The following is a 142,996-nucleotide window of genomic DNA, read 5'->3' as shown; positions in this document are numbered from 1 at the left end:
TTAAAACGCAACATCCAAAAAACGAAGATCATGGCATCCGGTCCCACCACTTCATGGCAAATAGATGGGGAAACAATGGAAACAGTGAGAAACTGTATTTTCTTGGGCTCCAAAATCACTGCAGATGGTGACTGCAGCCATGAAATTAAAAGACTCTTGCTCCTTGGAAGAAAAACTATGACAAACCTAGATAGCATATTAAAAAGCAGAGACATTACTTTGTTGACAAAGGTCCATCTAGTCAAAGCTATAGTTTTTCCAGTAGTCATGTATGAATGTGAGAGTTGGACCATAAAGAAAGCTGAGTGCCGAAGAATTGATGCTTTTGAACTGCGGTGTTGGAGAAGACTCTTGAGAGTACCTTGGACTGCAAGGAGATCAAACCAGTCAATCCTAAAGGAAATCAGTCCTGAATATTCATTAGAAGGACTGATGCTGAAGCTGAAGCTCCAATACTTTGGCTACCTGATGCAAAGAGGTGATGTATTGGAAAAGATCCTGATGATGGAAAAGATTGAAGGCAGGAGAAGAAGGAGACGACAGAGGATGAGATGGTTGGATGGCATCACTGACTTGATGACTAACTCTGGGAGTTAGTAAAGGACAGGGAAGCCTGGCGTGCTGCAGTCCATGGGTCACAGAGAGTCAGATACGACTGAGCAACTGAACTGAACCTAACTGAAGGATAAAGCATAATTTTTTTCAAATTAATAATTAGAGGAAGGGGGAATGGGATGAGGAGGGCACAAATGAAAGTTATACCTTTGTAAATATATTCTGTATCATAGACTTTGTAACTATAGATAAAATTTTAAATAAATTCATAAAAGATGAAAGTAAAATGAAGCAAATAAATATATACATTGAATTAGTGACATAACCACAAAGAGAAGAACTATCCCAAGTGACTTCCTAGCAAAGTAATTTAAAGACATGTGAACCAATCACAATGTGAAGACCTTATTTGCTTTCTGATTCAAACACCTAAGTTGCAAAAAAAAAAAAAAAAATTAAGTATGACATTCAGGAGACAATCAGAAAAATGCGAGCCCTGACTGGCTATATATTAACTGGGATAATGGCATGTTTTAGATGTGATAATGGTACCATGGAAAGGTAACATTGAATATTTATGAATAAAATGGTATGACATCTGGGATTTGCTTCAAAAATAATTGGGTCATGGTGGGTGGGGTGAGGAAACACGATCCAAGGCTGATAAGGAGGTAGTTGCTGAAGGCTGCTGATGAGTAAGTGGAGGTTCGGTAAAGTACTGTTCTTTCTACTTTCTTAGATGTTGGAAATTTTCCTAATGAAACATTAAAAAAAACAACAACCTGGCACTTGGTCAGGATGTGGAACAACTGAAACCTGAACATTACTAGCGGTAGTGTATAGTCTGGGAGCTTCTTATGACAAACTTAATCCACATAGGATCCAACAGTCCCACTTCTGGATACTTACCTAGAGAAATGGAAACTTCAGTTCAGTCAGCTCAGTTCAGTTCAGTCTCTCAGTCGTGTCCAACTCTCTGCGACTTACATTTTCCCAAAAGAGAGATGCTTTCAGTTAGGAACAGAATTCCTGCTGGCATTTGTTCAAGATGTTCAAGTTAGAGTTTAGACTTGAGAAGGTTATTATTATTTTGAAAATAGTACAGCCATTCCAGATAACAGTTTGGCAGATTCCTATAACGCTAAACATACACTTACGACTCAGTACTCCCACTTCGAGGTATCGTCCCCAGAAAAATAAAAATTCCTTTTTGCACAAAAACCTACACATGAACGTTTGCATCGGCATTATTCGTAATTGCCAAATACGGGACACAATCCAAATGCTCATTAACCGATGAGTAGATGCATAAATCGCCTGTGTGCTCTGTCGCTTCAGTCGTGTCTGATTCTTTATGACTCCATGGACTGTAGCCCGCCAGGCTCCTCTGTCCATGGGGTTTTCCAGGCAGGAACACTGGAGTGGGTTGTCATTTCCTTCTCCAAAGGATCTTCCCAATCCAGGGATCAAACCTGAATCTTCTGCATCTCTTACATCTCAGGCTGATTCTTTACTGCCGAGCCACTGAGGAAGCCCCAATAAATTACCTACACATATACAACTCTGAATCTATACAATTCATACGGAAATAAAACTCACTGGGCAATAAAAAAGGAACCAAGTAGAAATACACGGAAGAACTCAAATGACTCTCGTAAGCTTTTATGCTGAGTAAAAGGAGCCAGATTCAAAAGGTTGCCTGCTGCGTGATTCCATTTACATGGCATTCTGGAAAAGGCAAAACTATAGGGACAAAAAATAGATCAGGGGCTGGGAGGAGGAGGAAGTGCTGGTGACAAAGGGGCAGGAAGGAAATACTGATGGAAATATTCAATAGCTTGATTATGGTGGTGTTTACACCACTGTTGAACATTTGTCAAACCTCACACAATAAAAAGGGATGAGTTTACAATATGTAAATTGTACCTCAGTAAATTCTGCCCCCAACAAACAAAAACCTGGCACTTGGTAGATGATCAGTTGAATGTTGATTGAAAGTCGGATGGATGAGTGGGCAAAGAGAGCCCAGAAAGAAGAGTGGGTGAGAGCAGGAGTGTGCCTGTGTGAGGGGCTGGGGGGCCTATGGGAGCCCTGAGCGGGGTGACCAGGGGCAGCGAGACATCCCGGGTGGAGGCCCCAAGACCACAGGGACTCGGACATCAGCTGACCTCTACTCTCCCTCCCTCTCTGGACCCTGCCCCTCCCCACAGTGAATGCCGAGTCCTCAGCTACTGCCTCCAGGAACAGTAGCTTCAACCCAAACACGCTCACTCTTGGGAGGACTCAGTCTCGCTGAGGCCTAAGTCCAAGTTCCCCTGGGTTCTGAGATAGGCGGGTACACAGAGCCAACCCAAAGCTGCCTCCCCACCGGGTCTTTCCCGTCCTCCCTATGTCCTGCCTGAACCTCAGGAAACAGAGGCTCCATCCTTCTACTAGACATGCAGTGCTCCCCACAGGCTTGGTGGTGAGCAGAGCCCAGAGCCACCTCTCCCCACTCACTGCCATCATCATTGCTCCACAGGGGCCTTGACCCGGGGCTTGGGGACTCTGGGGGAGACGATGTGCCTTCCCTGAAAGACTGTTAGTGTAATCTGATTGGAGGACACAGATCTCTCCCACAAAGAGCTCTCAGGTTGATGGAAACCCAGACACGCTTTTGTGATTCTCACGCTTGACAGCCTCCCTAGTTTAAGCCTGTACCAAATCCTAGTTTCTGGAAGATGGAGTTACAAAAGGCAAATGTGCTTTGACTATTGTTGAACATGGGGAGCAAGGAGGGACACGGTGGGTCCAAACTTTTGAGGAGAAGGTCCAGATGTGGTAACCGTGGGAGGTGTTGACTTAAAGGGGAAAGAAAACTTTGCAGAAAGTTTTGCAGGGTGAGTCGATGTTGTTGAAAGGCTGTAGGGGGAGCTAGAAGAACGTAAGCATCTGTGGGCAGCTCTAGGGAGTAACTCAAGCTTTGGGGAACTTTCAGGAAGTTTCGAAACACAATGTCCCTGGAGCCATGTGTGGCACTTCACCTATAAAGACCAATCATCATACCTTCTCCCACAATTATTAGAAAGATCAAGCGTTCCTACCTAGGTGAAACTAAGACAAAGGAGTTGTTTGGGGAAGAAAACAAAAGGCTGCCAGAAGCCAGGACAGCCAAATGGCACTGGGTTAGGTGTTTTGAGCCAGTTTCTTGCAGTGTAGTGGATGGAGTGCAGGGAGTCAGAGAACTCTGGTCTCAGTCCTGTCTCCACCAGAGTGGGGCTGTGTGGCTTCAGGCAGGTCACTGCTCCTCTCTGGGCATCAGTTTCCACATCTGTAAAATGGGCGTAATACCTCACTCAGTTGCTGTGAGGATGAAATGAGAGAAACATGTTGGTGTATCCGGTGTCCATGAAGCCCAGCCCTGGACAGGGCTTGGGGAACGAAGGTGATTGGAATAGGAAGGTCAGTCAGCCTCCCAGCGTCACCCTGAGGAGGCTAAGAGGAGCACAGGCTTTAGGAGGTTCTGAGGTGGCAGAGTGGCTAGAATCTGGGTCGCACTGGTGAAACTCGGCCTACTGAGGAGGGCTCTGCCTGGGGGTGGGACCTCAAAAACCATGGGGGCACCTGGGCAGCACGCTGAGCATTTGGCCTTAGACTCAAGTCCTGGTTGTACTGCCCACAAACCAGGGGATCCCAGTCGGGTGTCTATGTCTCTGCCCCTCACTTTCCTCTTCTGGAAAGCGGGGATACTCTGCCTGCCACAGAGTTCAGAGTGTGGGTGGCTGGGTCCAAGGTTAGCACGTTCCCAGCAGCCTGCGCCCAAGTTTACCTTTGCCCCTCAACTCCCCTCATCTGGGGGACTTAGAGGAAGCCGAATCTGAGAGGACGGGAGAAGGCAGAAGCCCTGCACGACCAGACCCTGAGAGGGGAAGGAACCCCTGCAGGGTCTCCCAGCACACTGGAGATAAGCCCGGGGGCTTCCTGGAGGGGGTGGCCTTCTGCGAGCAAAAAGCCTCCCTGAACTTTCAAGGGGTTCTGACGTCTGAATCTGTGTCCCTGTCTGTCTCTCACCCTGTGACTTCCCGGCGCTTCCCTCACATTCACCAGGGGTGCCTGCCTTTCCTCAGTTTGCGGGGAGCGACCATCTGTGAGGGCCTTGGGAACCTCAGCTGCAGACACAGCACCGTCCTGTTCTCAAGAGATCAGAGAGAGGGGAGGCTTCGGGCTGCTGTGAGGTCTGGGGAGCAGGCAGGAACTTCCAAAAGTGAGTCCATGCCAGCGTCCCCAGGCCCCAGCCTGAGGAGCATTGCTCTAGGAATGCGCGCAGACGGGAGGGCGGGAGACAGGAGGCCTGAGGAGGAAAGCACGAGAAAGCTTAGAGAGATGGTCCTACGACCAGGGAACTGACTGCTGAGCCATGGATTTCATGAGGTCAGGGGCCTCCTCTCTCTTAATAGCTTGAGGTCTGGGGGCAAATTCCTAGTAGTTCCTGCTTCAAAATATACCCAGGCCTTATCTTTCAGTGATATAATATACTGACATATTTATGGATGAAATAACATGATATCTGGGATTTGTTTCAAAATAATCCAGTTGTCAAGAGGGGTGAAAAGTCTGTATGAAACAAAATTGGCTGTGAGCTGATGATGGTTAAAGTGGGTGATGGGGCCATGGGAGCTCCTTGCATAATCCTTGCTACTTCTGTATGTGTTTGACATTTTCCATGACAAAAAGTTCCTACATCCAGAATCAGCCATTTTTCTCTAGCTCCAAAATCACTGCCCCGCAGCCAGCCGTTGCATGGATGCAATCTCCTCACAGGCCAGCCTGCTTTGGTCAGGCCCCTCCAGCCTATTCTCAACACCACCAGCAGAGGGAGCCTGTTACAATGTGAGGTCCCTGCTCAAACCCTCCTGTGGCCCCATCTCACTCAGAGAACCCCGGCCTCTGAGTCCACACTCCATCTCACCGCTGCTGCCTCTCCAGCTCCTCTCCAGCCACACTGGCCTCTCTTCAGCCTCCCACAGTCTCCTTCATGACCCCGAGGGCCCTATGTGCTAAGGGAGACTGGAGGGAAGGTCTGACTTAACCAGACTTCAGAGAGGATCCTAGGTGGCACAGTGGTGAAGAATCTGCCTGCCAATGCAGGAGATGAAAGTTTGATCCCTGGGTTAGGCAGATCCTCTGGAAGAGGAAATGGCAACCCACTCCATTATTCTTGCCTGGGAAATTCCATGGACAGAGAAGCCTGGTGGGCTACAGTCAGTCCACGGGGTTACAAAGAGTCGGGGACGACGGAGCACAGGGCCCAGTACATGCAGACACTCAGAGAGCATTCACCCACGACACTCAAACATTATAAAATTGCACAGGACACAATTATACATTTTAAAAAGTATTTGTTGTTATCTGAAATTCAAATCCAACTGGGCATCCTGTATTATATCAGGCAACCCTATCTGTAACAGACTATGAGCTAGTCCTACCAAGAGAATCATGTTGTCTTCTTAATGTCTCCAATGCTCAGCACACAAAGGTGCCCCCTCCTAGCAGACAGTTGCAGAAAAGCACCCTCTGGGCTGATGCAGCTCATGGCCAGTTGCAAGGTTTCAGGTCCATTTACTTCAGTGGCAAGGTGTCCTTTTGCAGTGCCCAACCTGCCCAACCATACATGGCAGCCCTGCAGGAAGCCAGAGCAACAGGTGATTCCAGAAGGAAAGCAATTGAAACTGGCCTCCCAGAAATTTCTCTCCCCCAAAATGGGTAGGGACCAGGAGGGAGTGACAATGCCAAGGCCTATTCTGGCAGCCCCCTCTGAGCGCTTTTGGATTCGAGCCCATCTGGGATGGATCTGAACTTTTGTCTTGCCCCATGGTGGTGGGTAGAGGAGGGCCCAATGCCAGACGCCAGCTGCCCCCGTGGCTGGAGGGTGCCCACTTGGAACCATTCCAAGTAAACATTTGACCAGCTCAGCCCCGGCCATCATCCCACGCCAACACTTGGCCCTTGTTCCTGGACAGGCCGCCCTGTGTCCTGTCCTTTGTGGCTGACATTTTCAGCCGGGCCCTGCAGGGGCTGGGGTGACCTGGTGCCCCATCCCCATTCTGCAGACAGGCTCCAGGGAGGTGGTCCCTGCGGCAGTGGGGACTTGGCGGAGGAGTCCCAGCAGACGGGCCGTCGCCAAGCCAGCCACCCCCCCCCCCCGAATACCCCACGTGGGCCCCAGGGCTGCACAGTCCACAGTCTAACAGTGGAGCCATGGGGCCGCCAGCTGACTCGGCTGCTTTGTTCCAGCCCTGGAGTGGTCTGAGGGTGGCTGAGGACCGTGGCTCTTTCTCTGCTGAGAAGCCACAGATAACGCCGGCGACAGAGCCTGATAAAGCGTCTGTCAGAGGCTCCCTCCCAGACAGGCCCTGCTGTTCCCGCCAGCCCCAAGGGCCCCTGCAGCCCAAGCCTGTCTCCAGAGGTCCACCCCTCCCTGGGATCTCAGCTTTTCTCTTCTAGAGGCTGAAGAACAGGCTAGCAGACCTCTCCCCACCCATATCTTCAGTTTGGCTCTCAGAAGTTCCTGAGGCCTCTGGGCCCAAGAGCAGAATAAACCAATCCTGTGATTTACTCTCATGAAGAGAATGTCAAGGCATGTGCCTCTCTCGGTGGAATTCTAGACTGTGACTCCCAGGGAGTTAGGGGGATGGTGGAGTGGAGGGCCTGGGATCTCTTCCTAGAGCCTCTCAAATGGCATTCCAAGTCACCTCTTTCAATATCACAAAACCCCACTCTATGCTGGGGTCTAGGATGACACAGCAACCAGAAAGACACGACCACAGAAGCTTCCAGGAAGAGGGTGCTGGAAGATCTACCCCAGCCAGACCTGACCCAGGCCGGCACCCCAGGTCTACAGAGGGCCCTGGCCTGCAGTAGGAGGTATGTGAGCGATCCTAGCCAGCCCTGGGCTCCCCTGGGTGAGCTTCAGTGCCCAAGGGCTAGAGAACTGAGACCTAAGTCTTGGATCTGGTGGAGGAGAACGGGCCCTGCCCTGGGGATCAGAAGACACCGTAACCAAGGCCCTGAGAACAGGCTTCTCTGAAGGCGGCCCTCGCCTCATCCTGAGCCTGGCAGGTGAGCAGGTACAGGCTGCAAGCACTCTCAGAGAAGAGGCCCCCACAGGAGGGGCCCTGCTCCTGCACGGGGACACTGGGCTCCCAGTTTAACTGAAGAGAGTGTGGGGTTCTGGGTGGGGCTACCTGCACTGTGCTGACTGATCTGAATAAGGCCCTTACACATGGTAGACAGTGGAGGCTGGAAACCCCAGCCTGAAAGCCAGTCTCTGCTCTGCTTCTCCTCTCTGAGTGACCCAGGGCAGACCTTTGGCTCTCTCCAAGGGGTGAGCTACAGGTCCTCCAAGGCCTCCCAGGGAAAGGAGTCCCAAGGGAGAGTCCCTGTCCAAGGGCCAGCGTGCCCAGAGGGAGAGGCCTGGGCTGCCTCCACTCCCCCGGAGGAGGACTGCCTCTCCAGTTTTGCCTGCTGGGAGTCCAGTGGAGGGTAGGAACCCAGGTTTTCTGCATCTTGGACCAAGGCGCTGCCTTTTCTGGATGCAGGGACCTCCCCCGCCCCGGCCCCAACAGCTTCACAGGGGCCTCTGGTTTATAAAGGAAGAACCCGAGTTTCGGCGTGTTTGGATTGCAAGAGAGTCCTCCTGTCTTTCCCCACCTTCAGCAGCTCCCTCTGAAACCCCTGCAACCACACAGGCTCAGCCCAGGTGACCCTCTACCCGCACGCGTGCACGCACACACACACACACACACACCCTCCCTGCATCACCCCCTCCACCCCCACACACACACCCTCCCTGCATCACCCCCTCCCTACACACACACACACACAGACACATATACACACCCTCCCTGCATCACCCCCTCCCCAACACACACACCTTTCCTGCATCACCCCCTCCCTATACACACACACACTCACATCCCTGTGCACCAGAATGAGCCCTTCCCTCCCTGGCATCAACATGCCTGCTTTGGCAGTCTTTCCTCACGCATTCATTTATTCTTCCCTCAAACATCTACTGTCTCACGTGTGTGCCAGGCACCGGGGCCCAGCAGTGAACGAGACAGCCCTAGCTCCTGTCCTGGAGGAGCTCAGAGAGCTGAAGGGCTGGGTTCACCCTCCACAGTACCTGGCAGAGAAGCCCCTGTCATGTCAGGTATTTCCCTGGTTACAACTATGGCTGCCCTCCCTCTTCAGATCAAGGGGAACACAACCCCCAGCCATGCCCCCTTGGGCATAAGGGAAAAGCTTGGCTGGCAACCCAAGCCCTGAGCCTCTCATTCTCCCACCCACCCACGGCCTTGATTGCTCTGCTGCAAACTTCCTGTGCGCTTTGGAGACACCACTCCCCTCTCTGGGACCGGGACAGTGACTTTGGAACAGGCTGAAGTGGCACAGCGGTCTCCAGCCAGTTGGTCCTGGGGCATTTTGGATGCGGGTCAATGAGAGGTGGGAGTGGGGCTCTGCCCCTCCACTGCACGGTGGGCCTGGGGTCCTCAAGGCTCTCTCTGAGGAAACTTGCCCATCTACACATAGAAGCGTCACTCTCAATGCCATCTCACTGGCCCCCCACCAGGAAAGCCGAGTGCTCCCCACTTCAGGGTCCTCGTTGCACACCAGGCTGGGGAATCTGAGCACCACAGTGAATTACCACATTTAAGATGAAGCAAATCTATGAGAAAAAAAGACCCAGTCCCCTTTCATCCCTCATTTCTAACAGCATCATCTGATCCTAGCTAAGGCTTGGTCTATGGCAGGACATCAGGCTTCCCCAGTGCCTCATCCGTAAAGAATCCACCTGCCAATGCAGAAGATGTGGGTTCAATCCCTAGGCCAGGAAGATCCCCTAGAGGAGGGCATGGCAACCCACTCCAGTGTTCTTGCTGGGGAACTCCCACGAACAGAGAAGCCTGGCTGGCTATGGTCCATAGGGTTGCAAAGAGCTGGACACAAGCAACTGACCACCACCCCCACCACAGCAGAACGTCAGTGCTGGAAGGCAGTCCTTGCCTGTCAGAGTGGTGCTGGGAAGCAGAGAATGTCCCCAGGTGCCAGTTCTGATACAGGCACAACTACATTCTCCATCTCCTTTACTCTTCACCAGCTTTCCAGGTGGTATACTTTTTACCTTTTAATTGAAATATACATAGGACGACACACATGAATCTCAAGTCGTTCATGGAGCTCAAGTTCAATGAACTTTGACATGCATATAAACCCACATGATGGGACTTCCCTGGTAGTCCAGTGGTTAAGAATCTACCTGCCAACGCACAGGACACCGGTTCAATCCCTGGGCCGCAAAGATCCCACGTGCCACAGGGCAACGAAGCCCGTACGCCACAACTGCGGAAGCCAGGGCTCCCAGAACCCATGCTCTGCCCCAACCATAGCGAGAAGCCCTAGCGCCACAGCCAGCGAGTAGCCTCTGCTGGCTGCAACTAGAGAAAGCCCGCACGCAGTCATGGAGACCCAAGGCGGCCCCCAAAACAAAAACCTATGTGACAACCAGACCAAGACAAACAAGTTCCAACACGCCGGAGGTTCCCCTCAAGCCCCCTTTCAGTCCACAACCCCCAAAGACAACCACTATGACAGCCTCTCTCACCATAGATCAGCTTTACCTGTCCTTGAACTTCTTACTAATGGAATAACTTACTCTTTACACCTGGCTTCTTTCACTCAACAGCATGTCAGTATCGTTCATATTGCTGCATCTGTCTGTCCATGGTTTCTTTATGTCGCTGTCCTTCCTTCTGCTGATGGACGCCAGAGTTGATTCCATTTCAGGGCTATTGTAACCAGCTCCCAGGATCACCCTGCCCTGTGCCTTTTGGGCAGGCACATTCACCTCTCTTGGTGGCACAGTACCAAGGAGCACCCCCACTGGGTCAGGGGGTGGGTGAACACTTAGCTTTCATAGCTATTTAGGCAGTGTGTATGTTTAGGACCATTTTACAGACACAGAAGCCAAGGTTCAGAGAGTTTAACTCACTCACCAGGCTCACACAATCACTAAGTCATGGAGCCTAGTCTGGAATCCAGAGATTTCAGACTCCAAACTCCTTTTAATCCTGCTTTGTAGAACAGGTGAAGGGGGTGCAAGGGTGGAGAGAGCCAAAAGAGAGGGGAAGCAAAGGGGCAGCTCAGACAGCCTGCTCTGTAATCAGCTCCTGGGATGTCCGGGCTGCGCTGGGAGGGCACAGCTGCAATTCCAGACAGACACAGAAGAAATGCGGCAACTCAGAGCCAGAAAGAATGCAGTCCGGTCCCCTCACCCTTCCCCAACCCCACTCACTCCAGCCACACTGCCTTCCTTGATGTGCCCTGAGAATGCCAGCCGGGCTCCTGCCTCACTGGCCTTCCCGCCTTCAGCTCCCACCTTCAGAACTGCTCCTGCCTCGGACAGCCACGTGGCACCTCCCCCACGTCTTTGGGGCCTCTGCTTCATTTCCCAATCAAAAAGAGCACCCCATCCCTCACTGACCCCTCACCTTTCACCTCCATCTGCCCTAATATTTTTGTGCACATTTGTGAATTGCCTGTCCCCTACCCTAGAATGTGACCTCCAGAGGCCCAAGAGTCACAGTCTCGTTTACTGTTCTACCTTGACTATGCAGAGCAGAGGCCGGCACTTGATAGGCCCTGAGCGAATGAACGAAGGAATGAAAAGCAACCACTTGGAGCAGCTGGTGGCAAAACCGCAGGCCAGGAGGGGCTCGTTGTCAGAGCCAGCTGCCGTGTTTACGTTCTGAGATAAAGCTCCCACGGGCCACAACAGCAGTCAAGAGCCACTGGGCAGGGTGCGGTGATGCCCACGCTGACCATGGTTGCCTCCAGGCACTGTGGGACTCAGCCATCACAGCTGGCTCTCGGTGGAGCCGGAAGGACAAGGGTACCAGTGTGCACCTGGGTACCTGCTGGACTGACCCTTCAAGATAGGGAATTTAGGATTCCTGGGTAAGAAGAGGAAGCAATGGCCACAGATCTCCCCAAATGACTTTTCCCTTAGGGAGTCTGAAAGATTATCTTCAAAACAGATGGGCCTGGGAATGATGTGATGGGTCCACGAAAATTCCCACCTCCTTCCACCCCTGCCTGGAATACATTCTCCATTCCTCACTGCCCCTTGCTGGTCTGGGAAGCCTCTGCTAATGCATATCACCACCCTGGGCCTCAGTTTCTTCCTTCTGTAAAAGGGGTGGAATTTGTCCATGATGTACAGTGAAGAAAACAACTCTGGATCAAACGTCTGCTGGTATGAGTTCTCATACCTCAGGACTGCTGTGTTCTCTAGCCAGCTCTTGCCCCCTCTGGGCTTCAGATTCCCACATGTCAAATAAGAGAATGTAGCAGAACGATCTCCAAAGACTGAAATCTTCCCTCAGGTATGACTGAGCTTCTGTTCTTCCCAAAGGAAGGACAAATTTATACAGGGATATAGGGAGAGGGAGCCACAGGAAGAGGGTGATGACATCAAATACAAACTTTGCCAATGCCATAGCTTTGCTCTGACCTAGACTTGTTGGAGGTTTCCTCTCTGAACCCCACTGAATATCCAAGGCCTGGGTAGGCTTTGGATAATATGGGTGGGGGAGCTGTGGGTGGCTTCTCTCTCTGCAAATAAGGCTCTGAGTCTCAGAAGGTGACCAACACCAGACCACAGCTAGGCACTGTCCCCAAGAGTTTGCCCACGTCGTTCACAGTTTTACCACATCTCCCCATTACCACCAAGACCAAGAAAAGACCAGCCCAAGTCAGAGAAAGACCCAATTTTCAGATGAAGAAAACTGAGGTTTTTCTAGGGATCCCACAGATCATTCATTCAAGCACATAGGTACGCCCAAGTCTGGGCTTGCCACATGTCAGGGTTACCTCACTGACCCCACATACAAGCCTGTAAAGAACACATCATTTTTTTCCTCATTTGACAGATGGAAGAACTACCGCTCAGAGAGGTTAAGTGACTTATGTAAAGTCACACAGCTGTGAGTAGTGGGGCCAGGATTTAAAACTAGATCTGTTGGACTCCAGATCTGTTCTTTATGCTTCCTGCCTGCGGACTGAGGGACAAAAAGGGAGTGATTTTATGCTTCGGGAGCCCAGGAACCTGAGAGGTGGATTCTGCCAACAAGGAGCGAGTAGGGGAGTCTGGGCCTTTGCACCTGCTGTTTGCTTTATCCAAAAAGCCTTCCCCTAGATAAGTGCCTCCCTCTTCACTCAGATCTCAGCTCAAAGGGCACTTGCACACGAAGACATTCGTTCTAGGACCACTGAGCCTAAACAGAACCATTCTTCTTACTCTCTGAAGCCCATTATAGTAGCACCTGTCACCACCTGAAGGATTACCTTATCTGATGTGAATATCCATGTATTATTTACTTGTTGTTTGTCTCCACTGAGAATGTAAGATTTTATCCCTCTTACTCATCACTATAACCCCAAAGCCTAAGACACACTTGGCCCAGGGTAGGAGTTCAATTCCTATTAGTTGAGGGAAGGCTCTGAGAGACCGAGTGCCTTGTCCCCTAATAATCGAAAGACAGTGGAGCAGCTCATATCTGCTACGCGGAGAGAAGAGGGTGGAACCGCGCACCTCACAGCCATCCCTAGTTGTTAACCCATTTCACAGATGGGGGAACTGAGGCTCCCTCCAGCATCAAGGGCCCACAGATGACACACGGCAAATGAAGCAGTCCATCGGGGTGGGAATGCACGACCCCATGAGTCTGGCCGCGAGCCCAGTGTTCCTTGTAAGAGTTGGGGTTAGCGACCAGAAAGGGAAGGGGTGGTAACACCCCGCCCCCACACACAAGCGCACACTCTGGGTTGCGCTGTGCGCCACGGGGCCCTGGCCTCGCGCCGGGGCCGCACCCAGGGCCTAGCCGCCCGAATTCCTCCCCTCCCGCCCCCGCGCCGGCGCCTCCCGCCACCCCCTGGGGCCCGAGCGCAGCCCCTGCGATCCCCATCCTTCCCCTTCCCGGGGCCGGCCGGGTGGCGGACGGTGAGGACGCGCCAGCCCAGCCGGGATGCTCACTCGTGCCCCCCAGGCTCCCCCTGCCTGCCCGCCCCGGGCCCCCAGACTCCGGGCGCCCGCAGGCCCCGCGGGTCAGCGGGAACCGGCAATTTCCCGGCCGCCCGCCCCGCCGCCCGCTCTGTACTTAGGCTGATGACGGGTTCCCGCGGCCCTGGTGGCGGGGCGGGCGGCGGGTTCAGGGCGGGCGAAGCCGGCCCAGCCGGTCCCGTGCTCGGCTCTCAGGCGGCCGCCGGGCCTGTGTCATCCACCAGGAATTTCTGTTTTCCCCTCCGCGGGGCTGGAAGAAAAAACAATAATTAGGTCACTGGGCAGGCGGCAGAGAGGGTGTGGGACAGGCCAGTGGCGCCCTGTTGGGCAGGGAAAGGGTCTGGGAGGACGACGGGGCGGAGAGGCCCCCGCAGCGCTCCCTGCCCCCTTCCTGCCCTCCCCAGGATGCTGGCGGATGCAGGCAAAGGAATCCCTCACCATGGCCACAGTTCCCTCATGGGCCAGCTCATTCCATGAGCGCGTAGTGGGCACCCCTTGTCCGCCAATTTCTGTGCTAGGCGCCGGGGACCTAGCATTAAACAGAAGAGAAGGAAGAACTTGGTAGGAAAGACCCACAAGCCGTCATGCAGAAATGTACAATCATCGCACCCGTGGGGAGGCCGGGGCCATGGGTTCCAGAATCCCCGCTGTTACAGAAATCCAGAGGTGCTTAAGTGCCTTATTTAAGGTAGGATAGTATTTACATGTAACAAACCGGAATCTTCCGGTATTGTTGTTTAGTCATTAAGTCCTGTCTCTTTTGCCACCCCATGGACTGTAGCCAGCCAGGCTCCTCTGTCCATGGGATTTCCCAGGCAAGAATACTGGAGCCGGTTGCCATTTCCTCCTCCATTCTCCTGTATACTTTAAGTCATGTCTAGATTATAGTACCTAATACAATGCTGAGTAAATGACATGTAAATAGTTGTAAATATAATGTAAATACTATGTAAATAGTTGCCCAGCCAGCAGCAAATTCAAGTTTTGTTTTTTAGAACTTTCTGGATTTTTCTTCCCAAATACTTTCCATCCAGGGTTGATTGAATTGCAGATGGAGACGCCACAGATAGGAGGAGGGCTGACTGTATAGTGGGAGGCATGCTGCACAGAACAGAGGAGTTTCAGGGTATTCTGCTTGCCCAGAGAGGAGGGGGGTGGGTAGTTAGGGAAGGCTTCCCTGAGGGAGTGGCACTTGCATAGAGGTTTGAAAGAGGAATGAGGATTGGCCAGGCCAAGTGGAGCTGGTGACAGGAAGGGTAGGGTGGTGGAAGGAACAGCATGTCCAAAGGCTTGGAGGTAAGAGGCAGTGCATGTTATAAGAACTGGGAGTACAGAAGGAGAATCAATGAATGTTTCATTTTGAATGTGAAACTAATGAAAGACACATATTTTGGGTCTCATGAGGCCCATAAACATAAGCCAGCTATGTTATCTGATGCTCAACTGAAGATAAAGCCACCTTTCCCTACACTGGAGGAAACCTGTTTTGGGCTTTTCTCACTGAGAAGTTCTAGGTCTGGATACTGTTCAGTTCAGTTCAGTCGCTCAGTCGTGTCCGACTCTTTGCGACCCCATGAATCGCAGCACGCCAGGCCTCCCTGTCCATCACCAACTCCCGGAGTTCACTCAGGCTCATGTCCATCGAGTCAGTGATGCCATCCAGCCTCTGTCGTCCCCTTCTCCTTCTGCCCTCAATCCCTCCCAGCATCAGAGTCTTTTCCAATGAGTCAGCTCTTCGCATGAGGTGGCCAAAGTACTGGAGTTTCAGCTTCAGCATCATTCCTTCCAAAGAAATCCCAGGGCTGATTTCCTTCAGAATGGACTGACTGGATCTCCTTGCAGTCCAAGGGACTCTCCAGAGTCTTCTCCAACACCACAGTTCAAAAGCATCAATTCTTCGGCACTCAGCCTTCTTCACAGTCCAACTCTCACATCCATACATGACCACAGGAAAAACCATAGCCTTGACTAGATGAACCTTTGTTGGCAAAGTAATGTCTCTGCTTTTGAATATGCTATCTAGGTTGGTCATAACTTTCCTTTCAAGGAGTAAGCGTCTTTTAATTTCATGGCTACAGTCACCATCTGCAGTGATTTTGGAGCCCCAAAAAATAAAATCTGACACTCTTTCCCCATCTATTTCCCATGAAGTGATGGGATCGGATGACTGTACCTATGGGCATTTAAGGAATTTTCCAGGGTCATTTGTACTTAGCACATCTCACACCTTTCACTCTGACCTTTAGGACAAGTCCCTGGAAAAGACAGGATGCCAGAGCAACTCTGTCTGGCTGTAGAGTTCACGATATGTGTGAGAAGACTAGAGAGGTGGTCAGGATTAGATCATAAAGGGTCTTAGGGGCCATGGTAGGAGGGTTAGATGTTACCTTAAGGGAAGTTGGGAGCAATGGTTTGGGAGGGGAGCAAAGAAGGGTGGGAGGGGACTTCCCTGGTGGACCAATGGCTAAGACTCTGTGTTCCCAAAGCAGGGGGCTGAGGACCAATCCCTGGTCAGGGAACTAGACCCTACATGCTGCAACTAAGAGTTCACATGCTGCAACTAAGACTGAGCACAGCCAAATACAGAAATAAAAATTAATATTTTTTAAAAACAGGGTGGGAGGGGATGATGTGATTTCTGAACACATAGCTGATAATATCCACCATTTATTTATCTCCTATTAGGTGTACAGGGCTAAGTGTTTCATGCACATCATCTCACTAAGCTTGATGAGAATCTTATGAGAATGTTATTTAGCCATTTTGTAGAAGAGGAAGGAGGCCAGGGAAGTCATTTGCCCTGGGTCACCTGCTACTAAGGGGCAGAACCAGAGCAGAAATGTGTTAGGCCCTGTTCTGGGAGCTGTGGGACAAAAGAGGGAATCTCTGGCCCTACTCTTAAGGAGCTTGTAGTCTGCTGGGGGACATGTGCGTGTGATGGATGAGAGCCATGGCAGAATACAGTTGACTTCTCTCTCCTATGATGACCTAGGGGTAGATTGTCTAGGACTGGAATGGTGATACTAGTCCATGAGCTTGCCCAGGCACCCAGGCCCCTTCCACCTTGCTGCTCTGATATGTTGATGTGTCCAAGTTGGCTCCCCCTGCAACTTGGGTGGAGGGGGAAGGAGGGAGGGAGCATGTCCTTTCCCCTTAGGGAACATCACTGCTACATCTTCATCTGTATCTGTATCTCTGCAGCTGTATCTGTATTTGAATCCACATCCACATATGAATGTATATCTATAAAAACAGATCCACCAATTAGCTAATATTCAAGGCATCAGCTTTCAAGATAGACATTCTAGGGACGTCCCTGGTGGTCCAGTGGCTAATACTCTGCACTCTCAATGGACGGGACCTGATCCCACATACCACAACAAAGGTCTGGTGCAGCCAAATAAATAAGTATTTTAAAATCAAATAAAGATGATAGGTAGATAGAAACTTTAGTGCCCCAAAGATAAAATACAGTAATGGATAAAATCAGCCCCTAGTGGCAAAACATGGAAACAGAAAACATTACAGCTGAGAGAACGATCTCACTTCCTATCGACATCCTACTGGTAGTTTCCTTAACACAACTATTCCCGAACAAAATAAAATACTTTTGGTATGGTTTTTATAAAAAGAAATTACCTTTTTCCAAAAATGTTACCTTATAAAATCCTGGAATGTCATATGCATCTATGGGTGTTACGGGTCAGAAATAGCTGCAAAGATGAACAAGAGAGGGCACGGCCCTCTGTGGTTCTTTCAACCCACACCCCACTCCCTCAGAAGAAATGGGGCCCAGATAGGCACTCAGGATGTGGCAAACTGCCCTTGGTCTATGCTTATGGGGACCCATCAGGAGAGTGATGTGGGAGACACGCTAAAGCACTGGTTCTCAAAGTGTGGCCCTCCACCAGCCATATCAGCACCACTTGAAACTTGTCAGAAATTCACATTCTCGGCCCCACCCAGGCCTACAGAACCAGAAACTCAGAGTAGGGTCCAGCTGTCTGGGTTTTCACAAGCCCTCCAGATGATTCTGAGGCAAACTAAAGTTTGAGAACCACTGGCCTAGGGCCCAGCACACGGGGCTGAGAGTTGGAAAACCTTGGTTCTAATCCTGGACCTGGCAGTCCCAAGGGTCTGTGACCCTTGGGCAAGCCAGTTTCTGTGGGTCAGGAGCCTGGGCCGAGTCTAGCTGGCCCTCTGCCTCCTGGTTCCTCACAGGCTGCAGTCATCTGAGCTCACCTGGGGAATGCGTCTGCAACCAAGCTCACTGATGGGCTTGTTGGCGGAGTTGGCGCCTCATGTGTAGCTGGACTGCAGACCTCAGTTCCTTGCTGGCCTTGCTCGTCCCTCTGGCTATTGACCAGAGCCCAGCTGCATGGGCCTCTCTGTTGGGCAGCTCACAACATGGCAACTGGCTTCCCACAGAGAGAGCAAAAGTGTGTCTCAGATGAAAGGCGTGATCCTTTTGTAACCTCATATCAGAAGTGATGTTCCATCACTTTGCTGCCTTTGGTTTGTCAGAAGCCTTCCCTGTGGCTAGCCCACATGGAAGGAGAGGGGATTTTACAGGGGCATTAGTACCAGGAGGCAGGGGTCATCTTAGAAGCCCCTACCACATCTAAGAGTCCCTTGGACAGCAAGGAGATCAAACCAGTCAATCCAAAGAAATCAACCCTGAATATTCATTGCAAGGACTGACGCTGAAGCTCCAATACTTTGGCCACCTGATGTGAAGAGCTGACTCACTAGAAAAGACCCTGATGCTGGGAAAGATTGAGGGAAGGAGAAGGGGATGACAGAGGATGAGACGGCTGGATGGCATCACCAGCTTGATGGACATGAGTTTGAGCAAACTCCGAGTGATAGTGAAAAGAAGGTGTGCTGCAGTCTACGGGATCTCAAAGAATCGGACACAACTGAATGACTGAACAGCAACACATCTGCAAAGACTTGTTCCAAGCAAGCCCCAAGATGGAGGGAACCCCAACCCTGGGAGAAGCCTGAGAAGCGTGCCTGGTGGTGGTGGGGTGGTGTGCCTGACGACCCTGATTTTTATCTTCACTATGGGGCCTATCTGATGGTGGGGGGTATTTGCAGCCGGCAGGAGCTGCATTCCAGGGCTGGGTACTTAACATTCCAGAGGAGCTCTCAGCTAATTACTGCCTTGCCCAGCCCAGTCCCGGACCACCCGGCTCCCCTGAGCTCCCAGGGCTTGGCCAGAGGACTCTGGTGGCTTTGTTCTTGGGTCACACTGAGAGGCCCAGAGATGGGCCAGACTAAACCAGGGTTACACAGCACTGAGTCAGCAGTCACAGTGGGGCTGGAGCCCAGGCCCTTTCACCCACAGCGTGCGGGCCAGGGGCAGAGGCAGCAGGAGTCTCGGGGCTGAGCCTCTGGCGGGGCGGGGGAAGGTAAACTAAAGCAGAATGCCCAAATGACTGCTCTGAGCCTCCTCTGTTTCCTCACTATAAAAAGGGGAATTTTCCCAAGATCTTATAACATGTGACAAACACTCTCTCCTTGATCAAACTTCAGACAGGCTCCTCTTTTCAAGTAGGTCTTGTCTTTGGGTCTTGTCTTTGGCTTGCCCCGCCCAGGGGGAGGGTGGAGAATCCCCCACCCTCGATACCTGACCACCTTGCCTGCTTTAAGCAGGTGTCCTGTTAAGTTGGTTTAGTAAGAATCGCCCCTACCCTTGATGGCTCCTCTTAGTCATTTTCCATCCACTGACCCCTCATCCTCTTGTTGGCTCTAAGCCTCGCTGTGTTTGCTGTATCTACAGTTGAGCCTGATCTCTCCCTGCTATTGTGAAGTCTTAACATCTATCGCAATAGTCCTGAATAAAGCCTTCCTTCCTTATTGTTTTAACCATTTTAACAAATGGTAGAATAACTTTCTTTTAAACATGTGCTTACACGATAAGTCACTTCAATCATATCCGACTCTCAGCAACCCCATGGACTGTAGCCCACCAGGCTCCTCTGTCCATGGAATTCTCCAGGCAAGGATACTGGAGTGGGTAGCCATTCTCTTCTCCAGGGGATATTCCAGACCCAGAGATCGAACCGGCATCTCCTGCAGCTCCTGCATTGCAGGTGGATTCTTTACCACTGAGCCACCAAGGAAGCACATTCCTTTAACCATGCATCCTGTGATACCCAAGTTCCAATCCCTTCCCTGTGCAAAGGGGTCCCAGGAGGCATGACATTCTCACTGCTCCTCAGGTAATGAAAGGGGAGCATGGGCTTGGAGTAGGCAGTCCTTTGCCCAACACAGGAACGAGCAAAGGGCTTGGGCAGCAGGTGGTCTTGGGCCCGAGAAAGGCCAGTGGGGCCAGAATCCTCTAAACACCCTCCCCTCCTTCTCCTGCTCTCCTACTTGGGCCCACTCAGCCCTGAGGCCTTTGGAGCAAAGGGGCCTTGGTGAGCAAGATGGCAAGAAGGAGGCCTCTGATATGGGGGTAAGAGGATCACTGGCAGAGACAGGCACTGGGTAGGGCCCTGAGGGCTGAGTATGACTCTGCATGCGAAAAGTGGAGGCAGGGCATTTCTGTGGAAGAGGGTGGCACGAGACGCTGCAGGGCCCAGAGGACGGGACTCCAGTATGTGAGAGATGCCTGTGGCGCTGAGGATTCTGGGAGGCTACTGCCCTTCTCTGCTGCCATGCAGCTCACAGTCTGGGTCCTCTAGCAAGAGCCACAAGCAAGAGACCAGACGCCTCCTCCACCCAGGGGCAACGCCCACCTGCTTCTCTTTTTCCTCAGCACCCAACTCCTAGGATTTTCTCAGGCTCCCTCAGACAGAGCGTGCTCTACTATAAATCTAAATCATGTAATTTGTTACACCTAGGTTCACATATGCAAGGCACAAACTCAAGAACTCTCCCTCCCTCCCCATCCTCCCAGCCCCGCTTCCCCTCTTCCTGAGGCAATCTTTGCTACTACAAGGACACACGCTTTTATTCTTACATGCTTTTTATTCTTACACGAATAAGAAGTAGTTCACTGCATTCACTTCCTGTTACATCTGGAATTATTCCATACCAATCCAAGTCATTCTTTTGATACCTGCATAAGTATTCTATTACTTGAACATACCAATGTGTATTTTTAACTAGTCTCCAAGGGGGCTTCCCTGGTCATCCAGTGACTAAGACTCCACACTCCCAATGCAGAGGGCCGAGGTTTGGTCTTTGACCAGGGAACTAGATCCCACAAGCTGCAATTAAGAGTTCACGTGTCACAACAAAGATCAAAGTTCCCACATGCCGCAACTAAAAAATATCCTGCATGCCACAACTAAAGATCCCATGTGCTCTAAGACCCCATGCAGCCTCTCCCTCTCCCTCTCTCCCTCTCCCTCTCTCCCTCTCCCTCTCCAAATAGCACCCGATTCATAGATTCATACTGGCACCTAACCCTTGGGCAATAAACACATGCAGATTGTCTACTATGGCTCAGGATATGTTACAGACACGGGTGATTGCAACCTGTTCCCTGTGAATTGGAGCTCCCAGGCTCATGGAGGTGATCAACCGACCTTAGCATCACAGAGTGGGATAACAGCCCAAGAGCCATTCCAGGAAACCATGCTTCTTTCTTGGGCTGGGAGAGAGGTAGGCCTTTGAGCACATGTGTGGGCATTCTTTAAAGGATAAGTGGGATTTTACTGACTGGAAAGGGCAGGATGGCTTTCTAAGCCAAGAGAACTATGCAAGCAGATTGGAGGAGGAAGATAACCCATGTGTGTCTGTAATAAGGAGGGCCCAGGGCGAGTGGGCAGAGGCTGTTAGGAGCGTGAGTCTGGAGAAGGCTTGAATCTCAGGGAGATGGCTGTTTCCTGACTCCTGTTGTTCTCCCAGAGCCTCCCCTATGGGGAGGGGTAGGAGAAAGGGGGCTCAGGGGAGGGATTGGAGAGGCAACCCTAGGCAAGATGGAGTAGTGGCTTGTCAGGACTGAGATCCACCCAGTGCTGAGCATTATATTTAATTCAGTTTTGCTACACAGACTTTATCTCTGAACCATTGAAGAGTTAGTTACAGACAGCATGGTATATTCATCATGGTATTCTTCCTCTAAGTATTTCAGCAAATCTCTCTTTTGAATAAGGATGTTTCCCTGTAACATCCTTATACAGTGATGACACTCAGGAAATTTAACATTGTTATACTATCATCTAATGTCCTCTCTATATGCAAATTTGTTCAACTGTCTCAATAATGCCCTTCGTAGCGTCCCCATCCTACTCACAACCCAATCAAGGATCACCTTTCTCATCCCCTTTAATCTAGAATAGTTTTCCAGACTTTTTCTTTCTTCCCTTCTTTCATCCAACTGGCACGTTTTGAAAATCCAGTTCAGGTGCCTTGCTGCATGTCACACAATTTGATGTGTCTGACGTTTCCTCAAGACTGGATCCAGGAACCTCGGTGCTGTGTGCTTCTCAGGTGGGTTTGCCCCGTTACTGGTGGTATTAAATTCTATCACTGCTGGGGTCCACCAGGTTTTTCCACTGTAATAAGTCAAGCGCTTAATGTTCAATTCCACTTCATCGTGTAGATGAATAGCCTAAAGCTCAAGATGTCAAGTGACCTACCTCCATCTCTCCCACACACACACACAGCTAAAAATGAGCGAGGGCTAGGATGCAAGCCCTATTTGACTCTTAAACACTGCACTATGCTGCCTCTCCACAAGTAATACCTGATGATGATAGAAAAATTAGAAACCACAGAAAAGCTAAAATTCAGAAAAAACCCACTAGGATTCTGCTACCTGGAGATCACTTTTGTTAACTTTGTGGGTGTTTTTCTAGATTTGCACTCACGTGAATACACACATATCAATATGGACTTATTTTCCCCAAAAGGGGATCATCTTGTTGTCTAAGCTGCTGTTTTCATTCAACACCATACAATCTGAGTAGGGAACACATGTGGCTATGTTTATCATCTGTTCGGCCTGTCAGCAGCCCCCTCAAGGATGCCCCAGAAGTGACAGAAACTCAACATGGCTTTTAGGACCTGGAGAGGGAGAGGACTCGGGGGATGGGCTTGCCCAGAGGGTGGCTCTCAGGATGCTTGGCTACAAGGACCCTAAGAGGACAGCGGGCAGAGGGTCAGGAACACAGATGCCAGCCTTGCAGCTCCATGCACTGGGCAGCCTGGGTGTCTTCCCTCAGCTGGGTCTCCTTCCAGTCACTCAAGGTCACAGCACAACCCTGTTTATGCTCCCAGCACCTCCTGGATGTCATGAGGGCAAAACTCAGGCCAAGGTGTCACCCGGTGAGGTGGGCAGGGCCCTGCACACGGGGAGTAGAGACCCGGGCTCTGGTCTCAGCTCTGTTACTGACCTCAGAGTGACCTTGGACAAGTTCCGTTCCTCTGCTTTCCTCATTGATTCACTCCACAACCTGTTCTGCATGATTGGCCAGGAGCAGGCTGGGTGCTGGGGACTCAAGGTGACTAAAATCCATAGGGAAAGAGCTGAGCTGGAGTCGAGAGGGTTCAGGTGTGAGGGCCTGAGGCTTCTACAGCTCAAGGGCTGTTTGAAGAATAAGAATACCAAATTAGGAATATAGTATTGGTTACAGAGGGCTTTCCCGATGGCTCCGTGGTAAAGAATCTGCCTGCAATGCTGGAGACACAGGAGGCCTGGGTTCAATCCCTGGGTGGGGAGGATCCCCTGGAGGAGGAAATGGCTCCAGTATTCCATTCCAGTCTTCTTGCCTGGGAAATCCCATGGAAAGAGGAGCCTGGCAGGCTACAGTCCATGGTGTCACAAAAGAGTCAGACATGACTGAGTGACTTGAGCGTTGGTTACAGAGTCTTGGAAGGGCTGCTGTGAGTGAGGGGCTCTGAAGCTGATATTCCTTTAGCTCTGGGTAAATTCACCTCCGGCAAAGGGACTCCAGACAGAGGAAAGCCCAGAGGCAACAGGCACTAGCTCCTCCACCACTGCCCTTGGGCTCCACTCTACCTGGGCAAACATGGAAAACAGTCATGGGCTGGACCATGAGCCTTTTCTGCTCTGGACTTAAGTGAGGATGCCTTTCCTTTTACTTAGAATTCTTTATCTAGGGAACTTCCCTGGTGGTCCAGTGACTGTTCATTTGGAAGGATATCTGTTACCTACGGATAGATAGATATAGATAGATGGATATAAAATACATCATGTGATCTCACTTAACTTTGAAAACTATACATACATAGAATTCAAATGAGCAGATTTTCAATATTTTTTTAAGGGAAGGGACAGCTGGTCTCTGTCTCTCTCCGCCTGTCTGCACCCAGCCAGGCCCATCCCTGAGAGTGCTCCCTGAGTCTCCTGAAGGAGCTGCCAAGTGCTATTTCTTCCAGGATTTACTGGGTTCTCACAGCCCAGGCAGTGCTGGGTCTTCTCTCTCTGTCTCCAAGGACAAGCACCACCCCCTTCCCCACCTGGGGTGAGGGCAGGGGCCGAGCTTATCCCAGGTATCAGCTTTGTCCTGCATGAGTCTTCGGCAGAGGAACCCAGCCAAGGGTTCTGAGTGGGGGCCATGACAAAATGAGTATCAGGGAGAACAGAAGACGATTAGAGCCACAGGAAAAGGCCTCCTAGAGGGGGTGACTTAGGTCTTGCGGGGGGGGGACCATCTGCCCGAGGCTGGTCAGCCCGTGACTCAGAGGTGGGGCTCAAAGCCGTGGCAGGACATGATGGCAGCATCCTCATCCAGCCTAGACTGGGGGCTCGGCCAGGCCCTGGCTGAGTTCCCTCAGGAGGCCACCTCTAGCCCAGTACTGAAAATTTAAACCCCCACCAGCTTGACTGTTTTTCAAGATGTACAAACCTACTTAGTGGAGCAGAGAATCACAGGCTCCGTACAAGGCTCAACAGAACCCCCAGGCCAGTGGCTTTTGATTGCAACCCCTTCTAGCAGCGAAGGGAAGTGCACAGGAAGACTCCTACTCAGCCTCTAGAATCAGCCAGCCCAGATTCATTCCTGTCAGCTGTGTGACCCTGGACACATTGCTGAGCCTCTCTGGGCCTCAATGTTCTCATCTGCCAAATGGAAACAATACATTACCTACCATATAAAGTCATTATAAGGACACAGTGAAACAACGCAGCTGGCTCAGTAAGTGGCAGTCATGGAAAAATAGGTCTTATTGTGCTTTTCTTCATATCAGTTGGGATTATTTTAGTAGCAGCACAAACTTGCCTAAACTAGCAAGTCCTGTAGCTAGCAAGGATTTCCCTGGTGGGTCCAGTGGTTAGAATCCACCTGCCAATGGAGAGGACACAGGTTCAATCCCTGGTCTGGGAAGATTCCACATACTACAGGGCAACTAAGCCCATGAGCTGCAACTCACACCATGGGTTCTGAGCTTTAGAACCCATGCTCTGCAACAAGAGCGGCCACCACAATGAGAAGCCCGCGCACAGCAACTGCAGAGTAGCCCCCACTTGCCGCAACTAGAGAAAGGCCCGCATGCAGCAACAAAGACCCAGAGCAGCCAGAATTAAAATAAATATTAAAAAAATACAACTAGCTACAACAAGAAAAGGAAGATATTGGGGGAGGGGCGTGGAAGTTACAGAAAGGTGCCTGGGGTACCTTCTGGCATCCTCAACCAGGACCCAGTGGGTCTCAGGAAAGGGTGCCATCAGGGCTCCAGCCCAGCAGGGCTCCCCTCCTCTTACCTTGCTGCTCTCCTCTGTCCCTTCGTCTTCCTTGAAGCCCCTGGCTCTGTCCACCATTCCAACCAGTAGCAGAAAGCCCAGCAGTCAATAGCTCCTGGCCTCTAGATGCGAAGACAGCCAGCCTCAGCTGAAGTCTTTTGGTTCTGATTCCAAATTCTTTGCACAAATCAGAGATTGGCTCAGCCTGGGTCAGGTTATCCCCACCTGGGGAGAGTCAATATGGCCAATCCTGTAGGAAACCTGGGGCCGATGATGATGGGGAGCAGCTTCCCGCCAGGGGACAACACCAGGCAAAGAGAACAACGGTCATCTCTTGCCTGTTCTGGGTTCCTCCCCCCTGGTCAGACCCAGGACTCTCACCCCACCTCCATCACAGAAGCAAAGCAGATGGGCACTGCTCTCTTCCACGCCGGGCTGATTTTATTGGTTTGTAAAAAAAAATAAAAGCCTCCCTATCCCCTAATACATTACAGAGCAGACACTGGTGATTGGGAATCCAGATCACAAAGTCTCCAGTCTTCAGTCCTGCCTTTCAGGGCCAGTGCTTTGAGTAGGGGGGTATATAAAAACACTTCCTTTGAGCTGATTAGGCACATGCTCTCCAGTATGAAAGAGACTGCATGCCACCCCCTAAGCCACTGTCCTAGTCCCTGTGGGCGTGTGAGTGATGAGTCCTCGCTGGGTGAGTATTCCCTCTAGCACTGGGGTTTTCTAGCCACCAGGTCTCCTCTGCCTGAGTCTCCAGGCTCCTGGAATATGGCCAGGTAGTGAGGCCTGGGCTGCAGCTCACGTTTACATTCCAGACTTTGACCCAAGGCTTTCTGGAGCCAGAGGCTATGAAAGGCTGGGAGTTGAGGGCACGGGTGCAGAGGTGGTCCAAGGCGGCTGCCTGAGAAGCTAAGGTTCCAAATGGGTCCTGGAGACCAGGAAATCCTGCTTTGTTGAAACCCTGTGCCTGTGAGAGGTCCTTCGTTCAGAAATCTCCATGGTAACAGGCACTGTGCGCAGCACCTGAGCTCTCACACCGGTCCTTCCATCATCTGGAACCCTCAGCATGCCCTTGAGAAGCAGCCAGCCAGCCACTTTACAGATGGGGAAACAGAGGCTTCTAGTAACCCAGCATGTCCAGGGCAGAACTGGAGTTCCACACCAAGGCCTGTGCTGGGTACATCTCCCACTCTGCCTCCAGGCCCAGAGGGGGCTCAGGGTAGGGCCCGTGCTTCCCCTTCCCCACTCCCAGATCCCATCCTCTCTGGCGTCCAGTCTTCTTCCACAGCACGGACCCCATGGCCCCAGTCTACCGCGACCAGCACTTCTGTGAGACATGACCAGGGGGTCCACAGGCTCTCCTCCCCCAAGCACCCAGCCCATCAGGCCTCAGGCCCCCAGGACCAGCAGGGACAGCTCTCCTCAACGGCCCCCTAAGTGCCTTAAGAGCCACCTCCTGGCCTTGGTTTACAGCATTCCCTGGCCTGGGGCCCCTTTCAGCCACCCGGCCCAGCTGTCTGGGCCCAGGTCCTTCTCCCTGAGGCCCCACCACTCACAACTCTGTCTCTTCAGTGACCACAAGCTCCTCTGGGCATCGCAGTTTCTCCCGTGGAGGCACTGGGTAGGAGGGAGCCTCCAGAGCAACAGGAGAGCTGGGAGTGAGACGTGTCTGCCTGGCGAGAAGCTGGTCTAAAGGCAAGTCCGTGGAAGCAGCCAGGTTGAAGCAGTGAGAGCCTCAGGAGAGAAGGAGGAAGATCCTGGAAGATCTTGCGGCGGCAGAACCAGCCACATGTTTCATGTACACAGACCTCTGCATATGCTGTTCCTTCTAGTGGGAGTCCTTTCCTGTCATCTGTCCTCTATGTGGCAAACTTGGCCAGTTGTGACCTCCAGTGTCTATTCCTCAAGCCTCCTTAGAAATGGAACCCCCGAGTGTTAGCTAGCTGGGCATATGGCCACCCAAAATAAAGAACATGTTTCTCAGCCTCCCTTGCAGTTAGCTGGGCCATGGGATTGAGCCTTGACAATGGCTTCTAAGTGCACTGTACAACTTCCAGGAGTGTCCTTAAAAACACGGCTGCTGGAGCTCTGGCAGCCACCTTGTACCAGGAGTCACGTGAAGGCTTGAGGACAAGCATGTGGAACAAGAAAATAGGAAGAACCTGGGTGCCTTTCACCATGGAGAAACTTATGAGCCCTGGGCCTCCCACCACCAGATTTCAACTTGAGTCAGACACAAGCTTCTATCATGTTTAAGTCACTGTTATTTTTGTGTTTGTTTTCATTTAGGGCCAAGTGTAAACTTAATCGATACAGCCAGAAAACTCCTTTAAAACTTTTTAAAACCCAGCTCAATTGTCACCTTCCTCAGGAAGACTTCCTAAATCTAAGATAAAATAAACCCCTCCCAGATATGACCATATTCTTATTTTTACTTTTATCCTTCTGTATTATAACTTTCCTGTTTAGATGTCAGCTATACATCTCCAGAACACTGAAATATCCAGCTCAGAGCCCTGCAACCTAGTAATACTAATAGTACTGAAACAATAGATGATATTTATTGAGGGCTTACAATGAGTCAAGCACTATTTTCAGAGTTTATATATATTATCTCATTTAATCCTCACAGGAACTCTATGGGATAGGCACGAGTATTAACCTCACTATAAAATGAAGATGAAAAAACCAAGGCACAGAGAGAATAAGTAAATTGCCCAAGGTCACACAGCTAGAAACTGGTAGAGATTGGACTTAAATCCAGGAGTCTGACTGCAGAGTTCAAGTTCTTAGCTTGTCATTCTTATCATGGGAACTCTGTTAGCTTGTGATAGGCATGCCTTGAAGTGGGATGTGGGGGAACCATACAACTCCCCTCACCTTCATTAAAATGAGGAAAACAGGAGGAGCCCTCGCCATCTGCCTGGGAACCATGGCAACCAGGGCTCAGGGCTCTGGAGGGGGTTAGAGGTCCCAGGGACTTACGGAACCCAAGCATCCACAAGGCCACCTGTTTCCGTTATCTCTGCCATGTAACAAACCAGCCCAGAACTTAGTGGCTTGAAATAACTGCTTTACGAGTTCTAAGGGTCCGTAGGTCAGCTGGGGGTATCTCCTGCTTCCTGTGGCGTCAGCCTGGTGATTTCAGCTGGGATCTCAGCCACGAGGCCTCCCTCTCAGGCCTGTGCTGGGGCACCTCAGCTCCGCTCCACGTGGCCTCTCTTCCCACATGGCTCCTGACACTCTTGTCTGCTCAGGTTGCCATGCAAGGCCGCTGGACTCCAAAACACAGAGAGGGGGCTTCCCTGGCTGTTCAGCGGTCAGGACTTCACCTTCCAATGCAGCGGGTGCAGGTTCAATCCCTGGTAGGGAAGCTAAGATCCCACATGCTTCACAGCCAAAACACCAAAACATAAAACAGAAGCAATATTGTTTAAAAATTCAATAAAGACTTTAAAAAATGGTCCATAACAAAATATTCTTTAAAAATTTTTTTTGAAAAGAGAGAGAGAAAGCAGAAGGCCTAGGCCATTGAAGGCTAGAGGTGGAACTGGAGAGTTACTTCTACTGTGTTCTCTTTTCAAAGAAAGTCACAGGGGCAGTCAAGGGGAGGGAAAACAGGTCCTCCTCCTTCTGGGAGAAGCACAGTATGTATTCAGTAGGGAGAAATTCTTGGCAACTGCCTTTGGAGAGAAGGTACCATCCTACCTCACAAAATTTCAGGAAGGAGTCCCAGAAGGACGTGGCACTTGGACAGAAAGCCTGGGTCCCATGCTGCCTGGCCCCCATCTTGCTCTGCAACCCTGGGAAGATCGCTACACTTCTCTGAGCCTCTACGGCTCAGGGATACCAGCATCCCAAGGTGCAGTGAGGATTCAAGGCAGCAGGGGCTAGGGAAGCTCTGGGAGGGGACAGGGCTCTCCAGCGTCGTGCCCTCAGTCCATGATGACGCGGTTTGGCCCGCAGGTAGTCTCAGACTCCAGAGGTCATGGCCTCCCCAGCTGCAAAGGCCTGTCCTAGAGGAGCCTCAGAACCGAGTCCCTTGACTTTAATGCTGGGAAAGGCTCTGGGGCGATGCAAGTTCTGATTATCCTTTCTCTAGGGAAGGACTGTTGGGGGTCAGTCCCGGGTTCCATGTAGAGAATGAGCAAGAGCCCTACTGAGAGAAGGTCAGGATCAGGGCAGGGAGGTGGGGGACACAAAGGGTGGACCAAATACAGAGGACCTGGCAACAGAGGGGCAGAACAGGTATCAAGGTCCCTGTCTGAGTTTGAGCTGCTGTAACAAAGTATCATAGACGGCACGCCTTCAAAACAACAGAAGTAAACTACGTCTCAGGGTTCTGGAGGGTGGAAGATCAGGGTGCCGGCGAGACTGGGTTCCAGCGACAGCTTTCTTCAGGGTTACAGATGGCCAGCTTCCTGTCGTGTCCCCACATGGCAGAAAGAGAGCAAAAGAATTCTCTGGGGTCTCTTTTAAAAGTCACCAATCTCATTCGTGAAGGCTCACCCCGCCTGACCTAATCACCTCCCAAGGCTCCACCTCCTGATACGATCACATTGTGGGGTGAGGATTTCAACGTATGACTTTTAGGGGGCGCTGCATCAGGTCTCAGTTGCGGTACACAGTATCTTCACTGTGTCCTGCAGGGTCTTTCACTGAGAGGCACAAACTCTCCAGTTGTGATGCGCGGGCTCAGTAGTTGCAGACAGGGCTTAGTTGCCCTACGGCATGTGGGATCTTAGTTCCCCAACCAGGGATCGAACTGGCATCCCCTGCATTGTAAGGCAGATTAACCCACTGGACCATCATGGAAGTCCTTCAACATGTGAATTTCGAGGGGACACAAACATTCAATCCGCTGTACTCCCTCACAATTTGTCAGCCTTCCATGGCTCCCTGTTGCCCACTTAGAGACCGTGGCACTCAGGATTTGCCACCACTGGGCTCCTTGATGGAGCAGTCCAGGCTCACTTCCCACATTGCCCAACATGTACTGGCCACACTGGGTGGCTGACTTGCCCTTTCCCAAACACGCCTTATAACTGTACACCTTGTGCCTATGCCTGCTTTATCTGCCTATGACACCGTCTTACTTCTTGGAGATTCACTCATACTCTTCTATGACTCATGCCCTGACCTCTAGGCTCAGAATTAACTATTCTGCTCCTGCTTTGTGCAGACTCCAGCAGAGCCCTTAGCACCGGCATCTACAGCCACACGGGCTGCATACACATCTGCATCTGTCGCGGACTGCCTCGTAATGCCACGCAACAAACAACCCGGAGCCTCAGTGGCAAACACTCTCTTACCTCATGAGTTGGTTCATTCAGTTAGCTCCACTGATTCTGGCTGGGGTCAGCTGCTGACCTACCATGGCCTTGGCTGTGATGATGGGCCACATGCCTTCGTCACTCAGCAAGCTAGCTGGCATGTTCTCATGACCACGGCAGAAGAGGAAACTGCAAGTGCTTTGTCAAGCCTCTGCACCACATGGGCTAACATCCTATCAGCCAAAGCAAGTCACAGAACTGAGCCCAGCATCAAAGACTGGGCAGAACATTCCATCCTGGGGTGGAGGGCATTGCAGACTTACTGGGTAGAAGAGGTGGATACAGGGAGGGGTGAAGAACTGTGGGACTATGAATACAATTAATCTTCCACAATGTCTGTCTCTACAACTAAATCACGTGTTCATTCCTTGAGGGATGATTTCTCTTCACTGGGCTAAAAATTCTGTCCTAGGTTGATTGGACATTGGAAGGAGAAGGACCGGAGAACTCAGCCATTCCTATCTGTGACCTTGAAAAACACTTTTTACTCTGGCCAAAGTCTCAGTCTCCTCATTTGCAGAAAAAGGAAGAAGGAAGCCTGCCCTCCTAGGGCACAGAATGAAAGGAACAATTGAGATTTGGGCTCTGCTCAGTTTCCCCTTCTGTAAATGGAGGTAGTGATGGCTCCCATCCCATAGGGATGTGGCAAGGATCCCGTGAGTCAATATCAAGGGCTTAGGGCCCTGCCAGGCTTGCAGCAAGTCCTGGCCTTCAGGAGGAGTTGGTCTTTGCTGTGAACTTGGCAATAGCCCATCTCTTTCTTCCTGGTTCCTGGTAAGTGTTGTAATCTTTGTACTAATGCATCCAGCTATTTGATCTCTTTTTAAGGATTTTATTGATGTGGACCATTTTTAAAAGTCTTTACTGAATTTGTTAAAATATTGCTTCTGTTTTATGTTTTTTTGGTTTTGTGGTCACAAGGCCTGTGGGATCTTAACTCCCCAACCAGGGATCAAACCTGTACCCTCTGCATTGGAAGGCGAAGTCTTAACGACTGGACCGCCAGGGAAGCCCCCCGGCTATCTGTTTAAGGTCTTGCCCCCCAAGTATAGTGGGAGCCCCATGAGGGCCAGCACCACACTCTGTGCTGTATCCCAGCGCAGGACACAGAGAGAGTGCCCGAGAAGTGTTTGTGGGATAAGTAAGCTGCATGAATGCAGAGATGGATGCGAACGAGGATGAGGAAGGGCACGGTTGGGCAAGGGTAGAAACATCTGCAGTACTGGGCCCAGGTGGCCTATTTCAAAGCCCATTAACAAATACAATCTCTTTCCTTCCACAAATCTTAGATTTACTGAGAATCTGCCCCACCCACTTCCAGACCCCATGCCAGGGGTTGTACCTTCTCCTAGGAGTTGGCCCCTGAGGAGAGCTGACTGCTCTGCATTCCTGCTCCTTGGTGCCCTGAAGCCTGAGGTCTCTCCACCCAACCAGACCCACTGACCACTCTCCCTATCCTTCACAACACCTGGCCAGGGAACTGATGTGCCTGCTGCTCCCATTTCAGAGGAGGAAACTGAGGTTACTAAGTGATCTAGCAGGTCAACTCTGCACCACACAGAAAAAGCCAGACTAAAGCAGCCCAGATGAGTGGACCCTGAGCAGAACCAAAGCTGAGGGACCCAGGGCCCTGCCTGAGCTTCCACCCCTGGAGAGAAAGAACCTGAGGAAGGGCCAGCAGAGACGGCCTCAGCCCTGGTTTCTGCCCATAAGGGTCATGACTGCAGAGCAGCAGCAGCATTCAAAGTGCCCGCCCTTGACTGTCACTCCAGCTGGGAGGTGCTACTCTCAGGCCAGCCGACTGGACGCCTCAGTCTGACCACTCCACCCCCAGGGGGTGTCTCCATTATTTTTGTTGACCACATTGCTGACGAACAGTTATGATGATCTTGGATTATTAGATACGGGATATGAGGATTTAATCTATGTCATCTGAGGGTAACACCAACCTGCCTCTGTGAGCCTCTGCTGGGACCTTTCATGCGTATTGAAGAGCCTCCCACCCCCACCCCAGGGTGAGGCTCAGTATTTCTACTGGGAAATGAGAATCTGAGGCTGGAGATACTAAATTATTAGCCAAGGACTTCCCTGGTGGTCCAGTGATTTAGACTCTGTGCTTCCACTGCAGGGGGCGCAGGTTCTATCTCTGGTTGGGGAACTAAGATCCTACATGCCTTGAGGCTAAAAAGAGAAAAAGGAAAAAAGAAAACAAAATTATTGGTCCAAAGTTACCCAACTAGGCAGTGGCAGAAGCTGGAATATCTTAACTGGCAGTGACTTTGAAATCATCTCTCACTAATTCGTGCAGACATAGTTGCTTGTTCTGCCCTGGGGGAGGGGATACGGAGGTCATTCCCTTTCAGTGGAATTTTTCTCTCCTCAATGATTTGTGTGGCAAACACAAAGCTTTCAAAATGTGCAATCCACTGGGGCGGGGGAGATAGAATGGTTCCCTGGTGGACGTCCAGCTCTCATTCGGGGCTCAAGGCTCCGCTCTAAGGGGCCCTGGCCTTTGCTCCATCCCCTGGTATCAGGCAGCCTGCCACTCTGAGGTCACACCAGGATCTGCCCCGAGTGCCCTGGACTTCACCTCCCTGGGGTCCCAGACACCGTCCTAAGTGTCCTCTGAGGCTAGCAACCTCCAACTCGTCTCTCATGCTCTGAGGCCGGTTGCGTCTCTTCTCCCAGGGAGATCATATGTGCTCACGTAATGGAGCTGTGGTTTCCACTCCAGACTCTGATGCCAAACTCCACGGGGTTTCAAATATCCCCAAGGCCTTGGAGGAGGAAGGCCGCTGAGCATGGCCGAGGAAAGGGCTGCATCTGGTCTGCGTTACCCAGTAGCCGCCACTGCCTCGAACCCTGTCTGGGAGCTGGGCCGGATGGGGCGGGAGCCAACAAGAGAGGGCTCAGCTCCCTGCCAGCCTCCCTCCAGCTGCCCCAGCCCTTCCCTTGAGACTGCAGAGCTAAGAAGGCCCCTCCTGACATTTAGGCTAGATGTCCCATCCGGGAGGGTGGCGGCTGAGGTCCGAGGTGGTAAGGGCAGCTTCGTGGCAGGACTGTGAGACATTCATGGCTTCTGATCAAATCAAGAGTTCTTTCCACTGCCCTGCAGTCTCTTCATCTGACCCTCATGCTGCCTCAGAATAGCATAGACAGGACTTCCCTGATGGTCCAATGGTTGGGAATCCATCTGCCAATCCAAGAGACATGGGTTTGATCCCTGGTCCTGGAGGATTCCATATGCCACAGGGCAACTAAGCCTGTGCCCCACAACTACTGAGCCAAAAATAAATTAAATAATAAGCAAATAAATTAAAAAAAAAAAAAAAGATGGCATAGACAGGCAGCTACTGGTGGCCAGCCCAGGGGGAAGCAGAAAGGGGTGCTAGGGCTTCATGTGACTGCAACACAAGATGAGGAGAACACCAGTGCTGCAAGAAGTGGTTCACAGGGGTGTGAGAGCCCTAAGCCAAGAGCAGGATGAAGGGTTCTCAAAACACATGCCTTTTGACTTGCAAAAGCTCCCCCCACCCAGGCTGTGGACTGCGTTCAGCCCACACTGCCCGAGCTCCTGGCCCAGCCTGGTCCTCTCTCCCACTGGGTCCCCGCGTCCTCCCACTGGGTTCTCACAACAGCCCCATCTCCTGGAGGCGGGGACTGGGGCCTCCCCTCTCTGAGCACAGACTCTCTGCTGGGCTGGAGCGGGGGGAGCCTGGCTACTCAGTCCAGCGGCTTCTCTCCTCCTCTGAGCCTAAGCAGGGCAGCGGGGCCTCCCTCCTGGGGTGGGCTGGATCTGCTGCCCAGAGCCCCCCCAGAGCTTTGTCCTGGGGCTCCACCCAGGGTCCAGCTGGGCGAGGGGCAGAGAACAGAATGGTTATGACCTGATCTTGTTTGTGTGCTCATGCTTGGGCCCCTGAGAAGACTTCAGCACAAAGTTTCATGTAAATAAGAAAGAAAGGAGGTGGATTTTTGGAACTGAGTTTCCTCCTATCTCCCTATCCACATGCCAATGACCTAATGACTTAACCTTTTCTAAGTAGGAAAAATGTAAGTCGTGCTAGAAAAATGCAAACACTGCTTATTCTTTATCCTTACTTTCTGGCAAAAAGAAAAAAAAAGGAAGGAAGGAAGAAAAAGAGTAAGGAATAAGCAGGGGAGGGAGGGAGGGAAGGAGGAAAAAAACAAATAAAAATTCCCCCAATTCATGAGAGTATAGATTAGAGAACAGGGGATCAGGAAATCTTGATACTGCACGGTTCAGATCGCATCTCAGGAACACAGAGTGAAGTGGGTTTCCTGCTCCACCACAGAATCTTTAAGAAAATGAAGTCCTCCAGGCACACAGCCCAGCCTAAAGTTAATTCTCTAAACCTTTGGTTATATATTTTAAAATTTTCCCCCATTATGCTTCTGAAACAAAATTTAAAATATTGGGAAAACTGGAAGTCAATGGCCAATATTCATACTATCCTAAGGCAATTAAACACACACACATATACTCAATCACACACACTCAATGCTCCCATACACAATCATACATGGGTAATTCTATGTATATCTTTTTTCACTTTGCTGAAAACTCACATTTAAATCCCGGCTCTGAACACCTCACTTTAGCCCTCTGTGCTTCAGTTTCCTCATCTGAAAAAGAAGACCGGCAGTCCCACAAAGAGCCATAGGAGACAATGTGTATGGAACATCTGGCGGCTCACTGACGATCACTGTTAATATTGCTGATGTCTGCAGGCCCCCTCAGGAGCTCTGGGGTACCCAGAGAGCTCCCACACCCTTATTTATCCCACAGCCACTTAGAAGGTATGTGTGTTAGGCCGGGCCCTGTGACAAGGGCCCAGAAACAGACGCGGCCAGGGCTTGCCCTCAGTCCAGAGCTCAGTCCAGGAAAATGGGCAGATACTGACACAGGAAAACTTGGGTGGTGAGAGCGGTGCTCATCATCATCATGCAGCCGGTGCTGTGGGACTCTGCACAGAGGGTGCTACAGCCGCAGGTTCAGGAGAGAAGAGGGAGTGTGTAAAACCGGCATGTGGGAGGGCACCGCAGCAGAGGAAACAGAAAATACAAAGACCCCAAGGCTCCAGAGAGCACGGCCCATCCTGGGATTAGCCAGCCTTCAACTCCGGCTAGAGGAGCAGATGCTGACAAGAAACGGGATGCCAGGAGGCTGAGTCTTGAATGACACTTGAGGAGATCTGGGGTTCATCCTTCCACCAACAAGAATGCTTTCAGTTACAAGGAGCAGAAAACAGTGATGCAACTGGCTTAGCAAATAGGAGATGTGAGCTCCCCTGTGTCAAGAAAATGGGAGGAAGCCCATCTTGGGTTAGTAAATTCAGCAGCTCATCCACATCTTCAGGGTCTCCATTAATTCCTGCCTTTGCTCTGCCATCTTCTGTGTCAGAATTGTCTCCTCATGGACCTAAAGTCGTTGCCATCATTCCAACATCACATGCAGACACCACAATGTTCAGAAGTGGAAGAGGGGCCACGGTATATTCCATGGGTCTCTCTCTCTCTTCTGTCTTTCTCTCTCTCATTCTCTCCTTTTTACAATCAAGGAACTCCTTCCAGAATTCCCCAAACTTCCCTCCACCTCTAACAGGCCAGAAGACATCTTATGTGTATTCCTGAAACAATCTCTTGCAGGAGAGGTGAGCCACCATGGGTGGCTCCCCTGGAGCTGGCCTTTCCTGAAGCTGCAGTGGCGGGACAGGTGGATAGAGGAACAGAGCAGCTGCTGAGACGGCAAGCGAGAAATGCCTGGGTGGATGTGGACGAGGCAGTGAGAGGTATCTGCTGAAGTCCTGAAAGCATTGAGGACTCATTAATAACCACTCTGTGCCTCAGTTTCCTCAACTCTAAAATGGAGATAATAGTTTCTAACTCACAGGTTTACTTGTGAAGATAAAATTGCATATCCCCTGTTAAGCCCTCACAGCAGTGCCTGACACACATTCATCAATCAGTAAGAATCCATCCCTTATCGTCGCTAAATTATCCTTCTTGCTAATCAAAAGTCTCATTCTCCAAGTTCAGTGAGGTCCCAGGATGGAAGTAAATCTAGCAGTGTGACAACTGGGAGGTTTCCTGGGCCTCAGTTTCCTCATCTCTATGTCAAGATGACTGGGCCCACTGACTTCTGCACCTTGACCATCTCTGGGGTCCATGATCCAATCTAGCCTGCTCACCATGCCTCAAGCACACTGCTTTAGCCACCCTCCAAGCCTCGCTCAGGCTGTGTTCTCAGCTTGGAATGGACCCCCAGCTTTGGGACATCTCCAAACGCTCCATCTGGGGAACTCTTCCCATCTTGTGTCCCTGAATTCAGCTGAGCTGAGTCAGCCTCACATTGTACCCCAACCAGTCAGAAGCCCACGCACCTGCTCCCTGAGGGGGTGTGGAATGAATTAGGAGATTAGGATGAATTAGGAGAGTCCAAGGGACTCTCAAGAGTCTTCTCCAACACCACAGTTCAAAAGCATCAATTCTTCGGCACTCAATTTTCTTTATGGTCCAACTCTCACATCCATACATGACCACTAGAAAAACCATAGCTTTAACTAGATGCACCTTTGTTGGTAAAGTAATGTCTCTGATTTTAATATGCTCTCTAGGTTGGTCATAGTGTTTCTTCCAATAAGTAAGCATCTTTTAATTTCATAGCTAGAGTCACCATCTGCAGTGATTTTGGAGCCCCCCCAAAATAAAGTCTGTCACTGTTTCCATTGTTTCCCCATCTATTTGCCATGAAGTGATGGGACCAGATGCCATGATCTTAGTTTTTTGAATGTTGAGTTTTAAGCCAGCTTTTTCCCTCTCTTTCACTTTCATCAAGAGGCTCTTTATTTCTTCTTCACTTTCTGCCATAAGGGTGGTGTCATCTGAGTATCTGAGGCCATTGATATTTCTCCCAGCAATCTTGATTCCAGCTTGTGCTTCATCCAGCCTGGCATTTCGCATGATGTAATCTGCATATAAGTTAAAGAAGCAGGGTGACGATGTACAGCCTTGACGTACTCCTTTTCCAATTTGGAACCAGTCTGTTGTTCTATGTCCAGTTCTAACTGTTGTTTCTTGACCTGCATACAGATTTCTCAGGAGGCAGGTAAGGTGGTCTGGTATTCCCATCTCTTTAAGAATTTTCCACAGTTTGTTGTGATCCACACAGTCTCCTGAAAGATGAACTCCCCAGTCAGTAGGTGCCCAATATGCTACTGGAGATCAGTGGTGAAATAACTCCAGAAAAAATGAAGAGACGGAGCCAAAACAAAAACAACCCCAGTTGTGGATGTGACTGGTGATGTAAGCAAAGTTCAATGCTGTAAAGAACAATATTGCATAAGAACCTGGAATGTTAGGTCCATGAATCAGGGTAAATTGGAAGTGGTCAAACAGGAGATGGCAAAAGAGAACATTGACATTTTAGGAATCAGTGAACTAAAATGGACTGGAATGGGCGAATTTAATTCAGATGACCATTATATCTACTACTGTGGGCAAGAATTCCTTAGAAGAAATGGAGTAGCCCTCCTAGTTAAGAGTCCAAAATGCAGTACTTGGGTGCAATTTCAAAAACAACAGAATGATCTCTGTTTCCAAGGCAAACCATTCAAGAGCACAGTAATCCAAGCCTATGCCCCAACCAGTAATGCTGAGGAAGTTGAAGTTGAACGATTCTATGAAGATCTACAAGGCCTTCTAGAACTAACACCCAAAAAAGATGTCCTTTTCATCATAGGGGACTGGAATGCAAAAGTAGGAATTTGGCCTTGGAGTACAGAATGAAGCAGGGCAAAGGCTAACAGAGTTTTGCCAAGAGAATGCAGTGGTCAGAGCAAACACCTTCTTCCAACAACACAAGAAAAGACTCCACACATGGACATCACCAGATAGTCAATACCGAAATCAGATTGATTACATTCTTTGCAGTCAAAGATGGAGAAGCTCTATATAGTCAGCAAAAACAAGACCAGGAGCTGACTATGGCTCAGATCATGAACTCCTTATTGAAAATTCAGACTTACATTGAGGAAAGTAGAGAAAACCACTAGACCATTCAGGTACGACTTAAATCAAATCCCTTATGATATATAGTGGGAGTAACAAATATATTCAAGGGATTAGATCTGATAGACAGAGTGCCTGAAGAACTATGGACAGAGGTTCGTGACATTGTACAAGAGGCAGCAATCAAGACCATCCCCAAGAAAAAGAAATGCAAAAAGGCAAAATGGTTGTCTGAGGAGGCCTTACAAATAGCGGAGAAAAGAGGAGAAGCTAAAGGCAAAAGAGAAAAGGAAAGATAGTCCCATTTGAATGCAGAGTTCCAAATTAAGGAGAGATAAGAAAGCCTTTCTCAGTGATCAATGCAAAGAAATAGAGGAAAACAATAGAATGAGAAAGATTAGAGATCTCCTCAAGAAAATTAGAGTTACCAAGGGAACATTTCATGCAAAGATGGGCACAATAAATGACAGAAATGGTATGGACCTAACAGAAGCAGAAGATATTAAGAAGAGGTGGCAAGAATACACAGAAGAACTATACAAAAAAGATCTTCATGACCCAGATAATCACAATGGTATGATCACTCACCTAGAGCCAGACATCCTGGAAAGTGAAGTCAGGTGGGCCTTAGGAAGCATCACTACGAACAAAGCTAGTGGAGGTGATGGAATTCCAGTTGAGCTCTTTCAAATCCTAAAAGATGCTGCTGTGAAAGTGCTGCACTCAACATGTCAGCAAATTTGGAAAACTCAGCAGTGGCCACAGGACTGGAAAAGGTCGGTTTTCATTCCAATCCCAAAGAAAGGCAATGCCAGAGAATGTTCAAACTCAATGCACTATGGTGACCTAAATAGGAAGGAAATCGAAAAAAGAGTGGATGTATGTACACATATGACTGATTCACTTTGCTGTACAGCAAGAGACTAACACAACACTCTAAAGTAACTATACTCCAGTGGAAATTAACAAAAACAAAATGGGCTTCTTATAGACAACAGATAGTTGAGTCGCATTTAGTTATGCCTCTGATAGTCTGTTTTTTATTGGTATATTTATACCATTCATATTTAAGGTAATTACTACTGTAATTGGATTAATATGTACCATGTTTATAATTGTTTTCTATTTGTTACACTTGTTTCTTTTTTTAATCTTCCTCTTCTTCTCTTGCTTCATCTGGTTCTATATGATTCCATTTCTCCCTGCTCTTAGCACATCAATTAAAATTTCTTTTAAAAAACCCTTTTAGTTGCTGCCCTAGAGTTTACAATATACATTTACAACTAATCTATAGTTATAATCTATAGTCTATATAATCTATAGATTATAATTTATAGTCTACTTTCAATAACTATATTGCTTCATGATCCCTTATAGTAGGGTATTTCCAATTTTTCTTCCTATCCCTTATAACATTGCTGGTATTTATTTCACTTATCCATATACTATAATCACCCGATACTTATATTGCTCGGGTTTTGCTATTATTTTTGCTATTTTTACTTTGAACAGTTGTCTATTAGATCAATTGAGAATAAGAAAATAAAAGATTTCTACCTTCATTATTCCTTCTTTGATATTCTTCCTTTGCTTATGCAGATCTGAGTTTCTTACCTATTTTCCTCCTCTCTGAAGAACTTCTTTTCACATACCTTGGAGGGCGGGCCTGCTGGTGACAAATTCCCTCAGTTTTTGTTTCTTTGAGAAATTTTACTTTTCTCTCTTGAAGTATAATTTTTCTGAATACCAAATTCCAGGTTGATGCCTTTTTTTTCTTTCAATACTTTAAAATCTCCACTCCATTCCCTTCTTGTTTGCATGGTTTCCTGATGTAATTCTTACCTTTACCCACCTGTGGATAAAGTGTATTTTCCCTCTGGTTTCTTTTGGGATTTTATCTTTCTCTTTGGTTTTCTGCAGTTTGAACAAGATTTGCTTAGGTATAGATACTTTTATATTTTGCTTACTTGGTATTCCCCAAGCTTACTAGATCTATGATTTCGTGTCTGACATTAATTTTGGAAAATTCCCAACCATTACTACTTCAAAAATTTCTCTTCTTTTCTTTCTTCTCCTTCTGGTGTTCCCTTTATGCATAAGTAAGTGAGTGAAGTCGCTCAATCATGTTGCGATCCCATGGACTGTAGCCTACCAGGTTCCTCCCTCCATGGGATTCTCCAGGCAACAGTACTGGAGTGGGTTGCCATTTCCTTCTCCAGGGGATCTTCCCGACCCAGGGTTCGAACCCGGGTCTCCCGCATTCCAGGCAGAGGCTTTAACCTCTGAGCCACCAGGGAAGTTATATGCATATGTTACACCTTTTGTAATTGTCCCACCCGCCGCCACCGCCAAGTCGCTTCAGTCGTGTCCAACTCTGTGCGACCCCATGGACTGCAGCCTACCAGGCTTCTCCGTCCCTGGGATTCTCCAGACAAGAACACTGGAGTGGGTTGCCATTTCCTTCTCCAATTGTCCCACGGTTTTTGTTTTTTTTTTCTATTCTTTTTTCTGTTTGCATTTCAGTTTGGGGAGTTTATAAGGACATATCTTCATGTTCAGTGATTCTTGCCTTGGCCATGTCCAGTCTACTGATGAGCCCATCAAAGACTTTCTTTATTTTGGTACAATGGTTTTCATTTCTCAGATTTCCTTTGGATATTTTCTTAGAATTTCCACCTCTTTGTTTACATTCTCCATGTAGTCTTGCATGTTATTTACTTTTTTCCATTGGAATACTAACCAAAGTCATCAATATTTTAAAACCTCTATCTGATTACTTCCATAACTCTTTGTGATATCTGAGTCTGGTTCTAACACTTGCCTGTCTCTTTAGACTGTTTTCTCTTGTCTTCTTGTATGCCATTTAATTTTTTGTTGAAAACCAGATATGATATATCAGGTTATAGAAACTTAGGTAATGAGGCTTTTAGTGTAGGGCTTTATGTTAATTTGGTTAGGAGCTGACCTGTGTGTGTTTTCCTCCCCTGTTATCTTTGAGCTTCCCTAAGAACTCCTTCTTAAAAAGAGGCTGTGTCTTGCAGCTTTTTCAGTTGTAATCAATTATAATACTGATGATCTGTTATATTAGCAGTAAGATGTTGGGAAGGGGAAACAGACTATATTCTTATCACTAAATCTCTGATTTTCAGTCGATCTGAGTCCCTGGGCTGCGGCCTTTTTAAGTATATCTTAGCCTTTATTTCTCCTCTTAAATGAGACAGTAAGGCTAAAGAGGGCTGCAATTATTTAACTGCCCTTCCTCTAGGTCAGACAAGGCTCTGGTAATGTATGTTTCTCCTGAGGGGTAGGCCTTTGTCACGGCATATTTTAAAGTGTTTATTTCCCCTACCCAAAAGAGGGTATTTTTCTCTGATCTTTTCCACGTGAACCTGGAAGCGTTTGGGGTGGGACAAACTGGGAAACTAGGATAGGCACTATACATTTACACTGCTGCTGCTGCTGCTGAGTCGCTTCAGTCGTGTCCAACTTTGTGCGACCCCATAGACGGCAGCCCACCAGGCTCCCCCGTCCCTGGGATTCTCCAGGCAAGAACACGGGAGTGGGTTGCCATTTCCTTCTCCAATGCGTGAAAGTGAAAAGTGAAAGTGAAGTCGCTCAGTCGTATCCAACTCTTCGCGACCCCATGGACTGCAGCCTACCAGGCTCCTCTGTCCATGGGATTTTCCAGGCAAGAGTACTGGAGTGGGGTGCCATTGCCCTCTCCTACATATACACTACTATGTATAAAATAGATAACTAATGAGAACCTACTGGTTAGCACAGGGAACCCTGCTCAATGATCTGTGCTAACCTAAATGGGAAGGAAATCTGAAAAAGAGTGGAGATAAGTATATGTATAACTGATTCACTTTGCTGTACAGCAGAAACTAACACACCATTGTAAAGCAACTATATTCCAATAAAAATTAATTTTAAAAAAGGAAAGAAATATGGGCAGATGATCTAAATAGACATTTCTCCAAAGAAGATATATAGATGGTCAAACAATCATGAAAAGATACTCAACGTTGGTAATTATTAGAGAAATGCAAATGAAAACTGCAATGAGATACCCCTTCACACAGATGAGAAAGGCCATCACTAAAAGTCTACAAATGGAGAAAAAGGGAACCCTCCTACACTGTTGGTGGGAATGTAAGTTGGTGCCGCCACTGTGGAAAACAGTATGTAGGTTCCTCAGAAACTAAAAAAAGAATCACCATATGACCCAGCAATCCCACACCTAGGCATATATCCAGACAAATTTATAATCTGAAAGATATATGCACCCCAATGCTCAGAGCAGCACTGTTCACAATAGCCAAGATATGCAACCAACCTAAAATGCCCATCAACCAATGAAGGGATAAAGAAGATGTGGCACATATACACAAATGGAATACTATTCAGCCACAAAAAAGAAGGAAATAATGCCATTTGCAGCAACATGGATGAATCCAGAGATTATCATACTAAGTGAAGTAAGTTAGAGAAAGACAAATACCATATAATATCACTTAAGGCAGAATATAAAATACATACAAATGCACTTATCTACAAAGAAACAGACTCACAAACAGAAAACAACGTATGGTTGCCGGGGGGGAGGAGCTTGGGGAGGGGCGGAGTGGAAGGTTGGAGCTGGCAGATGCAAACCATTATACATAGAATGGATAAACAGCAAGGTCCTACCGTAAGCACAGGGAACTGCAGTATATTCTATATCCTGTGATAAACTATAAACGAGAAGGGCATTAAAAAGGACATACATGTGTATATGTGTGTATAACTGAATCACTTTGCTGTACAGCAGAACTTAAACTTGTAAATCAGCAATATTTCAATAAAATTTTAAAAATAAAAAAAATCTTGAAAAAGGGATATGAAAAATATATATACATATATATGTATCTATGTAACTGAATCACTTTGCCATACACTACCAACTAACACAACATTGTAAATCAACTATACTTCAATTTACATTTTTTTAAATTAAAAACATTACCATTCAAGTGTTCGTAATAGTTACTGGCTTTGGCGGCTTCTGCTTAGGTAAGCTGATCTTAGCTGTGATCCTCTATATTCACCTGTCTCTCCAGATTTTAGAGCCGCAGTCTGCCCTGGGACCTCAATTCTCTGATGGATCTACAAGTTGTTGACTTTCAGTTTGTTCAGCTTTTTCCTGCTGTGAGGATGAGAGGGACATCTTCCAACTCCTTTTATACAAGCGTGTTGAAACCAGAAGCCCCACTATTGGGGTCTTAACACATCTGCCAAAGGCCTGCCTTCCAGTCAAGGCACACAGGGCAACTGTGGTGGGATGGGGTGCAAAGCCAGGAGCAGCTAACCTCCGTGCAGGTCCACACAGAAGACCCACTCTGGGACTGGCCTGGTGGTCTAGGGTTTAAGAATCCGCCTGCCAATGCAGGGGACACAGGCCCCATCCCTGGACTGAGAAGATTCCACATGCCACGGGGCAACTGGGCCCATGTGCCACAGCTACCGAGCCTGCACTCTACAGCCTGTGCTCTGCAACAGGAGAAGCCACTGCAGTGGGAAGCCTGCACACTGCAGGTAGAAAGGAGCCTTGGCTTGCCACAACTAGAGAAAGCTGGCATACAGCAACGAAGTCCCAGAGCAGTCAAAAATTCATTAATTTAAGAAAAAAAAAAAAAAAAGAAGAAGACTCTCCCTGCTCCTTGCAAGAGCGAGGTACCACCAGGGGAAACTGAGATTCTGATGAAAGAGCCTAGAACCACATTCCTAGGACCCATCTGCTTCCCAATCCTCTGCCAGTTCTGACCTTCTGGATCCCTCTGTCTCCTCGAGGGACTGGCTTGAGCTGTAGTAGAGGCAGAAGCATGGGGTCATGAGGGCAGGCTGGCCAAGAACACCCCCTCCAGCTCTAGCTCCATCCTTCACTAACTGGGGCCTTGGGTTGGTCACTGCACTTCTGGGGCCTCACAAGTCAGTCCCGCCTTCTTTATATCCCACCCCAGCCCAAGGGCCAGCCAAAGGAGGGAGGGAAGGCAGGCTGAAAGCAAGTAGCTAATGTTTGTGTAGTGATGTGCCAGGCGCCGTTCCTAGTACCTGATGTGTATTCATAGATTTAACCTGCACAACAAAAATGTATGATCCATGAAATATTGTTACCCTATTCCCTGGTGGTTCAGACGGTAAAAGCACCTGTTTGCAATGCAGGAAACCCAGGTTAGATTCCTGGGTCGGGAAGATCCCCTGGAGGAGGAAATGGCAACCCACTCCAGTACTCTTGCCTGGAAAATTCCATGGATGGAGGCACCTTGTAGGCTATAGTCCATGGGGTCGCAAAGAGTCGGACACGACTGAGTGACTTCACTTTCACTTTATTTCATGGAAAAGGAAAACCAAGGAACTAGAAGTTTGCAACAATAATCAGAGTAAGTGGTGAAGTCTGGGTTTGAACGCAGAGTGCATATTCTTCCTGGGTGGCTCAGCAGTAAAGAATCCATCAGCCAATACAGGAGACATGGGAGATGTGGGTTTGATTCCTGGGTCAGGAAGATCCCCCAGAAGAGGAAATGGCAACCCGCTTTAGTATTCTTGCCTGGAAAATTCCATGGACAGAGGAGCTTGAGGGGCTACAGTCCTTGGGGTCACAAAGAGTCAGACAGCACTGAGCACACACACATGCATGTTCTAGGAGGAAAGGGTGAAGGAGTTAAGACCCTCAACTCTGGGAAGAGGGCTCATCAGAGGGAGAGTCCCTCCCACTGTATTAGTTTGCCTGTGGGTTTTAAGGGCTGGAGGCTCCCTCCAGGGTCTTCAGGGGATGCTTGTGCTAACAGGGGAGCTGAGACCATGGGAGCTGGGCTGAGGCTGGTGCAGATCCCAGATCCTGTTACCCTGTCCCTCTATGTGGCAGGACAAGGCTGGGGGACATGTCTGTGTGCCTCACCCCGCTTCTCCAACCTGAATGTGCACACAAACCAGAAGGATGTTATTAAAATGCAGATTTGGATTCAGCAGGTCTGGGGCAAGGCCCTAGATTTCGAATTTCTAACCGTCTCCTGGGTAATGTTGATCCCTGCTGGCCCAGGGACCACATTTGGAGAAACAAGACACTACAGGACCCTGCCTCTCAGGCTCCACCTGCCTGATCCCTCCCAGTTCTGGAATGAGAGCTCTCTCCACCACCACCTCTCAGGAGGCAGCATAGTCTCTGAAGGGCATTTAAGAAAAGTTACACAGGGAAAGGTCAGCCTCGTAAACCCACTCCAGTATTCTTGCCTGGAAAATCCCATGGACAGAGGGGCCTGGGGGGCTACATCCATGGGGTCACAAAGAGTTGGATAGGACTCTGTAAACCAGTTAATCAATATGGGCCAAATCTGAGTTGAGTCCAGGATCTCCCATCACCTACAAGGTCCCAGAACACTGGCTTCTGGCTAAAAAGCAGTACTTATGGCACCTGTAAGATGGAGAAATGATCACAGAAGATGATGTCACGGGGTTGACGTGGAGAGTGAATGAGCAAGCATGCGTCAAGCGGTTAGCCTGGGGTCTGGCACACAGAAGGCGCTCCTTAAGCATTACCTCTTAATTTGGTCAATAAATAACCAGCAGATGTGGGTTTGAAGCTGACTTGGAGAAAATGAAGTGCAGCGGTCCTCAAACCTGAGCGCACATCGGAGTCGCCTAGGAGGGCTTGTTAAACCTCAGCTCTCTGGCCTCTACCCACAGCGTTTCTGATCTACCAGGGCTGGGGTGGGGGCCTGAGACTCTGCATTTCTGACCAGTCCCCAGGTGATGCAGTGCCACTGATCCAGGGACCAATTTGGAAACCCTCTGACCTAGGGGAACTCGTGTCCCTACCCCAAAAGGAGTAGTTTGGAGGCCAGGCCAGAGGCAGTGCCAGGGCAGTCACACCAGGAAGGGTATCTTTCCAGCAGCCGGGGCTCCAAGGACACCAGAGTGGGGCTCGTCAGGGGCCTGAGGCCCCTCCGCAGGCCTCTCCTCCAGGCCGGTTCCCTCCTGCCTGGCCCGGCGCCCTGGCCCTCAGAAGGCCCCTCCACCCAGCTTTGTTTGCATTCCTGGAGCCTGCGTCAGCTTGGGCAGTGGGCATGTCTATGCGGGCAGGCCTGGCGCAGTCCTGACGGCTGGCCCTGCTCCCCAGGCCTCCTGGGCAGGCGCTGCAGTGGCCACGCAGGGCTCACTTAGCAGGCCTGGTGACTCACGCTTCCTCCCGGATTCCGGGAAATGCTTTCCTCCTGTTGCTGCTGCTGCTTTTTTTCTTGTTTAATGAGAAGTTCTCTGCAGACTTCCATGGCAACCTCAGGATGGAGAGGCAGGGGGAGAAGGTGGACAAATCCATTCCCCAGAGGGGCCCCAAGAATTCCCATCACACACACACATACACCCTTGCCAGCCCTGGCCGGAGCCCCCAACCCACCATGGAGCTCTGGTCCAGGAGGGCTAGCCCCAGAAATGCTTGCTTTTATTAAAAAGGAATGGCCTCACAAAGGCACAACTGTAGGAAAGGTTGTAATTTGCCCAAATAAAACTTAATTTGATCCATGAAATAGCTGTGGTTTATTGTGTAATAGACGTGCTATGTGTTTCAGTTTAATAGAAGCCAATATAATAGGGGGCCAGCCGGGGCCTCCAGAGGCCAGCCTCTTTCCCACTACGCACAGTAGGGCCACACAGCCCGCCCTGATGGCGAGACCCTCCACCGGGAGCCGATGGAGAAGGGCTGGCCACAGACTCCTGGCCCAGACCACAGAGGCCCGCGGGAGAGACAGCCCAGGGACAGAAGAGCAAGAGCACTTGAAGGAAAAGAAAAAAAAAGAAGAAACGAAAACCACCCTTTTTCCAAAGCAAGACTGTAAGTGTGAGTCTGAGGAGGGGGCTGTAGGGACTGAGTCACTTTCCTGTCCCCTGCTGGAGTGGGAGGGCCCCTTCCAGAGGCTGTGGGAGAAAGAAGGATTGGTCTGTCAGCTGGCACGGGTAGGGAAGGGAGCCTCTAGGACGGTCCCTGGGGAGTAGGTAGCTGGCTCGGCCTCCAGAGCCTCCGTATGCAGGGTCAGGGCGGAGGAGGTTCAGGCTGTGGGGGGAGACCCAGTGTGGGGGCGCTGAGTGGCTCACGTGGGTATGGCGGGGCCCCAGAGATGGTCCAGGCAGCATTCCCTGCCCCTGGCAATCCTGAGAGCCCAGACTGACGGCCAGAGGGAGTAAATAAGCTGGGTGGTGGGTGCTCAGTCGCTCAGTCGTGTCTGACTCTTTGCAACCCCGTGGACTTCAGCCCACAAGGCTCCTCTGTCCGTGGAACTTTCCAGGCAAGAATACTAGAGTGGGTTGCCATTTCCTCCTCTAGGGGATATTCCCGACCCAGGGATCGAACCCGCCTCTCCTGCATCTCCTGCATTGGCAAGCAGATTGTTTACCTCTGAGCCACCTGGGGAGTATAGTAAATAAGCCACACAGGGTCAAATAGCCAGGGAGCAGCTCAGCTGGGTCTCAGTCCATAAACCCTGATGACACACTGGTGCTGGGTCTGGGACAGAGACCAGTAGATGGTGTGCCAAAGTGGTCTTCCAGATACCAGGAGTATTGGCCAGCTGACAGAGACCAATAGAGAAGGGGAAGGGCGTGGGTGGAAGGAGCAGGGTCTCACATTTGTCTGCCATTCTCTGTGAGCTCGGCATTGCTCTCAGCAAGTCATGTGCATTATCTCACTTAATCCTCTTGACGGTTCTATATAGTAGGTAATATGTGTGCTCAGTCGCTCAGTCATGTCCAACTCTTTGTTACCACAAGGGCTGTAGCCTACCAGGCTCCTCTGTCCATGAGATTCTCCAGGCAAGAACATGGAGTGGGTTGCCAGGCTCTCCTCCAGGAAATCTTCCCGACCCAGGGATCGAACTCACATCTCTTGAGTCTCTTGTGTTGGCAGGCAAGTTCTTTACTACTAGCGCCATCTAGGAAGCCCAAATATACTAGATATTGGTGGTTCCATTTTTCAGATGAAGAAATTGAGGCCAGGGTGGCTTGTCCTAAATCATAGTTACCCATGGACCCTCTACTGCCTCCTGTGGGTGAAGACAGCATCCAGTTACCAGCTCCCCCTGCCCCACCCCATTCCCTAGTCCTTTCTGGCCCCTGGGTCTAGGTTGTTCCTGATTGATTCTCCCCACGAGTGCTTCCCTAAAAAAGGCCTTTATTTGGCTCAGTTTGACCTTCGACAAACCTCTGAGCCTCAGTTTTCTCCAACCAGTCCATTCTGAAGGAGATCAGCCTTGGGATTTCTTTGGAAGGAATGATGCTAAAGCTGAAACTTTGGCCACCTCATGCGAAGAGTTGACTCACTGGAAAAGACTCTGATGCTGGGAGGGATTGGGGGCAGGAGGAGAAGGGGATGACAGAGGATGAGATGGCTGGATGGCATCACTGACTCGATGGACGTGAGTCTGGGTGAACTCCGGGAGTTAGTGATGGACAGGGAGGCCTGGCATGCTGCGATTCATGGGGTCGCAAAGAGTCAGACACGACTGAGCGACTGAACTGAACTGAACTGAACAATTACACATACCCCACAAAGGCTGTTGTGGAGATTAAATGAGATATCATGTAAAAAGCACCTGAGCCATGATTTCGCCTTCAGAAGATATTCCTTAAGTCCATCCATTTCAAACAACTCCATTGAGAATACTATATGCCAGGTAAATTCTGGACATTAGTTTAGGAGGAAGAAACACCTAGATTTGAATTCCAGCTCTGCCATTTACTTGCTGAGTATCTGGAGGTTACTTTACCTCCCTCAGTTTCACCATCTGCAAATTGGACATAACATTACCTATTTCACAGGGATGATGGGATAATTAAATGAGATTATAGATGGCACATAATAGATAGTGCTTAATAAATAACAGTTACTTCCCCCTCATCATCCACATTATTATTCTCTTTCTAAACTCTCTTTTATGGCATGGCCTCCAGTGTGTAGCAACAACGTGTCTAATGCAATGTTGCCCCCTAACCCTGCTTGACCTGTGTCCCCTCTCCCTCAAAGGTGTCTCAGTCTATCTGTGAACTAGGGTTTTGGTGCTGAGGCTCACAGAACCGTCGGTATCCCAAGCACCCCAGAAACCCATCACACATGAACCTAATGACTGAGAGAATGGAAAGCAGTTTCCCTGGAAGCATGGTCTTCTGTTCTTCCAAGGAAATGTCCTTTTTTTGCCAACCCCACTGTTGAGCTGAGAAGGGCGGGTCTGTGCGGCATCCAGAGGGACAGCAGCCTCATTGATCAGGGTGGGGTCTTCCAGGGAGAGCAGCCGAAAAGTCTTCTCTGAAAGCCAAGTGAGAGAGGAAATGTGCCCCATCACCTCTCTGGGAACTGCGGGCATGCGCCTCTCTTCCCCTCCTACCCTGCTAACTCCCACCTGGACCTGACAGATGGCAGCAAGGCCAGGGAGCCCAGTTAGAAAGCTGTGCTGTGGCCTGGCCACCTAAAGCCACAGTGTGGGGCTTATACGAGATTGGAGCCATCGAGACTGTGGCTCAGCTGTGTGTGAGTGTGTGTGTGTGTGTGTGTGTACACTTTTCCCTTTATGTCTTGTGAAGTTTTCCCAGGACTTTGCAGAGGTACTATAGAGGTCAAGGGAGATAGTTGAGAGGTGAAGTACACTATACAAATGTAAGGTTCAGACTTCCCTGGCAGTCCAGTGGTTAAGACTCTGCCCTTCCAATGTAGGGGGTGCGGGTTCCAGCCCTGGTCTGGGAACTAAGATCCCACATGCCATGGGGCACCGCCAAAAAATGGGGGTAAAAATGTAAATTTCATTTATTGTCATTTAATACAAACTTCAACTAAGCAGAATACTGGCAGATAAAAATGTTTAATTAAGACTAAACACCAAATCCCTTGTGGTTCAATGTTTATAGTGGAGAGTCTGGTTTTATAATTATAATTTATAATAAAGTTTAATATAATATAATAAAGATAATGCATGCTCATTGTAGAAAATTTAAAAAACATGGGAAAGTATTTTTTAAAAAACAAATGCTAAAACTACCCCTAACTCCACAACCCAGAAATATTCACTGGATATATTTTATATACATGTTTATGCATTAATATCACAATATTGATATATATGTGTCAGGGATGGAATTTCAGTGCTTACTGTATTATTTATGTACATATGGAAATGAAGTACTTTACATATGTATAGATTTATCACTAGGTTTTTTTTTCCCCATTTGTCATTATATCATAAATTTTCCAAATAATTGAAAAGATTCTAAAACATGATATTTTTCTTTATAACACATGCTGATGGTAGGATAAATAGTTCAGAAAAATAGAAATTGGAAAGAAAAAACTCCCCCAGCTCACTTTGATCTTCCCTCCCATTTTCTCAGGCACAATTGCCATAACAATTAAACATAAAAAAAAAATTAAACGTGAGTTTTAAAAGCTGCATAAAATTTTGTCACATAGATGTGCCATCATTTCTGTAATTCCTTATATTAGACAGTTAGACTTTTAAAATTTTTACTGCCATACCAAATGAATATTTCTCAGGAAAAATCCCCAGAGGCAGAACTGCTGGCACAGAGGGCATAACATTTTTAAGGCTTTTGATCCATACTGAGAAACTGATTTCCTGAAAACTGCTCCCCCGCCCCGTTTGTTGGCCCATCAGCACAGAAGTACATTCATCTTATTTACCTCACTCCATCTCAGCCCCGTTGAGGGCTATTTTTTTTATAGTCTGGCCAAGGTGATAAGTGAAAAATAACATCTTGCAGTTTCAATTGAGGTTTTATTTTCTAAAGAAGTTAAACATATTTTTAGACACTTACTTTCAAATATAAACATAAACTTAGTCACATTTTTTCCCCTTCATCAATTTTCTTTTCATGTCCACTGTGCATTTTTTTTTTCCTATTGAGGTTCTTAATTTTTTTCTTTTTGATTTGCCAGGGCTCTTTACATATGTGTTGTTATTTTAATTCTATTTATGGGATGTTTTGATATACAGAAGTTTCCAATCTCAAGCACACAAACATATACATACATCTTTTTCTTTATAATTTCTTCCATGACTGCTGGTGCTTAGAGACCCTTCCCATCCAGAGATTAAAATCATGAACATTTTATTCTAGTTATTTCATGGTTTGTTTTCACATTTTGCAGTCTCAGCCATCTGGAATCTGTTCTGCTCTTTAGTGAGAGCTGAAGGTGGAGCCATTGTCTCTCCTCCCCACTACACTCGTCCATCTCCTTGGTTTCCTAGGCACCACTCATAAAGCAAAACCTCCTTTCTAGAAGTGAAAGTGAGTCGCTCACTTATGTCTGACTCTGTGATCCTATGGACTATAGCCCACCAGGTTCCTCTGTCCATGGAAATCTCCAGGCAAGAACACTGGAGTAGCCTTTCCCTTCTCCAGGGGATCTTCCTGACCCAAGAATCGAACTCATGTCTCCTGCAATGCAGGCAGATTGTTTACTGTCTGAGTCACCAGGGAAGTCCTTTCTAGGAGATTCCGCAAAGTGTAGCAGCCACAGACACTGTGCCATCACCACCTGAAGACGCCCCCAGCCTTCCAGTAATACCTTCTGTACACAAAAGCACTCAACAAATAGGTGACCCAAGGGCGCCTGGATGGGAGAAGACAATCCTCACCATGCCATTTATAACACATGTGCTTATCTCCTAATGTGTTAAGTACTTTTAAGATATTCCAAACTTTAAAGGAAAGGAGTTTGACAATGAAGCACCAGAGTGGGTGAAAGGCATCTAGAAAAGGGAACGGCATAAGCAGGGGCTTGGAGGGACCTCCCTGGTGACCCAGTGGCTAAGTCTTCCAATGCAGGGGGCTGGGGGGTTCGAGGTCTGGTCAGGGAACTAGATCCCACACATGCCGCAACTAAAGATCCTGTGTGCCACAACTAAGACCCAGTGCAGCCAAATAATACATAATAAATATTTTTTCAAAAATTAGCAAAGGTTTGGAGTCACAAATCAGTTTGGCCTATTTAGGGAACATGGTTGGTTCAGACTTGGGAGGGTGAGGGGACTGAGAAGGGCCTGATACATCCCGTAAGGGGCTTGGACTTTGATGGGCAGCCAAAGGATAGCTTTTTGCAGAGGAACAACTTACTAAGCTGCATTTTAGGAAGATCCATCTGGGCGCAGCATAGAGAGGGGAACAAACAGAGTTCCTAGAGGCTGGTGGAGGGATCCACTACGAGAGGGTGATGGTGATGCCACAGAAAGATCGTGTGATGGAGCCAAGGTGGTCCCGGGCTGCCCCTTCTAAGCCTGGAAGTCTGTCCTCGAACAAGCGAGCACTGGACTCCACTCACTGTGAGACACCACCCACCGGGGAGGATTCTGAGCCCCTTTGCCCTGGTCCCAGTCTCGGTGTGCTTGGCTGCTCTGGGGCTGAAAGTCTAGGATACAAAAACCTCGGAGCCCAAAGGCCAGCAGATTTTGAAGCAGGAGTGATCTCAGTCGAACCCTAGCTCTATGCCTTATTTCCTGTGAGACTTCAGGCAAAGCACTGAGCTCTTGCTAGCCTCATTCTTCCATATCTATAAAAGAGGACAGCCATATCTGTAGAAAGGGCTAGCATGAGAGTCCAGTGTGAGTATTCCGTTAGTGGGAGGGGGACTCAGTCTATGTCAGTACCATACCACTGCCCTAAAGGTTAAGTCTCCTGCTTAACCCAAAGGAGTGGCCAGGTTTAAGGGCCAGGAAGGCAGGTGGTATCGGAGCGGACAAACAACAGTTGATAAAAGAACCCTGGGCCAGTGTGTGTGTCTGACTGGCCCTCTCTGCTCTGCTGTCTTTCCCTCCCAGCCCTCTGTTGCTGGTGCCGCTGCTGTTGCTGTTTAGCCCCTTCAGTCAAGTCTGACTCTGTGCGACCCCGTGAACTGTGGCCCACCAGGCTCCTCTGTCCGTGGAATTCTCCAGGCAAGAACACTGGAGTGGGTAGCCATTTCCTCCTCCAGGGGATCGTCCTGATCTAGGGATTGAATCCAGGTCTCCTGTCTTGCAGGCGGATTCTTTACCACTGAGCCACCAGGGAAGTCCTCCCAGCCCTCTATCAAGCCCTTATTCTCTTCTAGGTCATGTCTCAGACCACATCAGTGCTTGCAACAGTTCCCATCTTGTTTTCCAAAACACTTTCCTGCTTCCAAGTTCATTTATTCCTTGCAACCACTCTGTGAAAACAAGTATTAGACCCATTTCATAGATAAAGAAACTGAGACCACTCCCTTGTAGAGAGAAGGTGGTAGGAAGCCCTTTGGCTGCTTTATGCTTCCCCAGCCTTCTCAGCCTCCCAACCATGGTGTTCAGAGTTAGGGCACTGGCTGAGAGGCATGAAATTCTATAAGCCAGGGTCTTCGAGGTTCATGAAAGCATCCCAGCACCTTAGATGAGGGAAAGCTAATGAGCACTGGAATAAGAGTCAGGCAGACTCAGTCACAACCCAGCACCACCACGTGGCTGTGTGACCTTCAGGCAATCACTTCACCTCTCAGAGTTTTTGCTTCTCATCTATAAAACAGGCATCATCCCACAGATGCTAAAGCACTGCTGGGAGCGTGAAGCAAGAGAGCTGATGGTATCAGTTACTTACTGCTGTGTAACAAACTCCACTGTTTTTAGAAAGACTATCTCCCCAAACTAGTCAGTCCAACCCGTCCTATTTGTCAACACCATCAGTTCCACCAGATGCCTGAGTGATGGGAGCTGGGTGAGGCAGACATTCCAAGGTGCTGACAGGTGTTCTGCATGGGAGGTGCAGGAATAGGGGATATCTCATGCTGTTTCCCATAACTTCTTGGTTTGCGAAGGTTAAGAGAAATAGTGATCAAATCATGGTCAGTGGTATTTGGTGGTAGATAGCTAATCCAGCAGTGCATTTAAGGCATGCGCACCAATGTGGCAGCTGCACGGGGTGCTGCCCATTGTGAAGAAGGTCCTGATAGGCAAGGTGTTCCCTTCCCAGGTGCTGGGTTGCTGCTTTTCCTCCACTGCCACAAAAGCTGTGTGTTCTCTCCCAGTATCTATCTTTTCCACACTCACCCTTTACTTGTACCCAAACCTTTCACCCAGAAGGGCCAGGTACACTGAGTGGCAAGGGACTTTAATAAAAACTAACGAGAACTCCATCGGAATCTCCTTTTGGTCAGACTACCAAGCATAGGGTGCATTCACTAGGCTGGCCATTCAGGGAAACTAAGTCGTTGGCCCAGGAATGGTTAGGGCAGAATCTCCATAAATCCACTCCCCAACCCTTTTCATCCTGGTTATTACCCAGGAGGTGACCCAGAGTTGGGTGATCCCTTTCTGGGGACAGTCACAATCAACAACCAAGCTGCCTTATTCAGGTGTGTGGACCAAGAAGAGGGGAGGGAGAGAAAGTTGGGAATGTTGACCCAACCTAGACCATCCCTGTGAACAGCAGGGAGCAGGGACGGTCATGAACACTTTGACCAGCAGCCCATTGTCAAGTGTCTTCTGCAGTAAGTTTGCACCGTTGTTAAACTGCAAATGGCCCTGAATGTGAAAACATGACCCAGATCAGCTTCGGGGCCAAAATGCTGTGGCTGGAATTGGCTGATCTGACTGCCAGTGACAACATAACTTAAAAATGTGTCAACAGCATGGAAGCATACATCCACAGCCCCAAGACGGGGTCAGAGGTCTGAAGCAGTCAATCTCCCATAAGCAGCCACGGTTCATGCTTACAGGTCAACTTTGGGCAGCAGTCTCAGGCTTGGCGGACTGTGTAGAAACATGCCATCCTTTCCTTGCTCTGGTCTCTGAGGGTAGTCATGTCTGGTAGGGGATAGGTTCAGGCAGCTACAGGGGGCAGGCTGGCTAGGGCAGGCATGCCAGTCAGTCTCATAAGAGAACAGACCATTTCCAACAGGTGTCTGCAAGAATGACCAACAAAGTTCAATCAGCAGCCTCAATTAGTGGCAACAGTTTATGACCCTATAGAGAGGTGTCTTTTGGAGAAGGCAATGGCACCCCACTCCAGTACTCTTGCCTGGAAAATCCCATGGATGGAGGAGCCTGGTAGACTGCAGTTCATGGGGTCGCTAAGAGTCGGATACGACTGAGCGACTTCACTTTCACTTTTCACTTTCATGCATTGGAGAAGGAAATGGCAACCCACTCCAGTGTTCTTGCCTGGAGAATCCCAGGGACGGGGGAGCCTGGTGGGCTGTCGTCTATGGGGTTGCACAGTCAGACACGACTGAAGTGACCTAGCAGCAGCAGAGAGGTGTCTTTAATTTGCCAGTTTGTAGTTCTCCTAGTGACAAATTAAACAGCCAGGTCATTGGTTAGATCCAAGAGACAACAAAACTATAACAAACTCCATCAAGAGGACTGTTGGCTGGAGCTATGAGAACAGTCATTCTGCCCACTGAGCACAGTGGCTGTGCCCATTCGCAGAGCTGGCACACTGATGCAGAGTAGATGCCGCCGCCCAGTGGACCCCATCAGGACAAACCCAACCTGCAGTAGTAAGAGCCCCGATACCAGTCCATTCTCCACCTATGGTTTCCCCCGGGAAATTTCCCCAAGAAAGTCAAAATTACCTTAGAGCAGCCAGGACCCACTTATAGACTCCCGACTGTCACCTCTGCCTGGATCTAAAGTCAGTAGGACACACTGGATGAGGGGGTGAGTCATCATTCTTCCCTAAGGAGCGTGACTGTCCCACCCTCTTGTCTCAAGCGAACCAGCTGAAGTTCTAAGGATCCCTCGGTTTCCTGTCCATGTCAGTGGTGAATTTCTCTCCTTTCTCAGTGTAAGTACCCATCTCCATAACTGCTATCTAAAAGGCAAGAACAACCTCCATCCCCCAGGAGAAATTCTAGTGAGAAACTCTCTTCAATAAAAGGCAATAAAATATAGGGACATCTATTGCTCAGAGGGTAAAGCATCTGCTTGCATTGCGGGAGACCTGGGTTCGATCCCTGGGTCAGGAAGATCCCCTGGAGAAGGCAATGGCACCCCACTCCAGTATTCTTGCCTGGAAAATCCCATGGACGGAGAAGCCTGGTAGGCTACAGTCCATGGGGTCGCAGAGTCGGACAGGACTGAGCGACTTCACTTCACTTTATTGCCCGATTGGCCATAAATCTTGATCAATATATTTGCTACTGAGTTCCATGGACTTCCTCAAAATTCCATTAACTGGCTTGTAAGACCCTCCTCTTTCCTTATCCAGAAAGCCATGTCTCTCTCAAGATCCCTCCTGCATCACTGTCAAAGTCTATGAAAGGATCTGAGACTTTACCCAATTTGTAAGACAATAAGTTAGCTTGCCCTGTTTCCTGGATGCTGACAGAAGACGAGAGACTCCTGGTTCAGAGATGACGGGTTTCCAGTACTCAGGGCACTGCTGGCAGCATGTCTGCATTGGTTTTCTTGTGGTGCAAAGAGGGGCGAGTGACAACTTCACACCCAGTAGAGTGCTTTATAGGAGCAGAATCCTAAGCTTGGGAACCCAAATCTTTTATAAGGGTTAGTTAAATGCCCGTCCTTTGCACCAGAGGGAGACACTATCTCTAAGGCTCTTGGTTGTCGTATATCCTTGAAGAAAGAGTCTGGAATACAAGCAGTCTGTGCCTTTGCTGCCAAGATTCTTAGAGAGTCCCATGGAGAATTATCTCCCCACACTACAAGCTTTCTCATTTGGTCCCTACGTGATAGAGGATATCATTCTCATTTTATGTATGAGAAAACCACAGCCCAGAGGAAACACATGAAAAGTTCAGAGAGAGTGGAAAATGGTGGAGCCAGGATTCAAACATCAAAGCTTTCCACTTCTCTGCAAAACCGGCCCAAATTCCTCAGCAACTGCAGTTCAGACAGAAGGCTTGACCAAGAAGGTGGCAAAATCTCTCATTCAGAGATGGTTTTCATGGCTCTTCTCACCCTAACCATGACAAATTCCAGAACAGACTTACCTCAAAGGCCTTTGGCTTATCCTGGTCACTTGGGAGCCCACTCCTGAGGTTTAGAAATTGTCCCAGGGGATGTTTGATGACATCGCCTGCTTAAGCTAGGGCCAGGCCGGCCAGAGCCCTCCCTGAGTGGAAGACCCCTGGGACTCTACAGCCTCAGACTTGGATAGAATGGGATCCCAAATATGCAGACTAATTCTGCATATTTGTTTAAAAATCTTTGTGTGGCTCAAGCTGTTTCTTCCTCCCTGCAAGTTGTGGCAGGGACACCCCTCAGCACAGCCAGGGCCTGGCAGAGACCTGGGCTGTGCGCCCAGATGGGGCCAAGGGGCCCAAGGGTCAGACCTCAGCCCCGGAGCCCCAGAGTGCGGAGAGCTTGGGAGCCAGCCGAGGCCTGTCACCAAGGCGCCACTCGGCTTTCTGGGGATCCGATGTGGTTTTTGACGTGTATTGACATTATATGTTGGGCAGCACAAAGCTGGGGATTCTTAAAGAGTCAAAAGAGCTGTCATGAGGGCCAGGAATGGCAAGCATCGTCGCTCCACGGGTGGACGAGGAGAGCGAAGTGGGAACGAGGTGGGGGTAGGGTTGCCACTTCCGAAGGATCTGCTTCCAGTACACATGCTCAGAAAGCACCAAAATGCTGCCCATTTTAGACAATTTAAGGAGCTTAGCCAACATTCTATGGCCAACAGAGAAGATCTTTTTCCCCCCTTTTCTACAAAAACTCATGAATAGATGTGTTTGGTTCGCAGTGTTAAGGAAAGCCGACTTGGACCGCATGCATGTATGCAGTGTTGTTTATATGCATGTTTTCCTAGGCATTCCTAAAGCCCCATTTTGTTCATTGCTCAAAGATGAGAACTAGAAAGTGAAACTACAATCAATAAACATTCCCAATTAATGTGCTGGTTCAAGCAAAACCGACCCCCAAAAGCTGGCAATAAATATAGTATTTTAAAAATTCAACAAATGCTAAATGGGACTATAAGCAGGTCCTATTCTAACCGCTTCACAAATAGAAACCCATTTAATTTCATCTTCCTAACCATCCTAGAAGGTGTCCATGCTAACAAATGAGGAAACTGAGGCACAGAATCCTTAAATAACTTATCCGAAGTCACTTAGCTGGAGGCAGAGCTGGGCCTGGAGCCCCGGGAGTCGCCTCCAAAGCTTGTGAGCTCAGTCAAGTTCAGAAGTGCACCATTCATTCGAAGGATGAGGGGGGTGGGGGTGGGTAGGTAGGAACACCAGCTCTGGAACCAGAGATCTGGGTGGGAATCTTCCATCTGATACTTACTAGCTATGTGACCCTGCTTAACTTCCCTGAGCCTCATCTATAAATCAGGGATAAGGATTAAATGAGATAATACAAAGTGCCTAGTATAGAACACTCAGATGGTAAAGAATCTGCCTGCAACGCGGAGACCCAGGTTTGACCCCTGGGTGGGGAAGATCCCCCGAAGAAGGGAATGGCAACCCACTCCAGTATTCTTGCCTGGAGAATTCCATGGACAGAGGAGCCTGGAAGGCTATAGTCCATGGTGTCACAAAGAGTCAGATATGACAGAGTGACTAACACTTTAGTATATATTAATAACAAGTCCCTTAATAAATGAAAACTGTTATGGTTATTGCTAAACAAAGTAAGGGTTCTATTACTAGCAAGCGCCCCAGCTCCTCTCAGCAGATCCAATATGAAAGCCCACCCTAGGGCTTCCCTGGGTGGCTCAGTGGTAAAGAATCCACCTGCCAAAGCAGGAGACAGGTTCGATCCCTTGTCCAGGAAGACCCCACGTGCTCTGGAGCAACCGAGCCCGTGTATTACAGCTACTGAGCCTGTGCTCTAGAGCCTGGGCTCTGTGAGAAGAGAAGCCACTGCAATGAGAAGCTGGCACACCACAAAGAAGAGTAGCCCCTGCTCACTGCAACTAGAGAAAAGCTGGCACAGCAAAAAAGTCCCAGCACGGCCGAAGATCAACAAATATATGAAATTTTTAAAAGAGAAAGTCCACCTTAGGTTTTGGGGTGGGCAGCAAACAATCTCTAGAAGCCCTGGGCTCCTCCAGAAGGCATCATCAAGACATCTGGTTTAGACCTTTCATTTTCGAGGGGAAATTAAAGCCCAGGGAGGGGCCTTTCCTAGCGCCATTCAGCCAGGTCTCCCACAGTGCCCCCCGGGAGTCAAGGAGGTCACATTAAAAACCACCTGTATCCTCTGCTCAGCCCATGAGCTCCTGGTCTCACACTCAGAAATTCTAGGTATTTCATCTACACTCCACTAGCCTCACTATGAGCTGCATTGAAAACAGCAAGGCTGAGAGGCTGTTTCAACTCATATTCCCGGTGACAGTCAGCCTTCACTGGACTCCCCTTTTCCCAGTATCCTCCACCGAGCCCACCCAAGCCAAGGTGACACACAGCTTCCTCTGGGTTACCCAGGCTGCCGGAAGTCAGCAAAACCCTCAACCTCAGGGTGAAGAATTGTAAAACTTTGTCTTCATTTGCCTTTTATTAAAAAGCATAGGAAACACAACAAGGAGAATATTCTTAATGCCACAGAACCACACACTGAAAAATGGTTAAAATCGCAAAGTTTCTGCTCTGTGTATTTTACCACAATAATAACACTAACCACAAAAACATAGAAAAGATGAAAAAGTTCTGGGGAGGGTTGGTGGTGATGATTGTGCAACAGTGCAAATGTACTTAATGCCACTGCAAAATGGTTCAACTGGTCACTTTTACACTATATATGTTCTTTTTTTTAACCACAATTAAAAACAAACACAACCAAAAAATGATCTCTACCACTAACCTTCTTGCCTCTCCTCTGCTTTGGTCAGACTAATGCAGGTTTCTCAGAAGCCTTTACAGCATCTCTGAGAGCTCAACTCTGAAAGGAGCCCCAGGTCAAGGGTTTGGCCTCCATTGGCCATTGCCTTGCTGTGTGACCCTGGTTAGCAGCCTGACCTCTCTGAGCTTCAGTTCTATGACAGTAATAGAACTAGACATTTTCTGATTCTGTATTCTAAGTCTTTAAAGGGATGTCCCCTCTCAAATCAGGAATTCTTGCTACCACAGCCCCAAGAGGGTAAAATAAGACTATAGGACTGGGGCTTGAGGCTAGTGGAGGGTGTGAAGGTTCTTAGAGGCCTAGAAAAAGTCAGCTGGGGTTGTCATGGAGACGCATGGTACTAATAAACATACCCCCCTCTGGATGCCTGCTCATTCCTGCAGTTTATAAAACACGCCCACATCTAGTACTCCCATGACCCTTTCACTCCACAAACATCCAGAAAGCCCATCCTCTGTGTCCGGCACTGGGCTAGACCAAGATCATAAGACATCTCTGGCTTCCAGGAGACTCCTAGGGAGGAGAGAGGGGACAGCAGCATGGTCAGATCTTGCACTGGGCAGGCCAGGGCATGGTCAGGAGCAGGGGGCAGTTTGGGCAAAGGCCTAGTGGGGACAGAGAGGTCTGGAGTGTGGCGTTAGATGGTACTGGGCCAAGAAGACTCAGGGCAGGGCTAGGTCCTCTCAGAGGCAGTTCTATATCCTAAAGACACAGGCAGTCATCGGAGAGGTCACCATCACATGGAGGAGGTTCACTGTCAGATTTGGGTGCCGGGGCTTCCCTGGTGGCTCAGTGGTAAAGAATCCGCCTGCCGATGCAGAAGACATGGATCCAACCCCTAATCGGGGAAAACCCACATGCCGCGAAACAACGAAGCCCATGCACCACAGCTACTGAGCCTGTGCTCTAGAGCCCAGGAGCTGCCACGGAAGCCCACGTGCCCTAGAGCCCACACTCTGCTACAAGAGAAGCTACTGAAACGAAAAGCTTGTGCACTGCAACTAGAGAGCAGCCCCTGCTCCCCGCAACTAGAAAAAAGCCTGAGCAGCAATGAAGATCCAGCACAGCCAAAAACAAATAAATTAATTATTTGTTAAAAAAAGATCTGGGTGCAGACCATGACTCTGGGTGAGGAGTGGATTGAAAGGGGTGGGAGAGGGAAGGAGGCCTATTCAAGAGGCCACAGCAGCTGTTGGTGGAGGCCCTGGCATCCTGGACTGCTGCTAAGTCGCTTCAGTCGTGTCCCGCTCTGTGTGACCCCATAGACGGCAGCCCACCAGGCTCCCCTGTCCCTGCGATTCTCCAGGCAAGAACACTGGAGTGGGTTGCCATTTCCTTTTCCAATGCATGAAAGTGAAAAGTGAAAGGGAAGTCACTCAGTTGTGTCTGAATCATAGTGACCCCATGGACTGCAGCCCACCAGGCTCCTCCGTCCATGGGATTTGCCAGGCAAGAGTACTGGAGTGGGCTGCCATTGCATAACAGTCATTAATTCATGTAATCTTCCTGACAATCCTAGGATGGAAATACTCTTGTAATTCTGATGAGGAAACTTGGGCACAGAGAGGTTAAATAACATGCCTCAGATCACTTTATGTGGTAAGTGGCAGAGTCTGGATTAAAACAAGGCAGTTACAGCCAAAGACAGCCGGAACAATGAAGCCCTCTGAATTGTGTGGGATGGAAGCTTCCGGAACAGATAGTGGGAAGGGATGGGGGTAGTTCCCAGAAGTGAACAGAGGTGTGTGCACACTCTCTGGAGTAATGAGGGAATCTGTGTTCAGACATTGAGGAAGCAGCCAGATCAGGCGTTCTGAGACCTGGGGTTCAGGCTCAGTTCTGCCCCGAACTTGCTGTGTGACCTTGGGCTCCTCATAGCTCTCTCTGAGCCTTGCGTTTTCTCAGCTGAAGCCTGAACACAAGATTTCTAGGACTCCTCACTCACCAAGCTGTACTTCTCTGGCTCATAGATCCATCCTTCCACACTCTCACACCCAGACACTTTCAGAGACTAAGGCAGGGAAGAGACAGGACGTAGGGGTGGGCTGTGCAGTAGAGAGAGAGGGGCAAAGGAGGGACTAACCCCTCTCCACAAATCTAGCCAATAGCAGGAAATCCATTCCCCCTCTGTCCCCATCCTAGGCCTGGGCCTGGGGACAGTAAACCCCACCCACCGCACTTCCCAGAGCCTGCAAGGACCCAGCTCCCACCAGGCTCTCCAGAGACAGGGCCTTGTTTAGAAAGTGTCTTCTGGAGCCTGAGTCACCAATCCCTGGGTGGTCTGGGGAAACCACAAAGTTTCTGCCGGCACCACGACTGGGAAAGGGGGAGGATGGAGGTCCTGCTGCCACTTGTGACCTCAGCAATTCAGCCTGTCCTGTTTGGGGCTCGGTTTCCCCCTGTGAACTGAGGGACCAGAATTGCAGCCTCAGACCCCTGCGAAGAAAGGCAGCCGTGAGGCCTCTCTGCAGCACTTGAGGCCTTCCAAGGAGCTCAGGGAGGTTCTCAGCCTGGGCAGTGGGCAGGCCTGGGAGCAAGACTGCTGCAAGGTTGAGGCCCCTGGGTCCCCAGAGTTCAGCCCTCCAGACTCAAGGGTGGTCCCCAGGGGGTAGGCCCACTCCAGCAAAGCCAGTCACAACCAGCACGAGAGGACGTTGGACAGGACGCCCAGCCTGCATCTGAGACAGAGACATGTCCTGTCCCCCAGGGAGCTTGGGCACAGGACAGTATTCCCATAAGCTTCCATTTCTCCATCTGGAAAGGGGGACTGGCCAAGAACACCCTCACAGAGGTTCTCGCGCCACGGGTAGTAAGGACTCACAGACAGTTCATGTCGGTAATCACTGACTTGAAAAGAAGACAGATAGTGATTCCGAACCCATCTTCCAACAGAGCACAGTTCTGCTCACTGTGCCCCAGGAGGACCAAGGCCTGGACAGCGGGGACAGCAGAGGAAGGGGGGACTCCTGGGAAGCTCGGGTCTGGGGTGGCAGAGTGGAGTGAAAGGGACTGGGCTGGCTGACCTGGGTCTGAGACAGAATTAGAGGGGTGGAAAGGAGTCCACTGGCATAGAACTTTGGGAAATGAAGTAAAAATAGTGTAGTTCTTGGAGGATGTGGTGGCCATGATTCCCACCTCCGGGCATTCACACTCTAGTGTAGCAACACTTCCCCCCGCCCCCCACACACACCCGCCGCCAACACACACACACCCTGTAGCAAGAATGGTTTGTGTGACCAATAGAACATGGCAGAAGTGATGGAATGACGCTTCTGAGATAAGGTTAGGAAAGACAGCAGCCTCACACTTGGTCTCTCTCTTTTGGATCAGTTGCTCTCGGGCAAGCCACGTCATGAGTAGCCCAATGGAGAGGCCTATGTGGTGAGGAACTGAGGCCTCCAGCCAACAGCCACGTGAGCAGGCTTGGAAGTGGGTCCTCCAGGCCCAGTTAAGCCTCAGATGACTGCAGCCCTGGCCGACAGCTTGATTGCAGCCTCAAGAGACCCTGAATCAGAACCACCCAGCTAAGCTGCTCCCACATTCCTGAGCACAGAAACTGTGTGATAATAAATGGTAGTTGTTTCAAGCTGCCAAGTTTTGGGATAATTTATTACGCAGCAATAGATAATACACAGGACTTCTCAGAGCATTTAATAGGCTAATGTAAATCTCCAAGAAAGAAGATATACAATGTAACATTCCCTAGTTATTTGGCCAAGAAAGCCTTCTTTTTTTGAGTTTTCTCAAGAGAGGAAACTGATTTAATATGGCTCTGGTCCTACAATTAGATGTAAGTTCTAACCTTGGTCAGTTTCATGAGCTAGTCATTTACCCTTCCAGAACCTTTAACTTTTTCCCTTTTATAGAGAAGAAAGAAACCACCTGCCTTTGCATCAATCATGAGGACAGCCCCAGATGGGCAGGTTCTGACCTCCTTGGTGAGGGATCAGAGGGTAGCTTATTTAGGTCCTAAAAGGGAGTTTCACCCTGGGGCTCAGGGAGCTTCCACAAGGCCATTAAGTGGGTCCAACACCCACCATCTCAGTCTTTCTTCCACAGATCATTTCCCCAAAGTGGTGAGAATTAGTCTTCTAGTTTGCAGACAGCTCAGAGATGGGAGATATGGACATCAGACTGAGAGCTGGCGTAAGCCAGAGCATGAGCCTCCCCATCAGATTGGAAGCACTTACCCAGGATGGATGGACCACAAACTCCCCCTCCTTCTCCTGAATCCTGTGGACACCCCACAGCCAAGGGAGGGAAGGAACAACAGAACCTTCTCTGGTCTTAAGAACAAACATAGGTCCTTCCTTCCTTTTCAATGTAATTCCCTCTATTCTTTAACCACTAAAAGACTGAAATCAAGTTTCAAATGCCTGACTGGTCAGAAACCCACGGAAACCCTGCACATCCCTCTTTGTTAAAAAGAAGACAGTTTAAAAAAAAAAAAAAAAACTATAATGCGAATACTTTATTATCAACGAGTGACTGGTATTAGCTTTTTGTCTGGGCATTAATATTTCAGAAACCAGACACCAAACCCAGGCTTTTCCACCTGGCTCTGCTGTATCATTTTCTTTAAAGAAAAAAAAAAACATAAAGAGGAAGGAGGAAGAGAAAGAAAATATATCTGTATTATAAGCCAAAGTGCGTCTTTCTTGTTTTGTCCATATACACACATTGCACCATACATAAATAATTACATTGTAAAAATGACTCCATAATTACAAGTATAATATATATTTCCATATAATATATAAAACTTTATATTAAATCTAGGTAGATGATATCTGGGGGGGGGGTTCGTCCGTGGGGGCTGTGTCTCTGGGCACGGGGCCCCCCCCGGCGGCGGGGCAGGTGGCGGGGGCGCTATCTGTGGTTGTTGAGAAGGATCTCGAGCCAGCAGGGGCAGGAGGTGATGAACTGCCGGGAGTAGCAGGGCCCCCAGCCCTTGGCGAAGCTGATGCGGACGCTGTTGGGGTCGTAGGGGCCGTCGGCGGCGTCGGGCTCGGGGCCGTGCTGGAGCAGGCCGGAGCGCTCGAAGTCGAACACCTTGATGGAGTAGCCGGGAGGCACCTTGCGGACCACCAGGGCGCGGCCGCCGGGCGCGTCCAGCGTCGGGGAGTTGACGAAGATGGGGTGCTCGCCGCGGTTGTAGGCCCACACGCCGTCAGGCTCCTTGCTGAGCAGGATGCCGAAGCCGATCTTGCTGCGCGTGCGCCGCACCGACTCGCTGCGCTGCTCCAGGTTGAGCTGGCCCAGGCAGAAGCCGCTGCCCTGAGGTAGGTCGTAGAAGATGCTGACGGCCTGGTCGTACACCGCGTAGAGGCGGCCCACCCGCGTCCGGTGCTCCCAGTAGGCCACGCTGCACCAGTGGCTCGGCTTGGTGGCGTCCGGAGACATGCTGGCGTCTGCGGGGCAAGCACAGGGCACGCAGCTGTTATTCCCGGGCAGCGGAGGTGGTATGGCTGCCTGGCCCGGGGAGAAGGGGGAGGTGCGTGGAGCTTCTAGCACCCCACGGACATGCGGAGCGTCTACTGCGGGCCAGGCTGTCCTCAAACTTAACCTGCAGGCCCCCTCGCCCAGCCCCACCCACAAACACACACAAAGGCAGGGCACCTAACTGTGCCAGGTGCCACGGGCACCCAAACACGAGCCACACCCGGCTCCGGCCCATAGAGTTTTACAAGCCGGCGGAAGAGGGACACACACCCACACACCCAAGGGAGGGGCTGAACGGTGAGCACCTACATTGTTCTGGGTGCTGTGCTCTGCAGGCCTCACTCCACACGTGATTCTCTGGGTCCTCCTGAAATGGCGAGGAGGCCACCTTCTCATTTTACAGATGAGGATCTGAGACTTGGCAGCCCAAGGCCACCCAGCTAGCGGGTGGCACCACCAGGATTTGAACCCAGTCAGTCCAAGCCTCAACTTGAACAGTGTGGGGTGAAGTGCAAGTTAGTCGCTCAGTCATTTCCGACTCCTTGTGACCCTGTGGACTATAGCCCGCCAGGCTTCTGTGTCCATGTGATTCTCCAGGCAAGAATACTGGAGTAGGTTGCTATTCCCTTCTCCAAGGGATCTTCCGGACCCAGGACTTGAACCCAGGTCTCCTGCATTGTAGGTGGATTCTTTACTGTGTGAGCTACCAGGGTGAGGCAATGGAGGGGTGTAAATCACCCCTTGGAGGGGACTCAGGCATCAGAAGGCAGGATAGGGTGGGGTGGGGGACATGGCCCCCAGTATCTCTTGCAGCTGGGAATCACTGCTGCTCAATGCTGATGGCTCCCAGCCTCAGCCTTGAGCGTGATGCAGAGTCTCCCAGCAGCCCCCACCCCAGCCCCTCAGGTTGGCTCTCTTGGCAGGAAGTGCAGGTCTTCACCAGAACTGCAGCCGCTTCTGTGAGACATAGAAATGAAGGGTCTCTAAGTGGGAAAGGAGATCGCTCCTCAAGGGCTCCAGTTTCCCAGCTGCTCCTCTCCAGACCCCACTTTCCCCAGTGACAGCAAAGATGTGGCCTGGATGAAGACTGGAATCCCTTTTCACTCCAGCTGGGAGCACCTCTATGCGTCTGCGTGAATTTAACAATTTCCAGGTATAGCAAGGGCCCCATCTTGAAGGGCAGCCCCCTCCTCCCTGCCCTCAGGCGTGGCCGGCCTCAGATTCTGAAGCATTTCGACGCCTGGGCTCTCCTTTGAGCTCACGGCTCTGAGAAGCAGACCGCCCAGTGGGGTGAAGTGTTCCCACTCAGGCCCCCGGCTGGGGCTTTGGCAGGGGGAGAAGGTCTGCTGGAGGCCTGATGAGGACACAGTGAGGCCCTTTATGGCTCAGCTCCTCCCAGAGAAACAGAGCAAAGTCCAGTCACACCTGAGGGAGAAAGCACTGCCAACAACTTCATTCAGGAGCCTGGGTGAGGTCAGCTCTGTCGGCCTTCAGTCCAGTCCCGCCTAGACGGAGCAGCAGGGTGACCGAGCTCCTGACATTCCCTTATGTTCTGGGAGGCACCCCCAGCAGGGAACTGTGCACCTGAGGGCTTCCTGTTAGGCTGCTTGCTCTGCTGTGGCCTGGGGCTGGGCACAGCCTCAAAGGGTGGCATTAAGGTCCCAGCCACAGGGCCCCAGGCTAGCCCCTGAGGATGTATACTTTGTCTCATGGTCCCTACGCAGACCCCTCATGGTTCTAGCTGTGGTCAGAGTGGGGGAAACAGGCCCCCCTGCTCTCAGCTGACCTGCCCCTCCACCAGTGGGCACTAGGCCAGTCCCAGCAGGAGGGCCGCCAGGAGTACCCCACGCCCTTGTCCCTTTCTCCATCCATCCATCTGGCACTGGTCTGAGAGCTCTCAAGATGCAGAGAAGCAGCACCGTCCCAGCCTGGCTGTGAAACTCCGAAACCAACCTTCTCGTTAGGTGAGAACTCCATCAGTGCACCAGGCACAGAGGTGCAGAGGCAAAGAAGCATGCCTGGAGGACGCTGCACGACAGCACAGGCAGCGGGCACCTCTGAGTGCCCTCCATAAGCCAGGTGACTTCCTCACGACGGCCTTGGTGCACCTGCTACCAGCCTTGTCCACGGGTGTGGAAACTGAGGCCCCGGGAGGTGCCATAACCGGCCAAGGGCACACGCTCAAGAGTGCTGGGGCTGGCATCAGTGCCAGGCCACACTCTCGAGGGGAGCTCTTCTCCATACTCCAGACAGGCCCCCCACCTTCTCAGAGCCTCAGTTTCCCTATCTGCAACCATGACAGCTCTCGTGGTCTGTGAGTCCTAGAAGTGCTTACCCACAAGCTGGTGAGCCACAAACGAAAGGCCTTCATCCCCTGAAGACTCACACAGTCCTACTGAGGGAGGGAGCACTGCTGTCCGCCTCTACAGATAAGCACAGAGGGGCCACCCTAGTCATAAAGGGGCAGCTCTGCCCCAGGGTGTAGCCACTCATAAAAGCTTAAGAAGCAGTTTAACAGAGAGAAGAGTAATGGGACCCCAGGGGTGGGGCACTTCTTCCCTCGCAGCTCCTAAAAGGCTTTTAATTCAAGGCCAAGTGGGCCTTCCTGTCCCCCTCCTCTCAGCACCTCCAACCCCAGCCAAGCCAAACCAACTGTGCCCTCATCATCTAACCACGCCCCAACCCTGATCAACACCTGTGTCTCGGGTCTTGTTCCAGTCGGTACTCCTCACGGGGGATGGAACCCTATGCATGGGGATAAACCACCCAGCCCCTGAGTTGCCCTGGGCCCCAGCCGTGGTGCTCAGGGACACCGCCTAGTCCGGGCCTCACCTCCTGTGGCCTCTGGATGAGCAGTAACACCTCATCAAGCCTGGGCTCTGGGCCAGGTCTTCCAAATTCCAAGGGATGGACTGCCGCCTCTGGGAAGCCCTCTCTGACCTCTCCCTCCTGTGTGCCTAGAGCCTCAAATGCAGCCTCGCTCTTGGCCTGAGCAGGTGTTTGTGCTGTTGGTCAGCATCCCTGGCTGGCCTCAACTCTCAAGGAGGAAGGGGTGGGTCTTAGTCCTCTCTGCATCTGTCCCAAGTCTGCGTGTATCCCCAGGGTGCTCTTGGAACACCCTGCAAGGGAAGGAGGAAGGAAACAGAATATATGCCAAGTGTGGGCACACTGCCGTCACACTACCCCTTACTGGAATCCTTCCCAGTAGGTGGGGCTGATGGCCTCAGGCCTGAAAGGTGCTGGGCAAGGTCTAGGGTCTCAGGTTTGATCCTGAGACAGCAGCCCAGCAGGTAAGCCTGTCACCATGCCTGAGGCCTCCTCGTCTCCTCCTAGCTCTCAGGGTCTCTGGGCTCCAGAGCTTGAGGGTCCCACGGCACTATTTCATCCAGGGAGCCCCAATACTCTGGAATTTCACAAACCAATACACTGTTTAATGGGGGTGGGGTGGGAATATTACAAGGTCACTACAATTTTATTTTGTCACATACAGACTGATTAAAAACCCCAAGACCATCTACTGTCACTAGCACAAAAGAAAGTATAATTTGATTCTCAAAAAAGAGAGTATTTAAAAAATCAAATCAGAAAATCTAAAAATATATTTACATTGTAAGAAATTTTCTTGTTTTTTTCACCATAGACCAGTGAAAACTCAGTCCTGAGAGTGGCCTGTGGGAACCATCAACTGAGCCCAGTGTCCTTGTGCCCCAAAGATGGTGCCCGGGGGTTGGGGGGTACCAGGTGACTTGCCCAAGGACATACAGCAGTGGGTGGCAGAAGTGGGACCAGAACTAGAGACCCCAGAACTCTAACCAGTGCTTGTCCCATGATCCAAAAGGTTTCTGAGTGAGACAGACCTAACTCTCACCACAGACTAGATATGTGGCCATGAACAAGTCACCGAATGTCCCCAAGCCTCAATCTCCCCATCTGTAAAATGGACTTGTTCATAATTGAGTACCTCAATTACACAGTCCCTCTTTGAACTTTCTGGCAACTCCAGCAGCAGATCAATTTGGAGCAGAAAGAAGCAGCTGTTTATCTGTCCCCATGCTGGCCTAACCCTTCAAAGGCCAGGGCTCCTTACGGGTGTTGGGGGTCATGACCCAGGATCACCACCATGGGGGGTTACAACAGGACAACGGACAGCAGAGGCCTTTGCAAATTGTAAAGCACTTTACCAATGTTAAGGTTTAGCTCCCAGCCTGGTACCTGAAGTGCAAAAAGGTGCTCATTAAGTGAAGAAATCAAAGTGAAGCGATGAATAGCTGAACATGAGGGACACAGATGAGTGCTCCTGCGGCTCTGTTTACACACACACGTGTATTCACATCTAATGCTGCGTGTTCACAAGCTGACAACGCTCTCTGAGAATGAGCAGGCAGGCACCCCCAAACCCAGGGTCCCCTCTCCACTCCCCTCAGACGCAGAGCTCCACTCCACCCATCATGCCTCTCATCTGCAGCCTGAGCTGCCTCTCAGGATACGAGGGGACAGCCTCTTGCAGAAGATCTTTTTCTTCTCATGGCTCCAAGGCTGTGGTCCCGCCATCAGCCTAATTAGGAACCAGCTCCTTAATTGCAAATAAATACCGGGGAGTCAGACCCGAGTGAACAACATCAAAGATGACCGCTCTCTGACCGAAACTCCTGCTCGCTACCCCCTGCTCAGGGCCTGGCCTAGTTCCCAGCCAGACTCTGGGTCCCGGCTGGAAGGGTTCCGGGGGGAGGGGGAGAGGAGAGGCGCGGGCTGGCGTGATGTCTGGGGCGGACTTGGAGGAGCAGCACCAGACCGGGGGCCAGGAGTCCTGCAGCCAGGTGTCCTCTCTCCTGGCCCCGATCTGCAGGCGCTCTTTCTTCTCCCGGCCTCAGTCTTCCCCTCTGCACAGTGAGCTCTACGCATCTATGACTTCATGAATGTTCACAGCAGCTCTAACCGTAATCACCCAAACCTGGAAAGCAGCTCAGATGTCCATCAGCAGGAGGATGGATGTTAGTGGACTAAATGCTCATGTGTGTCCCTCCCCAAGTTCAGGTTGAAAATGCTAATCCCTGACGTGACAGTATTAGAAGGTAGGGTCCTTGGGACGTGAGGAGCTCATGAACAGATCAGAAAAGAGACCCCAGAAAGCCCCGTCACTTTACTGTGTGAGACTATAGCAAGAATACAACCATTTATGAACCAGGAAATGGCTCTCACTAGACACCAGATCTACCAGCAAGCATCTTGACCTTGGATTTCCCAGACTCCAGAACTGTGAGAAATAAATATGTATTATTTAGGCTACCCAATTTAGGGTATCATTGTGATCACAGCCCAAACAGGCTATGATAATGGATCAACAAAAATAAGGCACATCCATTCAGTACAAGAGGGCTTCCCAGGTGGTACAGTGGTAAATTCCCACCTGCCAATGCAGGAGACGCAAGAGACTCAGGTTGGATCCATGGGTTAGGAAGATCCCCAGGAGGAGGAAATAGCAACCCACTCCAGTATTCTCGCTGAGAAAATCCTGTGGACAGAGGAGCCTGGCGGGCTACAATCCATAGGGTTTTAAAGAGTCAGATACAACTGAGCATGAACGCACTATAGTGGAACACGATTCACCAGTAAAAAGTAATAAACTGCTGAAACACGCCCCAACGTGGGTGAATCTCAGATGCATCTGGCTGAGTGAAAGAAGCCAGACCCAAAAGATGTGCTGTTTCCGCTGATACGAAATTCTTAAGTAGACAAAATGAAGTAAAGTGACAGAAATCAGAACAGGGATTACCTCTGGGGAGTAACCCCTGGGGATGAGGAAACTTTCTGGGATGCTGGAAATGTTTGCTCCCCTGGGGATGAGGAAACTTTCTGGGATGCTGGAAATGTTTGCTATCTTGAACAGCAGGAACTCGGGTATGCACACTGTCAAAAATCATGACCTATGCGCTAAAGAGCTGTGCAATTCATCGTAGGTACGACGCCTTGAAAGGATGACAACAAAGGCCAGCCCTCTGTGGCTTGTCCTAAAAGTGGTCTCAGCAGGGCTCCCAGGGGGCCCAGGGGACAGGCCGGACAAGGGTGGCCTGGCCTCTGGGTGGCGCCCACATTCCTGCCACCAGAGGGTGGTGGATGCCTGTCATGGACAGGAGGAGACTGGCCCAGCGGGAGGTCCTCTCCCCTGCACTGCAGCCAGCCCCTCCAATGGCTGGCATTCCTTCCTCTGGGCCTCTTGACCAAGTGAGGGTCCTGCAAGCCCAATGTGTAATTTTGTGGGGATGCTGGGGCACCTATGGGGCCCACTGTAGTCTGGGGAAGGCGAGGAAAGCTGAAATCCCAAGGAAAGCCTTTAGCTTCTTTGAATCAGCAGCTTTCTGTCAAAACAAAGGGCAGGAACGTTCCTGTGCGCTCCCCCGTGGGCCGCACACTCCAAAAGCCTGAACACACGCAATGCAGCCTGTTTCCCTCGTGACTTCCCCTTTCCGCCGCGCCAGACTGCCTTGGACTTGCCCACCCTGGGAGGCGAACCACAGAAGTGCCCAGATTAAAGTCTCCGGATGGCTTAGACTCCAAGGAAGGGAAATGTGAAGGCTCAGGGCATTCACAGGAAGCTGGCCCCGAGTCCCCCAGTCTCCAGGGCCTAGCTGGGCTGCTCAGGCTCCTCCACGTTCAAAGCTTTGGCTGCTGCTTCACACCCCCTTGGGCCACAGCAGCCTCCCTGCCTTTCCGGGGGCTGGCCCAGCCACACCTTAAATGAACAATGAAACCAGGGCAGACCCCACCGAGAGCTGGGAAGGGAGGCTCAGAGAAGCTAAGTGACTTGCCCAGGGTCACCCAGCAATTTGGTGGCAGAGCCAAGGAGGAGCCTAGGGCTGGCTTTTCCAATCCCCTTTGCACAGAGCCCTGTTGGGGCCGCCTGCCCTCCTGGAAAACTCCTTTCTTCTGTCCCATGTTATGCCCACGGCTTTTAAGTTCCCATCCAACCAGGAGCTTTTTCATCTGAGGCTCCCAGGCCTGGGAGTAATTACGTGGCCCTGCATCTGGTTAACCTAACACCCCTTTAAAAGCCTTGTTTGCCCATTAGATAAGTAGTTTTTGTTATCAAACTAAAGGGGGAAAAAGAAGTTTCCACTTAACCTTCCTTTGTCATTTTAAGCTGCAGAAATGGCTTCAGGTTTTGCAGCAAGTCTAAAGATGCAGCATTAATTAGAGGCTCTTTTTTTTTTCTTCGTTAAGGGAGGGGGAGACCCGTCCTTTATTCACTGGGATCCGGTAGTAAAAGCAGAGAAGGAATGTGCACAGGGCCATGTTAATGGTCAACAGCTTAGAACGAGCCGCTCCGCTGAAAGCTTTCCAAAAGCAGGGCCCAGCTGACAGGAGTTTCCTCTTATTCGCTCCCACCCGCCCCTCCCCGCCCCCACCTCAACTCCCGCACCTTTGGCCCCTGGAGGAAGCCAGGCTTCCAAGAGGAAGTTCCTAATCGGTCATTACATCACGGGCGGTCTGGCCACCACCGCCGCCTTCACGGGGTCCACCTTGGGGGCTCATTCAGCCGCTGGTTTCTGGGCCAAGGACTGTTTGGCCACCACTTTCCAGACAGTTGACTAGCCGCTCTGCTGGGGGCAGGAGGGCTGGGGGTTACCCCCTGGACAGCAGTGAAGCAGGCAAAGGGAAAATGACAACAGGAGGAGGGAGTCCAGGAAATTCGTGGTCCGTGTGGCCACAATTCAGGATTCTGCAGATGCAAAACTGAGGCCCCAAGAGGGAAAGGAACTGGCCAGGGTTACAGGAGAAACTCACAATAGACTGGCAGCTAGGACCAGTTGGGTGTCTCCTGCACAGGATCCAGGAACAAAGCTGCCTATGTGTGTGAATCTCAGCCCTGCCACTCACCAGCAGTGAAATCTTGGGTAAGTGATTTCACTACCTGGGCCTCAGTTTCCTAAACTGTAAAATGGGGATGCAATCAGCGCTTACTGCCTCGGGCTGCTGGGATTAATTTCAAGTGCAAAATAATGCCTGGTTCAAAATAAGCACTCTGTAAGTTAACAGCTATTTTTTTTTCACTAGTATTATTACCACTGTATATCTTATCTCTATATTGTATAAATTATTGAATAGATTGATTCAGTCTGTATAGTTCATAAGGGTATTCATATTAGGTCAGGTAATGTGTCAGTGGAGTTGAGGATCAGGGGGAAATGCTGAGAAGAGGAGCACCAGTAGTAACAACGATAAACCAGCCAGTAGTAATAGTAGTAATAATGATGATGATATACCAGCCAACATCTAATGAACTTTTACCCAATGCTAAGCAGAGTATGAAGGACTTTAAATGCACTGTCTCATCATACTGTTCATTCTCTTAGTAATTCCCCTTTTTAGAAGCAGCTGAGGTCTAACAGTCAGGTAGTGAGTCCAGAGTCCTCAGCTAGGAAGCTGCCAATCTGGGATCCAAGCTCACGTCTATGTGGAGACTGGAGACTTTGCATTACTCTCTCGTGGTTACAACCTATGAGCTGCAAAACCCCAGAGGCCTGCAGGGTAATGGCACAGAGTCTGTGTTGTAACAGCCCATCCATGTCCACTCCAAGCCGGCACTTGGCGGCTCTATAAGGACTGGATGTTCAAAGTCGTCTTTAGATGTGGCAATATGGAGGCCCCAGTAGACACTGCCCACCTTTTGGGGGTTTTCAAAAACCATGCCTTCTAACAACTATCTATAGACCCCAATGCAGTCCTGCAAACATGTATTTTTCCAGTGTTTCAGGACAGCTTCTCCCACGGACTCCCATCTCCTTTCCTTGACACAAGGAGCGTGTTCTGCATACACTGCAGTAATGGAGGGTGACCTCAGCAAAGGGCTGCTGACCCTGGCTGAGTAATTGGAGGGTGTGGGGGGTGCCGGGTGCTCTCTGCTCTGCACCCAGTTCAGGAGGCAGGATCACCCCCATTCTCTGAGGACAGACCCCAAGTCACAGAGGCCACAGAGCAAGGCCGCGTGGGAATCCTGACCGGATGGCCTGACCCCAAGCCTGCTTCTCTCTGCTGGGCCCTGCACGCTGCCTCTGCTCTTCTGGGAGGCCCAGGGAGCGCCACCCTGAAGGGTTTAGAGGGAGTATGCGCTGTCAGTGGTCAGCCTGCCGAGCTGTCACTGGTCTCTAAGAACAGTCCTGCTGGACCCAGCGGGATTCCTTCACCCCTGGCACCCTGACCCCTGCCTGCTCGCTCCCATGTCTCCAGCAGAACCAGGTGGCGGCCTGGGCTGAGATGGGTAAGGTTTCTGTTATTTAATCTCCTGCAGTATGCGAATGGATCCTGAAAAGATGAGCTCCTCTTGCAACCCTGGCATAAAACAAGCTCTCCTTTGGGCCCTACTACACAGGCCTGCTCAGGGTCTCCTCCACACGTAGTATCCCCGGAGCCCAGCAGGACCTATCACTTCCATCAGCATCCTTCTCCCCCTGCTGTCCCTGTAAGCTTTTCTCAGGTTCGCTGGGCCCGGGGGCTGTGGCTTTTCTCCCCAGGCCTTGGTGCTTTGTGGTCCAAGCTTCCTTCTTAAAAACATTCTACAGGCAGGCCCAGCTCTGAGAGCCACACTGAGGCTGCGATCAGATCACTCTCCATCAGAGCTGAGCATCAGACTGTACCCCAGAAACACTGGCAGGCCTACCTGGCCCGGCCTGACGGTCCTAAACGAAGCCCCAACACCCTACGCCGGAAAAGACAAGACGCCAAAGAGGCAGCAAGGAGATCAAACCAGTCAACCCTAAAGGAAATCAACCCTGAATATTCACTGGAAGGACTGATGCTGAAGCTGAAGCTCCAATACTCTGACCACCTGATGCAAAGAGCCGACTCATTGGAAAAGACCCTGGTGCTGGGAAAGATTGAGGGCAAGACGAGAAGGGGGCAACAGAGGATGAGATGGTTGGATGCCATCACTGACTAAATGGACATGAATTTGAGTAAACTCCAAGAGATAGTGAAAGACAAGGAAGTCTGGTGGGCTGCAGTCCATGGGGTGGCAAAGAGTTGGGTGCGACTTAGTGACTGAAAAACAACAGCAAGGAGGCTGGGCAGGAGAACCTCTCCGACTTCAGGCAGAAATTCGAGTCTAGGTGGGAGAATTCTGGTTCCCTGTGTCCTGGAGGGAAGGACGGTGAAAAGCTTCAGTCTCCAAGGGGAGGGGAGAGCTGGTGATAAGCAGCTTATAAAATCAGCCCCACGTTTTCCAGAAGGAACCAGTTTCTGCAACAAAAGGCTCTGAACTTTGCTCTCATTCCAGGTCGTCTTTTGTTTTATCACAAAGTTAGGATTCTGTGTAAGTTTGTTTGTTTCCTTAGCCAGAGACCCCCTGGGGTGGGAAAGCCTGGCTCTTCATCTTAACCCTGCAAAGATTCTAAAAAAGCACTGTGTGTGTACAGCGTTGAAGCTGGGTACCTGGATCCCCAGGAGAGAGGCAGCAGTTGTGAGAGGGAAGGGGCCCCCCGTCCTCCCTGCCTGCGAGTCAGCCTTGCTGATGGCTGAACTCCTGGATTCTCACAGGAGCCAGGTCCCTGGCTGCTCTTTGGGGTTCCTGTCTTGGGGGAGAGTGGGTTTTCACCAGAGCCTTCAGGTACCAAAGTTCACTGACTCAACCCCACCTTGACTTCCCTGTTGAATCTGAGAATACAGAGAACAAAGTCGGCCCTTTGGGGGTTCAGATGGGGACAGCCTGCGCAGGCGTCAGAAGTGGGGGGAAGCGGTCTCTGGTAATCGGCGATGTGCTTCAAGGAAGCCCATTTGGGGACACGCTCCTGCCCTGTCGGGGGAATTCAGGGCACCTCCATTTCTCTTTTATTTCCCAAATACAATATGAGTTTTATTGGCAAACCTCCTGCCTCAGACTTCTACCTGGACCGAATGTAAAGCCATAAAAGCAAAGTACCTTAAAATTGCCCTCAATCAACTTGTCTCTGAGGCAGGAACCTATGCTGCTGCAGAAACATCCCAGGGGGTAATCAGGGGAGGCCCCGACAACCCAGGCCCCTCAAATCCCTGGCTCCACCGTCCCCTGTGAGGAGGATCCTTTAGCTCCCTGTGCCTTGAACACCTCCCCCGCCACCTCCCCCCGCCCCCGCCCCCATGTGTAGTTTGTCTACTCTCTCTTGATCTGGAAAATTCCGTGAGACCACAGGCAGCAGAGAGGTGAACGAGTGCAGATCCTAACGACTGTGTTACAGTGAGCAGGTGACTACACCTCTGAGTGTCGAGGCCAGCTACAGAACTGGGGGGCCCAGTTCAAAATGAAAAGGCAGGGTTCCTTGTTCAAAATGTATCCAGAATTTCAGTAGTGAAAGCGGAGCCTTAAACTGAGCAGAGGCCCCTTCTCTGCACAAGGCCCTGAGTGGGGCACACATCCCTGAACACCCATGAAGCCAGTGTAACTCACTCCAAGGGGTCAAGGTTGGGGGGCGGGTTCATGATAGCCCTAACGACAGTAATTGGCCCTTGATGAAAGTGAGATTCTTCCTCCATTCCCCAAAGTACATCAGACTCCTACTCAACTACCAAGGCCCCAGTGTCACCTCCTTTGAAAAGCCTTCCTGAGTCCCTGGGTCTGAACCACTCAGCCCCTCCTCCATGATGCTCTTTGATGCCCGCATCAGGAGGGCGTGTGTCTCCACCTCACCCACCTGCAAGCAGGCTGGCCGGGGATGAGGTTTCACCTGGCCTCTGCCCTTCCCACCCCGGAACCAGGCACCCTGCCTCCTGACCAAGACACTGTCAATAACAGATGACTGGAATTGCGCATCTGAGGGCTGGGCGGGCACTCGGGAAATCATCGGATTTTCCCCAGGTTGGAAAAAACGCAGCAGCCATGCCATTCCCATTGAACAGATGACACCACGGAGGTCTAGAAGCCAGGGCACGGAGCCGGGGAGGGAGAAGCAACATCCCTACTTGCTGATCTTCACGATGCAACCCAGCCAATGGAACACCAGATGAGCTTGCTATGTGCCACGCTTGTTTCAATAAAATAAAATCACCTAAAGCCTACAGTCATCTTGTTTGGCAATGGGGTGGACTTAATTTCTCAGGCTTGCTAGGTCTGCGAGGGTGAATGGAACAGGGAGCACGGCTCTCCATGGAAATGCCAAAGAACAGGATGGGAGCTGATTTTCTTATTTGCAAAGCTCTCAAAGATATGCCTCATCTAACACCAGCTTGTTGTTATTTACCCATGAGCCAGTATCATGTGACCTCTGCAAGTCAAATATGCCTTATTTACATTAAAGAAATGCTTTGGGATGCGTTTTGGGTGGCTCAGATGGTAAAGAATCTGCCTGCAATGCAGGAGACCCAGGTTAGATTCCTGGGTTAGAAAGCTTTCCTGGAGAAGGGAATGGCTACCCATTCCAGTATTCTTGCCTGGAGAATTCCATGGACAGAGAAGCCTGGCAGTCTACAGTCATGGGGTTGAAAGGAGTTGGACATGACTGAGCAACTAACACTTTGGGATAAACACCCCCAAATTAAAGTCCCAGGGGCAGAGGCATTCAATTTACAAATAATCCTTGCATTGAAACCTTCTCTTTAAACACAAAGGTACCTAATTTTAGTGAAGACAGGGTCCTACATACTGGATTTTCTGAAAGTGAGGCTTGCCTGGATCATTCTTACACATTTCTGGAGCAAACAAGGATGCTTTATAATAAGCAAAAAGCTAATATTGACTGGAGAGATCATTAAGCCACAATTAAATATTAATATTTGCTGTAAAGAACACAGTAACATGAGATTTAAAGGTTCCTTACAAAAATGTTGCAAAATGACCTAGGACTTGGCAGAAGCTCATCCCTGCTAGTCCGTCTCCTGTTTGCAGTCGCGCTACTGTGCGCAGCTGGAGCTGCTGGGCGCCGTCCCTGCCCAAGCTCCAAGCTGCCTGGAAAGGCATGGCTTGTTTGATATGGGGCTAGAGGTGCGGAGGAGGAGCAAGTCAGGCAACTGTCCATCACAGCAGGCCTGCAGGTGGACACAGACCCATAGACTTGCATCCCATGCCTCAATCCCAAGTCCAGGGTCAGTTTCCAAAGCAGAAGGAGGCAGCCAAGCTTGGCTCTTACAGCTCCTATAGCCCAAGTCAAGAAGTTGGGTCTCCCCCAGTCAGTGGTGATGGTAGGATGCTGTTTCTAACTGTGGCTGCTGCTGCTGCTGTCGCTTCAGTCGTGTCCGACTCTGTGCGACCCCATAGACGGCAGCCCACCGGGCTCCCCCATCCCTGGGATTCTCCAGGCAAGAACACTGGAGTGGGTTGCCATTTCTTTCTCCAATGTAGGAAAGTGAAAAGTGAAAGTGAAGCCGCTCAGTTGTGTCCGACTCTTCGCGACCCCATGGACTGCAGCCCACCAGGCTCTTCCATCCATGGGATTTTCCAGGCAAGAGTACTGGAGTGGGGTGCCATTGCCTTCTCCATCTAACTGTGGAGGGTTTTCCAATTCTCCAAGTCCATTCATAAAGGACCCCTTTTTAGGTTATGGCATATAAAGTTCAGAGAGGCTGGGTGACTGCCCACAGGGTTAATGAGGAAGGAGGATCAGGGTTCATCCCTGTCTCTGGAGGCCAAAGGTGCTCCTCCCACTGTCAGTTCCACTGTCAGCCAAGCATCTTGGGAAAGTGAGCCATCGGCTCAGTAAGTCCCTCAGAGTAATTCTTTAGTCTATGTCCAGATACACATAGGCGCATGAGCTGCACGACTCAAGTCAATGCAGCAAAATGTGGGAGCCATGTCACAACTGTCAACTGTGCTTCTGTTTGGTCTCCTATTCCCAAGGCTAACTTTTCAGTAGAGAGGGGTACAAGGCTTGTTTGCCATGATCCAATTCCTAATCCTTTTTAAAATACTTATCTTTACGTATTTGCCTGTGCCTGCTCTTGTTGCAGCACACAGGATCTTCAATATTTGTTGACATGTGGATCTTTAGTTGCAGCATGTAAACTCTTGATTTCAGGATGTGGGATCTAGTTCCCTGACCATGGACTGAACCTGGGTCCCAACATTGGGAGCTTGGAGTCTTAGCCACTGAACCACCAGGGAAGTTCCCAGTTCATAATTCTTAATGTCATCTATGAAAGGCAAAGAGCCCAGGTAGATACCTGGGCTGAACCCAACAGATGGCAACACCCAAGTGCCTTCTAGAACTACTTCCTCCTCCTCCATAGGGCTGTTTGCAGCCACAGGGACCCGCCAGACAAGGGCGGGGAAGGAGTGCCTTTCCTGAATCTGAAGTCTGAAGCAACTCTAGTTGGGGAAGGAGGTTGGATAATCGTGTCTGCTTTACCAAGTGGCACACACCTGACATGCACGGGCCCAGCACACATTAGCAGAACTTTGCTAAGTAAAGACCCTGCCATTGCTGGGTCAATACTGAGGCCTCCATTCATCCCATGGGAATTCAGGGGCTCTTAGTGACCATCTGTCCCCACACCCCATCTCATTTAACCCCAAGAACAACTCTAGGAGGTGGGCAGAATCTTACAGTGGAGGCAGTGGAGGGTCACTGAAGTTAAGCCCTGGGCTCAAGGTCACAAAGCCAATCAGCCAGAATTTGAACCCAGGAGAACCAGACTCCATACCCACTTTTCCTCCCATCCTTCTTGCAGAGGGTGACCTGATGGGCACTCAGCTTCTAGCCTACACACTTTCCAACAGGCGGTTAGCCAGCCTCTCTCCTGGTCCTCTCCTAGGGGTTTGACCCACACCTCCTCCACTGAGGCTGGCGCCTGACCCCCCACTCCTCCCACCTCCCTTCCCCGTGGGCACAACTGGCTCTGCATTCCTGGAGTGCAGGCCCGAGTTGGGCCCACAAAGGAGGATCCGAAGTAATTCAGCTCATAAATCACGGCCATTGTGAATTTCCCTTTTAGCCACAGGCAAAGTCAAACTTTTCCTTCCCCCACTGCAGTTAACCACTCTCGGTTCACTGTATCTCTCCTGGCTCCTTCTGGCCAGGGGCCAGCGCTCAATTATTAATTAATCTGGGAGGTGCAGGTTGCATTCTTGGCCACCTAACCACTTCCTCCCTGGTCAGGAACTCACAGGCCAGGCCCTTTCAGTTACATCAAGAGTCTCACAACATCCCAGCCCTGTGTCGTGGCCATAACTGCAAGAAAGGATGCTTCATCCCAGAGTTAAAAATAACAGCAGAAAACCCAAACACCCAGAAGTCTCCTTTTCCAACTCCATCCCAGAGTGTCTACCCTACCTGCGTGCAAAAGCACAACGTGCCTCAGTTTCCCATCTGTAAAATGGGGCTACAACATCCCCCTCAACGTGTGTGTGTGTATGTGTAGGTAGGGGGAAGGTGGTGCTTCTAACTTCACCTGTTCGCTTTAGCCTCAGGAAAAGGTTAAATGATGAAGAAAAATGATGGGAGCTGGGTGAGCAGAGGGCAGGAGAGGCTACAGCTGTGTTCAGGTTTATTCAAGTGGTTCGGGTGAGTTCAGGCGTGAAGAAGAGGATAGAAGTGTGAGCCCCTCTTTGGGTCAAGTCTTTGGGAGGTCTTTATACAGACAAACACCTCAAGAAAAATGGGGATCAACAGAACAAGGTGACCAACCTCAGTGTGAAATGTAGTCCCCTGTAACAGTGAGGTTCAATTGTGAAATCAGAGCAAAGCTCTCCTGAGACCAGTGCCAAAGCCTTGGGCTAAGTGGCACCATTAATTCCTGATTAGAAGTCACGCTGAAGGGTTGATGCCAATGCTAGTGGGTGAATGTCAAAGGTAAGCTGTAAGACCAGTGAAGGACAAAAAGGATAGAGAGTACACATCAGGTTAGCCATGAAATTAAAAGACGCTTTCTCCTTGAAAGGAAAGCTATGACAAACCTAGACAGCGTATTAAAAAAGTAAGGACATCACTATGCCAACAAAGGTCCCTATAGTCAAAGCTATGGTTTTTCCAGTAGTCACGTATGGACGTGAGAGTTGGACTATAAAGAAAGCTGAGCGCTTAAGAATTGATGCTTTTGAACTGTGGTGTTGGAGAAGGCACGTGAGAGTCCCTTGGACTGCAAGGACATCCAACCAGTCCATCATAAAGGAAATCAGTCCTGAATATTCATTGGAAGGACTGATGCCGAAGCTGAAGCTCCAATACTTTGGTCACCTGATGCGAAAAGCTAACTCATTGGAAAAGACCCTGATGCTGGGAAAGATTGAAGGCAAAAGGAAAAGAGTGTGGCAGAGGATGAGATGGCTAGATAGCATCACTGACTCCATAGACGTGTGTCTGAGCAAACCCCAGGAGATAGTGAAGGACAGGGAAGCCTGGTGTGCGGCAGGCCACTGCGTCACAAAGGGTTGGATGTGACAGCAACTGAACAATGACAAGATATCAGGTCATAAATAAAGGAGAAATATCTGTTGTTGCTGGAAACTGCTGCCAAGTATCCTTTGGTCACCTCGTCTCCTCTATCCTCCACTGGCCACATACACATCCCCCAGGAGTCAGCCTCACCCACAGTGTCCCAGTTAAGCTCTGCGAACTCAAGCCCTCAGGGTTTAGTCTAGGAAGGCACTTTGAAATCTCATGCTTTATCTACTCCATGATTTTGATCAGATAAGACAAACATTTGTCTCCCAAGCCTTCTTACAGCATTGACGTTCTGGGGAGGAAGGGACACTTTCGGCTTCCCTTACCCTATGCACTGAGGCTCTTGGATAAAACATGCATGCTGCCAAAATAAATTCTCATACACATACATAAAGTATCACTAATCAGGACCCATAAATCCAGAGTTTGTAATAATTCCGAAAGCAGCTGGGTTGAAGTTAAAAAAAAAAAGTTTTGATAAACAAATGCAAAATATAAATAAGGCTCAGGAGAACTGTTTATTCTACTAGCGCTGTATAAACAATGGGCATACCAATTACAAATCACTCTTATCTGTGCACTAAAGCACATCTCCAAATGACCTCTAACGGGAAACGTTATCCAGTTAGCATCATCTGTGGTTCTAGAACATCACAAAGTTTGGTTCCCAGACGCTAACCTTTCCAATCACCCACCCCTCAATGGCCTGAACTGGTGAGCCTCTGGGTTTTCAGTGCTCCCCTTCTGTGCATCTGGAAAAGAAGCCACTTGGGGGGCTATACTTCTAGCACCCCCAGGTCGCTCAGCGGCCGCCCAGGAAGGAGAGGGAGCCCTTGGCTCCCGCAAACCAACGTGCCACCCAATTATCTCCGTGCCCATCTGAAAGAAGCAGCTTTTCCTAGGGCGTGTGGCCAGGGGACACAGCCAAATGGGGTGTTTCCACGTGAGAGCGGGTGGGCAGGGGCCCCACCCCACGTGGAAACCCCTCGGGCGTCAACTGCAGCAGGGGAACCCAGGATGTTTATGGCTTCCTCGGTGATTTCTAAGTGAGCCAGGCCCCACATTTCTCCCTGGGAGGAAGTGCATTTCACCTCCGGGGGATGGGGGTAGAGGGTGGCCACTGATGGTTTCTGAGAGGCAGGCTAGGTGAGGGGACCGAAGATTCGGCTCAGGGAGTCGGGGGTGGCAGGAAGAGGCCCGGGCACGGCTGGGAAGCCGTCAAGCTGAGAGGGTGTGTTGGTCCTGGCCCGGGAGGACAGACTGCGAGGCCCCAGCGAGGCGGGCAGAGGGCCAAGCTGGAAATACCGAGGGCTGCTCCAGCGCGAGGAGATGGCCCTGCCAAGTCAGGGAGGCGGCACTGACGGGGGAATGGCAGGTTCCGGCCGGGCGGGTCCCCAAGGCCACCGAGTCAGGAGCAACCGCCTGTGTCTCTGGGCACGTGGGGGCTGGAGCCGTGCCAGGGAGACCTGGAGCCGCCAGCCTCCCCAGGGTGCCCCTGTCCTGGCGCTACCCCATAGCCTGCCTGCCTAGGGACCCCAGGGGAAGGCAGAGCCTCCCCCCAGCCCGCCCCCCAAGGGGCACTGACCTCAGGCTCAACTTTGAGGCTGAAAGACTGTTCTCCCTCCACCCCCCACCTCCTAGATCCAGAGCCGCCGCCCCCCATCCTAAGACCACCACCCCGCGGCTCCGGTCCTCTGCACATTCCTGACATCTTCTGGATCACCAAGACTCTGGAGCACCCACTGGGTGATGAAGCCAGCCTCAGAGGTGCCCCTTAGGCTAGCAGGGCCTCTCGCCCGTGTCCCATGGGGAAGATGCATCCTGTGTCTTGCAGGGTGGGGAAGCCAGGTGCACTGGGGGATGCTTTTCTCCCTGTCCCTACCAATCCCTTTGCACTCCTGCACCCCTTCCTTGGGCTTCACATATTGCTATCAGGTAAGACCAACAAAACAATGAAGGCTGGGGCTTGCCATATGCCTGCATCTGCCCCCAGATTGACGTCCTGCCATGGTCACCATGGGTTCTGTAGTTGACCCACAGTTTGGCCAGAAGGATCTTCACCCACATGTTTGGAATCTGGGCATCCTCGAGGTTTGACCCTCTCCCTCCTCGTGGTCTTTACCATCAAACAGGCAGACCGACTCACTCACTTACAGAGACCCACCAAGAACCGGATCCTAGCAGGTCACTCACGCCAGAGTCTGACCATCTCTACCTTTCCAAGGCACCCCCGCTCCCGACTGCTCCCACCCAGCCACGAGAGCTGCCCTGCCCAGGCCTGGAATATGCAGGGCCCCACCCTGAAACCCTGAAAGCAATTCCCTGAGGGGAAAGAGTGGGAAGGATGTTTTCAAGAACCACTCATTGTGGGTTTGGGGTTCAGCCAACAGAAGTGCCACGGAGAGGCAAGAACAGCATTTGCCCAGGAGGTGGGGCTCCTCTCTCACGCTCACGTCATGCCTACTGTGTGCAAGGGTGCACCAACCCGGACTCCCTGAAAGCAGGAATCATCAGTCCTGTGGCAAGGAGTGTGTGTCAAAGGAAATCAGAGAGGCTCTCGTTTCTGTAAACATCAGTCCTTCTGGTCAGTTCCAAGTTATTTAGTGGGCTACACACACACATTTTTTTCCCTCAAACCAGAGTCCTCCTTAAGACTTCCAGTCTGAGGGGAATAAAAGAAACTGCATAAACATTCTCTGCAGCTGGCCCATAGGAAGTGAGCTCTGGACCGGGCGTGTAACTAACTGCAAGCCCGCAGAAAGTCTGCTCCCTTTCAGTTCCGAGGGGCATTTCCCTGCTCCCAATTCAAAATGGAACCTGTCACTCGGGAAATCCACCCACCACCCCAATGGGTCATGTGAATGTCTCCGAGTTGAGGGTGAGGAGGGGCATGCCTGTCTTGGATTGGTGGAAACTCGGAAAATTACAGGGTACTCCAGAACATACTGTCTAACAGCAAAAGCATGCTGATTTCAAAGAGAAACTCCGAGGAAGTAGAGGAATCAAAAGGATACCTGGGGAGCTGTTCACTGTTAGCGCCAGAACTTATCCAGCCCAACCTCCTCCCTTTACGGAAGAGGAAACCGAGGCTCAGAGAGCAGAAATCACTTGCCAGAGGTTAGGCAGCAGAGCTGGGCCTCGTGGCTAGGGAGCCTGTCTCTAAGGAACAACTTGCTCCTCAGTATCACTGGGCTCAAGGAACAAATCTCCTGATGAGTCTGGCCAACAGGAATTATTTTTGCAAAAGGGTCTGTTTGTTTGTTCTTGTGGGTAGCAGGCAAAGAGGTCTTCCTCGCATGGCTGTCAGAACGACTCCCTGCCTCTGCCTGCGAAGTGACCCGCCCCGGCTGGCCGGCACCACCACAGACTCTCAGGCAAAGGATGTGCGTTGCAAAAATGGGGCAAAGTTTCCTATTCTGAAGATAACATTGTAAGACACAGGAAGTCTCCAAGCAGAGCCTGAGTTTCCAGAAGGTCTCTGCACACCCATTCGCAACCACTTCCATTGCACAGGGTTCCTAGAGGTCCGAGGCTAAGGGCTGGGGCTGGGGCCAGGGGAGGGGAGGGCTGTGGAGGGCACCAGCGCTGGGAAGGGGCAGCAGCTGTGGCCCAGGTAAGGGTCCAGAGAAGGCTTTTCAGGCCCCCAGGCTCTCTGACCCTCCCTGCAACACAGACTCCTCTCTTAAGCCCAGCTTCTTTAACTGAAAGATAAAAGGGTTAAAAGAACCAGTGTTTCCCCTGCTTTGGGCCCTTCTGTCCAGATTCCCAGGCCCCGCCCCTGGAGATTCTGATTCATGGGTCCTGGGTGGAGCCCAGGAATCTATGTTTTTCACAAGATTTAAGAGGCCCCTTTCTGGCTGATATGTCACGATCCCATGAGGAGAGGGTTCAGCAGCCTGGCATGGTAGTGACAGAGCTGGCTTCCCCAGGGGACGGATGACAGGGGCAGGAAGGAGACCAAACCGAATCGACTTCCTAGCATTAGACAGACGTGGCGGCCCCAGCGCCAGGCCGGGAGACCAGCCGGGAAGGCGACACTCTGGAGCCACCGCGGATGGCCCTGACTCAGTGCATCTGGGCGTGTTTGAGCACAGGCCCTGGGGACAGCATGCACCTCCTCGTGGGATCCTGCGTCAGGGGCCTCAGCTCGAATCCCAGTTCTGCCACTTACTAGCTATGTGTCAGGTATGAATGGCCTTAGCCTCTCTGGGCCTCAGGCTCCCTATCTGTGAAATGGGATCAAGAGCATCCAGGACAAAGAATCGTGGGATAGGGAATGACTGTGCCAGGAGCTGACACGTCCTGCCAGCTCACCCCATGGCAGGCATCTAGTTCCCACAACTCTGGGTGGGTGGGTGGGCGGTAGGGGGGAATATTATTAATTGCTTGTTCGCTGGACACTGAGGAAATTGAGGCCTCCTGACTCATCCAAGGTCACCCAATGGTGAAGGGGTGTTGGTGGGACTCACAAGCACGCAGTCTAACCTCCGCTCCCAGGGGGCGTGCAAGAGGAAGGGAGGCTCTCTCTCCATGGACGCCCCTTTCCATATCCAGTCACTGCTCAGAGCCCCCACAGGGCACAAGGCGGGTCTCCCGGGGGTCAGGGGACCGGGTGCACCTCTGCCCTCAGAACTCCAAGCCTGGGGAAGAAAGGACATGACCACCAAGAACCTAAGTGAGGGGCAGCGAGGCAAAGAAGGCTGGGCCATCAAATTCATTCAGAAGGATGCTGAGGGGGACCACGGAGGAGTGGAAGGGGTGGAGTGGAGCTTTGAGGCTGAGGGCTGGGCTGGGAAAGGCACATGGGCAAAAGTCAAGGCAAGAGCAGCCTTCTGAGGCCAGATCACAGAATACGGAAGGGCTCATGGAGAAAAGACAGTCTGTAGGCATCGGTGAGGGCTGTGCCCGTGGGTGTTGGGGGCACAAGGAGCCACAGGAAGGGGGTGGGCAAGGAGAGTCAGGGCATACATCCCTCCATCCCACTGACTATTAGCTCATTCAGGGCGGGGACCCTGCCTACAACTGGGTGTGTTTAACACTGGGAGACAGGTGGATTTTGTAGGTGGGGCTTCCACAACTGTGGCAGCACATAATGCTGAAGAGGCAGAGCTTTTTCAACCTTATCTTGACCCATCAAGTCCATTTCGAGACAAGACAGACCACTCTAAACAACCTGGAGGAGGAACAGGGTCCTGGCATAGGACAATGGGACAAGCACCAGGAAACATACAAACGCACACAGTGCAAAATGTTTGCAGTGGTCTTCATAAAATCCTCTCTCTCTCACTCGTCTCCTGAATCTGTCAACTTCGGAAAGCGCCATGTTACAAACTCCCATTCTTCTGGAGGTCTGTCAAATTCCCTTTTTATTTCTGCCTATCTTTTGTGTTGCTGTTCTTGTTTAGTTGCTAAGTCATGTCCAACTCTTTGTGACCCCATGGATTGTAGCCCCCCCAGGCTCCTCTGTCCATGGAATTCTCCAGGCAAGAATGCTGGAGTGGGTTGCCATTTCCTTCTCCAGGGGATCGAACCCAGGGACCGAACCTTCATCTTCTGCTTGGCAGGTGGATTCTTTACCACTGAGCCATCAGGGAAGCTCTATCCATCTTCTGATTTATTAGAGATTTCAAAACTATGTTGCTAAGTGTATAAAGACTCTTGACTATTATATCTTTCTGGCCATTTCAGCTTTGACCTATGTCAGGGGTCAGCAAATGCCAAATGTGGCCTGCCACTTGTTTGGGGTACTGAAGTTTTACTGGAACATAATCACGAGCATTGTGGTGTGTGTGTGTGTATGCCACGAGCATTGTGGTGTGTGTGTGTCTGTGTGTGTGCATGCCACAGCGGCAGAGCTCGGCAGTGGGACAGAGACAGAACAGCCTGCAAAGCCGACAATGTTTATCTAGCCCTTTACGGCAAAGTCTGCCAACCCTTGATCTTTGTAAAGTTTGCCTCTTTGTTCCTTCTAATGCTCTTTTGCCTGGAATTATATTACCTTGTGTTAACACTGCTGCACTTGCTTTCTCTCTGTTTAGCACTGACTTAGATTATCTTCCCTATCCCACCCGCCTCCACCAATTCTCTTCAGTTTCAACCTCCCTAGATGATTTTGTTTAGCTATGTCTCTCCTGGAAACTGAGCATGTAGCTGGATTTATGAAAATAGTCTGAACGCTTCCGTGATGCTTTTGTGATTGTCACCAGTGTCCGGATTTGCCGTGCTGTTATTTTTTAATCTACCTTGTCTCGTTGCTGTTTTCACCCTGCTGCGGTTAACCCTCAGAAGGAAAGTCGCAGGGAAAGAGAGGGAGACTTCTGCTTTGCCAGTATATTTTCAGTGTTATAAAAAGAGGCTATAACTACATTGCTTGTGTGATGACATGCTACTTTATATTTAGTAATAAAAAGGAGAGTGTTAAGGAACCAAGGGTCATGAATATACAAGGATCCATGTGATGAATTCTTCAGGCAACAAAAGTTCCAGTCACCCTTCCCTTCCCACCACCTCCACCCGCAGACATACACAAAGACAACAACCACTTTATATAAATGGGGTTTGTATAATGTGGACTTGGCTTCAAGGAGGGTCCCTGGTCCTCTCCGTCAGCCTCACCAGAAACCAGCCCCTCGAGGCCACGGGAAACTGCTCCCTGAGGTCACCTAGCCTGCCAAGGAGGCCGTCCCTCCATCCCTGGCCCTAGCCCGGCCATCTCCACGTCTGCAGCGGGCCCGATCCCCAGTGCCCGGGCCCATCGCGTTCCGCCCGCCCGCGGCTCTGTTGTCCTGCCAGCACTTCCTTCGCAGCTCAGTGGACATTCCAGCATCTAGGGCGTGTGTGCGGAATGCGGCGATCGGGGCAGGCCCAGCCAGGCGCCTTCCAGCACTGAATCGCTGCCCCCACGCTCCCGGCTGGCCCCACCTCCAGAATCTCCTTTAGCCCACTCCAGAAGGCTGGAGCCAGGCGAGCCCTCCAAGAGACGGGGGGCGAGACCCTGAAAGGGGCCAGGGTCAAGATGTACCAGCCCCCAACCCAGGGACTCAGAGAGAGACCCATCCTCAGGGCCTGACCCTCCGACCCCATCACCACAGGAGCCAGCAAGAGTGATGCCCTGGGTTTGAGCTCTGCCCCTGGCAAGTCCCCTGCCAGTCTGAGCCTCTGCCCCCACTCAGTAAAATAATCTGCCCACTCTCTCCTGACACCATGGGAGTCCTTGTCATTCTGGGTGAGTCCTCATTAAAGAAAGGGTGGCTGGGGGCAGCGGGGGTGGGGGGGTTCCCACACTGAAGAGAAGGGGTGTGTCCTACTATATCTGACCCAGATCCTGGTACCCACAGACCCCCGGTTCACTCGCATGTCACACCTCTCTTCCTGTGTCCTCCCGTGGGGACCCAAGTTGGCAGTGTGTGAGGATGTTGTAAAAGCATTCCCTGAACACCTGCTGGGCTTCAGGCCAGAGCTTCTCACACTGGCCTCCTCCATTAGATCCTGACAGAGACGAGGACTCTCACCTACACTGTACACATGGGGAAACTGAGGCTTAGGGAGAGGAAACAATTTACCCAGGTCACAGAAGACAGCCAAGTAGCAGAAGCCCTTCCCCACAGCATCATGTCTCAGAACTCTCAGGGTATACTAGCTATAGCCACCTCAGGTAAATATGAAGCTGAACTTCCCTTGGCACATGAGAGTCAAGCCCAAACCACCCCCGCCCCAGAAGTGAGGGGGAGGGGGCAGATCTCCTCCTAAAGAGAAGAACCAGCCAAAATAGCCACAAGGCAAAAACACCGACCCCCCCCACTCTCACCTCTGTCCACAGGACCCAGCTTATGCCTCAAGCCACCATGCTCCTAATTTGCTGTGTGACTTTAGGCAAGTCACCTCCCCACTCTGAGCATCCATTCCCTCAAAACAAGGGGGCTGGACTGTAAGAAACTCTGGTGTCCCTTTAGTCCAGTTCCACCCATGACTGAAACTGACTGAGTCGCCTCTGGAAGAATTTGCTGTGTATGGGACCCCTCCCCTCTGTGGGCATGTGGGATGGAGGGGAGGGCAGCCAGCGCAATGGAAAACAAATATTTTCAAGGGCTGGGAGTAAACACCATGGTTGGCATGGCAGAGCCGGCGGAGTTGCTGAACTAGAATCCTGAAACCGTTAAAAATAGGAAAAGAAACGGTACAGTTCACATATTTTGCAAAGCTAAGTTAAATCAACATCTGCAAAAAATATCCCCGTTAAACGGAATAGCAGGATTTCATTAAGTAAATTGCAAGTTGGCAAAAATTCTGAAAGAAAGGGGAAAAGCCACGGGCTGGCCTGTAATTTAAACCTTATTTTAACTGTGACAGCATGACTGCAAAGGGCTCCATTTCCAAACGAAAGGAAAAAAATAAAGCCTAAAAAAAAAAAATTTTTTTTTTTTTTAAAAGGGCCTCCTGCACTCCCAGGCATGGGGCCCCGCCCCCTAGCTTCCACAGACCCACAATATTTTCAGTAATTATAACGTTACCTAGTTTTCCCATGGATATAACAAATGAGGGACAGAGAAGGGGGAGGTGTGGGGAAGAGGGAGGAAAACGTGAGCACACAGACAAAGCCACCATTGTCACCTCTAATTAGGTTTTTTTTAACCAAAATGGCTTGAAGCACAGAACTCTGGGAATCTTTTCCTTCCTCCAGGAGGCCTTTCTGTTTAACCCCACTGTGGGTTCTGCTGGCTGGAAGCCCCATGCAGAGGTGGGGGCCAAGCCCAGCCTGGCCCTTGAGCGGGACATTACCACCCGGCCCCCACTGTGATGGCCCAGCCTCTCACCTCAGGCAGGCTCTTCCTGCCCCGAGCCTCAGTTCCTCATCCCTAAAATGGCAGTGGCAACAGCAGCTGCCTCACCCGGACTAGTGCTAGGAGGTCAGCGGTGAGCACCCTGTCAGCCACAGAGTACCCACAAAGTCCGGGGACATGCTGTGGGTTCTTCCACCTGGAGCCCAGGTAGGGCCATTTCTGCAGGTGAGCAGAAGGCTCCAGTGGCGATCACAGGGCCCTGGGGTCATCCAAGGATGACCTTAGCAAAATAATATTCTCATCACAATGGACTTGAGCCAGAAGGTATCATCTACTCGGTTCTTAATGCTTGTATCCTTCTTTAGCAATGGAACATTCACTGCCCTTTGTCTCCCATATAGAATCTTACTGTTAATCTCAGGGTCTAAAACAGGCAAAAGGACAGCTACTCCTTCCCTCATGCTTTAGAGCAGCACCTGAAAAAGTGTGAAAAGTGCGGATCCACGCTGTCCCCTCTCCTGGTACAAAAGGGGGAAACTGAGGACCAGTAACAGTCATGGACCATGGTTTGTTCATTTCAGGGCAGGCGGGGACTCTGGGAAGTGCGGTCCTGCACGCTGCAGGGGCCTGGGAATCCACGCGGGCATGTTTGGGACCATCCTGTGAGCAAACGGGAACTTTCTGACAGCTTCCCAGCCTGATGATGACTCCTCAACATGAAGGTCACCCTCAGAGCTGGGCCATGACCCCCCCCACAGTCCTAAGGAGTTTTTGAAAAGTAAGGACAGCACTAGAACCAACACATTTGATTAGCTGCCCGAGTTTCCAGAAAATTCAAAAATAGAGTGAATGAGCGAGCAGTCCTTATAGACCCAGAGAGGGAAAGACACTTGCCTAAGGTCACACAGCAAGCAAACAGCAGAGGAGGGCCGAGGCACAAGGACAAAGCAGCCTATCCCAAGCTCCAACGGAAGCCTTCTCTTCTGGACAAGGTGAGACACACGGCGCCCCCAGACCACAGGGCTCCCCTTCCCTCCCCCAGCGCCTCACTGCTGCCTCTGAAGGCAGCCATAAGGCTCACCCTGTCCTTTGTGCCCTCTTGTCTTAAATGGACTTTATTTTATGAGATCATCTTTTTAACACGAGTTTCTTTTTTTTTAATTGAAGTACAGTTGATTTACAATGTTTCAGGCATACAGCAAAGTGATTCCCACACACACACTTTTTCAGATCCTTTTCCATTATAGGTTATTACAAGATCCCTGTGCTATACATCAGATCCTTGTTTTTGTCTATTTTACATATAGCAGTATGTATCTGTTTATCCCCAGTTCTTAATTTATCCTCCCCCCTCTTTCTCCTTCGGTAACCATAAGTTTGCTTTGTATATCTGTGAGACTGTTTCTATTTTGTAAATAAGTGCATCTGTATCATTAAATGGACTTCTGACCCCTGCACTGCTGCCTTAAGTGGACATGTGCCTTTTCTCTGAGCCTTAGTGAACCCACCTGTAAAATGGGGGTTGATGAACTATACTGCCCCCACTCCCAGTGCTTACAAGAATCATGGGAAAACACTTTATTAAAAATGCCCAACTCTGTGCTGAACAGCTGCTGCTGCTGCTAAGTCGCTTTAGTCGTGTCCGACTCTGCGACCCCATAGACGGCAGCCCACCAGGCTCCCCCGTCCCTGGGATTCTCCAGGCAAGAACAGCTAGTAGGCACTTATTCTGCTCAACCCTCTAATGCTTAGCACAGAGTGCCCGCCTGGTAACACCACCACCAAGGGACAGAAAATAAAACGGGCACATGCATTTACTGAGCTCCTACCACGTGCCACCAGTGGTGCTTTCGTGAGGATTTGCATGAACTGTGTGTGTGTGTTCCTGTGCTAGGGGAGCACAGCCAGGGAAGAAGTGGGTGTGAACCCCTGCATACTGCAAACTGCAGCCAACTCTCTGAGCAGTGCAATGAGGCAACGCCTCAGGCAGGGTCACCTGGAGCCTGGCAAACTCCGACCTTTTTGCAAGTATGACTCTGAACTTGACCCCTGCCTTGATTTAAAGACAGCACAAGCAAGAGGCCAGTCAGTAAGAGTGAGCGAGTTCAGAGAACACAAGAGAGTCAGATGGAGACAGAGGGAGGGATGAGAAGTGCCCTCCTTGTCTCCAAGGACCAGATAACAATATGACCCATTCATGGAGCTCTTCCTACAGGCCTGTTATTAAATCAGGCCCCTGAGGTAGGGCTCCCATTATCCCCACTATTATAGAGGAGGACAAATGAGCCCGTGACCACCCACGGTGACTGTGACATTTGACCCCAGAGCTTGAATCCCTAAGCACCCTGCATGCTGCCTTTTGGGCCCTCTGATGGTGAAGGCAGGCAGTGCCAGGAAGCATCACCTGGCTGGGGCTTTTTCCCTCAGCAACACCCTGTCCCCACAAATCTCCAAAAGACCAATGAAGCCCTTGCATCAAGAGGAGGAAAATGTTCTAAGTTTCCTTCTCAAGTTCACGAGGCTGTTTAGGGTGAGGCACCAGAGTCATAAAAGGTGGGCAGTGTGTACCAAATCCCGTGAGCCATCCTACCGTGGCGGAGGGCTGCAGAGTCCCCAACAGACACTCCGGCCAGGCCTCGCCAGGAGTTCTGGCCCAGCCCCTAATGCAGTGTGACTTTGAGCGAGTCACTTCCCTTCTGAGAGCTGGGGCTACCCCATCTGTACAAAAATATCTTGAGCTGAGTGACCCCGATGTTTCACACCCATAACGCAGGACCCTTTAAAAAAGGCCGCCCAGAGAGCTGAGAGGGGAGCAGGTATGCAGAGGCAACATGCTCACCCCTGGTGTATGCTGGAGAGAAGATACCTGAGGGGCAGTGCTGAGGGGTCTGGGGGCAGGGAGGAGCCCCAGGGGCTCCTTGTAGATGGATGCCTGACTCACAGAAGGTTCAACTCTGCCCAGATCCCACAGCTGGGATGACACATGGGCAGGCTGGGTAGGCTGCTTGCACTGCGGTGGACACTGGATTGCCACTCCCCACCTGGGCACACCATTTGAACCTCAGCACCTTCTGCAGACCTCAGATCCTGAAAGTGCTGAGAAATTCTGATCGGGGCCTCAGGGCCTTTGTGGCAATGTTCAGAGAGGTAGAAAGAAGACAAAGGGGCTTTACAACCCGCTTCATGTGGCCCCCAACTAGCTCCCCGCCCTCTCTGGGGCTCCATGACCTCATCTGCCAAATGGCAATGATTAAACAACCTTCCCAGGGCAGTGTGTTGTAAGAATTCAACAAGACAATGCATGAAAATACCACAGTGCATGTGGTACACCTTTGGCAAAGGCCACTGGCATCCCCTTGTAGTCCTCCCTGGAGTGTCCCTCACTATCCCCAGCCAGGGCGAAAGGTCACCTCCTCCATGAAGCCCTCCTGCACTCGCCTAGGCAACCCCCACTGGGATCCCAGAGCAATCTATTCAGATCTTTATAATAAAGAGTTCTGTACGTGGCTTTTAAATTACATGCCTGCTACCATCAAACTGTGAGTACTGAGGGTGATGTGACCACCTAGCCAAGTGTAAAGAATTCCAAGCACAGAGGTGAGGGGACTCCCTATAGTGACACAGCAAGCCAGGCCAGAGGTGGCCTTGAACTCCTTCTGGACACCAGCCCGGGGTTTCCTCCCCAAATCCCTCCACCCCAAAATGTCTATAATCTGTGAGAAAGTGGGGAGAGCACTTCCCAGCCAAGACTTCCAACACTGACCCACTAAAATCCATGTACGGCTGAAAGATCAGTGCCCTGGGGGACTCAAGACCCTGGCAGGCTTGCTGAGCCTCAGTTATTACAGCCTGCAAACGGGCAATGCCTGTTTGTCCCTCAATGGGTTTCCTAAGAAGCAAGTGAAAAGCTGGGTTGTAAACTGCTTTTTTTTTTTCTTAAAGGCACCACTAAATGTAAAGGATTTCTATTATGTTTATAAGCAACTATAATAAAACGGACTTTACACAGCCGCTTCCTACGGAAGGCGTAGGAAGAAAGCACGCCAGCCATCCGGGGCCTGGCCGCGGTTCTGCTCGTCAATAAGTCACTGTGTCTCGGGGAAGTCACTGGTGTCTCTGGGACTGTTTCCTCTTCCCAACAAAACAAAGGTTTGGTTGGCTGACCGCCAAAGCCCCTCTGGCACTAAAAACCTGCTCCATGCCCAGCACGGTCAAGACACTGAGAAGGCAGGGTGCACAGATCAGGGGCTCAAGTCCCAGGGAGCCTAAATGTTGGGTTGACCAAAAAGTTCATTTGGGGTTTTCCATATGATGTTACAAAATATGTTGATGCCAGGACCTGCCTGAGACAGGTGAGCTTGGCGGCCAGAGCGCGTAGCTGGCCCATCTCCTCCCCGCTCTCAGGTTGGCTTTGTGGTTTGCTTTGACCTCGACGCACACCTGTCACATCAGGAAAACGCTGTGACCCAGGGGGCTCGGTGACCAGGTTCAGTCTTAGTTCTTACAAGCCTCAGTTTCCTATTGTGAAAGAGGCAGTGACAGAACCCTTCCCACTGGCCATGGTCCAGCACGCTGGAAGGGCTGCACAAGCTCTCAGTCTGTGAGGGATGGGCGTGGGAGTGGCCTTTTCTTGAGCATCTTTATCCTGGGCAACAGGCTGAGCGCTGTACTGGCTCCCACTCCAGGCTCATGGTAAGCGGGCAAGGTGGGTTCAGTAGCTTCCCCAAAACCATAGGGTACCGACTGGCCCTGTCTTCTGATTTTGGAGTAAGGTGGTCTGAGCCCTCTATGCAGAGCTATGATCACCTAATCACCTGACCCACCATCATCCTCCAACCCCTGCTCCCCCATCCTCCCACCCTCTCCCGCAGAATAGAACTCAACAGTGTGCAAAGCACTTTCACCCAGAGAACCTCAAACCCAGGGCCTGTCTCAGTGTTGGCCCTGCAAAGGGTAGGGGCTTGTCAGGCTCTCCTTTGCTGAGAACAAACTTCGGCCAAGGGCGGGGTCCGGGGGCCACCAGTGGCCTGATACATGGAGGCTGCCCATGAACACTGCTGGTGTTCTGTCCATGTCCCCCTCAGCCTGCACCAGTTCAGTGCACAGGTCAACTTCTAAACACCAGGACCTGCTTTTGTCCCAGGACACTCCTGAGAGGTTGCTGTGGGCTTCCTCTGCTTGAGAGCTCGAAGTAGCAGGAATGAACACCCCAGGAGTGATGGACTGGTCCCCCTGCTCAGTTGGGATAACCCTGAGGTGAAGAACTACATGTTGTTTCCCAAAGTCCCCAGGAGGATTCCACTCCGAGCATCCACAGAGCTAACTGGCTTCATACAATGCTCCCTGCCCTGGCTTCTCCCACCCCATCCCTTCCCCACTCTCCACTGCTATTTCCTGGGTCAACCCCCTGCTCCAATAAACCATGCACTCAAATTCCTATCTCACGGTCTGCTTTCGGGACCCCTCAAAAGAAGAAAACCTTGCCTTAGCACCAAACAAATCACAGCTACAGCAGCTGTTCCCAGGCCCAAGTTACTAGAGAGACAAGAAGTGCTGTGGGAACCAGGGTTGGGTCTTCTCTGCTCTGCATCCTGGCATCAGGCACAGGCCGGGCTGCAGGGAGGTGCCGGTAAATGGACCAGAATGAACACGAGAGATGGCTCGTTCACTGGGTGGCTGTCACATGGAACACTCATCCTTGTCCTGACCAGGCCCCAGTCTAGGTGGGAGATAAGATATAGAACAGTCCAAGAAGATGCTCACACAAAAAACAAGTATTTGGTACTGGGGGGTTTCCTAGGTGTCAAGATAAAGGTCACAAGTCTTACTGCGAGCTGACTTACCTAAGGTCACACGGCTCTTCTGTCTTAGCATGAAAAAGATTACGAGCTCATCAAGGGCAGGGGTGAGCAAAGCCAGCCTCCCCTGACCCTGTGTCCCGCACAGCGGCTCAGAGCATGGTCTGAACATGGCAAGCCGTCAGTAGAGAGCCACTGGTGAATGTTTAAGGAGAGCCCGGGAGCCTCGGCCACGCTGAACGTTTGAGGCAGTGATCGCCGGTGTGCACGGTGTGAACACACTAAAACCCTGACTGACAGCCCCCAGCCAGGTCTGCAAAACGTGCTGCAGACCCAGGGTCTCCCCTCGCTCTCCTGGATGCCAAACCCAGTCTGTCAGCAGGCCCCGGCCGGCTCTGCCGACCCGGCACCTTGGAACCACTGTCCACACACACAGACTTGACTCCAGGACGTCACCCGGGTCCAGGCCTCCCAGCATCGTCCCAGCCCACCCCGAAGTTCAAACCACAAAGTCTCTAGACCTGAGGATCCAGGGAGGCCGCGTGCAGCAGGCCTGGCCCCAGGAGGAGCCCTGTCGTCACTGTGTCCCTGCCCTTGGGCTTCCTACACCTGGAAGGGCTTTCAGGCGCGCCTACTCCAGAAAGTCTTAATCGAAGGCACAACGTGGGCAGGCGGGGAAGCTACTGAGTCAGACTGGGCACCAGGCACAGTACTGGTGTGCCATGTACCATGTGTACCATGACAAAGCCTCGAATCAGAGGCTCGGATCCAAGCCCCTCATTAGACAGAGGCGGAAACAGCCTCTGGGGAGGGGCAGTGACGGACAGGGCTCCAAAGCTAAGACCTCCTTCTTATTGTCGCTGTTTCAGTTGCTCAGTCGTGTCCGACTCTTTGTGACCCCATGGACTGTAGCCCACCAGGCTCTTCTGCCCACAGGATTTTCCAGGCAAGAACACTGGAGTGGGTTGCCATGCCGTCCTCAGGGGATCTTCCAGACCCAGGGATGGAACCCTCATCTCCTGCATTGCAGGCAGATTCTATACCACTCTGCCATCTGGGGAGCCCAAAGCTAAGACCAAGTCCTCGCAAATAAAGCTTGTGAAAAAGCACATCCCACACACAGGCCTCTCTCTATAGCTTTACCAGGAAACTCCCATCCAGTTGCCTTTTCCTGATGATCTCGGGCAAAAGCGAGTTAGGGCGCAGCAGGGAAGGGAAAAACCTGTGAAGGGGCGGGAGCGCGACCCCTCCCCCAGGAGCCTTGCCATCTAATGAAGCGAAGAGAGAGATTCAGGTGGCGGTTCAAACGCTGGCGTTTTAAAGATGAAAGTATGCGATTCAATTAAATGTTTAAGTAGTGTTTTCTCATACTAAATCACTGAATCGTTGGTGCATTCCTTGAATTTCTCAGGGCGCTGTTCATTTTTATTTATTGTTGTAACCCAATGCCCTTAGCTGCGTGAATGGTGCTATTCGAAGGAAACTTGTTTTGCAACGGGGAAAGTTGTCCCAGGTCTCTTAAAAGGTTCATTATGTGCCTGGTAACTCCGTTCTATTAATAATTCCGGACTATATAGGCAGGGCTTACTTTCCATTTAGCATTATATTTTCCAAAATTCTGTAAACAGCTCCTCTACACAAACCCTTTTGATATTCAATTCCTCCCTGTTTTTTTTTTTTTTTTCCTCAACCACTCTTTTTCTCTGGACCTACTCCTTATGAAAAAAGAAAAAAAAAAGATGGAAAGAAAGAAATCACCAAGTGCACAGATTTTTTCAATTAAGCCATGCTTGGTGCCAAAATATATGGATCGCACTAATAGCCATAAGTAATCTTAAGGTCTTTCCCCCAAATATTTTGATTATTTTACAAATCCCCCAAGGAATGTGCTCTTAGGGTGATTTATGTAGCTCAGGCAGGATTCGGGGAGGGGGCTGGCTGCAGTGGGGCAACTTAGGAGACGGGGGCAGCTGTGTGATCCTGCAGAACCCAAAGGACTCTCAGGGGAAACTCTAGGCCATCTCTGCAGGGGTGAGAAGGGTGAGTTAGTGGTTCCTACACAGAACAAGTGGCTGCACTCAGCCCCCTGAGGAAAAGGTGGCTGGAGCCTCCACCGATAACCCCAACGTCTTATGATCCCCAAGCCACCTGCGTTCGCCTTGCATCCTAAGGTTGGGTGTTTCATTTGACCTCTATCAAGTTTACGCTGCTCACTTTTCAACTTCTACTAAGTATATATGAGTAGGGGGGAACCCCATTGCCAAGGGAAAGTAATCTGGACTTAACCATCTATGAATATACTCTTCAGGTGAAGAAGCAATGTGGGCAGATGAGGCGGTATCGTTGGCCCAGTGGGCTCTGTCAACAGCATCCCCAGTCCTGACCATGAAACTCTCCCACTCCCAAGGAACAAGAAAATGAGGACAGGGTTCCTCAAAGAGCAGCTGGCATGGGCAGGCTGGCTTCCCCACAGGGGAGCTGAGGCATCTGGCCAGAACTTTCCACTGACCAAAGGGATCCTAATCAAGGACGAGCTGGCTTACAGGGGCAGAAGAAGCTCTCAAGGGAAGGGCAGATGTGGCGGCAAGGGCCAGCCTCGGCAGCCAGAGGCCCAGGGCCCGTCCACACCCCACTGGCTGGATACATGCCCTCAGCAAACTGCAACTCCTGCCAAGCCTCAGTATCCCTACCTGCCAAGTGGAGCTAAGAATTTCTGTCTTCCTGGCTGGATTTTCTCACGGAAGATCAAGTGGATCAACTGGGTTGTTCTTTGTAAATTGAAAATCAGGCCAGAAGGAATTTTGTGTTAGTACTGTCGTACCAATAACTGACGTAATAAATGCCCAATTGCATAGCGTTCACTGAAAGTGACTTAAAGACGCCTTTCCCTTTCTTATATGTTAAAACTAAACCTACAGAACCAAGGTCTCTGCATTTTGAGATCCTCCTCCCAACGCTGGAGAACCCAGCTCTTCACAATGAACTGTGACTCAAATGACGCCGCACTGGGGGGACACGCTGGGTTTGCTAGTGGGCTGTCGTCACCGTTCACATCCAGAAGTGAGTCCTCTCCACAATGCCACCATCAGCTACTGTCACACTGAACCTCGTCCTTGACTGGCCACCCGAGCAGTTTAATTATCATGCCCACCAAGGGCGCGGAATCAGCTGCAGCCACAAGTCGCCAAGCCTCAGTTTGACAAAACTCAAAAGACACAAAAGCCTGGCAGTTGCTGTCTCAGGCTCCTACACAGCAAGAGGGTGTCCCCAAATGAGGTTTTCCCTGAATGAGAGGATGCCTTTTCACAAGCAGGTATGCACAGATCCCAACCCCCAGCCCCCACCGCCAACACCAGGAACCCCCCACCCCAGCCCAGGTCCAGAGAGGAACTCGGAGCCTCTGTGTCAGCAGCAGGAACAATAGGCTGAAGTCAGGGTCCTTGAGGATGTGGAACAAAGAGCTGGCTCGCCGGGAAGGGAGACCTTTAACTTCCAGAAACCACACACGTCCCATCCCACACATTGTCCCACGACCAGGAGAGAGCCTCAGGGTCACGTGGCTGTTTGAAGCTCCCAGGTTTGTTGGGGCCAGAAAATCCCAGGCTTGCAAACACTAAACAGGACAAGAGTCAGCACAGAGGCACCGCTGCCGGGGTCCCTTTCTGTCTGCCTGTGCCCTGAAACCTCTCACCTGTATGAGGTCCCAGAGGGTGCCAGCCTGCCCTATCTCCCCTACCCCCAGCACCTCCAGCTGATTCATGGGGAGCCTCGGCCTCTTATCAGAGCCCGCCAGCCCGGCACCAGCACACATCCCCACTGGCCGCACCTTCCGCCCAGAGTACGCTTTTGTCTCTGGCTCCAAACTGGCTGCGGGAAGTGGGGCGCAAGGGAGGGGTCGGGGTGCCACAGGCCTCCGGAGGCACTCTAAGGGGCCTCCCCACCTGATGTCACGTGGTTCTCACTTAGAGAAGCAGGGGTGGAAAGGAACTCAAGAGACCATCCATTCACACTGTGTAGGAGCAAGCTAAGGCCCAGAGAGGGAATGAGACTTGTCCAATGTCACACAGGAAGCTGGAGGCAGAGGCTGCATTGGAGTTCCAGCTTTCCCAGCCCGATTCTCTGTCCTGCGCTAGGCTGCTGATGGGCCATGTGCCCTGAGCAAAGGGCTTTGCTTTTCTTATGTCCTCACCAACAAAATGATCTTGTACTCAGAACTTGAAGACACAAATCTAAGATGGGAAAGTCTTTTGCTAAAGTAACAGTCCCTCCTAGAGTAGGAAGCCCTTCTTTTAGCCTGAGCAAAGGGGAAGTTTAGGGCAAGGAGTGGAAGGGAACAGAGCAGGAGGGAAAAGAGAGACCCCCAAAAGCTGTTTTACTGTGGGCCCCAGGCAGGGAGATGAGAGGTGGGGAGGGGATGGGGGAGTCAAGCTGACGGGCAGAAGGCATGCCAGTCGGGTGGGTGCTGCGAAAGTGCTGCAAAAGCAGGGCCTCTTGGGTGGTAGGGTGGGGCTGAATGGCCTGGGGCTGGAGCTCCAGACTTTAAAAGCAGGATGTTTGGCTGGGGCCTCTCTTCTCTCAAATAAACAATCCACAACCTTATTCAAAATGGAGGTGCTGGGGAAGGGCCTGATCACCTCATTTCCATATCCCCTCCCCTGAGGACCAGTGGGTAGGAAGCAGTGGCAGGGACCAGGCTGGGACAGCAGGTACCCTCCATCCTGAGGTCACTGGGGGACCCCATCTGGCTGGATATGTGGGGCCAGAGTCTTGCCGACTGACAGCCTCTTCACCCACATCCTGACCACAGAAGGGTGCCTCTGAGAACAAAGTCTAGTCCCTTAAGAAACAGGCTAAGGGACTTCCCTGGTGGTCCAGTGGTTAAGACTCCGAGCTTCCACTGCAGGGGGCACAGGTTCGATACCGGGTTAGGGAGCTAAGATCCCACATGCCACTGAGTGCTGGTGCTGGTGGGTGCGGGCACTGAGGCTCAGTCAGCGAGGCAACTGCCCCTGCTCACACAGGAGGGGGGCATGAAACTGGCATCCAGACTCCCTGTCCGGCCCTTTCCAGCACCCAGGAGCAGGGCAGGGGATGTATGGGGCACACAATGGGTCATCGGTTCCCTTGTGGAGATCTGGACCATTCCTCTGCCAAGTTCTTGGATGCATCTGTCCCTGGGAACCTTCGTTCACCCAGCCAGAGTTTATGGAGAAGGGACATGGTTCTAGGCTAGGGGCGTAGCCAGCGGTGAACAAGACTCAAACCCTACTTCAAAGAGCTCACACCAGCTTCCACCGGTAGCAAGCTGCTTTCTGTTATTCAACAAACATTCACCATCGGTCTGGTCCATGCGCCTGCATCAGACACCAGGGTCAGCCCAGGCACACGTCCTGCGCTCACGCTCCTGTGGCCTTTCAGATGGTCAGCATCTGCCCCATCCAGGGGGAGGAGAAGCCACCTGAGACATGGACAGGTCTCAGCTCTTTCCTCTGCTCCCAAGGCAGGCCGCGGAGCATCCACTCAAACACTGGGAGTGGACTATTTACCAAGTGCCTCCCTTCCTCTGGCAGGAAGTCGCTCCCAGCACGGTGGTTTTTTTTCCTCCCCCCTCAACTCTTTCTGGGCTCGTGGTTTGGAAAGAGCAAAGGGTTGTGAGTTACAAGATCCGGGCCCTCTCGTTCACGGCTGCTGGGAGAGAGAATGGGTACAGCCTTTCCGGAGAGCACTCTGACCTTAAAAGTGCGTGGCCTTTGACCTAGCAGTCCCACTTCTAGGAATTTATTCTAAGGGAATAGCCAGTGATGTGCACATGTGCACGAGGGCCCTTACCAGGAGGCCATGCTTCTGAGTTACAAAAAAAAAAAATCACTGCAACAACCAGGATACTAGTAAGGAAATATGGTACATCCATGACACGAAACGCTAAGCAGACATTCGAAAGCCTACAGAATATATGTTGAATTAAGCCAATGTTCTCGATATTGCTAAGAGCAAAACAGAGCACTACAAATGGCTATATATACTTTTAATTCAGTTCAGCTGCTAATAATAACTCCCTTCTTTTCATTTGGCAGTATGTACATATACCTATATAGCAGATTTCTATAATACTTCCCATTTTTTGCTAAGAAAGAGGATGACAAGAAAAATACTATTTCAAGCTAGTTAGATGATAATAATTTCCTTTCAGGTGGTAGAGCTAAGGGTAACCTATTTTTCCTCTGTGCTTCTCTTGTTTTCTAAATGCTCAAAAAGGAAGAAAGAGGAAATGCTGCTGGGGCGGGGCTTGGGCCGCCTCCTTCACTAACAAGCCATCTAATGTCTGTAGGCGTCTTTGCCTAAAGAGGACGTCAGTGACACTGATAGCTAGATGGACAATCCCTGCACAGCCACTGTATATCACTCCCATGCCACACAAAGCCCTTCCAGGAAGACACCCACTTTGCAGACACGAAAACTGACTCCATGCCAGACCCCCTGCTCACCATCTAAGCCCCACCACCAGCCACCCCAAGAGAACACAGCCCATGTCAACCCTGCAGCATTGGCTGGGAGTAGGGGGTGGGGTGGGAGGCTGGGAAAACCTGCCTCACTGCAGAGCCACCAACCCTTCTGAGAAACGGCACTCTCAGCTGCTACATTCTCACTGCAGGGGACGCTCAGAATGCCATGGGAGTAGGCCCTGCAGGGTCTCTGGCTGGTGCATGCGTCCACCCATTCGCTCAGCCTTCCCGGGGCAGCTGCTACAGCCAGGGTGACTCATGGAAGAGCAGAGCCTGGTTACGTCCCGAGGTGGAAACTGAGGCCCACAGAGGGAAAAGTCACGCTGCCAGGGCATGGCCTTCCGCGTGCTGACCATCAAGGGGCAGCAGCTCTGGAATGCAGGATCTCCAGGTGGGGGGGGCTCCAAGAAAACAAATCTCAGGGCTGAGGATTCAGGTAGAACTCAGTAAATGCACCCCCACCCCAAGGCCAGAAGCAGAGGCAGGTCTCGGGACAGAGGGCTGAGTGGGCAGCTCGGAGGATACCATGCCCAAGAACCCACTGGGCTTCCCTAAGTAAGGCTGGGGTTCCAGAGGGGGCACCGACTGTGGAGAGGGTCAGAAATGCCAGGCATGACCTGAGACCCACCAGCTGCATGGCGGGGATGGAGCGGGGGTGCCACAGAGTCTTCCCCTAGGGAAGGGACAACCAGTGAGAGCATCATGGCTGAGTCCCCTTCTTGGGATTAAAGTTACTGCCCAGAGGGCTGGCTAGACATCTGTGTAGGCCCCTGAGACTCCAGGCATTGGGGCTGCAGAGGACCCTTTCCTGTCTTGACTGCCCCACACAGAGTTCACGGGGAAAAGGCATCCACCATCTCCCCACCTGGACCCAAAAGAACCAGAAGGCCACAGGAGATGGAGATCCATTTTTTTATTATTGTTATTTTTTAAATACGAATTCTTTCCAGCCGGAAGGCAGAGGGGTGAGGGCCATTGGAGGCCTCCGGCCGCCGGCACCCAGCCAGCCTCATAAATGTCTGGCAGCTGGAGGGAGACTCAGCTCATTGCTATCGAAATGAGCTCGTTACTGCTAATTTCCCTGGCTCACCAACTGATGCATCCAGCGTGTTCCTGAATCTCCAAAGCCGTTTCCGAAGCCACCCTCATGGGATCCGCCAAGAGACACCGAGTGTAGGCGGAACTTCATGGTGGCCTCAGTTTCCCCAACCAGAGCGTGGGCAGGAGAACAGGGAACAGGGGTGTAGTTCATCCAACTGCGGCTGAGTCAACCACAGGCGAGGCCAACCATTCCGCCAGGGCTGCTCATTCCTGCGGGCAAATGGGGAGACGGCAGGACAGCACAATTTCTCGGGGTCACTCAGAACAACCCCCTCCACTTACCAAACACCCAGTAGGCCCCAGGACGATACTAGGCACCTGGCATATATTATCTCTCTTCATTTACACCACAACCAGGCCAACAGGACCTTAGTAACCACTCTCATTTCCAAAGAAACCAAAACGTTCAGGAACCCACCCTGAAGTACATAGCTCAGGAATACTAAGGCCTTCCCCTAAAGTCAGGAAGAAAAGCGGCTAAACGTGGCAGGGTCGATGCCCACTCTGGAAGCACACACGATCTAGGCAGGGTGTGCAAAGGCTCCTCCTTCCTGGGAGTTGACAGAGGAGGGCAAGCACCCATTGGCCACCCCAAGGTGGGGTTACCTGAGAAAGCTTCCAATAAGGTGACCTGAGACAGGCACTGAAAAGGAGTGCATCAAGGCTGTATATTGTCACCCTGCTTATTTAACTTCTATGCAGAGTACATCATGAGAAACGCTGGGCTGGAGGAAGCACAAGCTGGAATCAAGATTGCCGGGAGAAATATCAACAACCTCAGATATGCAGATGACACCACCCTTATGGCAGAAAGTGAAGAGGAACTAAAGAGCCTCTTGATGAAAGTGAAAGTGGAGAGTGAAAAAATGTTAAAGCTCAACATTCAGAAAACTAAGATCATGGCATCCGGTCCCATCACTTCATGGGAAATAGATGGGGAAACAGTGGAAACAGTGTCAGACTTTATTTTTTTGGGCTCCAAAATCACTGCAGATGGTGACTGCAGCCATGAAATTAAAAGACGCTTACTCCTTGGAAAGAAAGTTATAACCAACCTAGATAGCATATTCAAAAGCAGAGACATTACTTTGCCAACAAAGGTCCGTCTAGTCAAGGCTATGGTTTTTCCTGTGGTCGTGTATGGATGTGAGAGTTGGACTGTGAAGAAAGTTGAGAGCCGAAGAATTGATGCTTTTGAACTGTGGTGTTGGAGAAGACTCTTGGGAGTCCCTTGGACTGCAAAGAGATCCAACCAGTCCATTCTGAAGGAGATCAGCCCTGGGATTTCTTTGGAAGGAATGATGCTAAAGCTGAAACTCCAGTACTTTGGCCACCTCATGCAAAGAGTTGACTCATTGGAAAAGACCCTGATGCTGGGAGGGACTGGGGCAGGAGGAGAAGGGGATGACAGAGGATGAGATGGCTGGATGGCATCACTGACTCGATGGACGTGAGTCTGAGTGAACTCTGGGAGTTGGTGATGGACAGGGAGGCCTGGCCTGCTGCTATTCATGGGGTCACAAAGAGTCAGACACGACTGAGCAACTGAACTGAACTGAGAAAGGCATGCCATCCGTATCTGGGGCTGCCCAAGCACAAAGGAGGGAGTGGTTAGCACCACTCACTCAGGGTGACCACCTCCCTGGGCCAGGCCCAGTTAGGGAGCAACAGAGCCCAGAGGAGCAGTAGAGGAAGAAGCAAGAACCACTGCCTGCCCTGTGAGCAGAGCCCTCCACACACCTGGGAGTCCGGGTGTCCTGCTGAGGAGCGAGTGACTCAGCCTTGGGAGATCCATAGGCTGGAACAGAAGCAGCCATCAAAAACAATGTTTAGGAAAAGTGCTGAGGGGGGAAAGGCAGGACACAAAGTTACGTTTTTTAACAGAAAAACAATTTAAACAGAATAAGCCAAAACCTTTCCCAGTAGTTATCTCTGAGAGGGGGAGGATTACCTCTTTGAGCTTTTCTATGCTTTCCACATTTTCCATTAATGAGCTATATGCTTCTCTGAAAAACAAAAGCAAATGTCTGTGTTTTAAGTGAACCCAAATGATGCCACTGCAGACCCCTAACCCCTGACCCTCATCCCTCTGTGCGGAGGATGAAGGAGCTGCACTGGGAGACAGACAGCCTGGCTGAGGCCCTCTTCCCCTGGAGGCCCTGGGAGTGACGATCCGAAGCCCCAGAAAGATGGACACATCAAGCTGCACATTTCCCAGCCATCTCTAGTGTCCTGGAAGGCTGCTGGGTTGAGCAATCCACACCTGGATTCTGTGTGCAGCTAGATAGGGGCCGTAGCTCCCCACAGGTGATACAGGACCGAGAGGCGGGTGCCTGAGAGTGCAATGCAAGGGCCTGAAGATGCTGCATCAAGAGTCCCAGCATCCACCGTCCATAAGCTTGCTCAGAAAAGAAGGTGCCCCACAAGCTGCCAAAGCACCTGGGCTGCTCCTTCTACAGTTCAGCCCCTCCATTCGAGCTTGTCCTCTGGCCCCAAATGGAGCAGCACCCCACTCCCACCCCATCCCTCAGAGGGGGAACAGTAGAACTGCTCCCTGGAGTAAGCAGGGTTATTCATAAGCATTCCAAAGCCTGGGGTGGGAGGGGGTGCGCCATTGGAAAAGCGATTCCAAGATGACAGTAGGTGGAGGAGGGCAGAAAATGTTCTCTTCTTTGCCATTGCACTGCAACAGTGTGAAAATACACCCGTGAGACAAGCTCCTGAAGGCCAGGGGGAACAGGCATGGCACTTGTGGCTAAGAGTCATTTTTCTCCTTATTTCTGAGCTTCCTGGGTCATCACGGCACTCGTTTCATGCACCACCACCCGCCGTTTTCATGGGAAGACATGAACAGGGGTATCCACAAGTAGCCCACGTGCCCCATCACCCAGGATCCAGTTCAGAGTCCAAGACCAGCAACGTCCGCCCCACCACACACATCCCGTCGTGCCCTCACCACGCGTCGGAGCCCACCTCCCTTGGCTCCTTGGTCCTAGCTGTCCCACAAGAAAGGGAGCTCCCTAAGCGCCAGCAGCTGTTTTATTCATGTCCCCAGTCGGTGATGCGAAAACAGCATCTAGGTGTGTATTTTCAACAAAATTTAACACAAGACTTTAAAACAGCCATTCTCCTTTTGTGAGACAGTCTATGGATGGATGGAGATGCATAGCGTAACAACGTGAATGTATCTGATGCCACTGAAGACACTTAAAAATGGTTAAAATGGTAAATTGTATATTCTGTGTGTTTTGCAACAATTTTTTTCAGAGCCATTCTTCCCATGCTCAAAGAGCAAGTGCCTTAGGGCTCCCTCGTCTAAGAGGGGTCCTGGCTCCCCATCCTCCTCCCCAGCTCCTCCGCCCCCTTCTGGGCCATAGCCCATCTCAAAAGCGGGGAGGCCGTGCGCCTCACTTCCGTGTTTATCCAGAGGGGAGTTCTGGGCAGCGGAGGCTCAGCCCAGGCTGGCTGGGGCCTGGCTCCAAGGCTCCAGGTTTGCCACCGGGGTCTTTTTCCACCTACCCAGGTCCAGAGCTGGCACTACTCAACTTCCTGGCTCACTTGCATTTTTTTTTTTTTACCTCCCTCAAGTCATTTAAACCTGTTTACCTTTAGGCTACAAGGAGCCCGGGCTCCAGGCACGTGAACTCAGGGACCAGCCAAGACGAGGAGGGTCAGGAGAGGGGGGCCTTCCTGGGGACAGTGGGATGGGGAGGAAAGATGGAACTCCACTCCCTCATCAAAATCCTTCCTTCTGCCTTCAATTCAGTACCCACTTACCAAGTTCCTCCCCATGCCAGGCACGACCTGCAGACATGGAGAAGTACCGAGCTAGCAGTGGAGGGGCTAGAAGACCCCTCGCTCATTCCTGCTAAGACATGAACTGCTATCACTGAGTCTGCACCATGAGTCAATGAAGGATAGGATGACCAGCTCTGCCCTGAAGGCCAGGGCAAGCGCCGGAGAGGAAGTGACATGAGTTGGATCTTTGGAAGGAATAGGAGGAGCTGGCCCGATGGACAGAAACGGCCTGGCAGTGCAGTCCAAGTGAAGGGCGCAGCAAAAGGCTCGGGGGCCGAGAAAGAGCCTAGCATGCTGGCAGTCTGGGACAGGGCCCGTGTGCCAGGCTGAACTTCCGCCTGCTGGTGGCAGGGAGCCATGGGAGGATGCTGAATTGGGAAGGTGATGAACGGGGGCCCCGACTCCCTGCCTCACCCCAGCACATTCCTGGGCCCAAGCCAGGGCAGGGACCCTGGGTACTTTCCAGGTACCAGACCACGGTTCCCTCTCGGTCTTTGTGTCTTCCTTTCCACACTCATGAATAATGAAAGCAGCCTAGGCATCATCAAGATTATTCAAAGTTGCCCAGATTGATTCTAACTGGGCTCTGCTGTCGGGCAAGACCTCTCTTTTTAAAAAATCTCTTGGCCATGCTTCGTGGCATTTGGAATCTTAGTTCCCCAACCCAGGATCGAACCCAAGCCCCCTGCATTGGCAGCACAGAGTCTGAATCACTGGACCACCAGGGAGGTCCCAGGGAAGACCTTTTTGACGCCCTAGCAAGATACTGCCTCCAAAATCCTCGTTAGTGCTGTACCCATCCAGGCTGAAACACATAAGCTTTGGTGTCTGTCCCATATGAGGATGAATCTTAGCTCCACCACTTACAAGACATGTGCTCTAGGTAGGGCTGTCAGGTAAAATACAAGAGGCCTGCTTAAAATTTGAATTACGAATAACTTCTAGTGTAAGTATGTCCCAAGTCAACTTCTCCAAGTGCATCAGGGAATTAACCCAGGTGAAAGAAGGCAGTGATATGCTTGGCATAAAGCCAGTACTCACTGGGGGAACGTTACCCTTTTCTTCCTTTCTTCTCAGACCCTTGTCCCAGAACAGATTTTTTTTTTTTTAATGTTCACTATGAAAAATTTCAAGCACACAGCTAAAGTAGCAAGAATAGTAACAATAAACTCCTCTATACCTATGGAGAGGATGCTGTTACATGCCTGGCCCAGATTCCCTTAGTCCCCAGCTATTGGGAGGTTTGGGCTGCTAATGGTTCACAGATGCCCCTTACTGGAAGAACTGTCCTGGTCAGGCAATTACAGTCCCTCCCAGTGTGTGTGCATGCGTGTCTGTGTGCACACCTACCCGCAGCCAATGAGATGGGAACAAAAAGCTGACCCCCTGCCTCCAGGTGTGCCCAATTCTGAGGTGCAGTGCCCGTCCCAGAGCTCCCCGCGGAACAGGCTGAGGCTAAACCCCAGTTGAGCCCACACCCTTACTGCTCCATCCCACTTCCCTCACTCGCTTCTCCCAAGGACACGCCACCTTGTAAGCTGAGCGTGTCCAAATCCCCATCTCAGGCTCTGCTTCTCAGAAGCCAACCTGAGCTAATTCTCACTCGTGCAACAATGATTAAGATTGCTTCATTTAGCCCCTTTTATTTATTCGTGTGTTTGTTTTGGCTAAAGTACCTCCCATCATTTCCCCCTACATCCTTCATTATGTGTGTCTAAAAAAAATGTCAGCCTCTAAGGTTTTGACTTCCTTCCCTAATTTTCCTCCCAAAGGGGAAGGCTCTTGTGGGGGAAAGAGTCATAACTTTCAGCAGTGCCAAGGGACAGAGATCAGAGGCCAACCAGGCAGGCACCAGGCCATCTATTCTGGCTCTGGCTCCAGCCCAGCCCTGGACTATGGCGTGGCTTTGGTGGCCGGCAGGCCATGGTCACCCAGGTCCCACCTCTTTTGTGTGGATCAAGAGCTCTGGGACAGTGTCCCAGCACCTTCTCGGGGATGCCGCCAGGGTTTAAGTGTCTCTCTATTCTTAAAGAAGGGGATGGCATGGAACGGCCAGCCCAGTCATGGCGAGCCACTGGCCAAAGCCCCCACCTGCCCTCCTGCCTGGACTCCGGGCAGTCCTACCAGCCAGAAGGCACAGCAGCAAAAGTCCACACTCTCTGACACACCAAGGAGTCTGCTATGCGGGAGGCAGCATGGATGGGGGAAAGATCACAAATACACATAATCACCATTAACCATTATAACTGTTTTAAACATACAATTCAGTGCCATTACGAACATTCACAACGCTATGCAGCCATCACCACTATCTGGTTCCAGGACTTCTTCATCACCCCAGCAGAAACCTTGTGCCCATTAGTGGCTTTTCCCCTCACGCCAGCTTCTGAGTTCAGAGAAAACTTGGGTCTGAGTCACAACTTCTTTACTCTGTGACGCTGGCAGGTTAAGTGAAACCTCTCTGAGCCTCAGTTTCCTCATCTGTACAATGGGATGAGAACTCAGAGAGGTGCCATGAAAATTAAAGCTGTTGGGGATAAAGTGCTTAACTGCTCCTGGGGCTGTTAGATTCAGGCCAGGCAGGGGCCTCTGTGGCAGAGGATGCCCATTCCCTCCACTGCCCATCCCTCCCCGCTGGTACTCTTTAGGATCTGGGGCTGCCTGCAGTGATGAAGGCGAGAGGAAGCTGCTTCCGTCTCCCACAGGCAGAGCGACTGGAATGAACACTCACGGGTTCCAGCGTTTTCCCTTTTCTGTGCCCAGACCCGGTTCCAAACCAAAGAGTTACAAAGGCCTTTAAACTCCACACTCGAGGCGAGGTCAGCCAAAACCCGCATTTCCAAGCACGGTGCTTTTATACTCTGAAAACAGCCAAACGTGAACTGGCTACTTCTGAGGGTCACAGCTCCTGGCGGCCTCTTGGCTGCTGGCAGCGAGGGCCGCCTCGCCAGCCTCTCCCTCCCTCCCCATATCCGTGCTGGGCTGTCTTTCCCCGTCCAAGTCTGAGAAGAGGAGCCCTGTCCACTCATCAACTACTGTGCAACCCCAGGCAAGTCCCCTGCCCACTCCGTTCTGTGAAGTCAGGGCAGGATTCCCTGAAGCAAGGACTCAGTCCTCTTCCAAAGCTCCCAGCCTGTGGCTTCAGTGAGCAGCAGGCTCAGAACTGCAAGGGATCTCTCCAGGTCGCCTGATTCAGTCCTCTCCACTGCCTTCCATGTCATAGACAGAACCCTGATGCCCAAAGTTTGAGGCAACTCAGTGTCACATGCATCTTGGTAGGATAAATTCACACTTGACTATCTCAGGGAAAATCATGGGGCATAGGTGATGCTCCGAAGAGCCCAGGAGAAAATAATTCTCCACTTTGCAACTCTCCCTCTGCAACATGGCACCAAGCACCAAAGCCATTAAAATTCTCTGCATACCAGGTCAATGCATAAACTCAATACTAGTAATAAGTAATAGGAAAATGCTTTACAATTTATAATAGTAATGAGAAATGTGAACAAAATTGGCATAAATTTAATAATAAAGTGTATGATCCATATTTTGAAAGCTATAAAACACCAATGAGACAAATCAAAGACCCAAATATATGGAGAGATATACCCTACTCATTGATTGGAAGACTCAATAATATCAAGCCGTCAATTCTGCCCAAACTGATGTATAGATTCAATGCAATTCCAACCAAAATCCCAGTGGGATTTTGTAGAAAATCAACAACTGATTCTAAAATTAATATAGAAATGCAATCGTTTGTAATAGCCAAAAGAACACTGAAAAAGAAGAAAGTGGGAGGACGCATGCTACCCAATTTCAGAACTTACTAAGGGGCTTCATTGGTGGCTAAGTGGTAAAGAACCTGCCTGCCAATGCAGGAGACGTGGGTTCGAGCCCTGATCCGGGAAGATCCCGTGGCCACAACTACTGAGCTTGTGCTCCGGAGCTGCAGAGCTGTAACCACTGAAGCCCGCGTGCCCCAGAGCCCATGCGTCACAAGAGAAGCCCCTGCTCCAAGAGGCCCAGGCACCACACTGACGAGTAAGCCCCTGCTCTCTGCAACCAGAGAAAGCCCACATGCAACAACAAAGATCCAGCACAGCCAAAACAAACAAAAATTTTAAACAACTCACAATGAAGCTACAATAATCCGGCCAGTATGGCACTGGTAAAAGGATAGACACATAGACAGTGAAATAGAATGGAGTCCAGAAAGAGAACAGACATAAATGATCGACTGAGTTTTCACGAAAAGGCCAACATAATTCAAAAGAGAAAGGGTAAGTCTTCTCAAATGGTACTAGAATAATCGCACCTCCATAGGCAAAAAAAAAAGAAGAAAAAAAAAACTAGACGCTTATCTCTCACAATTTGTACAAAAGTTAATCCAACATTGATTACAAACCTAAATGTAAAACTTTTAGAAGAATACATAGGAGAAAACCTTTGTGACCTTAGGTCTGGCAGAGCTCTTCATACAGCACAAAAACATGAAAAGAAACAATTAATCAACTGGATGTCAGCAAAAATTAAAAACTTCTGTTCTTTAAAAGACTCCATTATGAAAAGGAAACGATAAGCCACAGACTGGGAGAAAACATTTACAAAATACTTATCTTTTAAAGGACTGATAATCAATATATAAAAGAACTCTCAAAACTCAATAATAAAGTGATCAACCCAATATTAAAAAAATGTGCAAAGACCTGAACAGACACTATATCACAGACATAGATGGCAAATAAGCACATGAAAAGAAGTTCAACATCACTCATCAATAGGAAAAATATGAATTAAGACTCTCTGTGACCCCATGGACTGTAGGCCACCAGGCTCCTCCCTCCATGGGATTCTCCAGGCAACAGTACTGGAGTGGGTTGCCATTTCCTTCTCCAGGGGATCTTCCCGACCCAGGGATCGAACCCGGGTCTCCTGCATTCCAGGCAGATGCTTTAATCTCTGAGCCACCAGGGAAGCCCACATATATCTATTAGAATAATTCAAAAATAAACTGCCCATACTAAGAGCTGATGAGGATGAAGAGTAACTGGAACTCTCTTCTGCTGCTAGTGAGATGGTAAAATGGTACAAACTATGGAAAACCATGTGGCAATTCTTTATAAAGTTAAACATACCTTTAGCCGTATACCCAATAATCTCAAACCTGAGTACAAAATGTTTATAGCCAAAAACATTGGAAATAATCCAAATATCCATCCATGCAACACCACAAATGAATCTCAAAGCATTATTCTGAGCTAAAGAAACAGTTACAAAAGGCCACTTCCAATGCGATTACATCTGTAGAATGTTCTGGAAAAGGCAAAACTAGAAAGACAGCGACATATGAGTTGTTGCCAGCAGCTGGGGAGAGAAGTAAGAGTTGACCATAAGAAATACCAAGTAACTTCTGGGGGGTGATGGAAATGTTCTGTCTCTTGGTTATGATAATATTACATGACTGTCAAATTTCACAGGACAGTACACTTTCAAACAGTTTTACTACATAGATTGCATCTTACTAAATCAAACCAAACAAACCCTATTCAGCCTCACGAGGGCTTGTCTTGTTTCTCCAACCAGTTTGATCAATGTGGGGGTTACTCTGACCCAGAGAGGTAAAGTGACTTGCCCGAGAACACAAGCTCTGAAGTCAGGTGGATTTGTGTTCAAACCTCAGTGCTGCCGCTTATTAGCTTGTTTGCCACCCCTGGGCAAACTGCTTCTCCCATCTGAGCCTCCGTTTTCTCATCTGAAAAATGAGAGCAAAGTCATAACAGAAGCCCCCTTACTGGCACCGAATGAGCTTAAGGAAGAACAAACGTGTTTTGCTATACTCAAAGTTTAGCCATTATTATTACTTTTCATATGGCTACTATTATTATTACTGCCAAAGAGCTAGAACTGAGTTGCAGGAAATGACTTCGATCCATATCTTCCTGCACGAGGTGGGCAATGACAAGCACCAGCACCACCAGTTTCCCTTGAGAGGCAGGCCTAGGCCCTACCCAGAAGGCATTCACAGTGTGGCTGGAAACAGCAGACAAAATCAGTGCAAAATCAACCCAGAGCAACAGAGGGTTGTAGGGATGAAAGCTACAGGAAGTTCAGAAAAGAGAGAAGCCACTCAGAACTACACAATCCCTGAAGTCTTCCTGGAAAAGGCAGGCTTCCACTGAGCCTCAAAGGACAAATCAGATGCAGTTAAACCACAGGAGAGGCACCATCGGGAAGGGGGAGAATGAGAAAACTCTCTCTACCCCTCTCACCCTTTCTCCTGGTAAAAGGCAACAGGAAGCCCACAGCCTCAGCATGTCCTACCAAGGACCAGCCCTGGGCCAATGGGAGGTGCAGGCACGACAGCAGTCAGTCCGGGTACCATGCGTCATCTGGGCACTCACATGTGTCCCCACATCTGAGCAGGAGGGTCCCACGGAGGGTTGCCCAGGGATGCTAGGCTTTCACTCCATCCCCCCCTTTTTTTCCAGGGACTTGAATTTGGGTTTGTCTGGGGAGTATTTGCTTAAGTCCAAGTGTTTTTCCCGCAGCCCAGGCCAGCCCCTTCCCTGCCCCTCCTGGCCCTCGTCTGGAGCTCCCGGCCAAGGAGGGCTGCCTGGCGGGGCCGCGGGTGCCTTTGATGCACACGCCCCTCTCCAGACTTCAATGTCGCTGTGTGCACCTCCCCTTTAATAAGTTATTTCCGTGGAAAACCCTGGTAACTCGGTCATGAATCAAGCCTATAAACACCTCCAACCCATCAAAGCACCCAAGCAAGAGAGGGGGCGGGCAGGCGAGGAAAATCTCTTACGGTAACTCTCACACTGCTCCCTCAGAAGGGCCCGGCTGCCCGGCCCGCGGGGGCCAAGCCAACCCAATGAAAATGTGACATGTCCCCCCACCAAGCCCAGGGATCCAAAGCCCCCAAGGACACTGTCCATCTGTGTCCCCAGACAAGGCGAGAGTCCCAGCCCAGTGCCTGCAAAATTTACAGCCCGGAGAGGCAGAGCCGACCGGCTGCTCCCGGGGTACAGGAATGTAATGTTTTGGCTACTGGTGAAAGGCCCAGTTTATTGGAAACACACTTCTTTTCCAATGTTTGGTTTCCTTTCACTCTTTTCTCCTTTTTGTTTTTCCCAGAGTGCACTGCCCAGGGCCTTCAGAAAGGATATGGGGCCAGAATCCTGCCTAAGGGGAAGCAGGGAGGTGGGGAAGGGGCCCTGAAGTCAGATTATCTGAGTGGTGGGCTGAGCACCCTCTCTCCCTATGTGGGCAGAGGCCTGGGCACAGAGTGGGGAGACCCCAAGTCTGGACCCGGCTCTGTCACCTGGGAGCTGTGGGGCCCAGGACGGGCACTGGCCCTCTCTCTGGTCTCATCTGTAAAGTGGATGGGACAAACGAAAACCCCCTTAGAAGTGACTGACTGAGTGTCCTGGTCTTGGATGGCAGTCGGGCAGAGTGTGGACTAGAGCTGACAGTGTATTTGATGGAGAGTTCAGCAAGGCCACTCCCAGGTATATACCCAAGAGAAGCATGTCCTTATGTCCCCAGGAAGGCCTGTCCAAGGATATTTATTCGTAACATCACAGGTAAGAGCCAGAAACTGGGAACTGCCGTAGTACCCATCAGGAGTACAGAACCCTGGCTGTGCCCAGAGTATTTATTACCCAAAACGAATGAGTGACCATCGATGTTCCCAACAGTATGGGTGAGCCTCATAAACATTCCATTTTGGAATAAGGAAAAGCCCACAGGTCTGGAGGCTACCAAAGAAATGGGTCGGGGAGTGTGGATAAAGGAGGTCAAAAGGTCCAAACTCGCAGCTATTAGATAAATAAGTCCTGGAGATGTAAGGTACAGCATGGTGACTACAGTTAATAATACAGTATTATATATTTGAAAGTTCCCAAGAGTAATCTTAAAAGTTCTCATCATGAGAAAAAGTAAAAATCATTTGTCACTATGAGGCGATGGACTAACTGAATTTATGCCATAATCATTTCATAATATATACACATATGTATCAAATCACTACCTTGCACACCTAAAACTAAAACAATGTTTCATTTGACCCTGCCATGCGGCATGCAGGATCTTAGTTCCCTGACCAGGGGATTGAGCCCATGCCCCCATGCAGTGGAAGCCTGGAGTCTTAACCACTGGACCACCGGGGAAGTTTCACAATGTTACAGGCCGATTATACCCCGATTAAAAAAGAAAAAGGAAGATCCTTCGGTGTTTCCTTCCATTTGCAACAATTTCAAAAATAGGAAAACTAGTCAATGATGTTCCAAGTCAAGACAGAGCCATACAAACCTTTTCTCTAAAGCAATGGTCAATCCACCCATCAATCAAAAGTATTTCTGGGGTTGGCAACCATGGCCCACCCTAGAGACAACTGTGGACTTCCATGATTGGCATTCAAGGCCCTCCCCGTGGGCCTCACTTCTTACTGCCCCTCCAGGACTGCTCCCTTCCCAGAACAAGCATCTTCCCATGGCCGTGCGGTTGTGCAGCACGCCCCTGGGCCCAGGCTGCCCCTCCCCACCCCCAGCCCGGCGACACACCCCCAGCAGACCCTGGGCAGCGGCTGTCTCTCAGCCTACACTGCGCACTTGGGAAAGAGCATTTTCCCCGCCTCTCTAGGAAGTGATTTTCCCCCCAATCTTTCCAATTAGATTCTAGGTTTCCTGGGAAGGTCCTACCTTGGGTATGTGCTTCACACAGTCCTATCCCTCTTGCTAATATGTGGTTACCAATTCATTTAATTACCCTTTAGAGAAAGCTAAATGTGCTCCAGCTGCCTCACTACCTATGGTATAGGTGGGGTCTCCGTGGCATCCATGAGGGGCTGCAAAGCCTACTTGTCAAGTGGAGTCAAGTGAGCCTGTAAAAGGGAGGCTAAGTGATTTAAATCGCAGGTCTGTTCTGGCTCCAAGGCCTGGGCTTTGCACCTCTGCCCTCTTGGGTCTACGAGCATCCAGTCATTCATACCCCCCACTCCACATCCCTACTCCAAGGTCTAGAAGCAGGACAGGGCAGTACTAAGAGGCTTATTTTATTTTTTAGTGAAGCTGTTCAGACCCAAGGGAGGCATGAGGGCAACAAGGAGAGGGACTCAGGGCTCAGGTGGGGCTGCCTCCAGCTTTCCTGAGCAACCACACAGAGCCCACTTTCCTGCAGAAGATGCAACAGGAACCTCCTCATGGAGGTGACACTCGCCGTTAGCTAAGTGTCTTTAAGCATCGGATTAACGATCTCCCAGACTCATTTATCTCCCCTGAAAACTGGAGGTCACAATGCCCACTTCACCAGGCTGTGTGGAGATTCCAACGTGCAGGCACCTGGCGACTTTCAGAGGGAGGGTCAGACGTGACGCACTGGGACTCTCCCACTGCCGGCCCCCAGATCACATGTGGCAGCTGATGGGACGAGAGCTGAGCAGCCAACGAATGGATCCAGCTGCTCAAAGCTGCCAGGCACGCCCATCCCAGGAGTGAACAAGTGATCGAGGCTCCTGACTTGAGGGGAAGATGGCCCAGGCACCTCAGATCCCTTCTAGGTCTGTCGAGCTCTGGGATCTTAGCCCTGGTTGCACATTAGAATCACCTGGCGAATTTTTAAAACCCTGTTGCACAGTCCCTCAATCATTTCTAGAGTGAGCTCTGAGCTTTTCAAAAACTCTTCAGGAGACTAATGTGCAAAAGAGGGTTGAGAACCAATGTGGGAGACCAACTGACCCATCTTACAGATAGAGGAGTCAAGTAGAAGCAGGTTGAGACCACCAGGAGATGTTGGACAGAGTCAGGACTGGGACCCAGATCTTCTGGCCCTTGGGTGAAATTTGACATTAACTTTTGACTCAAAGAAAGCCCTGGGGGCTCTGCCTGACCTTTGCCCTGCGAGGAAGAGGGCAAGGAGCTAAAGACACAGCTGGGCAGCCAGATCAGAGGAGACAGGTCTGTCTCTGCAAGTACCTGGACTCTCTCTGCCCTCCTTGGCCCCTCTCCCAGGTCAAACAACAGCAGAAGTCCCAGAAACAAGGCTCCCCTCAACCCAAATAGGGTCTCCTTGGACCTGAGACAGACAACATGAGCTGAGGGTCCCAGGACGTGAAGCCAGAGCCTCTCTGTGGAATCTGTTCCATCTCAGGGGACAGTGGGGGGCGGGGAGGAAGCGCTCCCGTGAATCACAAAACAATCCCAACACCTTTTGTATGCCAGGCCCTGAGCTGGGTGCCAGGCACAGCCCTCACAGCTAAGCCCCCCAAACCCCATTCCCAACCTCTGCCCTCTGAAAGCAGCCTTGTTTTGCAAACACTGTCCCCTCTTTTCCTGTGACCCTGCAGATGGCCCCGGGAGGACCCTGCATACCCCTCGGCTCAGCAGGGCAGAACCTGAGGCCCAGAGCAGACGAGCAGTCTGTGGAAGACCACACAGCAGCTGAGGGGAAAGAAGGCCAGGATGTAACACAGGGCTGGGGAGCCTGTGGGCAGAGATGGGTGGAGGGGGAAGACCCCGCCTAGGGCTTGTCGGGTGCCCCATTTCACCCCCAAGAGGTTGCAGACTGGAGCTGGAGCCAGACCGGCCACACTCTGCCCCCATCCCTCTCCCATCACACCTACTCACCGTGCCTGCCCCCAGCAAAGCCTCCTCCCCACTCAGCTGCTTCCCAGGGCTGCACTCCTGGCTCAGCCTCACCCACCCGCCCCTTCTCCTCTGGATTTCATGCTGTGTGACTGCGTGACCGAGCCCACTCTCCACCGTCTCCCCTAACCTGGCCCAGAAGGCCAGGCAGCCCAGGCCCTTCCTGCTCTGTCCGGAGCTGGCACTACCCTGGACAACTCTGAGATGAAAACGGCTTCCAGGCTATCTCTGAGCCTACCCCTTGCCTTTTAAAGATCAATTAAAGCCTTGGCGATGATTCACCTTGCAGTCTGGGACAGTGCCTTTGATGTCTGCTCCAGACCTGAGACCTCTGTTTTTCCAGAGACTTCTACCACGGGGTGAAGGTAGCGTCCCTCCCTCGGGCCAGGGCAGCCACGGCTTTGCAGAGGTGCCAGTCCCCTCCGGGCTTTACCTTCTCAAGCTGGGGGTGCCAGGCCTTGATTGCGGGGTGGGGGAAAGGCACAGGGAAAGGGCCCGTGAACACCAGGAATTCTTTCCACAGAGGACAACTGGAAAAGCGATGAATCTCTGCTTCCCATGGCGGCCAAGGGCCATGGACGGAGAATGTTTAATATAAAAACATCTGACAAAGTACCTTCAGGATATATTTTCTGCATCAAAGAAGGAGCTCTTGGCAACAGGCGCTCTACCCTGACAAGGAAACTCTCGAGCACGGCTCCCGATTGTTACAGACACCGGAGGAAAGCGTGCCAGTGGGGACAGGAGGGCGAGCCGTGCGGCCCGGCAGACAGATGGTTGTGATTAGGCTGGATGCAACCAAGTGTGTTTTCTAGAATTTCAGGTCTCCTCAGAAAACCTGCCGGTTCCCCCGGCGACACAGGCCACCAGAGGCGGAGTGAGGGGCAGGGGCCATCTGCCTCCAGCTCAGAGGCACACAGCGCTGGACGGACGGCCACAGGGCTCCCCCTCAGCCCAGCGGCCTCCACTCACAAGCTCAACTACTCGCCGTCTCTGATGTACTCAGGTACTCATCCAGCAACCATTGACGAGCAGAGGCTCTCTAAAACCCGATGACAGCTGTTCACGTTGAACCTCAGAGACCCAGGAATACAGAAGCCCCAGAAGAGCAACAACCAGAGGAGTCCTATATCTTTCAGGGGGCAGAGAGGACACCATGCCAGACTCCAAGGAACCCAAAAGGGGCTGGACCGCCTGGGTCTGATCCCAGGTCCACTGCTTTCTAGCTGGGTAACCTTCGGAAGTTGGTTAATCTCTCTGAGCCACAGTTACTTGTCCTTTAATTTGGCTCATAAGTAGCTACTTCATAGACCTGTTGGGATGCATAAATGTGATTATTAAATGTGTTACGATCTGTCTTTATTTTTATGTCTTCTCTCTCTTTTCTCTTTGTCCCAGGCAAAAATCCATTCATTCATTCATCCCTTTATGCCATGACCATTCATGTCAATTCATTCATGTCATTAAGCCAATGACCTCTGGCTATTGGCTAGGACCTGTGCTGGATGCTAGGCAAGCTCCAGAGCCCCTTCAGTTCCAAGTATACGCCAGAGGTCCCCCAGCCCCAGTAACTACTACCCCTCTGTTCCAGCCATTCTTCCAGATTCAGGACATCTTTGGATTCAACTTACCCTATTCCCCATCTCTCATGTATTAACCTTCCACCACAAATAAACTCAGAACACACAATGCTATTTGCATATCCCTCTGCTTCTGCACAAGCTCTTCATTCCTTCTGACAGGCTGTCTCCATCCTATCGTCCTCCTGGCGAACACTGAGTCATCCTACAAAGCCCAGCTCAGAATCACTCTCTCCTTGAAGCTTTCCCTGAACACCTCATTCCCACCCCAAGAGAGTCCCCTGTTCTTGTTTGTGTGCTGGTACGAAGGCTTGTCCACATCTCCACAGCGCTTAGCACCACTCACCATTCTCTGCTTGCTATCTGCCTCTCCTTCTACACCATCAGCTCCTACGGGAAAAGTCCTGGCTTTCTTCACTTTGAGCACCTGCACCGGCATGCTGCTGCTGCTGCTGCTGCTAAGTCACTTCCGTCGTGTCCAACTCTGCGAGACCCGACAGACGGCAGCTCACCAGGCTCCGCCGTCCCTGGGATTCTCCAGGCAAGAACACTGGAGTGGGTTGCCATTTCCTTCTCCAATGCATGAAAGTGAAAAGTGAAAGTGAAGTTGCTCAGTTGTGTCCGACTCTTCGCGACCCCATGGACTGCAGCCCACCAGACTCCTCCGTCCATGGGATTTTCCAGGCAAGAGTACTGGAGTGGGGTTCCATTGCCTTCTCCGGCACCAGCATGCAGCAGGCTCTTAATATGCATTCAATACACTGACTCGTCATCCCAAAGCCTACAGTCAGGAAACACGCCAGCCCTGGGGTCCTTTGTCAGGGACCCTGGAGGGTGTAAAAGCTGTGTGATTTCTGGTGAATCAGTTGCCTTCTCTGGGCCTTGGATTCATCGCGGATTAAGTGTACCCCCAACTCTAGTTCCCAAGTTTTCATACTCTGGGACTAGGATTGCCAGGGTGGTGAGTGGTGGGGAGTCCAGGACACCAACCATCTCCTTCTGCGTGGCCTTGTTCCAGGCCGTAGTTTTACTCTGATGAGACAATGATGAGAAGCTAAGATGCTGCAGGCCAGAAGTCCCAGCTCTGCACAACCCCTCAAGGTCCAGGAGCTGGTACCAGGGAGCCCTTGAGATCAGTGGTCCAATGGACCCAATGTATAGGGAGCAAACTGAGAGGAGCTTACAAGAGCTCACACCACAGGGCAAAGGGTAAAGGGCAAGGCCAAGCCTGGGACCCACAGAGGCGCACTGCTCACCACCCCCACGCACTTCTTGGCAAATGATGCTGGCCAGGCCTCCTCACGCGGCCTGGTCCTCCCAGGACAGCTGGCATCATCTCTGTTGCTCCAGCCTCGACCCCCTCACTGCTTCTCTTCTAACCCCAAACGACCAGCCCAGGAAGAATGGGTTCCTCTGTGAGATACCTGGGAAGCTTTAGGGAGGAAACAAAGCCTTTTTTTTTTTCTTTTGTAGATCAAAGCTATAACAGGAAGAAAACATGGCAGACAGACCTCCCTGGTGGTCCAGCGGTTAAGAGTCCACCTTCCCGTACCGGGGACACAGCTTCGATCCCTGGTCCAGGAAGATCCCACATGCTGTGGGGCGCATAAGCCCGTGCACCACAGCGACTGAAGCCTGTGTGCCCCAGAGCCTGTGCACCACAACGGAAGAAGCCGCTGCAAGGAGAAGCCTGCTCCCCGCAACTAGGGAGTAGCTCCCGTTCGTCACAACCAGAGAAAGCCTCAGCACAGCCATAAATAAAAGTTTCTAGAACCTTTAAAAAAAAAAATTATAAAAACAAGCAAAAGAACCCGTGGCAGAGATATGGTGTTAAGATCCAAATGCTGCTGATTTTGGAACCAGAGGGGAGTGCATCCCACCCCCGCCCCAAGAGGAGGCAAGGAGTCTGGGGCCATTTGGGAACTGGAAATGGCAAGCTGGTCCTGACCCAGGAGCTCAGCGCCAGTCCCCATCCACAAATGTCCAAGCTGGTGCCTGACCTGGGGGGTAGGCAGAGCAGGAGTGGGCCACACCCAAGGGCACCTCCGATCTAGGTCCAAGGCAAACTAGTCAGGTCACCATCTGCCCCAAACTCTAGTAACACATCCTTCCTGCTCTCCAAAGCCAAAGGAAACCCTCTTTCCAACTAAAAGTAGATCCCCTTGCCCTCCTGCTCTCTCTTCTTAACCTCACTCAACACATGGCCCCCGAGATCCACAGGCCCTGAGCACTGTCACATGTGAAGGCTGAGCACAGTCATGTACAACAACGCTATCCAGGCCCTGCCTGTCACCCAGGTGCCATCGGTTGGTAAAAATTCACCAAGTTGGACACCGATCTGTATACTCGGTATACTACAGAGGAAAGTCTTTTAAAAATATATATATTACCCAGGCCCTGACTCCTCATGCCTCATTTCCCACTAACATCAGGTACTTTCCTTTCCAACCCTCTACCCTCCTTAGGTTTCTCAATATCAGACTGTTTTTCACACCTCCAGGCCCTTGCACTTGGTATTTCTTCTACTTGGACTGTATCCCTCAATCCTAAACCTTGTTTCTTTGGTAAACTCCTATTTATCCTGCAAAACCCAGCTTAGATATCACCTCCTCCAGAGAGTCTTCCCGGGCCACTTCGCACACCAAGAGTGAGTCACCAAGCCCTTCTCCCTCTTGACTGCCTCTGACAACACTTTCCACGACTACTAGTTGTGTCTTCACCAGTTTGTGAGCGCCTTGAGGGCAGAGATGATGTAATTTTTATGTCTGTGTCTCCAGCCCAAGCACAGTGCCTGGCACATTGTAACAGCCATACCTACCACATGTATGCCAAGCCTTGGCTGACTCACTTGGCATCACCTCATTTCATCCTCACTGTAGATGATACGTTGTCTTTTCCACCCTGATTTCATAGGTGAGAAAATCGAGGGTCAGAGTGGTTAAATGGCTGCCCCCAGTCCTACAGCTAGGAAATGGCAGAGCCGGGACTTGAACCCAGGGCCTGCTGGTGTGCAGCCCATGCTCTTCAGCCCGCCTTGCTGTAGAGGCTCAGCACACACTGACGGAGCTGAGCTGAGGACCTTGGAGAATGAGGAGGTCCAGGGTCTGTGCTGGACCAGGGCCTCTGAGGCGAGCATGCTCAAGCCCAGAAACAGCAGAGGACGCGATATTGCGTGAACTAACTCCCCTACTGACTTCTGTAGGCACTGACACATATCAGACAGCACTGACCCCAGAGGGGAACCTCCTCGGGACCGGTGACAGGAAAGGAGGCAGGTGGGCGGGCAGCATGGACCCATCTGAGCTGTCACCTGGCAGGCGGGCGGGCAGCATGGACCCATCTGAGCTGTCACCTGGCTCCACCTGCTGTATGCTTGCTGAGTGGCCCTCAGCCACTCTCCTGACCTTTCTGAGCCTTTGAGTCCAGAACAGGCAGCCTCTGTTCTGCCAATCTGCAGAATGCACAAGTCCTAGAGAATGATCTGTGCCCTCGAGGCACTTACAGTCTGACTGGTGGAGGAAAGACATCCACATCCAGCTAAACCTCCAGCTCTCCACATTGTCCTACATAGCTCTCTTCCTTCCCGGGCCTTCTCTTCAAAATGAGAGGCTCATCCTCACCGATGCATGCTCTAAGAAACCAGCATGCTCTAAGAGATGAGATACTGGTACACAGAGTCAGGTACCAGACAAAGGACTGCCTGGTGCCCATGACAGGCAGCTCACACCATGACTCACGTATAGTGGGTGCTTAATAGAGCACTTGAACAGTTATCCAGTAGGCACTAGAATGGGATATTCTATCCTAGAGGGGAGTCACTAGTTCCTGCAGAACCAGTGCTCCACACCCCAGCCCCCAAGCACTGGAGTCAGGCAGGCCTGGCTTCTAAAGCAGTGCATCACCACAAGCCTTGGTCAACGCCCAGAGTTCACTCAGCACCGACTCTGGCCTGGCTGCCCCTCCTCATCCAGGGCAAAAAAGCTCCTTATGGCTTGCTCATTCTGTGCTTCTAACCTAGAGCCCAGAGAACCCAGCCCTCAGAATGGTCATTCCCGTGCGGCCCTTTATCTTACAATTTCTTTGAATTATCACATATCTTGCTTTTCGGTTGCCAAAAAGAGTTGCCTACCAGCCACTCACACTTTAGTATGAATTTAACTAGAGCAAATCTTGCTTTCCTCCCCAAACTAAATCAAAATCAAGGGAATGGGAAAGGGGTGGAGATGTTGTAGAAAAGAAGAGGATGACCTGAGGGGGCTTTAGGCAGTCAAGGGGCAGCAGTCAGGCAAGGAAGCCAGAGTGTCAAGGACCTAAAGGCACGCCAGAAGGGACATCTAGGCTTTCAGTGTTTCCTAAATCCCACTGAAGACTCTAGGTGTAAGGGTCCTTTACTCAGTGGCAGCTCCACGTTCTGGCCCCTTACTGGGTGATCTTTGTGAAGTCACCTGCCCCCATGAGCTTCAGTTGTCGATGGTGTGGATCACGTATCAACATGGGGAGGTGACGTACAGATCAGTTGAGAGAGTGTCAAGCATTCAGCAGAAGGCTGAACCAAGACAGACGTGTGTCCTGCTGCCCCCACGACACCCACCGATGTGTCCTCAAATGCCCCAGCTATGACTGCGCCTCAAAACCCCCACCCTGTTCCCCTAATGCGGCCTCAACAACAGGACAGGAAAGTGAAGCAGAGAGACCTTGGAGCTGGATAAAAATAGCCAGGCTCGGGCCGGGTGCTGGCATTGTCATTGTGCAAACAAGGGCGGTCTCCGGCCCGGGCTGCAGACACCCTGCTCCAGAAACACTGGTCCCAGGATGCTGAGAGAGGCCAGGCTCTCAGGGGCAGCGGCACCCCCTGGGATGCAGAGAGACAGAGGGGACTGTGGTGGTGGCTGAGCTGGTCTCTGGGTGGTTGGCAAGGTTCACCCATTAGGGAGCTGCCTCTTGCCAGGCCCCAGCCCTGTCCCTGGTGCTTCAATCAGCACAGGCTGACCCACTCTAGAGTGAGAGGCTGACTCACTCTAGACTCACTCTAGAGTGAGCCACACAGGTGGCTCACTCTACCTGGCCAGGTGTGGCTGGGGGAGGAGGCTGGGATCGCTGCCGTGGGAAGCTGGGTGGGCCCTACACGATGCGTGAGCTGGGCAGTCACACGGCTCAGGCTCCCATCCCAAGCCTGCCACCTCCGGTTTGGGGATTTGGGGCAGTGGCCTGGCAGCGAGCCTCAGTGTCCTCACCTGTGAAACGGGGGGTCACATCTGTGTCACTGGGCTGTGGTAATGAGTCAACGAGACAGAGAACAACCAGCAGTTAGCAAAGTGCTAACTGTGAACGTCAAACGTTAAATAAATGAAGGTCAGCATCAGCATCCTTATCATCTGTCCTTGAACGTTAGGGCCTGGCCCAGCGCGTTCTGCCCACTTGGAGCCCTCACCTTTCCCACCTCACCTCCCGCCCTGCCCTTTGCACCCATCTTTATAGGATGAGTCTTGGTTTACCATCCACTGAGACCTCTCTGGCCATTCTTCTCATCCTGCAGGGCCTCTCTGCCTGAGCCTATCCTCCAGGGTGACAGCCACCCAAAGCCCCAACTCTGCATGCTCCCAGCATGCAGAGGCAGTGCCAACCCCATTGGTCCTGGGGTCCCCACGGCACGAGTAAGCTGGGAAAGCTGAACCGTGAGACCCCCAAGCGGGAGGAGACCTGTGCCATCCCTGAGGCAGGCTTGGATGATCGCACTGGAGGGAATGCTCTACTCGCCTACTGAGACCACCCGCAACTCAGACCAATCACCCCCCAACAGGAAATCCCAAATGTCATCCCCAGTTCCTTCAGCCCCTAAGAATCCCAAGGCGCTGGGTGCCAGACTTGCTCACGAGAGCCACATGATCCTCATCCACAGTAAAGGGCACCAGCGCTACCCCACCAGTCAGAACCAAAGACCGCTCTGGGATAACTGGGTGGAACCCCAAACACGGGCCCACTGGGCCCCAAGGCAGCCAGATCGAACGGCCTCAGGGTCTCCAGAGACCTCCCAGCCTCTAGAGGGTGCTCCCTCCCGGGAACCCGGTAAAGGAGGGGCCTCCAGCAGGTTCTCTGGGCTCTGCTCCTTCCAGCCTGAGCCGCACACCAGGCTAGCTCTGGGATGACAGTGATCAAGAGAGACGACGTTTGCGAACATGCCATGAACCCGTAAGGCACCTCCATACACGCAGTTTCCACCATTAACAAGGGGAAGGGATGCTGAAAAACTATCCATCCGACCATGCAACTGACACCAGTGCAATCCATCCAAATTAAATACACTCTGATGGTTGGCACAGACATGGAATCATGCATTCAGGAATACTTTTAAGCCTCTTGCTTCAAAATATATGTGGCTTCCATCCACACAGGCAGAGAGGGCAAAGAAGGGATTAAAACAACAACTTCTTGTGCTGCTCTAGTTAGGTTTTTCAGGGCAAGACATTTTAAGAAGTAGGGTCAAAAGGCAGGGGTGAAAACAAAGCGGCCCAGTCAGAGGGGCCACCAGAGACCAGAGACCAGAAGGCAAGTGGGGCCCAGAAGACCCGGGCCGCAGTACCAGCTGTGTCATGAGCCCCTCTGTGCCCATGGGCAAGTCACTTCCTGCTCTGGCTTCCAGTTTCCCTGTCTTCCAAATAGACACACTCTTGTGCTCTCCCGCGGTTGTGACAGAACATGGAATGGATGGGGAAGGGCTCTGGACATAGGAACTGAGCAAGCAGCCCTGAGCAGCCAACATCAAGAGACCCTTCAGTCAAGGACAGAGTACATGAGCAATGACAGAAGTCCGTGGAATATGTTCACTGGAGGTACATCCAGTCTTTACAGAGAAGTGGGGGACAGAGCCGTGGTCAGGAGCACAGAGGCACGGTGGCAGATGGCTCTGCTCCTGTGTGACCTGGGCAAGTCACTTTCCTACTGTTGTGAGTTGATGATCATAAAAGGGCCTGAGTACAGGATATGGCCCAAAGTAAACACTCAATAAATAGCTACGATGACTGTTGTTGCCATTATGACATGGGGGTGGGGTCAGGGAAGGATGGTTCAGATGCAGACAGAGGCCTTCTTGCAGAGATCCAGCCATGCCCACTCTGGAAGCATCTCCAGCCCAATGGGCTGTCACTCAATGCAGCAGACCCAGGCCATGAGCCCCAGCTGTCCTCAGAGTGCCCCCTACACACCCTGCTCCCAAAGGGCCCCACAAACCTCGACACCTGAGTCTCTCCTGGCCCTTGAAACCCCTGGCTCACCACTAACCTGTCATTTCTCAAGGAAAGCTTGATCTACGTCTTCCCCAGAATGGGAAAGACCCTATGGCCAACACTTAAATGCTGGGAGTGGGAGGAGGCTCTACAGCAGAGTTCTCTCTGCTTCCTAGCTCAGCATCCACTGCCCAGAGAGAGACATGGAAACCACAACCTCTGGAAAACTCCTCACTGCTCAGACTTCATGAATGTTCTACCCACTCCACTTTCTCCTCTTCTGACCCTTCACATCAGTCCTTCCCTAGAGGTGGGGATAAGAGAAACCTACAAAGACAATGCAAACAAACACATCCATTTTGCTGCCTCTCGGCAGCTGGGGGAAAGGATCCCTTCAAAATCGGGATGGAGAGTTGGGCTGGGTTTTTATCATTTCCACAAGAGACAACTGGTTAAAGCATGGATTGCCAGACACTGGACAGGTTCTCACCCGTAGGCCCCATTCATACAGACTGTTCTTCACCCCAAGAACACCAGTGATGAACACACTGGCCGTCTTCTCCTTGAGGGGTAGGAGGCCCAGGGAAAAGAAAAGGCGGAGGGACAACGACAAGACCTCCATCAGGCCCCTGCCACCGGACCCCCTCCTTAAATTCAACATAACAGTAGCATGCAAGGAAAAAGAAATGCCAACCTGAGAATTCACCCGGAGCTGTGATGAGGGAGTTGGCGGCCTCTGTTTCAGTGTAAGACAATGTGGAATCAGATAGATCTGCAGGAGGGAAGAGAAAGAGAACTTAGTTGGCTGTGGGGTGTTCCTCTCTTATTTCTCAAGCATGCGTGTGTGTGTGTGTGTGTGTGTGTGTGTGTGTGTGTGCGTGTACGCGTGCGCACGCGTGCACATGTGGGCATGCGGGTGCTTGCAAAGGGCAGCCTGTGCCTCACAACTTTCTGCTGCCACTCCCCGTCCCACGATCGCACGAGACCAGGCCAGCCAACCCTGGAACTCTTGTGGAAAATGCTGACTGCTGCAGCCCTGGCACCTGAAAAAGTTTCAATTGCTCTGACCACAGAAATAACCCAAGTTCAGGGGACCAAGCAAGTAGGAACTTGGAGCCTCCTTGGGTAAGGTTAAATTAAGCCCCTAAACAATTCATAGCTGCTGTACTTAATTACAACCATTAAAATTCTTGAAGCTGTTCCTTCTTGCTTCCTTCCTTCCTTCCTTCCTTCCTCCCGCTGGAGCTGGGGAAACTGTTTTAACAAGTTACCAGCCATCCTCACTCTGTCCCGCTTACACCCCTCTAATTAAGGGCTCAAGCGTTTGCTCCCAGATTAACTGTTTTCTCTCTCCCTTCCCCCACTCTCTCACATCCAAACTTGCTTGCTCCCAGAGGAACTTTCAACGTCTGGACTGTTTTTTTTTCTTTTTTCAAGGCATTCATTTGTTGTTTAAGTAGTTTTAAGGACCTCATACGGCGCACACTATTTGTTTTCCCTTATCTGCAGTGCAATTTAGATGGGAGATGGGAAATTCTTTTGCCCGTTTTCTCCTGAACACTGAGCTGCTAGTGAGACAAGCCGGTGCCTTTCGGGACAGACTGACTTGGGAAGTTTTTCCTGGGCCTGCGCCTCTGCCACCAGCAATGGGGTGTTGTCTCTGTTAAGGGACAGGTCTGTCCAGGAGTCAGAAAGCATGCTTCTCCTGGAAGGCCTGAGCATCTTTTATCTTCTCACCCAGCATAGTGTGGCTCAGCTGGTCCCACTGGCTCAGGAGAGCCACTCCAAGCTGGGGAAACCCTGAGACAAAAACCGTTAGCCTAGGCCCTCGCGAGCTAGAATTCCATTCGATCCTGGAGGAATTTTTTTCCTTTTACCACATGGCTTGGGGAGCGGGAAGATGAAACATTAACCAATTTGGCCTTCTCTATTTTTTTTTTCCCTTTTTCTTTTCCCACTTGCCAGATGCTGACTGGGTGTTCTGGGTTTTATTTTGTTTTTTGGTTTCATGTGATCACAGCAGCTTAGAAGTGAACTGACTTTTTGTTTATGAAAAACTAACAATGCAAGGAAAAGAAAATAATACAAAAAATAACTCAGACTATTTACCAGGGCCTGAGAAAGTTATCTGCTGGTCAAACAGGTTTGGAGGAAAATAGGGACAGATGGAAAATCTCTTTTAAAAAAAGATAATAACCTTAATGCCTAAGTAGGACCCTCGTAAAACAATTTTGCTTTTCATACCTAATCTTCCCAAAGTGTTCCGTCCCCAAGTCTTGTTGCCACTTCTTGTCTGAAGCAGTAACATCCCAGGCTGTAACCCTGTTTCTTCGTGAAGCACTGTGGAGCCAACACAGCCAGCTTTGTGAACTTTCCAGGGGTTGGGTGATGGGTGTTTTCCATCCCTTGCAGCTACAAGTCCCTGCCATGCACTCTCCAACCCCTCACATCTGGTGCTTCTAGTAAGGCCCTCCAAGGCCGCCATAGGAAAAGAACACTCCCCGCCTCGGTCACTGCTCAAGTCCCAGGGAAGAACCCCATTTGGAAGCTGGAGCCCAGGGTTCGAGTCCCACCTCCACTCTTAGTCAAATCAGGGGTCACCAGCTTTGCTTGCCAGGGGCCCAAAGTGAGTATTTTCAGCTTTGTGAGCCATACAGTCTCCACTGAAACTCTCCACCTCTGCTGTGGTCCTGGGGCAGCAGCCACAGACAACACAGCCGGCTTCCAGCAGAACACCATTAGGGATGCTGAAATGTGAATTTCATATAGCTTTCACATGCCACAAGAGTCTTCTGCTCTGGGTGGGGTTTTTTGGGGGTTTTTTTGTATTTTTTTTAAACCATTTTAAAAAGTAAAAACCATTCTCGGCTCATGAGCCACACACAAATGGTGGGCTGTCGTCTTCTGACTCCTGAGCACCAGCAAACGTCACTTCCTCTTTCTCCATCTCAGTGGTCCCATTTGTAAATTAACAGGGACACCTGTTCATCTTCAAATGGTCACTCTACCTTGCTGGACAGGGTCCTGATTTTTTGTGGCTTTATCACCAGCTGACCCACGATTCCTCAGAGAAATGATTCTCGGCACTCAAACTCAGGTGCTACATCTACTAAGAACATTTGAGGGTTTTGGTTTTTCTTTCCCCCCATCTTTTGAATTAGGGATCTTCTAAGCAACTAGTACAGTTACGTTAACTCAGAAAATGCTGAGACAGGCCTGGGAGGGAAGGGTGGGATACTGCTGAGCTGTACAGGGGCTACTGTGGGTTTCTGCCTCAGCCCCACTGCTTATCAGCTGGGCAGCCTTCCCAGCCCCTCAGCCTGATAAGCTATTTGTCAAGTGACAGGCTACCCCCAGACGACCTTTCCAGTTCCTCAGAGAACTAAATCAAGCTCCTCCATCCACGAGATGACCATACTTCAGGAAAAGCAATGAGGAAGTTGCCACCATTAAGGCACTGACTCATACCCCATCCTGGGACAGCCTCTGTCGTCCTAGACGGAGGAGGACCAACTCCCAAAGGGAACCAGTGGGCACTTCTGTCTCCACAGTGGGGGCGCCTGGAAGGAAAACTGGACTGGATGCCTGCAAGTTTATGACACTCAGAAGTGACCTCCCAGATGGTGCTGACACACGCTACCGGGAAGAGGCCTTTACCAAAAACAAAACAAAACCCACTTTTTGTGGTCACTGGTGGAATGTGTTAGCATCACTGCCACGCCATCTGACTTTTAAAGCTCAGGTCTCATGGGAGCTCCCTGGGTCACCAAGTCGCTCTCCCAGTGCTACTAAGGCCATACTCACTCACCCCAACACAGGGATTCTCCACTGGAGGAACCAGGAGGGCCAGAAAACAAGCCATCTCTACTTTTAAAACCATATGCATCTTCCCCAGCATACGGGCTAAGCATTCAGCCCCAAGGCTTTACAGAAAACACGTCCTACCTCTGAATGGGACCTGCCAACAACGACATTACCACTGAGGGGTACCCTCCATGCTTGAGTGTACCAAGACACTTGCTTTCTAAACTTTTCAACTGCCCTTTCTGCCCAGGTGAATTTCTTGGCTTAATAAAGGTGGGGGGTGGGGGTAGGGAATGACACATACAGCTCCTTTCGACAGTGACTTCATGCTCAGCCTATTTGTCATGGTGCTAATTAATACACATCAAAGGAGAACCACCTAAGGCTGGGAGGGAAGGAGAGGAAAAGAGACAGAAACCCTAAGCCACCTCCAATGAGATGCTGAAGTCAAAACCCATTCATCTCCCACAGGCTCATGTTTAAAGGTCACAGAGAGGTTAATGATGAGCGAGGAATTTCTAGATGTAAATAGCCCGCTGCAGAGGCTGGGTCGGCTCTGGCCCAACTGGGAGTGTTTGTAAAACTTCACCCACCCCATTTCAAAGGCAACCAGGCTGGGGATCCCTTCCTCCCCTCGCTCTCTCGGGCTCTTCGGCACTGAGGCAGGGGAGCCTGGGATGGACACACCTACCCAAGGGTCGGAAGGAGGACACACTTACCCAGTGGCTTGTACTCGTCGCGAGGAGACAGCCGAGAGTAGGGCGGTGGCGGTGATTCTGGAAGACAGGAGTCAATGTGTCACTGCTGGGAGGAGAAAGCCCACACAGAGGGGTTCTACATGTTTTTGATGATTTGATTTCCTCAAATAATAAACCCAGCTCCCAGGAAATCAGCACCTCTGCTGCCCAAATCCCCTGGAACAGCACAGGGAAAGCCACAGTCTTAGGCCACAAACCTGGGCTCAGTCCCCACTCTATCACCTTTGGCTGTGTGACAGCTGGCAAGCTACCTTCCCTCTCTGAGCCTGTTTCCTCAGCTCCAAAATGGGGAAAATAATCAGAGAGACTCCCTAGGTCTGCCAGGAGGACAAAAGCAAATAAAGTACATAAAATGCTCAAGACAGTTCTTGGAACTGCAGAAATATATCTAGACAAACAGCAGCTATTATTATTATAATGAGAGAAACACGGGTACAGGTAAAATCAGAGCTAGGCTGCTCAGTTAAATCTGAATTTTGGATACACATGGCATACACTTTTAGTATAAGTATGCCCCCTGCAATATCTGGGACATACTTATGCTAAAATAGTACATGTTGTTTACCTGAAACTCAAATTTAACTGGGCATTCTGTGTTTTCCTTTGCTAAGTGTGGTAACTCTAGCCAAAACTGCGTGCAGAGGCCCACAGAGACACGGAAGCTCACTTACAAACAAGCTACACAAGAGCAAACGTCCTTCAGGGCGAGGCGGGCACGACTGGCTAGGACCCAAAAAGCCAAACCCAGCTCCCCAGATGGGAGACCATACCCCAGTCACCGCTGGCTCTCGGCCTCAGTCTCCCCCTCCGTAAAGAGAAGGGGCGGAGCACAGCCTCCATGGCTGCCCACCTCAGGCCCTGTGTGATTCCTTATTGTCTATGGCATTTTTCTTTGGGTTTCCTTTCATTTGCCTAAAATACTTGTCCTTAAAAACATATACTTTGTCTTCAGAAGAATTCTTTAGCCTCTTGCTTTCTGGGAAGTAACAATTTGCTAAACTAAGTAACAATTTGCATGAATGAAATGACCCTTCATTTTCTGTAAATGAAACTAAACACCATCAAATCGCAAACTAAAACAAACTCTCAGTGGTAGTAAAGCGGTAATAACTATTATTAGGCAGGTATCAGGAATGACACAGGGGTAATAAGTGTTTTTCGCAATTATAATAAGGCACAATTAGTTGTAGGAGCAGGCAGCTTCACCTCTTCCCCAACCCGGCTTTTCCAGCTAGAAATGACTTCAACAAAGTCCAGAAACAGGGAATCTTTTGTGGACTGGATTGGGGAGAAGGAAACTGAATCATGGATTAGCCACTGGGAGCGAAGCAAACATTCGCTGAATGCCTACCCTGTGTCTCTGTCTGTGCTGGGGCCTTTCCGTTTCATTCACTGTATTTCATTCCTTTGGACCTTAGGTACAGAGTGGTTAATCATGCTCATTGGGTACCTACTTTCATTTCATCCTTTCTCAAAAATAAAGATGACCATTATCATCCCCATTTCACAGATGAGAAAACTGACTTTTCCAGTGCCTCCCCAGCCAATCATGGTGGAGCTGGGATCAGAGCCCAGGCCTGCCTCTACTCTACACCCCAATGAGACAGGCAATCAAGAAGTACCCTGTTGGGACTTCCTTGGCAGTCCAGTAGTTAAGACTTTGCCTTCCAATGCAGGGGGGCATAGGGTCAGTACTTGGTTGGGTAGCCAAGATCCCACATGCCTCATGGCCAAAAAACCAAAACACAAGAGAGAAACAATAGTGTAACAAATTCATAAAAGATTTAAAATGGTCCCTGTTAAAAAAAAAAAAAGCAGCACTCAGTCTTCCACTCCTTCATCCCAGCTGGGTCTGGTACATCCCATGCACAGAAAGCATTCAGGATAATGTGGACAAAGACAACAGTGATAAGGTTAATGGTAAAGCTGGAGGGAGAAAGAGGACGTACAGGGCCCAAAGGGTCACCCAAAGGAGACCTCACACAAGACTCAGGGAGGGGAACTGCTTCCTTCAGTAGGAGCCCCCTTATCCACCAACCTTGGAAGAGCTAAAGACCAGACTCAAGTGAGGACTAGACTCTCAGAACAAGAAGCAAAACACAGGAAGGGCTAGAGACCCATGGGGAAAGAGAACTGAAGCCAGTGCTCCATTGTACAGAGGAGAAGGCTGAGGCCTGAACAGAAGTGACTCCCTCAGAGTCTGACAGGGAGCTGGTGCAGAGGCAGAACCAGAGGCCAGGTTTCCTGACCCCCAGCCTCATGCCCTTCCCACCACTCCCCACTACCTTATCAGGAGGCCTCCGACTCCTGTGTCAGGGTTCCTCTTGCAAACACCTGATTGGCTGAGGCCCAGGCTGCACGTGGTCAGGAAGTCTGGACATCTGCCCCCAGATCTGTCCCCAAAAGTGAAATCTGGCAGCAATGGGCTGTGCTGGCTGGAGTCAAGCCACTGTAATCAACCCCAGCATCTCTTCCAGTGGCTGTAACCTGGGACCTGGAAAGGGGAAGAGGGACTCAAGAAGATCCCCCTCACGGAAGCCACTTAGGCCTTGAGTTACGATACCACCCACAGACACACCTGGGCTGGGGGCATCTAACACATGGGTGAGGCAGAAAGCAAGTCCACAGACCTGGGAATTGCAAAGCTTTCAGGAGGGACTTTACCGGCACCCCCATCCTCCTCCGTTCTAGCAAAACCATCTGCACAGAGACTGGAAGCACCTCACTAACTTCCATCCTAGGCAAGTAAAAAAAAGAGACTGCACCCCCAAGACACCGGGATTTAGAATATCAGAGGTTCCCCCCAACTCAACTTCTTAACTGATGGGGCAAGTGGGGTAGAAGCAGGTAAAGGGCCCACCCAAGGCCACACAGGAAGGCCGATGTTATTCTACTTCAACTAAACAAAGGCGGAGGCCAGTTTCGGACCAACACCAAGCTACTTAAAAAAAAAAAAACAAACAGTTATCATTCACATACCCTAAGATCCACTCTTTTAAAATATACAATTCAGTGGTTCTTAGTACATTCAGAGTTGTAAGACCAATACCACCACCTAATTACAGAACATTTTCATCACCCCAAAAGAAACCCTGCCCCATTCGCAGTCATTCATTCCTCCCAATCCCTAAACCTCAGGCAACCACAAATCTACTTTTTATTCTCATGGGTTTGCCTATTCTGGATATTTCACACCAAAGGCTTCCTATAACATGAGGACTTTTGTATCTGGCTTCCTTCATTTAACATACTGATTTCCAGGCTCAACCATGCTGTCCTCTCATACTTCATTCTTATTTATGGCTGAATACTATTCCACTAGATGGCTATACCACAATTTGTTTATCCATCTGTGAGCCAACGGACATTAGGTTGTTTCCACTTTTTGGCTCTTAGGGAATAAATGCTGCTATACACAAATCTCTCACTGGCACCTCCAACACATCGACCCTCCCAGATCCATGCTGGGAACTCAGGTGGGACAGAAGGTTCGAAGAGGAAGTGTAAGGTGCCTCCAGGCCCTCTGTCCACACTCCCCTCTTAGAAGCTACCTTAGTACTTAGAAAATTTGTGCTGATTTCCTAATAATAACTTCTGTGCTCTAAACTTTAAGGGGAGCGCTCTTAGGGCTCTACAGGCCCCTTGGAAAGAAATGATCATGGGCAGGAGGAAGGGAGGAAGGGAGGGAGGGAGGAAGTGGGGGAGAGGAGAGAGAGAAAGAGATCAGAAACTCCAGCCTCTGCAGACAGCCAGCCTCAGACATTAACTTCAGGAATCTCCTCCAACTTCCTTCAGAAGTGAGAGCAGTCAGCCAGGGGCCGAGTGTATCAGAAGGCTAACACTCAGCCCAGTTCAGGTCAGCTCAGCCCAGACGAGCCTCTGGTTAGCCCCCAGGGGGGTACTGAGCCTTTGGGATCTAGACCCTAATTGCAAAGCCAGAAGAGTTCACAGCCTCTCCCACTGCCTGGTAAGGTTTCAGCTGGAGATGTTACCTTCCACCCCGTCTGTGCAGCCTAGCATCTTCTTAGGAAAGGTTCACGTGCCTCCCTTGGCCTCCCAGTTTTCACCCTCCGGAGGAGTGGCCTCCTGGGTGCCTGTCCCCTCCACCCCCAGAACCTGAGGGATCAACCCCAAGCCCTGGGGTGGGAGATGCCGAAAAGAAGCTCTTGGCGCTTTAAGGCCGGCGGAGCCTAATTGCCCAGATTCCCCCGGCAGCCAGATAAACAGCGCGGCCGGCTGGCGCCAGCAAGAGGCAAACTGCACATTATCACCCCTTCCTCACCTCCAAGGAGGAGCTCTGAGGAGCAGGGCGGGCAGGCCGAGGGGCCGCCAGAGGGGCGGGGCGGGGGCTTGGAAGCCCAACTTGAAATTGATCTCATTTCAAAGGGATAATGCCAGGCCAAATAAAAGGAAAACTTTCTAGCCCATTCTAATTCCTATAGTCCTGGCCTGGGAACCCTGTGTTTTCCTAGGCGGCCTCCTCCAGTTGTTCAGAAGTTCTCTCCCTAACTCTGTCTCTTTCCCTGGCGCAATTTGGATAATAGTAATTTACTGAATATAATTACAGAAAAAAAAAGTGGTGAAGCAAAGAGCAGGAGATTTATTCCAAAGTTAATGGATACTTTCGGGAGAAAGGAGCTCTATAAACACAGGTTAGAACTGTGATTAAAGTATTTCTCCACATTTCCGTCCACATAGGCACCAAGCTCAGTGAACTGGCTTTTCCTGGGACAGAAAGATACACCAGAACGAGGGAAAGCCAGGGCTTGAGTCCCATGGGAGCAGGAAGCCCAGGGCAGAGCTAGGTATGGGGGACCCCACTTTCTGAGACAAGCATGAGGGAGAGGGCAGGCCTGTGTAACCTGGAATCCGCCCATAGGACCTTAGGGATGCTGTTCGCCCCCTGGCTTTACAGATGAGAAAAGAGGCCCAAGGAAAACTGGTCCCAATGCCCCAAAGCAAGCTGAAGGATGGACAGCGCTTGCTCTGAGCAGCAGGGAGCCACACTGCCCAGAGAGGGACCGCCTGTCACTAGGGATCCCTGTGCTAGGGGGCAGTGGGGTGCGGGTGGGTGTCCCTCAGTTGGCCTGCTGTGTATTCCAGCCTACTCTCTGTGTGTCTGCTGTGTGTGTAGATCTGTCAGTCTGTCTGCCTGCGCCGGTGCCCCAGCCCTCTCCCCCAGGGGCCTGGAAGGAGCAGTCTCCTTATCAGGACGCGCACGGCTGAGCTCCAGCTATGCACCCGCCCAGCTCAGGGAGTCAGGCTGGCGGCCAGGAGGCGGGGGTGGGGTGGGCAGCAAAGAGCACAGTACCGCCCCCCCGCGCCCCACCCCCCGCCAGACCCCCAGTTCTCAGTCCTGGTGGCCTAAGCCATCAGGCAGAGGATGAAGCAAAAGGGTCAATCTGGTGCATATAGGACACTCTTCCCAGACCACCAGTGCTCTCAAATGCCCCTGGAGTGGCTTGAATGGGGGTGGGGGGGGTGGGCCGGGTGCAGCGCTGAGCTAGTGAAGAAGCCGGAGAACAGGCACAGCTCCTGCAACAGCGCCTCCTTCTGGGACAAGGAGAGGAGTCAAGTGCCAATGCTGAGTCTGGAACTTGATGTTGAGAATTTTCTAAAGCCAACCCCATTGACCCACAGGTAGACAGAGAGGGGAGATTACTCCCCCTCCAAGGTCAAGTTGTCATACTGGCAGGACAGAGCCTAGGACCAGGTCTGTGGGTCAGAACCATTCCACTGCAGTTTGCCCTTTAACTTAAAACTGCTCAAGTTCACCAGATTCAAACCAAGACCCAAGTTGACTTATCCAAAAAGTATGGGCAGGGTGGGTCCTGCCTGTCTCCAATCTCTTCATCCCATCTCTTCCCACCCACGCACTTGAACTTGCTTGGTACCTTAACTCTCAGCAGGCCCCCTCCTCCTCCCCTTCAACACTCATCTCCCTTTACCACCCATCCTGCAAGGCTCCTAGAGGTGCTCCTGTTACACGCACACCCCAGACGCCCGGCCTGGCCCTACTTCCCCCATCTCTGTCCCGTCTCTCCTCCGACCCCTACCCAAAGATTCTGTTTCTTGAGGGCATGGATCCTACTCATATTTCCACTCTCCCCACTACATCACCCACCGTGGTCCCTGGCACAGTAAGTGCTCAACAAATATCCCCTAGCAGACTGACATGGTGAGAAAGAAAATGCCCAGCGGGGCCTTCTGAAAGAGCAGAGGGAACCCCACATATTCTTTCCCACTGGAAAAAAAGGGACCAGGAACAGGGCAACCACAATTAGGTCCTACTCCTCAGAGGCAGGGAGGAGTCAGAGAGGAAGAGTGGGAAAATCCACTTCCAGGGGAAGCAGTCAGAGGAACAAGGAACACAAAAGGCCCGCAGTGGGCCACAGATAAGGGACTGACCAAGCCCCTGACAATCCGAATGACCGCACAGGGAGCAGGCAATCAGATCAGCGCTGCCTCTCCCCAGCCCCCTTCAGGGCTCTGTCTTCAGGAACAACTGCTGAAGCACCGTCCTTCCCCTCCAGCCACCACCCCAGACAAAAACAAGACACCTGGGACACAGCGGTGCTTCCAGCCCCGCCCTTCCCTTCCACAACGGGAGTCAGGAGACCTGTGTGATCCGACCCTGTTAAATGCCCCCAGGCTGGGTGTTGTCTCTCCCCAGAAGGGCCAGACTGGAAGAACTCAGGGCCTGCCCAGACCCAACACCCCTGCAGAACACCCCTCTCCCCCCTACCCCAAACGCCCCTCCATGCCACCTAAGATGCATACACCCAGACGATGCTACAGGCTAAAATGTGTGATCCCTGTAGTGCAAGGGGAAGGGGGTGAGGATGCAGGAGTCTCCATCTGTCCTCCCCTCTGCTCCAGCATCCAGAGCCTGCTCAGGTAAGCAGGACTGGGTAGATCACGTGTACAGAAAATCCCAGGAACAGAACAAAGAAGGGGAGCGGTTCTCAAAGGTACTAAAATAGCCTGCTTCCTTCCCTACCTACACACCTCCAGGACTCCTGATTCTCTAGAAAAGCTGGACACAGAATTGAGAATGATGATGACAGAAGGCCCTGGTATTTGACACCCAAGGGATGCTGGCAACAATCTGAAGAAGACGGTGGTCTTCACTCTGAGAAAGGCTACCCTGCAAAAGCTTTGCTCCAAAGTATAGACAGGAACAAGTGGGACAATTTACGAACACCTTTGACTCCAGCCATGAACGGTCTACACCAGAATTTACAACTTGCATCTACTTGGATCCAACAAAGTATACCATAGGTGTAGGCATACGCACACAATGCCTCAGGCCGCGGCTCGGACTAGGGGTAAATAAATTGGGGGGTGGGGGGGTGTCTTTGGCCTCTCCTAGACCTGCCCTTCTCTCCCACTGTCTACAAAGTTGGGGTCTGCCTTAAGTCCCTGAAGCTGCACAGAGAAAAGTGCAACGTGCACCTTTCTGAGTTTGTTTAGTCGCCGAGTCGTGTCCGACTCTTCGCGACCCCATGGACGGCAGCGCGCCCGTATGAGTTTGCTGAAGCCTTAGATGAAGTTGCCATTTGATGTATGCGCCCACATACCCACTACCCGGTTTTGCTGCCAGGGTGAGGCGCCTCCACTGGGAACTCCCACGCCCCGGGGCACCCAGGGGAACACCCGCAGCTTCGTCCTCCCTCCCGAGTGTCAAGGGGAGAGAGAAGGCCACGGAAGGTGGCTGGAGGGGAACCGCGAGGACCCGCCGGGCGCGGCGTGCTCACCTGGCCCGCAGAGCCGGCTGAAGTGGTAGGGGTTGCAGCACACTGTGGGGCCGTCGGCGGCGGCGGCGAAGCTGTGGCAGCCGCACAGGGGCTTGAGCTCCACGGCGTGCTGCAGGTCGGGCCAGCGGAAGAGGCGTCCGAGCAGCAGCTGCGGCGGCGCGGGCTGGCCGCCCAGGCGGAGGTCGGCGCGCGGCACCAGCACGCAGCCGCCCGGCACGCCGCCGCGGGACTCCACCGCCTCCAGCAGCGTGTCCAGCGAGCGCTCCTTGAGCCGCTTCAGCAGCGAGTACGTGACCGTCTTGAGTTCCTGCTCCAGCAGCAGCAGCCGCGAGCGGGCTTCGCGACTCCGCCCGCCGCCCTCTGGCTCCTGGGCCGCCCCGACCAGGGGTTCGCCGGCTTCTCGGGGAGCTCCGGCGGCGTCCCGCTCCGAGAAGAGACAGCAGGTCACCGTCTCGCAGTCACTTTCGGGCAGCCAGCCCTGGCCTCCCGGCTCCCCCACGTCCAGCGAGGAGCCTCCAGAGCCGGCCCCCGGCTCGGACATGGGCCTCGGGGGGCCCCCTGAGCGCCGGCGTCTCCCAGCGCCTTGGGCGCCTCGCTGTCCCACCGCGTCCCGGGGCCGCCGCAGGGCTACCGGGCGGACCTCGGGGCGGCCGCAGCCTCCGCCTTCTCGTGCCCGCGCGGCCGGCTCAGCTCGGCTGCCCACGCTCCCATCCTCGTCGCCACCGCCGCCGCCGCTGCCGCCGCCTTCCTCCCGGTCGGGGACCACACGACTTCGCCAAAGTCGCCGCACCAGCCCCGAGCGTTTGGACCTGAACATACGATATCCTTTGGCGCCGGGGGAGGGGGGGGAGGCGGTCTCCGGTTACCGGGGGTCCGTTTCCTCAGCGAGGCGCCGGCTGCGCGGGCCGCAGCCCCACATGAAGCTCTGCCGCCGGGCGCCGTGCAAACCGCGCACAGCCTGTCGTCGAAGGGGCACCGCAGGGCTGCAACATGAGGGAGCTCGCCGGGGCTGGACGGCGTGGAACGCGCGCACGCCGATCCGCAGTCCGCGCCCGGCCCGCGGCTACATGGACCCCGGCGGCCGGGAGGCTCAGCAACTCCAGCCCCGGCGCTTTAGAGGGACTGCAGGCGGCGCGCCGCCAGAAAGACCCCGCATGGGCCGGCGAGCCTTCAAAAGTTGCGCGGTTGGTCCATGAGCACAAAGCGCTGGAGCTGAACTCCCCAAATGTGTCTGGAAAGCCCTGCCTTTAAAACCCAAGCGCTTCACTACATGGGTTTTTCCTGCAGGATCCGAAAGGCAGGCTTGTTGATGATAGCCTCGGCTTCCTTCTTACTCCCTGCAAAAAGAAAAGGAAAAAAAAAAAAAAGGAAAGAAAGAAAAAGAACCCCAAACAAGACCAAAATCCCTGGAATTGCATGCACGAAAGGCCAACTCTGTCTCAGGTCCCAGGCGCTAGATGCACTTGGAGCGAATTTCTCCTGAACGCGGTGTCAACACATGAGTGGAAACTGTAAAAATCCCAAAGAGCTGCTGGGAATCCTTAATTAAAATGCAATCCACCGAGGCAGAGGTCATAGCCCGCCCCACGCTCCACTCGGACGCCCAGGACGCTGTGGCTGCAGAGGTCGCCCCCCTCCCCCTCCACAAAAAGTGCCTCCCGGTGGCCCCGCGGTCCCGGCGAGGTCTGGCGAGGCAGCGCCCGGCGGCTCTTTCTCTCGGCTCGACTCCCTCGCTCGCTCCCCGACTCGGCTCTCTCTCTCTCTTTTTTGTTCTCCTCAAACGCACACTGAGGGCCCCCGGAGGAGCGCCGCGGAGTCATTGGCTGCCTCCCATCATATGCCAGTCTAGACACTTTGGCGGCTCCGCGGCGCTGATTGTTGCGCAAACAAGGTTTCAAGTTTCTTAACTCTTAAAGGAGAACACGTCCCATTGCAGGGCCCGAGGCTCCAAGGGGCCGGCTCCCGGGGCGGGCCGAGCCCCGGCCCCCGCCCCACGCTTGCCCCAGCACCACCCCCCTCCCCCGCCCAGGGCCTGACAGCGCCCACGGCCGGCTCTCTGGCTCGCGTGCGCCGCGGGCACGGATGCGAGCGCGCGCGCACACACACTCACACACACGGTTGCACAAACCACAGGCAGGCTGGCTGTGCGAGAGTTTGGTGGACCCACTGAGACTCGGACGCAAACGGGGCGCTTTGCCTCTCCTTGGCTTGTGCACAAACTTCAAACGCACGTTGCACTTTAGAATTGGTACAAACCCCCATCCCAGGGAAGGCTAATAAAAATGGGTGTGCGTGTGTGCTTTCCTGGCTTACGTTTTTTGGCAGTAGGGGGCGGCTGATTTGTTGGGGTGGTGGGATCTAACGTGGTAGCGCGAGGTTTCCACACCCCCTGCTCAAAGTCGGGGGTAGTCTGCTGGGCCAGCCGGGGGGCGTGGGATACCTCACGCAGAGGGACTCTAGGCTTGCTCGAGGTAGGGAATTACGGAGGGTGGGGTGGAGGCTGGGAACGTCTTCTCTCGGGCTCCTCTCGGTCGCCAAGTCTTTCCCTCAGAGCTAGGCGGGCCGCCAGCCGTCCGGGCCCCCTCGAGGCTGGGTGACTCCTCCACCCCCTTTCCTTCCCCAGTTTATTCTCTGCACCACAAAGAGGGATGTAGGTAGGGCTCGTGATTTCCCCAGCGACGTTTCACCATGGAAATGAGGGTGAGTTGGGGGCCCAGATCCCTTCTGATCCTGGGCAAGCTGGTGGGGGCGCGGTGGCAGCAGCGGACCGCCTGGCGCGGGAAGGGTTAAGGCCGCTCTTGCCCCTGGAGCCGGCGCGGCGGGGTACCTCCTCGGGCGCGCTCTCTCGTCCGAGGGTGGCAAAAGTTCAAGCTTGTAAAGTCGGGATTGGCCCCGCGCGGAGGGAAAAAAGGCCTGGTCCCCCCTCCCTCTCCGG

General features: G+C 51.2%; 1 protein-coding gene across 3 annotated transcripts; it reads right to left on the bottom strand.

The window, feature by feature from the left end:
- Window positions 1-64,122: 64,122 nt before the first annotated feature.
- On the bottom strand, window positions 64,123-142,032 carry SMAD6 (SMAD family member 6). 3 transcript variants are annotated; one of them, XM_070796946.1, is made up of 5 exons: window positions 140,062-142,024; window positions 132,266-132,322; window positions 129,987-130,082; window positions 128,437-128,514; window positions 64,123-65,942 (listed from the first exon to the last, which is right to left on the bottom strand). In XM_070796946.1, exons 1-5 carry the CDS (start codon window positions 140,876-140,878, stop codon window positions 65,401-65,403), a joined length of 1,590 nt encoding a protein of 529 aa, XP_070653047.1. In that variant the 5' UTR covers window positions 140,879-142,024; the 3' UTR covers window positions 64,123-65,400. The 3 variants fall into 3 exon arrangements, with proteins under 3 accessions (XP_070653047.1, XP_019823732.2, XP_070653048.1); XM_019968173.2 differs by lacking the exon at window positions 129,987-130,082 and having other exon boundaries at window positions 140,062-142,018; XM_070796947.1 differs by lacking the exons at window positions 128,437-128,514; window positions 129,987-130,082 and having other exon boundaries at window positions 140,062-142,032.
- Between the last annotated feature and the right edge of the window lie 964 nt (window positions 142,033-142,996).

The sequence above is a fragment of the Bos indicus genome, chromosome 10 (assembly GCF_029378745.1).
Source record: "Bos indicus isolate NIAB-ARS_2022 breed Sahiwal x Tharparkar chromosome 10, NIAB-ARS_B.indTharparkar_mat_pri_1.0, whole genome shotgun sequence".
NCBI classification, from domain to species: Eukaryota; Metazoa; Chordata; class Mammalia; order Artiodactyla; family Bovidae; genus Bos; species Bos indicus.
This window is presented reverse-complemented; position numbering and strand designations above follow the sequence as displayed.

What these genes read in the sequence shown, in the direction of transcription:
- SMAD6 (XM_070796946.1), bottom strand. Translation starts at nt 140,878, where the DNA reads ATGTTCAGGTCCAAACGCTCGGGGCTGGTGCGGCGACTTTGGCGAAGT. An exon ending in CAGCCGGCTCTGCGGGCCAG is followed by an intron (nt 132,323 to 140,061) that starts GTGAGCACGCCG and finishes CCTGTCTTCCAG; the next exon opens with AATCACCGCCACCGCCCTAC. An exon ending in AGCTCCGGGTGAATTCTCAG is followed by an intron (nt 65,943 to 128,436) that starts GTTGGCATTTCT and finishes CTTGCCCCGCAG; the next exon opens with ACGCCAGCATGTCTCCGGAC.